Source organism: Petromyzon marinus, chromosome 7 (genome assembly GCF_048934315.1).
Source record: "Petromyzon marinus isolate PM22_M1 ecotype Great Lakes invasive population chromosome 7, UKy_Petmar_22M1.pri1.0, whole genome shotgun sequence".
Lineage (NCBI taxonomy): Eukaryota > Metazoa > Chordata > Hyperoartia > Petromyzontiformes > Petromyzontidae > Petromyzon > Petromyzon marinus.
In genome coordinates this window covers 15,079,314-15,223,492 of record NC_133673.1, presented here as the reverse complement: position 1 = coordinate 15,223,492, position 144,179 = coordinate 15,079,314, and the positions used below count along the sequence as shown (strand labels likewise).

At 50.0% G+C, this 144,179-nt stretch overlaps 3 protein-coding genes across 3 annotated transcripts in view; all 3 read right to left on the bottom strand.

The window, feature by feature from the left end:
• Positions 1-54,250: 54,250 nt before the first annotated feature.
• Positions 54,251-62,719, bottom strand: DNAJC24 (DnaJ heat shock protein family (Hsp40) member C24). The gene is made up of 6 exons (XM_032949286.2): positions 62,660-62,719; positions 61,333-61,404; positions 60,683-60,868; positions 56,469-56,607; positions 55,940-56,008; positions 54,251-55,461 (listed from the first exon to the last, which is right to left on the bottom strand). Exons 3-6 carry the CDS (start codon positions 60,791-60,793, stop codon positions 55,271-55,273), a joined length of 510 nt encoding a protein of 169 aa, XP_032805177.2. The 5' UTR covers positions 60,794-60,868; positions 61,333-61,404; positions 62,660-62,719; the 3' UTR covers positions 54,251-55,270.
• Positions 62,720-68,422: 5,703 nt separating this feature from the next.
• On the bottom strand, positions 68,423-135,617 carry LOC116940040 (low-density lipoprotein receptor-related protein 6-like). The gene is made up of 25 exons (XM_032949284.2): positions 135,251-135,617; positions 120,652-121,180; positions 108,938-109,135; positions 107,141-107,337; positions 103,881-104,012; positions 101,097-101,371; positions 100,604-100,791; positions 99,955-100,126; positions 85,801-86,017; positions 84,877-85,166; positions 83,829-84,055; positions 82,020-82,204; positions 81,318-81,463; positions 80,085-80,271; positions 79,549-79,751; positions 78,995-79,194; positions 78,492-78,682; positions 77,737-77,943; positions 77,365-77,490; positions 75,998-76,237; positions 74,784-74,894; positions 73,794-74,207; positions 73,225-73,364; positions 72,572-72,669; positions 68,423-72,105 (listed from the first exon to the last, which is right to left on the bottom strand). The coding sequence occupies exons 1-25, from the start codon at positions 135,315-135,317 to the stop codon at positions 71,826-71,828; spliced, it is 5,220 nt and encodes a 1,739-aa protein (XP_032805175.2). The 5' UTR covers positions 135,318-135,617; the 3' UTR covers positions 68,423-71,825.
• An 8,532-nt stretch (positions 135,618-144,149) lies between these two features.
• Positions 144,150-144,179, bottom strand: part of ATP5PB (ATP synthase peripheral stalk-membrane subunit b) — a 6,279-nt gene continuing 6,249 nt past the window's right edge. Inside the window, exon 7 of the mRNA XM_032949283.2 lies at positions 144,150-144,179. This exon is cut by the window's right edge and continues 168 nt beyond it. The gene's annotated coding sequence lies outside the window, so the exon portion shown is untranslated.

Here is a 144,179-nt window from a genome sequence, read left to right as displayed (position 1 = left end):
TTGAGTAACAAAGACAACTCTGAGTAACAAAGACAACTCTGAGTAACAAAGACAACTCTGAGTAACAAAGACAACTCTGAGTAACAAAGACAACTCTGAGTGATAAAGACAACTCTGAGTAACAAAGACAACTCTGAGTCACAAAGACAACTCTGAGTAACAAAGACAACTCTGAGTAACAAAGACAACTCTGAGTAATAAAGACAACTGAGTAACAAAGACAACTCTGAGTAACAAAGACAACTCTGAGTAACAAAGACAACTCTGAGTCACAAAGACAACTCTGAGTAACAAAGACAACTCTGAGTAACAAAGACAACTCTGAGTGATAAAGACAACTCTGAGTAACAAAGACAAGTGAGTAACAAAGACAACTCTGAGTAACAAAGACAACTCTGAGTAACAAAGACAACTCTGAGTAACAAAGACAACTGAGTAACAAAGACAACTCTGAGTAACAAAGACAACTCTGAGTAACAAAGACAACTCTGAGTAACAAAGACAACTCTGAGTAACAAAGACAACTCTGAGTAACAAAGACAACTCTGAGTAACAAAGACAAGTGAGTAACAAAGACAACTCTGAGTAATAAAGACAACTCTGAGTAACAAAGACAACTCTGAGTGATAAAGACAACTCTGAGTAACAAAGACAAGTGAGTAACAAAGACAACTCTGAGTAACAAAGACAACTCTGAGTAACAAAGACAACTCTGAGTAACAAAGACAACTGAGTAACAAAGACAACTCTGAGTAACAAAGACAACTCTGAGTAACAAAGACAACTCTGAGTAACAAAGACAACTCTGAGTAACAAAGACAACTCTGAGTAACAAAGACAACTCTGAGTGATAAAGACAACTCTGAGTAACAAAGACAACTCTGAGTGATAAAGACAACTCTGAGTATTAAAGACAACTCTGAGTAACAAAGACAACTCTGAGTAACAAAGACAACTCTGAGTAACAAAGACAACTCTGAGTGATAAAGACAACTCTGAGTAACAAAGACAACTGAGTGATAAAGACAACTCTGAGTAACAAAGACAACTCTGAGTAACAAAGACAACTCTGAGTGATAAAGACAACTCTGAGTAATAAAGACAACTCTGAGTGATAAAGACAACTATGAGTAACAAAGACAACTCTGAGTAACAAAGACAACTCTGAGTAACAAAGACAACTCTGAGTAACAAAGACAACTCTGAGTAACAAAGACAACTCTGACTAATAAAGACAACTCTGAGTAACAAAGACAACTGAGTAACAAAGACAACTCTGAGTTGAGTAACAAAGACAACTCTGAGTAACAAAGACAACTCTGAGTAACAAAGACAACTCTGAGTAACAAAGACAACTCTGAGTAACAAAGACAACTCTGAGTGATAAAGACAACTCTGAGTAACAAAGACAACTCTGAGTCACAAAGACAACTCTGAGTAACAAAGACAACTCTGAGTAACAAAGACAACTCTGAGTAATAAAGACAACTGAGTAACAAAGACAACTCTGAGTAACAAAGACAACTCTGAGTAACAAAGACAACTCTGAGTCACAAAGACAACTCTGAGTAACAAAGACAACTCTGAGTAACAAAGACAACTCTGAGTAACAAAGACAACTCTGAGTAACAAAGACAACTCTGAGTGATAAAGACAACTCTGAGTAACAAAGACAACTGAGTGATAAAGACAACTCTGAGTAACAAAGACAACTCTGAGTAACAAAGACAACTCTGAGTAACAAAGACAACTCTGAGTGATAAAGACAACTCTGAGTAACAAAGACAACTCTGAGTAATAAAGACAACTCTGAGTGATAAAGACAACTCTGAGTAACAAAGACAACTCTGAGTAACAAAGACAACTCTGAGTAACAAAGACAACTCTGAGTAACAAAGACAACTCTGAGTAACAAAGACAACTCTGAGTAACAAAGACAACTCTGAGTAACAAAGACAACTCTGAGTAACAAAGACAACTCTGAGTAACAAAGACAACTCTGAGTAACAAAGACAACTCTGAGTAACAAAGACAACTCTGAGTAACAAAGACAACTCTGAGTAATAAAGACAACTCTGAGTAACAAAGACAACTCTGAGTAACAAAGACAACTCTGAGTAACAAAGACAACTCTGAGTAACAAAGACAACTCTGAGTAACAAAGACAACTCTGAGTGATAAAGACAACTCTGAGTAACAAAGACAACTCTGAGTAACAAAGACAACTCTGAGTAACAAAGACAACTCTGAGTAACAAAGACAACTCTGAGTAACAAAGACAACTCTGAGTCACAAAGACAACTCTGAGTAACAAAGACAACTCTGAGTAACAAAGACAACTCTGAGTAACAAAGACAACTCTGAGTAACAAAGACAACTCTGAGTGATAAAGACAACTCTGAGTAACAAAGACAACTGAGTGATAAAGACAACTCTGAGTAACAAAGACAACTCTGAGTAACAAAGACAACTCTGAGTAACAAAAGACAACTCTGAGTGATAAAGACAACTCTGAGTAACAAAGACAACTCTGAGTAATAAAGACAACTCTGAGTAATAAAGACAACTCTGAGTAACAAAGACAACTCTGAGTAACAAAGACAACTCTGAGTAACAAAGACAACTCTGAGTAACAAAGACAACTCTGAGTAACAAAGACAACTCTGAGTGATAAAGACAACTCTGAGTAACAAAGACAACTCTGAGTAACAAAGACAACTCTGAGTAACAAAGACAACTCTGAGTAACAAAGACAACTCTGAGTCACAAAGACAACTCTGAGTAACAAAGACAACTCTGAGTAACAAAGACAACTCTGAGTAACAAAGACAACTCTGAGTAACAAAGACAACTCTGAGTGATAAAGACAACTCTGAGTAACAAAGACAACTGAGTGATAAAGACAACTCTGAGTAACAAAGACAACTCTGAGTAACAAAGACAACTCTGAGTAACAAAAGACAACTCTGAGTGATAAAGACAACTCTGAGTAACAAAGACAACTCTGAGTAATAAAGACAACTCTGAGTGATAAAGACAACTCTGAGTAACAAAGACAACTCTGAGTAACAAAGACAACTCTGAGTAACAAAGACAACTCTGAGTAACAAAGACAACTCTGAGTAACAAAGACAACTCTGAGTAACAAAGACAACTCTGAGTAACAAAGACAACTCTGAGTGATAAAGACAACTCTGAGTAACAAAGACAACTCTGAGTAACAAAGACAACTCTGAGTAACAAAGACAACTCTGAGTAACAAAGACAACTCTGAGTAACAAAGACAACTCTGAGTAACAAAGACAACTCTGAGTAACAAAGACAACTCTGAGTGATAAAGACAACTCTGAGTAACAAAGACAACTCTGAGTAACAAAGACAACTCTGAGTAACAAAGACAACTCTGAGTAACAAAGACAACTCTGAGTAACAAAGACAACTCTGAGTAACAAAGACAACTCTGAGTGATAAAGACAACTCTGAGTAACAAAGACAACTGAGTGATAAAGACAACTCTGAGTAACAAAGACAACTCTGAGTAACAAAGACAACTCTGAGTAACAAAGACAACTCTGAGTGATAAAGACAACTCTGAGTAACAAAGACAACTCTGAGTAATAAAGACAACTCTGAGTGATAAAGACAACTCTGAGTAACAAAGACAACTCTGAGTAACAAAGACAACTCTGAGTAACAAAGACAACTCTGAGTAACAAAGACAACTCTGAGTAACAAAGACAACTCTGAGTAACAAAGACAACTCTGAGTGATAAAGACAACTCTGAGTAACAAAGACAACTCTGAGTAACAAAGACAACTCTGAGTAACAAAGACAACTCTGAGTAACAAAGACAACTCTGAGTAATAAAGACAACTCTGAGTAACAAAGACAACTCTGAGTAACAAAGACAACTCTGAGTAACAAAGACAACTCTGAGTAACAAAGACAACTCTGAGTGATAAAGACAACTCTGAGTAACAAAGACAACTCTGAGTAACAAAGACAACTCTGACTAATAAAGACAACTCTGAGTAACAAAGACAACTCTGAGTAACAAAGAAAACTCTGAGTAACAAAGACAACTCTGAGTATTAAAGACAACTCTGAGTAACAAAGACAACTCTGAGTAACAAAGACAACTCTGAGTAACAAAGACAACTCTGAGTAACAAAGACAACTGAGTAACAAAGACAACTCTGAGTAACAAAGACAACTCTGTGTAACAAAGACAACTCTGAGTAACAAAGACAACTCTGAGTAACAAAGACAACTCTGAGTAACAAAGACAACTCTGAGTAACAAAGACAACTCTGAGTGATAAAGACAACTCTGAGTAACAAAGACAACTGAGTGATAAAGACAACTCTGAGTAACAAAGACAACTCTGAGTAACAAAGACAACTCTGAGTAACAAAGACAACTCTGAGTGATAAAGACAACTCTGAGTAACAAAGACAACTCTGAGTAATAAAGACAACTCTGAGTGATAAAGACAACTCTGAGTAACAAAGACAACTCTGAGTAACAAAGACAACTCTGAGTAACAAAGACAACTATGAGTAACAAAGACAACTCTGAGTAACAAAGACAACTCTGAGTGATAAAGACAACTCTGAGTAACAAAGACAACTCTGAGTAACAAAGACAACTCTGAGTAACAAAGACAACTCTGAGTAACAAAGACAACTCTGAGTAATAAAGACAACTCTGAGTAACAAAGACAACTCTGAGTAACAAAGACAACTCTGAGTAACAAAGACAACTCTGAGTAACAAAGACAACTCTGAGTGATAAAGACAACTCTGAGTAACAAAGACAACTCTGAGTAACAAAGACAACTCTGACTAATAAAGACAACTCTGAGTAACAAAGACAACTCTGAGTAACAAAGAAAACTCTGAGTAACAAAGACAACTCTGAGTATTAAAGACAACTCTGAGTAACAAAGACAACTCTGAGTAACAAAGACAACTCTGAGTAACAAAGACAACTGAGTAACAAAGACAACTCTGAGTAACAAAGACAACTCTGTGTAACAAAGACAACTCTGAGTAACAAAGACAACTCTGAGTGATAAAGACAACTCTGAGTAACAAAGACAAGTGAGTAACAAAGACAACTCTGAGTAACAAAGACAACTCTGAGTAACAAAGACAACTCTGAGTAACAAAGACAACTGAGTAACAAAGACAACTCTGAGTAACAAAGACAACTCTGAGTAACAAAGACAACTCTGAGTAACAAAGACAACTCTGAGTAACAAAGACAACTCTGAGTAACAAAGACAACTCTGAGTAACAAAGACAAGTGAGTAACAAAGACAACTCTGAGTAATAAAGACAACTCTGAGTAACAAAGACAACTCTGAGTGATAAAGACAACTCTGAGTAACAAAGACAAGTGAGTAACAAAGACAACTCTGAGTAACAAAGACAACTCTGAGTAACAAAGACAACTCTGAGTAACAAAGACAACTGAGTAACAAAGACAACTCTGAGTAACAAAGACAACTCTGAGTAACAAAGACAACTCTGAGTAACAAAGACAACTCTGAGTAACAAAGACAACTCTGAGTAACAAAGACAACTCTGAGTGATAAAGACAACTCTGAGTAACAAAGACAACTCTGAGTGCTAAAGACAACTCTGAGTATTAAAGACAACTCTGAGTAACAAAGACAACTCTGAGTAACAAAGACAACTCTGAGTAACAAAGACAACTCTGAGTGATAAAGACAACTCTGAGTAACAAAGACAACTGAGTGATAAAGACAACTCTGAGTAACAAAGACAACTCTGAGTAACAAAGACAACTCTGAGTGATAAAGACAACTCTGAGTAATAAAGACAACTCTGAGTGATAAAGACAACTATGAGTAACAAAGACAACTCTGAGTAACAAAGACAACTCTGAGTAACAAAGACAACTCTGAGTAACAAAGACAACTCTGAGTAACAAAGACAACTCTGACTAATAAAGACAACTCTGAGTAACAAAGACAACTGAGTAACAAAGACAACTCTGAGTTGAGTAACAAAGACAACTCTGAGTAACAAAGACAACTCTGAGTAACAAAGACAACTCTGAGTAACAAAGACAACTCTGAGTAACAAAGACAACTCTGAGTGATAAAGACAACTCTGAGTAACAAAGACAACTCTGAGTCACAAAGACAACTCTGAGTAACAAAGACAACTCTGAGTAACAAAGACAACTCTGAGTAATAAAGACAACTGAGTAACAAAGACAACTCTGAGTAACAAAGACAACTCTGAGTAACAAAGACAACTCTGAGTCACAAAGACAACTCTGAGTAACAAAGACAACTCTGAGTAACAAAGACAACTCTGAGTAACAAAGACAACTCTGAGTAACAAAGACAACTCTGAGTGATAAAGACAACTCTGAGTAACAAAGACAACTGAGTGATAAAGACAACTCTGAGTAACAAAGACAACTCTGAGTAACAAAGACAACTCTGAGTAACAAAGACAACTCTGAGTGATAAAGACAACTCTGAGTAACAAAGACAACTCTGAGTAATAAAGACAACTCTGAGTGATAAAGACAACTCTGAGTAACAAAGACAACTCTGAGTAACAAAGACAACTCTGAGTAACAAAGACAACTCTGAGTAACAAAGACAACTCTGAGTAACAAAGACAACTCTGAGTAACAAAGACAACTCTGAGTGATAAAGACAACTCTGAGTAACAAAGACAACTCTGAGTAACAAAGACAACTCTGAGTAACAAAGACAACTCTGAGTAACAAAGACAACTCTGAGTAACAAAGACAACTCTGAGTAATAAAGACAACTCTGAGTAACAAAGACAACTCTGAGTAACAAAGACAACTCTGAGTAACAAAGACAACTCTGAGTAACAAAGACAACTCTGAGTAACAAAGACAACTCTGAGTGATAAAGACAACTCTGAGTAACAAAGACAACTCTGAGTAACAAAGACAACTCTGAGTAACAAAGACAACTCTGAGTAACAAAGACAACTCTGAGTAACAAAGACAACTCTGAGTCACAAAGACAACTCTGAGTAACAAAGACAACTCTGAGTAACAAAGACAACTCTGAGTAACAAAGACAACTCTGAGTAACAAAGACAACTCTGAGTGATAAAGACAACTCTGAGTAACAAAGACAACTGAGTGATAAAGACAACTCTGAGTAACAAAGACAACTCTGAGTAACAAAGACAACTCTGAGTAACAAAAGACAACTCTGAGTGATAAAGACAACTCTGAGTAACAAAGACAACTCTGAGTAATAAAGACAACTCTGAGTAATAAAGACAACTCTGAGTAACAAAGACAACTCTGAGTAACAAAGACAACTCTGAGTAACAAAGACAACTCTGAGTAACAAAGACAACTCTGAGTAACAAAGACAACTCTGAGTGATAAAGACAACTCTGAGTAACAAAGACAACTCTGAGTAACAAAGACAACTCTGAGTAACAAAGACAACTCTGAGTAACAAAGACAACTCTGAGTAACAAAGACAACTCTGAGTCACAAAGACAACTCTGAGTAACAAAGACAACTCTGAGTAACAAAGACAACTCTGAGTAACAAAGACAACTCTGAGTAACAAAGACAACTCTGAGTGATAAAGACAACTCTGAGTAACAAAGACAACTGAGTGATAAAGACAACTCTGAGTAACAAAGACAACTCTGAGTAACAAAGACAACTCTGAGTAACAAAAGACAACTCTGAGTGATAAAGACAACTCTGAGTAACAAAGACAACTCTGAGTAATAAAGACAACTCTGAGTGATAAAGACAACTCTGAGTAACAAAGACAACTCTGAGTAACAAAGACAACTCTGAGTAACAAAGACAACTCTGAGTAACAAAGACAACTCTGAGTAACAAAGACAACTCTGAGTAACAAAGACAACTCTGAGTGATAAAGACAACTCTGAGTAACAAAGACAACTCTGAGTAACAAAGACAACTCTGAGTAACAAAGACAACTCTGAGTAACAAAGACAACTCTGAGTAACAAAGACAACTCTGAGTAACAAAGACAACTCTGAGTAACAAAGACAACTCTGAGTAACAAATACAACTCTGAGTGATAAAGACAACTCTGAGTAACAAAGACAACTCTGAGTAACAAAGACAACTCTGAGTAACAAAGACAACTCTGAGTAACAAAGACAACTCTGAGTAACAAAGACAACTCTGAGTAACAAAGACAACTCTGAGTAACAAAGACAACTCTGAGTGATAAAGACAACTCTGAGTAACAAAGACAACTGAGTGATAAAGACAACTCTGAGTAACAAAGACAACTCTGAGTAACAAAGACAACTCTGAGTAACAAAGACAACTCTGAGTGATAAAGACAACTCTGAGTAACAAAGACAACTCTGAGTAATAAAGACAACTCTGAGTGATAAAGACAACTCTGAGTAACAAAGACAACTCTGAGTAACAAAGACAACTCTGAGTAACAAAGACAACTCTGAGTAACAAAGACAACTCTGAGTAACAAAGACAACTCTGAGTAACAAAGACAACTCTGAGTGATAAAGACAACTCTGAGAAACAAAGACAACTCTGAGTAACAAAGACAACTCTGAGTAACAAAGACAACTCTGAGTAACAAAGACAACTCTGAGTAATAAAGACAACTCTGAGTAACAAAGACAACTCTGAGTAACAAAGACAACTCTGAGTAACAAAGACAACTCTGAGTAACAAAGACAACTCTGAGTGATAAAGACAACTCTGAGTAACAAAGACAACTCTGAGTAACAAAGACAACTCTGACTAATAAAGACAACTCTGAGTAACAAAGACAACTCTGAGTAACAAAGAAAACTCTGAGTAACAAAGACAACTCTGAGTATTAAAGACAACTCTGAGTAACAAAGACAACTCTGAGTAACAAAGACAACTCTGAGTAACAAAGACAACTCTGAGTAACAAAGACAACTGAGTAACAAAGACAACTCTGAGTAACAAAGACAACTCTGTGTAACAAAGACAACTCTGAGTAACAAAGACAACTCTGAGTGATAAAGACAACTCTGAGTAACAAAGACAAGTGAGTAACAAAGACAACTCTGAGTAACAAAGACAACTCTGAGTAACAAAGACAACTCTGAGTAACAAAGACAACTGAGTAACAAAGACAACTCTGAGTAACAAAGACAACTCTGAGTAACAAAGACAACTCTGAGTAACAAAGACAACTCTGAGTAACAAAGACAACTCTGAGTAACAAAAACAACTCTGAGTAACAAAGACAAGTGAGTAACAAAGACAACTCTGAGTAATAAAGACAACTCTGAGTAACAAAGACAACTCTGAGTGATAAAGACAACTCTGAGTAACAAAGACAAGTGAGTAACAAAGACAACTCTGAGTAACAAAGACAACTCTGAGTAACAAAGACAACTCTGAGTAACAAAGACAACTGAGTAACAAATACAACTCTGAGTAACAAAGACAACTCTGAGTAACAAAGACAACTCTGAGTAACAAAGACAACTCTGAGTAACAAAGACAACTCTGAGTAACAAAGACAACTCTGAGTGATAAAGACAACTCTGAGTAACAAAGACAACTCTGAGTGATAAAGACAACTCTGAGTATTAAAGACAACTCTGAGTAACAAAGACAACTCTGAGTAACAAAGACAACTCTGAGTAACAAAGACAACTCTGAGTAACAAAGACAACTCTGAGTAACAAAGACAACTCTGAGTCACAAAGACAACTCTGAGTAACAAAGACAACTCTGAGTAACAAAGACAACTCTGAGTAACAAAGACAACTCTGAGTAACAAAGACAACTCTGAGTGATAAAGACAACTCTGAGTAACAAAGACAACTGAGTGATAAAGACAACTCTGAGTAACAAAGACAACTCTGAGTAACAAAGACAACTCTGAGTAACAAAAGACAACTCTGAGTGATAAAGACAACTCTGAGTAACAAAGACAACTCTGAGTAATAAAGACAACTCTGAGTAATAAAGACAACTCTGAGTAACAAAGACAACTCTGAGTAACAAAGACAACTCTGAGTAACAAAGACAACTCTGAGTAACAAAGACAACTCTGAGTAACAAAGACAACTCTGAGTGATAAAGACAACTCTGAGTAACAAAGACAACTCTGAGTAACAAAGACAACTCTGAGTAACAAAGACAACTCTGAGTAACAAAGACAACTCTGAGTAACAAAGACAACTCTGAGTCACAAAGACAACTCTGAGTAACAAAGACAACTCTGAGTAACAAAGACAACTCTGAGTAACAAAGACAACTCTGAGTAACAAAGACAACTCTGAGTGATAAAGACAACTCTGAGTAACAAAGACAACTGAGTGATAAAGACAACTCTGAGTAACAAAGACAACTCTGAGTAACAAAGACAACTCTGAGTAACAAAAGACAACTCTGAGTGATAAAGACAACTCTGAGTAACAAAGACAACTCTGAGTAATAAAGACAACTCTGAGTGATAAAGACAACTCTGAGTAACAAAGACAACTCTGAGTAACAAAGACAACTCTGAGTAACAAAGACAACTCTGAGTAACAAAGACAACTCTGAGTAACAAAGACAACTCTGAGTAACAAAGACAACTCTGAGTGATAAAGACAACTCTGAGTAACAAAGACAACTCTGAGTAACAAAGACAACTCTGAGTAACAAAGACAACTCTGAGTAACAAAGACAACTCTGAGTAACAAAGACAACTCTGAGTAACAAAGACAACTCTGAGTAACAAAGACAACTCTGAGTAACAAATACAACTCTGAGTGATAAAGACAACTCTGAGTAACAAAGACAACTCTGAGTAACAAAGACAACTCTGAGTAACAAAGACAACTCTGAGTAACAAAGACAACTCTGAGTAACAAAGACAACTCTGAGTAACAAAGACAACTCTGAGTAACAAAGACAACTCTGAGTGATAAAGACAACTCTGAGTAACAAAGACAACTGAGTGATAAAGACAACTCTGAGTAACAAAGACAACTCTGAGTAACAAAGACAACTCTGAGTAACAAAGACAACTCTGAGTGATAAAGACAACTCTGAGTAACAAAGACAACTCTGAGTAATAAAGACAACTCTGAGTGATAAAGACAACTCTGAGTAACAAAGACAACTCTGAGTAACAAAGACAACTCTGAGTAACAAAGACAACTCTGAGTAACAAAGACAACTCTGAGTAACAAAGACAACTCTGAGTAACAAAGACAACTCTGAGTGATAAAGACAACTCTGAGAAACAAAGACAACTCTGAGTAACAAAGACAACTCTGAGTAACAAAGACAACTCTGAGTAACAAAGACAACTCTGAGTAATAAAGACAACTCTGAGTAACAAAGACAACTCTGAGTAACAAAGACAACTCTGAGTAACAAAGACAACTCTGAGTAACAAAGACAACTCTGAGTGATAAAGACAACTCTGAGTAACAAAGACAACTCTGAGTAACAAAGACAACTCTGACTAATAAAGACAACTCTGAGTAACAAAGACAACTCTGAGTAACAAAGAAAACTCTGAGTAACAAAGACAACTCTGAGTATTAAAGACAACTCTGAGTAACAAAGACAACTCTGAGTAACAAAGACAACTCTGAGTAACAAAGACAACTCTGAGTAACAAAGACAACTGAGTAACAAAGACAACTCTGAGTAACAAAGACAACTCTGTGTAACAAAGACAACTCTGAGTAACAAAGACAACTCTGAGTGATAAAGACAACTCTGAGTAACAAAGACAAGTGAGTAACAAAGACAACTCTGAGTAACAAAGACAACTCTGAGTAACAAAGACAACTCTGAGTAACAAAGACAACTGAGTAACAAAGACAACTCTGAGTAACAAAGACAACTCTGAGTAACAAAGACAACTCTGAGTAACAAAGACAACTCTGAGTAACAAAGACAACTCTGAGTAACAAAAACAACTCTGAGTAACAAAGACAAGTGAGTAACAAAGACAACTCTGAGTAATAAAGACAACTCTGAGTAACAAAGACAACTCTGAGTGATAAAGACAACTCTGAGTAACAAAGACAAGTGAGTAACAAAGACAACTCTGAGTAACAAAGACAACTCTGAGTAACAAAGACAACTCTGAGTAACAAAGACAACTGAGTAACAAAGACAACTCTGAGTAACAAAGACAACTCTGAGTAACAAAGACAACTCTGAGTAACAAAGACAACTCTGAGTAACAAAGACAACTCTGAGTAACAAAGACAACTCTGAGTGATAAAGACAACTCTGAGTAACAAAGACAACTCTGAGTGATAAAGACAACTCTGAGTATTAAAGACAACTCTGAGTAACAAAGACAACTCTGAGTAACAAAGACAACTCTGAGTAACAAAGACAACTCTGAGTAACAAAGACAACTCTGAGTAACAAAGACAACTCTGAGTCACAAAGACAACTCTGAGTAACAAAGACAACTCTGAGTAACAAAGACAACTCTGAGTAACAAAGACAACTCTGAGTAACAAAGACAACTCTGAGTGATAAAGACAACTCTGAGTAACAAAGACAACTGAGTGATAAAGACAACTCTGAGTAACAAAGACAACTCTGAGTAACAAAGACAACTCTGAGTAACAAAAGACAACTCTGAGTGATAAAGACAACTCTGAGTAACAAAGACAACTCTGAGTAATAAAGACAACTCTGAGTAATAAAGACAACTCTGAGTAACAAAGACAACTCTGAGTAACAAAGACAACTCTGAGTAACAAAGACAACTCTGAGTAACAAAGACAACTCTGAGTAACAAAGACAACTCTGAGTGATAAAGACAACTCTGAGTAACAAAGACAACTCTGAGTAACAAAGACAACTCTGAGTAACAAAGACAACTCTGAGTAACAAAGACAACTCTGAGTAACAAAGACAACTCTGAGTCACAAAGACAACTCTGAGTAACAAAGACAACTCTGAGTAACAAAGACAACTCTGAGTAACAAAGACAACTCTGAGTAACAAAGACAACTCTGAGTGATAAAGACAACTCTGAGTAACAAAGACAACTGAGTGATAAAGACAACTCTGAGTAACAAAGACAACTCTGAGTAACAAAGACAACTCTGAGTAACAAAAGACAACTCTGAGTGATAAAGACAACTCTGAGTAACAAAGACAACTCTGAGTAATAAAGACAACTCTGAGTGATAAAGACAACTCTGAGTAACAAAGACAACTCTGAGTAACAAAGACAACTCTGAGTAACAAAGACAACTCTGAGTAACAAAGACAACTCTTAGTAACAAAGACAACTCTGAGTAACAAAGACAACTCTGAGTGATAAAGACAACTCTGAGTAACAAAGACAACTCTGAGTAACAAAGACAACTCTGAGTAACAAAGACAACTCTGAGTAACAAAGACAACTCTGAGTAACAAAGACAACTCTGAGTAACAAAGACAACTCTGAGTAACAAAGACAACTCTGAGTAACAAAGACAACTCTGAGTGATAAAGACAACTCTGAGTAACAAAGACAACTCTGAGTAACAAAGACAACTCTGAGTAACAAAGACAACTCTGAGTAACAAAGACAACTCTGAGTAACAAAGACAACTCTGAGTAACAAAGACAACTCTGAGTGATAAAGACAACTCTGAGTAACAAAGACAACTGAGTGATAAAGACAACTCTGAGTAACAAAGACAACTCTGAGTAACAAAGACAACTCTGAGTAACAAAGACAACTCTGAGTGATAAAGACAACTCTGAGTAACAAAGACAACTCTGAGTAATAAAGACAACTCTGAGTGATAAAGACAACTCTGAGTAACAAAGACAACTCTGAGTAACAAAGACAACTCTGAGTAACAAAGACAACTCTGAGTAACAAAGACAACTCTGAGTAACAAAGACAACTCTGAGTAACAAAGACAACTCTGAGTGATAAAGACAACTCTGAGTAACAAAGACAACTCTGAGTAACAAAGACAACTCTGAGTAACAAAGACAACTCTGAGTAACAAAGACAACTCTGAGTAATAAAGACAACTCTGAGTAACAAAGACAACTCTGAGTAACAAAGACAACTCTGAGTAACAAAGACAACTCTGAGTAACAAAGACAACTCTGAGTGATAAAGACAACTCTGAGTAACAAAGACAACTCTGAGTAACAAATACAACTCTGACTAATAAAGACAACTCTGAGTAACAAAGACAACTCTGAGTAACAAAGAAAACTCTGAGTAACAAAGACAACTCTGAGTATTAAAGACAACTCTGAGTAACAAAGACAACTCTGAGTAACAAAGACAACTCTGAGTAACAAAGACAACTCTGAGTAACAAAGACAACTGAGTAACAAAGACAACTCTGAGTAACAAAGACAACTCTGTGTAACAAAGACAACTCTGAGTAACAAAGACAACTCTGAGTGATAAAGACAACTCTGAGTAACAAAGACAAGTGAGTAACAAAGACAACTCTGAGTAACAAAGACAACTCTGAGTAACAAAGACAACTCTGAGTAACAAAGACAACTGAGTAACAAAGACAACTCTGAGTAACAAAGACAACTCTGAGTAACAAAGACAACTCTGAGTAACAAAGACAACTCTGAGTAACAAAGACAACTCTGAGTAACAAAAACAACTCTGAGTAACAAAGACAAGTGAGTAACAAAGACAACTCTGAGTAATAAAGACAACTCTGAGTAACAAAGACAACTCTGAGTGATAAAGACAACTCTGAGTAACAAAGACAAGTGAGTAACAAAGACAACTCTGAGTAACAAAGACAACTCTGAGTAACAAAGACAACTCTGAGTAACAAAGACAACTGAGTAACAAAGACAACTCTGAGTAACAAAGACAACTCTGAGTAACAAAGACAACTCTGAGTAACAAAGACAACTCTGAGTAACAAAGACAACTCTGAGTAACAAAGACAACTCTGAGTGATAAAGACAACTCTGAGTAACAAAGACAACTCTGAGTGATAAAGACAACTCTGAGTATTAAAGACAACTCTGAGTAACAAAGACAACTCTGAGTAACAAAGACAACTCTGAGTAACAAAGACAACTCTGAGTAACAAAGACAACTCTGAGTGATAAAGACAACTCTGAGTAACAAAGACAACTGAGTGATAAAGACAACTCTGAGTAACAAAGACAACTCTGAGTAACAAAGACAACTCTGAGTGATAAAGACAACTCTGAGTAATAAAGACAACTCTGAGTGATAAAGACAACTATGAGTAACAAAGACAACTCTGAGTAACAAAGACAACTCTGAGTAACAAAGACAACTCTGAGTAACAAAGACAACTCTGAGTAACAAAGACAACTCTGAGTAACAAAGACAACTCTGACTAATAAAGACAACTCTGAGTAACAAAGACAACTGAGTAACAAAGACAACTCTGAGTTGAGTAACAAAGACAACTCTGAGTAACAAAGACAACTCTGAGTAACAAAGACAATTCTGAGTAATAAAGACAACTCTGAGTAACAAAGACAACTCTGACTAATAAAGACAACTCTGAGTAACAAAGACAACTCTGAGTAACAAAGACAACTCTGAGTAACAAAGACAACTCTGAGTAACAAAGACAACTCTGAGTAACAAAGACAACTCTGAGTAACAAAGACAACTCTGAGTAATAAAGACAACTCTGAGTAACAAAGACAACTCTGAGTAACAAAGACAACTCTGACTAATAAAGACAACTCTGAGTGATAAAGACAAAGACAACTCTGAGTAACAAAGACAACTCTGACTAATAAAGACAACTCTGAGTGATAAAGACAACTCTGAGTGATAAAGACAAAGACAACTCTGACTAATAAAGACAACTCTGAGTGATAAAGACAACTCTGAGTGATAAAGACAACTCTGAGTGATAAAGACAAAGACAACTCTGAGTAACAAAGACAACTCTGAGTAACAAAGACAACTCTGAGTAACAAAGACAACTCTGAGTAACAAAGACAACTCTGAGTAACAAAGACAACTCTGAGTAACAAAGACAACTGAGTAACAAAGACAACTCTGAGTAACAAAGACAACTCTGAGTAACAAAGACAACTCTGAGTAACAAAGACAACTCTGAGTAACAAAGACAACTGAGTAACAAAGACAACTCTGAGTAACAAAGACAACTCTGAGTAACAAAGACAACTCTGAGTAACAAAGACAACTCTGAGTAACAAAGACAACTCTGAGTAACAAAGACAACTCTGAGTGATAAAGACAACTCTGAGTAACAAAGACAACTCTGAGTGATAAAGACAACTCTGAGTATTAAAGACAACTCTGAGTAACAAAGACAACTCTGAGTAACAAAGACAACTCTGAGTAACAAAGACAACTCTGAGTAACAAAGACAACTCTGAGTGATAAAGACAACTCTGAGTAACAAAGACAACTGAGTGATAAAGACAACTCTGAGTAACAAAGACAACTCTGAGTAACAAAGACAACTCTGAGTGATAAAGACAACTCTGAGTAATAAAGACAACTCTGAGTGATAAAGACAACTATGAGTAACAAAGACAACTCTGAGTAACAAAGACAACTCTGAGTAACAAAGACAACTCTGAGTAACAAAGACAACTCTGAGTAACAAAGACAACTCTGAGTAACAAAGACAACTCTGACTAATAAAGACAACTCTGAGTAACAAAGACAACTGAGTAACAAAGACAACTCTGAGTTGAGTAACAAAGACAACTCTGAGTAACAAAGACAACTCTGAGTAACAAAGACAACTCTGAGTAATAAAGACAACTCTGAGTAACAAAGACAACTCTGACTAATAAAGACAACTCTGAGTAACAAAGACAACTCTGAGTAACAAAGACAACTCTGAGTAACAAAGACAACTCTGAGTAACAAAGACAACTCTGAGTAACAAAGACAACTCTGAGTAACAAAGACAACTCTGAGTAATAAAGACAACTCTGAGTAACAAAGACAACTCTGAGTAACAAAGACAACTCTGACTAATAAAGACAACTCTGAGTGATAAAGACAACTCTGAGTGATAAAGACAAAGACAACTCTGACTAATAAAGACAACTCTGAGTGATAAAGACAACTCTGAGTGATAAAGACAAAGACAACTCTGACTAATAAAGACAACTCTGAGTGATAAAGACAACTCTGAGTGATAAAGACAACTCTGAGTGATAAAGACAAAGACAACTCTGAGTAACAAAGACAACTCTGAGTAACAAAGACAACTCTGAGTAACAAAGACAACTCTGAGTAACAAAGACAACTCTGAGTAACAAAGACAACTCTGAGTAACAAAGACAACTGAGTAACAAAGACAACTCTGAGTAACAAAGACAACTCTGAGTAACAAAGACAACTCTGAGTAACAAAGACAACTCTGACTAATAAAGACAACTCTGAGTGATAAAGACAACTCTGAGTAACAAAGACAACTCTGAGTAACAAAGACAACTCTGAGTAATAAAGACAACTCTGAGTAACAAAGACAACTCTGAGTAACAAAGACAACTCTGAGTAACAAAGACAACTCTGAGTAACAAAGACAACTCTGAGTAACAAAGACAACTCTGAGTAACAAAGACAACTCTGACTAATAAAGACAACTCTGAGTGATAAAGACAACTCTGAGTGATAAAGACAACTCTGAGTAACAAAGACAACTCTGACTAATAAAGACAACTCTGAGTAATAAAGACAACTCTGAGTAACAAAGACAACTCTGAGTAACAAAGACAACTCTGAGTAATAAAGACAACTCTGAGTAACAAAGACAACTCTGACTAATAAAGACAACTCTGAGTGATAAAGACAACTCTGAGTAACAAAGACAACTCTGAGTAACAAAGACAACTGAGTAACAAAGACAACTCTGAGTAACAAAGACAACTCTGAGTAACAAAGACAACACTGAGTAACAAAGACAACTCTGAGTAACAAAGACAACTCTGAGTAACAAAGACAACTCTGACTAATAAAGACAACTCTGAGTAACAAAGACAACTCTGAGTAACAAAGACAACTCTGAGTAACAAAGACAACTCTGACTAATAAAGACAACTCTGAGTAACAAAGACAACTCTGAGTAACAAAGACAACTCTGAGTAACAAAGACAACTCTGAGTAATAAAGACAACTCTGAGTAACAAAGACAACTCTGAGTAACAAAGACAACTCTGAGTAACAAAGACAACTCTGAGTAACAAAGACAACTCTGAGTAACAAAGACAACTCTGAGTAACAAAGACAACTCTGAGTAACAAAGACAACTGAGTAACAAAGACAACTCTGAGTAACAAAGACAACTCTGAGTAATAAAGACAACTCTGAGTAACAAAGACAACTCTGAGTAACAAAGACAACTCTGAGTGATAAAGACAACTCTGAGTAACAAAGACAACTCTGAGTAACAAAGACAACTGAGTAACAAAGACAACTGAGTAACAAAGACAACTCTGAGTAACAAAGACAACTCTGAGTAACAAAGACAACTCTGAGTAACAAAGACAACTCTGAGTAACAAAGACAACTCTGAGTAACAAAGACAACTCTGAGTAACAAAGACAACTGAGTAACAAAGACAACTCTGAGTAATAAAGACAACTCTGAGTAATAAAGACAACTCTGAGTAACAAAGACAACTCTGAGTATTAAAGACAACTCTGATCTGTAACAAGACAAACGTTTCTCGGTAGCGAGGCAGGTGGGAAAGTGCTGCCCCCTAGTGTATGTGTGTGTCTGTGTGTGTGTGTCTGTGTGTGTGTCTGTGTGTGTGTGTCTGTGTGTGTGTCTGTGTGTGTGTGTCTGTGTGTGTGTGTCTGTGTGTGTGTCTGTGTGTGTGTCTGTGTGTGTCTGTGTGTGTATGTGTCTCTTTTTTTATCTTTGTCTCTGTGTGTGTATATTTGTGTGTATTTGTGTGTCTATGTGTGTGTCTATGTGTGTGACTGTGTGTGTATTTGTGTGTCTATGTGTGTGTCTATGTGTGTGTCTATGTGTGTGACTGTGTGTGTGTATTTGTGTCTGTGTGGAGTGGTAGTGGAGTGGTAGTGGAGCGGTTAGCGCTACGCTACGCTACGATCCCGGCAAACCGAGTTCGATTCCCGTTCACGGCCAACATCAGTGACGATTATCTGAACCGGTCCTGGGCCTCCCCTAGGTCGACTCAGTCTCAAATAAATACCTGGTGCGATGTGTAAACATCGTGACGAGGGAGACAAAGGCGGCCGGGCGTGGTGCTGACCACCCACGGCATCGTGTGCCGTGCCGGCATTAATAGGTGCTCGCTAACAGCACTTGCACCAACAGTCTGTTAAGGCTACACGGGGTATCTTTGGTTTTTTTGTCCTTACTAGGAGGTCACTCGAAGGGCTCTCACACGTCGTTCCGTGTTATCCCCTTCCGCGGGGCCGTCCTCCTACACGGAGGGTCACGGTTGCTGTGCCAGGATTCCAAAAAGGTCAGCGTGGCCTCACAGCTGTTCGGCCAAGACGACACCTGGCTGGGCGACACAGCCAGCAACACAGCTCGCCGGCTCGAGGGGACAGCAGGCGCAGCAGATGATGGAGCGGAGAGCGAGGGGAGAGCGAGAGTGGAGAGAGAGAGAGATACAGCCGGGTTATCGCGTCCTCTTTCCCACGCAGAGTTACGAGACAGATGGCGATGATCGGGACGCTGTTGATGTTCATGATGATGTATGTTAACGATGCTGCCGCTGCGCTACCCCTGATGATGATGTCGCTGCTGTTGATGATGATGATGGTCGTGGTGGTGGTGATGATGAGGGAGGCGTTGAGGTCGCGCGTTTGGCCACATCGCATGAGGTCAGGCCACACCACGCGGTGTGGAGATCGAACGGGGACACAACGGGGACACGGGGATATGGGACACAGGAGATGTGGGGACAAAGGGATGCAGGGCAAGGCTAGACGGAGACACGGGCTGCGTGTACACACAGGTAAAACATAAACGTGCAGGTACAAGCGCATGCACATCATATAGGTTTACGCGGGTACAAAGACAAATGTGGCCGATATAGCCGATAACAGGCTGTTGGGGAAAGTGCTGTCAGCGAGCACCTATGAAACCTGACACGGCACACTCGGGGGTGAGTGGCCAACACCACGTCCGGCCGCCTTTGTCTCCCCAAATATGATGTTTAAGCATGGCAGTCCCAGGTACGCATTTAAGGCTCAGTCAATCTAGGGGAGGCCCGGCACCGGTTCAAATTCGTGAGCGGGATTTGTCACCACGACGCTTGTGCCAGGCTAGGTGCACGTTGAGGCCACGTGATGTGTCGAACGCCCGCTGGAAGGTCACGGGGCAGACCCAGATGCCACAGGTCGAATGACTGAGATGACTGGCTGATGCACCACCTGTGCCCCCTACGGTGCCAACCTGCTGTGCTTTAGCTACCCGGCGCTCCGCTCGCTGTTGTGAGCGTCGCTCCTCCGCCCTCCGTTGTTGTTGGAGGGCGACTGCCTCCGACTGCCCAGTAGCGTCCTTCACGAGCCTCCTCCACAGAGGCCGATCTTGACACCGCTGGTACCAGTCATCGGCAAGTTCACTCAGCTCCACGTCCTCCTGTACCACATCACTCCATTTCTTCTCTAGCCCGTGCCGCGCCCGTTTAGCCCCCTCGATCCGGCCGAACAAAAGCTGTTTCGGCTTGCGGTGGCTGGGCATGCGGGCTACATGACCCAGCCAACGCAGTCTTGCCTGCCAGAGGAGCTCACCGATGGGACTTTGTCCAGATCTTTCAAGGATTTGTGAGCTCCTCACACAATACAGCCTGGTTAAACCCAGGATGGATCGAAGGCAGGCCAGCCTAAATGTTTCTAACCGGCGAAGATGTTCCATTAAGGGGGTCCACGTTTAGCAAGCGTAGAGAAGGGAGGGAATGACTATGGCCGAGAAGACCTAAAGCTTAGTGCGGAGCGACAGACCAGGTAGCTTCCACACAGCGTTACGCAACCGATGAAAAGATATTGCCGCTCGACTGATTCGGAGTGAGACCTCTGCTATTAAACTCGAGCCGGAAATAAGCACGCTGCCCAGGTATGGGAAACTCTCCACTCTCTCCAGTTGTGGGGGTGGAGTGCCCGATGGTACAAAATACCCAGGCAGGTGCACAAATACGTGTACACTCACACACGTACACTCACACAGGTACACACACACAGGTACACAGGTACGCACACACACAGGTACACACACACACAGGTACACACACAGGCACACACACAGGTACACAGGTACGCACACACACAGGTACACACACACAGGTACAAACACAGGTACACACACAGGTACACACACACAGGTACAAACACAGGTACACACACAGGTACACACACAGGTACACACACAGGTACACAGGTACACACACACACGTACACACACAGGTACACAGGTACACACACAGGTACACAGGTACACAGGTACACACACAGGTACACACACAGGTACACAGGTACATAGGTACGCACACAGGTACGCACACAGGTACACACACAGGTACACAGGTACACACACAGGTACACACACACAGGTACACACACAGGTACACACAGGTGCACAGGTACACACACAGGTACACACACACACACACAGGTACACACACAGATACACAGGTACGCACACAGGTACACACACAGGTACACAGGTACACAGGTACACACACACACAGGTACACACACACACGTACACACACAGGTACACACAAAGGTACACAGGTACACACACACAGGTACACACACAGGTACACAGATACACAGGTACGCACACAGGTACACACAGGTACACAGGTACACACACACAGGTACACACACAGGTACACACACACACAGGTACGCACACAGGTACACACACAGGTACACAGGTACACACACAGGTACACACACACAGGTAGATACACAGGTACACACACAGGTACACACACAGGTACACAGGTACACACACAGGTACACAGGTACACACACACAGGTACACAGGTACACACACACAGGTACACAGGTACACACACAGGTACACAGGTACACACATAGGTACACACACAGGTACACACACAGGTACACAGGTACACACACAGGTACACACACACAGGTACACACACACAGGTACACACACAGGTACACAGGTACACAGGTACACACACAGGTACACAGGTACATACACAGGTACACACACAGGTACACAGGTACACACACACAGGTACACACACAGGTACACACACAGGTACACAGGTACACACAGGTACACACACAGGTACACACACAGGTACACAGATACACAGGTACGCACACAGGTACACACAGGTACACAGGTACACACACACAGGTACACACACAGGTACACACACACACAGGTACGCACACAGGTACACACACAGGTACACAGGTACACACACAGGTACACACACACAGGTAGATACACAGGTACACACACAGGTACACACACAGGTACACAGGTACACACACAGGTACACAGGTACACACACACAGGTACACAGGTACACACACACAGGTACACAGGTACACACACAGGTACACAGGTACACACATAGGTACACACACAGGTACACACACAGGTACACAGGTACACACACAGGTACACACACACAGGTACACACACACAGGTACACACACAGGTACACAGGTACACAGGTACACACACAGGTACACAGGTACATACACAGGTACACACACAGGTACACAGGTACACACACACAGGTACACACACAGGTACACAGGTACACACAGGTACACACACAGGTACACACACAGGTACACAGATACACAGGTACGCACACAGGTACACACAGGTACACAGGTACACACACACAGGTACACACACAGGTACACACACACACAGGTACGCACACAGGTACACACACAGGTACACAGGTACACACACAGGTACACACACACAGGTAGATACACAGGTACACACACAGGTACACACACAGGTACACAGGTACACACACAGGTACACAGGTACACACACACAGGTACACAGGTACACACACACAGGTACACACACAGGTACACACACAGGTACACAGATACACAGGTACGCACACAGGTACACACAGGTACACAGGTACACACACACAGGTACACACACAGGTACACACACACACAGGTACGCACACAGGTACACACACAGGTACACAGGTACACACACAGGTACACACACACAGGTAGATACACAGGTACACACACAGGTACACACACAGGTACACAGGTACACACACAGGTACACAGGTACACACACACAGGTACACAGGTACACACACACAGGTACACACACAGGTACACACACAGGTACACACACAGGTACACACAGGTACGCACAGGTGTGTGGCCCTCACTGTTTTGGAACGCAACCCGGGCAATGGGCAGACCCCGGGGCCGCCACCCCACCCACCCACCCACCCCTCCCCTCACCTCCCCCCCACCCACCCACCCCTTCCCTAACCTCCCCCCCACCCACCCACCCACCCCTCCCTCCCCTCACCTCCCCCGCCTCCTCCTCAGCGCATCATCATTACCCTGGGGCAGCGTCTTCATCAACCCCTCCCCTTCCCCGAACTCCCCCGCCCCCACCCCCCACAATACCCCCCCCACGTCCCGGCACGACTCCGACTCGCTACGTGCCCGATGCTTTGCTTAAGTCGCTCCATTGTACGCGCTCCGCAATCATTCCCATAACCTGTGCGTCCCTAACCCCCCCAGATTATACGAGGGAGGGATGGAGGGCAGGGTTTGGATAAGTGTGGCGTGGGGAAAGGGCCAGGGGGCGTGTGTGGTTGGGATAGTTGAGTGGCATCGGGTACTCATTTGAGGCCGAGTCGACCTAGGGGATACCCAGGACCGGTTGAATCGAACTCGTATCGCCGGGTTCGTAGCGCAGCTAACCTTTGCCACCCACCCTCTGGTTTAAGGTGCCGGCCTTCGTAGGTGCTACTCGCTAACAGCACTTGCCCCAAAAGTCTGTTAAGGCTATACCGAGAATTTTGTCTTTGTAGTTGAGTGGCTGGGTGGTGAGTGGCTGGGTGGTGAGTGGCTGGGTAGTGAGTGGCTAGGTGGCGAGTTTCTGGGTGGTGAGTGGCTGGGTAGTGAGTGGCTGGGTGGTGAGTTGCTGGGTGGTGAGTGACTGGGTGGTGAGTGGCTCAGTGGTGAGTGGCTGGGTGGTGAGTGGCTGGGTGGTGAGTGGCTGGGTGGTGAGTGGCTGGGTGGTGAGTGGCTGGGTAGTGAGTGGCTGGGTGGTGAGTGGCTGGGTGGTGAGTGGCTGGGTGGCGAGTGGCTGGGTGGTGAGTGGCTCAGTGGTGAGTGGCTGGATGAACGCGTCACCCAAGTGACGAGGTTGGCTCAGTGATTGGCTGGGTAGGCGGCTGGATGTCTGATAGTGGTAAAAGCTGGCCAACCTGCCGACCTATGTCCGGCCACGTGCCTGTCTGCCTGTCTGACGCCGCGGTGGCTAGGAGATGTTAACTACCTCGCCCGGTATGCAGGCGCGCGTGGGTTCGTGCCCGACCCGGACGCCTGCTGCTGTATATTTGGAGTTTGCAGTGTCTCTCTCCCCGTGGTCGCGTGGATTTTTCTCGGGGTCTTCCAGTTTTTTTCCCCTCCACATTTAGAATCAACGTCATCGCGTTTAAAGCGCTTGGCTGCTATACATGCCCACGTGATGATGAGCCACTTCGTTGAGATATCATTTGTGGCCAGGTCGCTTCTGAAAAAGAGCTACCTAACTCAGTGGGCCTTACCTGATAAAAACAAAAAGAATCAGTCAAATTGTCATATATATTAATTTCTGCACATCGGCCACATTCTCTGCTATCGCGCACAGCCCACTACCCCTCATCACTACTCACCACCAACACCACCAAAGCGCCCCACGCATTTTCTTTGATCCGAATTTATTCGGTTTCTGAGTGGGTCGGGAAGATCCCAGTCGAGGAATCCTGCCTCGATCCCCTTCCCTTCGGGGGAGGATTTCCCGAGTGAGGGGTGGGGGGTGAGGTGAGGGGTTTGCGGGGTGGGGGGGGGCGAGAGATGAGAGGGGAGACTCAGCTGAGCCCCGCGTAGCTAAAGGGCTCCGGTAATTACGTGCTCACGATTCAAATGTTGCCCCTTCAAAACTCGCCTCGCTGTCCAGCTGCTGCTGCTGCGACGGCGGCTGCGTCTGCTAATCCTGCCAGGGCTTGGAGGAGTTCACAGATCTCATAATAATTATTATTATGATAATTTACATTTGTAAAGGGGGCATATCATCCGGAGATCACAGTGCGCCAACGTGCGTGGAAAATCAGGAAATAAAACAGAACCGAGGGGACACGGGCAGGACGAGAAGGGTGGTAAGAGACACATTGAAACAGGTGAGCTATTTAAATAACAATGTCTCGAGTCGCTCTATATGGCTAAACACCACCAATACGAATCTAGTATTCATCCTGGAGAAATCCGATGAGCTATGAAGCTCTTTTTTTACATTACACAGAGTGTCCAATAGGGTTGGGTCAGCAAGTTACAACAACAACACACAACAGGCGAAAGTGTTCAAAATCCTGGGGATCTGCGCGGGCAAATGCCCGATCGCACTTGCAACACACGGACCCCACGGAACACACGGGACACACGGGACACACAGAGACACACGGGACACACAGAACACATGGGACACACAGAACACACAGAACACACGAGACACACGGGACACACAGAACACACAGAACACACGAGACACACAGAACACACGAGACACACAGAACACACGAGACACACGGGACACACGAGACACACAGAGACACACAGAGACACACGAGACACACAGAACACACGGGACACACGAGACACACAGAGACACACGAGACACACAGAGACACACGTGACACACGGGACACACGAGACACACGGGACACACGAGACACACAGAGACACACGAGACACACAGAGACACACGAGACACACGGGACACACGAGACACACAGAGACACACAGAGACACACGAGACACACAGAACACACGAGACACACGAGACACACGGGACACACAGAACACACAGAACACACGAGACACACGGGACACACAGAACACACAGAACACACGAGACACACAGAACACACGAGACACACAGAACACACGAGACACACGAGACACACAGAGACACACGAGACACACAGAACACACGAGACACACAGAGACACACAGAGACACACGTGACACACGAGACACACAGAACACACGAGACACACGAGACACACAGAACACACGAGACACACGAGACACACAGAGACACACGAGACACACAGAGACACACAGAGACACACAGAGACACACGATACACACAGAGACACACGAGACACACAGAGACACACGGGACACACGGGACACACGTGACACACGAGACACACAGAGACACACAGAGACACACGAGACACACAGAACACACGAGACACACGAGACACACAGAACACACGAGACACACGAGACACACAGAACACACGAGACACACGAGACACACAGAACACACGAGACACACGAGACACACAGAGACACACGAGACACACGGGACACACAGAGACACACAGAGACACACGATACACACAGAGACACACGAGACACACAGAGACACACGGGACACACGGGACACACGTGACACACAGAGACACACAGAGACACACAGAGACACACGTGACACACGAGACACACGTGACACACAGAGACACACAGAGACACACAGAGACACACGTGACACACGAGACACACGTGACACACAGAGACACACAGAGACACACAGAGACACACGTGACACACGAGACACACAGAACACACGAGACACACGAGACACACAGAGACACACGAGACACACGAGACACACAGAACACACGTGACACACGAGACACACGAGACACACAGAGACACACAGAACACACGAGACACACAGAGACACACAGAGACACACGTGACACACGAGACACACAGAGACACACGGGACACACAGAACACACGGGACACACAGAACACACGGGACACACGGACCGCGACCCCGGAGTGACTGGCTCACCTTCCCTACACTTTGCACGCCTGTCGTGTTGTTGTTGTTTGTCGTGTGTGTTTGTGTGTTCTCTGTTGCTGTTGTTGTTGTTTGTCGTGTGTGTTTGTGTGTTCTCTGTTGCTGTTGTTGTTGTTTGTCGTGTGTGTTTGTGTGTTCTCTGTTGCTGTTGTTGTTGTTTGTCGTGTGTGTTTGTGTGTTCTCTGTTGCTGTTGTTGTTGTTGTTTGTCGTGTGTGTTTGTGTGTTCTCTGTTGCTGTTGTTGTTGTTGTTTGTCGTGTGTGTTTGTGTGTTCTCTGTTGCTGTTGTTGTTGTTGTTTGTCGTGTGTGTTTGTGTGTTCTCTGTTGCTGTTGTTGTTTGTCGTGTGTGTTTGTGTGTTCTCTGTTGCTGTTGTTGTTTGTCGTGTGTGTTTGTGTGTTCTCTGTTGCTGTTGTTGTTTGTCGTGTGTGTTCTCTGTTGCTGTTGTTGTTTGTCGTGTGTGTTTGTGTGTTCTCTGTTGCTGTTGTTGTTGTTTGTCGTGTGTGTTTGTGTGTTCTCTGTTGCTGTTGTTGTTGTTTGTCGTGTGTGTTTGTGTGTTCTCTGTTGCTGTTGTTGTTGTTTGTCGTGTGTGTTTGTGTGTTCTCTGTTGCTGTTGTTGTTGTTTGTCGTGTGTGTTTGTGTGTTCTCTGTTGCTGTTGTTGTTGTTTGTCGTGTGTGTTTGTGTGTTCTCTGTTGCTGTTGTTGTTGTTGTTTGTCGTGTGTGTTTGTGTGTTCGCTGTTGTTGTTGTTGTTTGTCGTGTGTGTTTGTGTGTTCTCTGTTGCTGTTGTTGTTTGTCGTGTGTGTTTGTGTGTTCTCTGTTGCTGTTGTTGTTTGTCGTGTGTGTTCTCTGTTGCTGTTGTTGTTTGTCGTGTGTGTTTGTGTGTTCTCTGTTGCTGTTGTTGTTGTTTGTCGTGTGTGTTTGTGTGTTCTCTGTTGCTGTTGTTGTTTGTCGTGTGTGTTTGTGTGTTCTCTGTTGCTGTTGTTGTTGTTTGTCGTGTGTGTTTGTGTGTTCTCTGTTGCTGTTGTTGTTGTTTGTCGTGTGTGTTTGTGTGTTCTCTGTTGCTGTTGTTGTTGTTTGTCGTGTGTGTTTGTGTGTTCTCTGTTGCTGTTGTTGTTGTTTGTCGTGTGTGTTTGTGTGTTCTCTGTTGCTGTTGTTGTTGTTGTTTGTCGTGTGTGTTTGTGTGTTCTCTGTTGCTGTTGTTGTTGTTGTTTGTCGTGTGTGTTTGTGTGTTCTCTGTTGCTGTTGTTGTTTGTCGTGTGTGTTTGTGTGTTCTCTGTTGCTGTTGTTGTTTGTCGTGTGTGTTCTCTGTTGCTGTTGTTGTTTGTCGTGTGTGTTTGTGTGTTCTCTGTTGCTGTTGTTGTTGTTTGTCGTGTGTGTTTGTGTGTTCTCTGTTGCTGTTGTTGTTTGTCGTGTGTGTTTGTGTGTTCTCTGTTGCTGTTGTTGTTGTTTGTCGTGTGTGTTTGTGTGTTCTCTGTTGCTGTTGTTGTTGTTTGTCGTGTGTGTTTGTGTGTTCTCTGTTGCTGTTGTTGTTGTTGTTGTTGTTTGTCGTGTGTGTTTGTGTGTTCTCTGTTGCTGTTGTTGTTGTTTGTCGTGTGTGTTTGTGTGTTCTCTGTTGTTGTTGTTGTTTGTCGTGTGTGTTTGTGTGTTCTCTGTTGCTGTTGTTGTTGTTGTTGTTTGTCGCGTGTGTTTGTGTGTTCTCTGTTGCTGTTGTTGTTTGTCGTGTGTGTTTGTGTGTTCTCTGTTGCTGTTGTTGTTTGTCGTGTGTGTTTGTGTGTTCTCTGTTGCTGCTGTTGTTGTTGTTTGTCGTGTGTGTTTGTGTGTTCTCTGTTGCTGTTGTTGTTGATGTTTGTCGTGTGTGTTTGTGTGTTCTCTGTTGCTGTTGTTGTTTGTCGTGTGTGTTTGTGTGTTCTCTGTTGCTGTTGTTGTTGTTTGTCGTGTGTGTTTGTGTGTTCTCTGTTGCTGTTGTTGTTGATGTTTGTCGTGTGTGTTTGTGTGTTCTCTGTTGCTGTTGTTGTTGTTGTTTGTCGTGTGTGTTTGTGTGTTCTCTGTTGCTGTTGTTGTTGTTGTTTGTCGTGTGTGTTTGTGTGTTCTCTGTTGCTGTTGTTGTTGATGTTTGTCGTGTGTGTTTGTGTGTTCTCTGTTGCTGTTGTTGTTGTTGTTTGTCGTGTGTGTTTGTGTGTTCTCTGTTGCTGTTGTTGTTGTTTGTCGTGTGTGTTTGTGTGTTCTCTGTTGCTGTTGTTGTTGTTGTTTGTCGTGTGTGTTTGTGTGTTCTCTGTTGCTGTTGTTGTTGTTTGTCGTGTGTGTTTGTGTGTTCTCTGTTGCTGTTGTTGTTGTTTGTCGTGTGTGTTTGTGTGTTCTCTGTTGCTGTTGTTGTTGTTGTTTGTCGTGTGTGTTTGTGTGTTCTCTGTTGCTGTTGTTGTTTGTCGTGTGTGTTTGTGTGTTCTCTGTTGCTGTTGTTGTTTGTCGTGTGTGTTTGTGTGTTCTCTGTTGCTGCTGTTGTTGTTGTTTGTCGTGTGTGTTTGTGTGTTCTCTGTTGCTGTTGTTGTTGATGTTTGTCGTGTGTGTTTGTGTGTTCTCTGTTGCTGTTGTTGTTTGTCGTGTGTGTTTGTGTGTTCTCTGTTGCTGTTGTTGTTGTTTGTCGTGTGTGTTTGTGTGTTCTCTGTTGCTGTTGTTGTTGATGTTTGTCGTGTGTGTTTGTGTGTTCTCTGTTGCTGTTGTTGTTGTTGTTTGTCGTGTGTGTTTGTGTGTTCTCTGTTGCTGTTGTTGTTGTTGTTTGTCGTGTGTGTTTGTGTGTTCTCTGTTGCTGTTGTTGTTGATGTTTGTCGTGTGTGTTTGTGTGTTCTCTGTTGCTGTTGTTGTTGTTGTTTGTCGTGTGTGTTTGTGTGTTCTCTGTTGCTGTTGTTGTTGTTGTTTGTCGTGTGTGTTTGTGTGTTCTCTGTTGCTGTTGTTGTTGTTTGTCGTGTGTGTTTGTGTGTTCTCTGTTGTTGTTGTTGTTTGTCGTGTGTGTTTGTGTGTTCTCTGTTGCTGCTGTTGTTGTTGTTTGTCGTGTGTGTTTGTGTGTTCTCTGTTGCTGTTGTTGTTGATGTTTGTCGTGTGTGTTTGTGTGTTCTCTGTTGCTGTTGTTGTTTGTCGTGTGTGTTTGTGTGTTCTCTGTTGCTGTTGTTGTTGTTTGTCGTGTGTGTTTGTGTGTTCTCTGTTGCTGTTGTTGTTGATGTTTGTCGTGTGTGTTTGTGTGTTCTCTGTTGCTGTTGTTGTTGTTGTTGTTTGTCGTGTGTGTTTGTGTGTTCTCTGTTGCTGTTGTTGTTGTTGTTTGTCGTGTGTGTTTGTGTGTTCTCTGTTGCTGTTGTTGTTGATGTTTGTCGTGTGTGTTTGTGTGTTCTCTGTTGCTGTTGTTGTTGTTGTTTGTCGTGTGTGTTTGTGTGTTCTCTGTTGCTGTTGTTGTTGTTTGTCGTGTGTGTTTGTGTGTTCTCTGTTGCTGTTGTTGTTGTTGTTTGTCGTGTGTGTTTGTGTGTTCTCTGTTGTTGTTGTTGTTGTTTGTCGTGTGTGTTTGTGTGTTCTCTGTTGCTGTTGTTGTTGATGTTTGTCGTGTGTGTTTGTGTGTTCTCTGTTGCTGTTGTTGTTGTTGTTTGTCGTGTGTGTTTGTGTGTTCTCTGTTGCTGTTGTTGTTGTTGTTGTTTGTCGTGTGTGTTTGTGTGTTCTCTGTTGCTGTTGTTGTTGATGTTTGTCGTGTGTGTTTGTGTGTTCTCTGTTGCTGTTGTTGTTTGTCGTGTGTGTTTGTGTGTTCTCTGTTGCTGTTGTTGTTGTTGTTTGTCGTGTGTGTTTGTGTGTTCTCTGTTGTTGTTGTTGTTGTTTGTCGTGTGTGTTTGTGTGTTCTCTGTTGCTGTTGTTGTTGTTTGTCGTGTGTGTTTGCGTGTTCTCTGTTGCTGTTGTTGTTGATGTTTGTCGTGTGTGTTTGTGTGTTCTCTGTTGCTGTTGTTGTTTGTCGTGTGTGTTTGTGTGTTCTCTGTTGTTGTTGTTGTTTGTCGTGTGTGTTTGTGTGTTCTCTGTTGCTGTTGTTGTTGTTGTTTGTCGTGTGTGTTTGTGTGTTCTCTGTTGCTGTTGTTGTTGATGTTTGTCGTGTGTGTTTGTGTGTTCTCTGTTGCTGTTGTTGTTGTTTGTCGTGTGTGTTTGTGTGTTCTCTGTTGTTGTTGTTGTTGTTTGTCGTGTGTGTTTGTGTGTTCTCTGTTGCTGCTGTTGTTGTTGTTTGTCGTGTGTGTTTGTGTGTTCTCTGTTGCTGTTGTTGTTGATGTTTGTCGTGTGTGTTTGTGTGTTCTCTGTTGCTGTTGTTGTTTGTCGTGTGTGTTTGTGTGTTCTCTGTTGCTGTTGTTGTTGTTTGTCGTGTGTGTTTGTGTGTTCTCTGTTGCTGTTGTTGTTGATGTTTGTCGTGTGTGTTTGTGTGTTCTCTGTTGCTGTTGTTGTTGTTGTTTGTCGTGTGTGTTTGTGTGTTCTCTGTTGCTGTTGTTGTTGTTGTTGTTTGTCGTGTGTGTTTGTGTGTTCTCTGTTGCTGTTGTTGTTGATGTTTGTCGTGTGTGTTTGTGTGTTCTCTGTTGCTGTTGTTGTTGTTGTTTGTCGTGTGTGTTTGTGTGTTCTCTGTTGCTGTTGTTGTTGTTTGTCGTGTGTGTTTGTGTGTTCTCTGTTGCTGTTGTTGTTGTTTGTCGTGTGTGTTTGTGTGTTCTCTGTTGTTGTTGTTGTTTGTCGTGTGTGTTTGTGTGTTCTCTGTTGCTGTTGTTGTTGATGTTTGTCGTGTGTGTTTGTGTGTTCTCTGTTGCTGTTGTTGTTGTTGTTTGTCGTGTGTGTTTGTGTGTTCTCTGTTGCTGTTGTTGTTGTTGTTGTTTGTCGTGTGTGTTTGTGTGTTCTCTGTTGCTGTTGTTGTTGATGTTTGTCGTGTGTGTTTGTGTGTTCTCTGTTGCTGTTGTTGTTTGTCGTGTGTGTTTGTGTGTTCTCTGTTGCTGTTGTTGTTGTTGTTTGTCGTGTGTGTTTGTGTGTTCTCTGTTGTTGTTGTTGTTTGTCGTGTGTGTTTGTGTGTTCTCTGTTGCTGTTGTTGTTGTTGTTTGTCGTGTGTGTTTGCGTGTTCTCTGTTGCTGTTGTTGTTGATGTTTGTCGTGTGTGTTTGTGTGTTCTCTGTTGCTGTTGTTGTTTGTCGTGTGTGTTTGTGTGTTCTCTGTTGCTGTTGTTGTTGTTGTTGTTTGTCGTGTGTGTTTGTGTGTTCTCTGTTGCTGTTGTTGTTTGTCGTGTGTGTTTGTGTGTTCTCTGTTGCTGTTGTTGTTGATGTTTGTCGTGTGTGTTTGTGTGTTCTCTGTTGTTGTTGTTGTTTGTCGTGTGTGTTTGTGTGTTCTCTGTTGCTGTTGTTGTTGTTGTTTGTCGTGTGTGTTTGTGTGTTCTCTGTTGCTGTTGTTGTTGTTTGTCGTGTGTGTTTGTGTGTTCTCTGTTGCTGTTGTTGATGTTTGTCGTGTGTGTTTGTGTGTTCTCTGTTGCTGTTGTTGTTGTTGTTTGTCGTGTGTGTTTGTGTGTTCTCTGTTGCTGTTGTTGTTGTTGTTTGTCGTGTGTGTTTGTGTGTTCTCTGTTGCTGTTGTTGTTGATGTTTGTCGTGTGTGTTTGTGTGTTCTCTGTTGCTGTTGTTGTTGTTTGTCGTGTGTGTTTGTGTGTTCTCTGTTGTTGTTGTTGTTTGTCGTGTGTGTTTGCGTGTTCTCTGTTGCTGTTGTTGTTGTTTGTCGTGTGTGTTTGCGTGTTCTCTGTTGCTGTTGTTGATGTTTGTCGTGTGTGTTTGTGTGTTCTCTGTTGCTGTTGTTGTTGTTTGTCGTGTGTGTTTGTGTGTTCTCTGTTGCTGTTGTTGTTGTTTGTCGTGTGTGTTTGTGTGTTCTCTGTTGTTGTTGTTGTTGTTTGTCGTGTGTGTTTGTGTGTTCTCTGTTGTTGTTGTTGTTTGTCGTGTGTGTTTGTGTGTTCTCTGTTGTTGTTGTTGATGTTTGTCGTGTGTGTTTGTGTGTTCTCTGTTGCTGTTGGCTTCTCACCCCGTGCCCCGAATGGACATCTGTGGATAAAAGAAAAAGTTTCATAGTTCATTGGGATTTCTCCAGGATGAGTAAATATTCTGATTGTGATGTTGGTTCTGATCGTTTCGCTGCCTCGGCTCATAAAGGGAACACAAACCATCGTCAGCTCTCGGGTTGCTACCGCGCAAGGCCCCGACGTTTCGCTCCACGTCCTGCATGGGGGGCTTCTTGAGTGGAGAGGAGGGGGGGGGGGCGAAGACGGGGGCCGAGGGGGGGGGAACGATGGTTGATGATGTTGGGGCTTTGATGGGTGATGAGGGTGGTAGTGGTGGTAGTGGTGGTGATAGAGGCGATGGTGATGGGACATCCTCAACGCATTGCTGATTCTCGCCATCACTGTCGAGGCGAGCGTCAATCACTGCCGGACGGTCGCATTCCGGAATGCCACGCGCAGGGATACACAAAGACAAAGATCCCCTCCACCCCTCCTCCCCCCGTGTAGCCTTCACGGACTGTTGGGGCAAGTGCTGTTAGCGAGCAGCCACCTACGAAGACCGGCACGGGCACACGAGGGGGTGGGTGGCCAGCACCATGCAGGGACACACACTGCCACAAAGACAAAGATTCCCCGTAAAGCCTTAACAGACTGTTGGGGCAAGTGCTGTTAGCGAGCACCTATGAAGGCCGGCACGGGCACACGAGGGGGTGGGTGGCCAGCACCATGCAGGGACACACACAGGCAGACACACAGGCAGACACACAGACACACACACACACGCGAAACATATAAATATATAAAAACACCCGCGCGTGAGAATGAGTTCAGCCCTTCCACTCAGAGCATCCGAAACCTTCCAAGAATGCTCCCGCCCCCCCCCCTTCCGTCCTGCTGCCCACGTCCAGGGATGCGACATTCCACTCGCACCACGGCGCTTTGCTGCCGTCCGCCTTCTGCCTCCGAGGTGGGCGTGAAGATTTGAACCCTGCACCGGGTCCATCCTCTGTAGCCTTTCAGGGTCTCCTCCCCCCACCACCCCACGCCTTTCATACCCCCCCCCCCCCTCCTCCTCCACTCCACGACCTCTGTGTGGGGGTTCCGATCGCTGTTAACATTCCGTAACGAAATAACGGCGAGAAGAAGACCCCCCCCCCCATGAAGATTTGGCAGCGTTGAGCACTGGTGGCTGAACCGCACTGATGAGTCCCAATGGGAGCGAACAACCGGTCCGCAGTTGTCGCCTCTTTGTCCCGCAAGCCTTATCGGTGCGTCGAATTTGTTCACTTTGCCGTGGGCGTCATGAAGATGTTTTTGGTTGTTTGTATGATAAAGATCGCGTTAAATGTAACTGTGTCGTTTTTTCAGTGTTTTATTTTTCAATTTCATTTATTAGGAGGCATAACCCTGTGAGCCATGCAGCTCTTGACTCAGGTGCAACCGCAACAAAACGAAAACATGAACAAGAAGAACATATTCTTAGTTTTTTCGGTAAAGTCACGTTGAAGAGAAACAACAAAATAATAAAATATATATAAAACAATAAAAAATTCTCACGACGTTTCGACCATAACTCAAACGGTCGTCTTCAGGTGTGTTGGTTCGCATAAATTTATTTTTAAACGGCGCATGGTTACTATGGTTACTCCGACTATACAATCCGCAAAGCTATCACTCAAACCATGAAGAAGAACCCTCTTGAGGAGCCTTTCAAAACCATCACTTTACCCTACATTGCTGGGATCACAAAAAATATCTCCAAAATCTTGAATAAACACAAGATCCAGGTCCGTTTCAACACATTACATAAAATCCGTGATCTGGTTCCGTCTGTAAAAGATGTGATTCCGGACATACAATACCCTGGTGTCTACAAACTAAGTTGCCTCTGTGGTAGTAGTTACATTGGAGAAACCAAACGCCATGTCTCGGACCGCATTCGTGAACACAAAGCAAACCTTAAACACGGTAGGACCAACACCTCGGCCGTGGCAGATCATTGTTCTAATTCAGTAGGCTCACATGCCATTGACTTTTCCAAGACAGAGGTTCTTTGTAAGCCATCTGGCTTCCATGAGAGATTCGTTCATGAGGCTATCCACATATACAAGCACAGAGACAATTTCAACCGAGAAGATGGATTCTATCTTAGCAATCATTGGAAAGATTTGATAAACCATTTCAGGTCTTAATTGATTGTTCACGCTTACAGTGGCTTTCAGACAGCATACATTATAAAACATTTCGTCTCCCCCCTCCTCTTTTCAGAATATAGATGGACTAATCCTGGGTAAACTGCCAAATCGTTGCGCGTGGCGCTAACGTTTTTTTATAAATAAAAAAATAAATGCGCCGTTTCAAAATACATTTATGCGAACCAACACACCTGAAGACGACCGTTTGAGTTATGGTCGAAACGTCGTGAGAATTTTTTATTGTTTTATATATATTTTATTATTTTGTTGTTTCTCTTCAACGTGACTTTACCGAAAAAACTAAGAATAAGAATTACTGCAGTCACGAAAGCTTTAAATCAAAAGAAGAAACATCTTGAAGTGACTACGCGCAACAGAAAAATCCTGGAAAAAACCGCAAAGTCGTAACACCCTCCTCTACCCGACGCAGCCAATTAGCGATGTTTGTCGCGTGGAATAATTAGTGACTACTTCAGCGCCACCGATGTGTGTCTGTGTGTATGTCGGGAGCGGTGGTGCAGCGGTTAGCGCTACGCTGCGCTATGAACCCGGCGACCCGGGTTCGATTCCCGCTCACGGCCAACACCGGTGACGATTTTCTGAACCGGTTCTGGGCCTCCCCTAGGTCGACTCAGCCTCAAAAGAGTACCTGGTGCGGTGTGTAAACATCGCCACTGGGGAGACAAAGGCGGTCGGGCGTGGTGCTGGCCACCCACCCCCTTGTGTACCGTTCCGGCTTTCATAGGTGCTCGCTAACAGCACTTGCCCCTACAGTCTGTTAGGGCTATACGGGGGATCTTTGTCCTTGTTTTATAGCAAACTCAGCGCGTTCACAATGTTGAGTTCACGACGTTTCGCTGACGACTACAACAGCAGCAGCATTAGACGCTTTGCCAAAAGTGTATATATGTCCATAATAGAGGTGTTGGGGTTGTTGTTGTTTTTACTTTTTGCACATTTCCACCCTGCAGTGTCCTGTAACCACCGACACTGCCGACAAATCTCGGGCTGTGATCGGTGGTGAGATGTTAACTACCTCGCCTGGTATACAGGAGGTCGTGGGTTCGATCACGACCCTGACGCCTGCTGCTGTATATTTGGAGTTTGCGTGTCTCTCTCTCTCTCTCTCCCCGTGGTCGCGTAGAATGAAGCCCACTTCGTTGAACTCTCATTTGTGATAGGCAGGTCCGCTTCTGAAACAAAGAGCTAAAGAGCAGCTCAGTCGGCCACTTACTGGTAACATATAACAAACATAACAAACATATAACATAAAGCTCGTGTAGAGAGGTCAGGTGGCCAAGTTGGTCACTCCGGAGAGGAGGGAGGAGGAGGGGGAAGGAGGGGGACAAGGAGGGGAGAGGAGGAGAGGGGAGAAGGAGGGGAGAGGAGGAGAGGGGAGAAGGAGGGGGAGGAAGAGGAGGGGGGACATGGAGGAGCCAGGGGGAAGAGGAAGGGGGCAGGGGGAAGAGGAGGGGGCAGGGGGAAGAGGAGGGGGCAGGAGGAAGGGCACTTTTGCATTCTCCGCTAATGCCGCTCCAAGTCTCCCGCGCGCGTCCCTCGCTCTTTTCTCCTCTCGCCAACAAACAGAAATAAATCTCGAGCCCGGCAGGATCGTCAACGTCAACACTGCGGGGATACAAAGGCGGCTGTGCGTGCGGGGTGCTGACCACCGCGCCGGCCCCGCCTCGTTGTGACCTCACGGCCTGAACAAAAGACGCTGTAGAATACGCAACGTTTCGGGCAACAGGGCCCACGAGGCGACGTTTCGGAACACGAGTCGAGTTTGTTCATCATCGACTGTGCCAGTAGCATCACATCGCCAAACACCGGGCACGAATCATGGAGCTCGTCCCGCACGAGCCACGGCGAACATCGAGCGGACGAGCGATCCGTGAACGAGTCTTGAACCTCGCCTAGGTCGGATCAGCCGTAAATGAGTAGCCGGTGCGGTGTGTAAACATCAACACTGGGGAGACAAAGGCGGTCAGGGAATCGCTTTGGCCAAGGGCTCCCTCGTTTGCTGTTCCGGCCTTCATAGGTGCTGCTCGCTAACAGCACTTGCCCCAAAAGTCTGCTAAGGCTACACGGGGGATCTTTGTCTTTGTGCTAGGCACGTGCGCACGCATTAGCGCGTCACGCCGGTGTCTCCGCTAATCCCCAGCCACTCGAGAGGCCGCGACTCAAACTCATCCGAAAAATACCCGGGCATGCACTTAGAGGCAATCCCTCCGCCTCCTCCTCATCCCTCCTCGCTCCGAGCTCACCCTTCCCCTCGTCACCCCCCCCCCCCCTTGTCTCCACGCGCCTCTCGACAACGACTCCCCCCTGGCTCTGAGCGTCTCCCCACACCGCCCCAAATCTCCACGCGTCTCGCAGCACTCTCCGGTCTCCCTGTGTCTCGCGACAGCTGCCTCGAATGTGCATTTCAAACACGATGCCAGTGTCTCAACATCACCCCCCACTCTCCCCTGTCTCCAAGTGTCTCAACATCACCCTGAACTCTCCCCTGTCTCCAAGTGTCTCCACCCACTACTCTCCCCTCTCTCCAAGTGTCTCCACCCACCACTCTCCCCTGTCTCCAAGTGTCTCCACCCCCACTCTCCCCTGTCTCCAAGTGTCTCCACCCACACTCTCCCCTCTCTCCAAGTGTCTCCACCCCACTCTCCCCTGTCTCCAAGTGTCTCCACGCCCACTCTCCCCTGTCTCCAAGTGTCTCCACCCTGCACTCTCCCCTGTCTCCAAGTGTCTCCACCCTGCACTCTCCCCTGTCTCCAAGTGTCTCCACCCCCACTCTCCCCTGTCTCCAAGTGTCTCCACCCCCACTCTCCCCTGTCTCCAAGTGTCTCCACCCCCACTCTCGCCTGTCTCCAAGTGTCTCCACCCCCACTCTCCCCTGTCTCCAAGTGTCTCCACCCCCACTCTCCCCTGTCTCCAAGTGTCTCCACCCCCACTCTCCCCTGTCTCCAAGTGTCTCCACCCCCACTCTCCCCTCTCTCCAAGTGTCTCCACCCACCACTCTCTCGTGTCTACAAGTGTCTCCACCCCCAGTCTCCCCTCACTCCAAGTGTCTCCACCCTGCACTCTGCCCTGTCTCCAAATGTCTCTACCCACCACTCTCCCCTGTCTCCAAGTGTCTCCACCCACCACTCTCCCCTCTCTCTAAGTGTCTCCACCCTGTACTCTCCCCTCTCCAAGTGTCTCCACCCACCACTCTCCCCTGTCTCCAGGTGTCTCAACATCACCCAGTACTCTCCCCTGTCTCCAAGTGTCTCCACCCCCACTCTCCCCTGTCTCCAAGTGTCTCCACCCTGCACTCTCCCCTCTCTCCAAGTGTCTCCACCCACCACTCTCTCCTGTCTACAAGTGTCTCCACCCCCAGTCTCCCCTCACTCCAAGTGTCTCCACCCTGCACTCTCCCCTGTCTCCAAGTGTCTCTACCCACCACTCTCCCCTGTCTCCAAGTGTCTCCACCCACCACTCTCCCCTCTCTCCAAGTGTCTCCACCCTGCACTCTCCCCTCTCCAAGTGTCTCCACCCACCACTCTCCCCTGTCTCCAGGTGTCTCAACATCATCCAGTACTCTCCCCTGTCTCCAAGTGTCTCCACCCCCACTCTCCCCTGTCTCCATGTGTCTCCATCCCCACTCTCCCCTGTCTCCAAGTGTCTCCACCCCCACTCTCCCCTTTCTCCAAGTGTCTCCACCCCCACTCTCCCCTGTCTCCAAGTGTCTCCACCCTGCACTCTCCCCTGTCTCCAAGTGTCTCCACCCCCACTCTCTCCTGTCTCCAAGTGTCTCCACCCACCACTCTTCCCTCTCTCCAAGTGTCTCCACCCCCACTCTCCCCTGTCTCCAAGTGTCTCCACCCACCACTCTCCCCTGTCTCCAAGTGTCTCCACCCTGCACTCTCCCCTGTCTCCAAGTGTCTCCACCCCCACTCTCTCCTGTCTCCAAGTGTCTCCACCCACCACTCTCCCCTCTCTCCAAGTGTCTCCACCCACCACTCTCCCCTGTCTCCACGTGTCTCCACCCTGCACTCTCCCCTGTCTCCACGTGTCTCCACCCTGCACTCTCCCCTGTCTCCAAGTGTCTCCACCCTGCACTCTCCCCGTGTCTCCCAGATACTGATTTAAACATGAGCTCAGGACAACAATCATCCCCTCCCTTCGCTCCTGTTTATACATCGGTCTCATCTCAATGCGTCGTTTTATTGCGACTCTGCAGCAGCAGTGGTGTGTGGCTGCGTTCATCCAGAACAGAGAGCGTGGTGCAACGTATAGCGAGGCAATGCCCCGATCCACAAACACGACGAATGAGACATCAGAGCGACGACACAGCACTCCGCTACTCGTGACGCCGTTGTCTGGGCTTGAGCACGTGACTGTGAAATCGCAGTCGCTGCTCTGCGTCTACATCAGCAGCCCGCACGACATCAAGAAGACGGAGGAGGAGATTGTCAGAGGCCGGTTCTGGGGCAACAAGCGCCTCGAAACGAAGCCACAGCGCCGCCTGGTGGACTCCTGCGAGAATAACAACAACGACGTCCGATCCTCGTGATGAGTGTGTGTGTGTGATGAGTGTGTGTGTGATGAGTGTGTGTGTGTGATGAGTGTGTGTGTGATGAGTGGGTGTGATGAGTGTGTGATGTGTGTGTGTGTATGATGAGTGTGTGTGTGTGATGAGTGTGTGTGTGTGATGAGTGGGTGTGATGAGTGTGTGATGAGTGTGTGTGTGTGTAATGAGTGTGTGTGTGTGATGAGTGTGTGTGTGATGAGTGTGTGTGTGATGAGAGTGATGAGTGTGTGTGATGAGTGTGTGTGTGATGAGTGTGTGTGTGTGATGAGTGTGTGTGTGTGATGAGTGTGTGATGAGTGTGTGTGTGATGAGAGTGTGTGATGAGTGTGTGTGATGAGTGTGTGTGTGTGAAGAGAGTGATGAGTGTGTTTGATGAGTGTGTGTGTGATGAGTGTGTGTGTGTGATGAGTGTGTGTGTGATGTGTGTGATGAGTGTGTGTATGATGAGTGTGTGTGTGATGAGTGTGTGTGTGATGAGTGTGTGTGATGAGTGTGTGTGTGTGATGTGTGTGATGAGTGTGTGTATGATGAGTGTGTGTGTGTGATGTGTGTGATGAGTGTGTGTATGAGTGTGTGTGTGATAAGTGTGTGTGATGTGTGTGATGAGTGTGTGTATGATGAGTGAGTGTTTGTGTGATAAGTGTGTGTGTGTGATGAGTGTGTGTATGATGAGTGAGTGTGTGTGTGATAAGTGTGTGTGTGATGGGTGTGTGTATGATGAGTGTGTGTTTGATGAGTGTGTGTATGATGAGTGTGTGTGATGTGTTTGGTGAGTGTGTGTATGATGAGTGAGTGTGTGTGTGATAAGTGTGTGTGATGAGTGTGTGTATGATGAGTGTGTGTGTGATGAGTGTGTGTATGATGAGTGTGTGTGATGTGTGTGATGAGTGTGTGTATGATGAGTGAGTGTGTGTGTGATGTGTGTGTGATGTGTGTGATGAGTGTGTCTATGATGAGTGAGTGTGTGTGTGATAAGTGTGTGTGTGATGAGTGTGTGTATGATGAGTGAGTGTGTGTGTGATAAGTGTGTGTGATGAGTGTGTGTATGATGAGTGTGTGTGTGATGAGTGTGTGTATGATGAGTGTGTGTGATGTGTGTGATGAGTGTGTGTATGATAAGTGAGTGTGTGTGTGATGAGTGTGTGTAATGAGTGTGAGTGTGTGTGATGTGTGTGATGAGTGTGTGTATGATGAGTGTGTGTGTGATAAGTGTGTGATGAGTGTGTGTATGATGAGTGAGTGTGTGTGTGATGTGTGTGTGATGTGTGTGATGAGTGTGTCTATGATGAGTGAGTGTGTGTGTGATAAGTGTGTGTGTGATGAGTGTGTGTATGATGAGTGAGTGTGTGTGTGATAAGTGTGTGTGATGAGTGTGTGTATGATGAGTGTGTGTGTGATGAGTGTGTGTATGATGAGTGTGTGTGATGTGTGTGATGAGTGTGTGTATGATAAGTGAGTGTGTGTGTGTGATGAGTGTGTGTGATGAGTGTGAGTGTGTGTGATGTGTGTGATGAGTGTGTGTATGATGAGTGTGTGTGTGTGATAAGTGTGTGATGAGTGTGAGTATGATGAGTGAGTGTGTTTGTGTTAAGTGTGTGATGTGTGTGATGTGTGTGATGAGTGTGTGTATGATGGGTGTGTGTGTGATGTGTGTGATGAGTGTGTGTGTGATGAGTGTGTGTATGATGAGTGTGTGTGTGTGATGTGTGTGATGAGTGTGTGTATGAGTGAGTGTGTGTGATGTGTGTGATGAGTGTGTGTATGATGAGTGAGTGTGTGTGATAAGTGTGTGTGTGTGATGAGTAAACCTCCTCCATCCGTGGCCTCCCAGCAGCGTAAGCCCTGGCCCTCCTCCCACACCAGGGCCGACTCGGGGATGCTGAGAGGCCGGGAATGAGAAGTCCACGTGCACGTCTCAGAGACCACGTCTCAGAGAAGTCCACGTGCACGTCTCAGAGACCACGTCTCAGAGCAGTCCACGTGCACGTCTCAGAGACCACGTCTCAGAGCAGTCCACGTGCACATTCTCAGAGACCACGTCTCAGGGAAGTCCACGTGCACATTCTCAGAGACCACGTCTCAGGGAAGTCCACGTGCACGTCTCAGAGACCACGTCTCAGAGCAGTCCACGTGCACATTCTCAGAGACCACGTCTCAAAGAAGTCCACGTGCACGTCTCAGAGACCACGTCTCAGAGCAATCCACGTGCACGTCTCAAAGACCACGTCTCAGAGCAATCCACGTGCACGTCTCAGAGACCACGTCTCAGAGCAGTCCACGTGCACGTCTCAGAGACCACGTCTCAGAGAAGTCCACATGCACGTCTCAGAGCAGTCCACGTGCACATCTCAGAGACCACGTCTCAGACACGTCCACGTGCACGTCTCAGAGACCACGTCTCAGAGAAGTCCACGTGCACGTCTCAGAGACCACGTCTCAGAGCAGTCCACGTGCACATTCTGAGAAACCACGTCTCAGAGCAGTCCACGTGCACGTCTCAGAGACCACGTCTCAGAGAAGTCCACGTGCACGTCTCAGAGACCACGTCTCAGAGAAGTCCACGTGCACATTCTCAGAGACCACGTCTCAGAGCAGTCCACGTGCACGTCTCAGACACGTCCACGTGCACGTTTCAGAGACCACGTCTCAGAGCAGTCCACGTGCACGTCTCAGAGACCACGTCTCAGAGAAGTCCACGTGTACGTCTCAGAGCAGTCCACGTGCACGTCTCAGAGACCACGTCTCAGAGAAGTCCACGTGCACATCTCAGAGACCACGTCTCAGAGAAGTCCACGTGCACGTCTCAGAGACCACGTCTCAGAGCAGTCCACGTGCACATCTCAGAGACCACGTCTCAGAGAAGTCCACGTGCACGTCTCAGAGACCACGTCTCAGAGAAGTCCACGTGCACGTCTCAGAGACCACGTCTCAGAGAAGTCCACGTGCACGTCTCAGAGACCACGTCTCAGAGCAGTCCACGTGCACGTCTCAGAGACCACGTCTCAGAGAAGTCCACGTGCACGTCTCAGAGACCACGTCTCAGAGAAGTCCACGTGCACGTCTCAGAGACCACGTCTCAGAGCAGTCCACGTGCACGTCTCAGAGACCACGTCTCAGAGCAGTCCACGTGCACGTCTCAGAGACCACGTCTCTGAGACGTCCACGTGCACATCTCAGAGACCACGTCTCTGAGACGTCCACGTGCACATCTCTGAGAAGTGGACGTCTTAAAGACGTGCACGTGGACTTCTCTGAGACGTCCGGAGACGATTGCCCTCCTTAGCTCTGCCCCACGAAATCGACTCAACATCTCAGGTCGACAAAACTCTCTCGTCGATTCTCGCACCGTTCACGGACCCGCACATGAGTCTCGAGGCTCGGTGAGGCCGACTCGCGCAAATAAATAAACACGATCGCAGTATCGCTACTTACAGTATACCTGACAGTATATAGTACAGTATATATACACGCAGGATACGATGACCCTATTACGAATGTGAAGTGTTGTATCGATTGGGTGAGGTCAAGGAGCGCATTGCACGGGAGGAGACGTGGTGGTGGGTGCGAGGTGGTGGGTGTGTGATGAGTGTGTAATCGCGTGGTGTGATGAGTGTGTGTGTGATGAGTGTGTGTGTGTGATGAGTGTGTGTGTGATGAGTGTGTGTGTGATGAGTGTGTGTGTGATGAGTGTGTGACGAGTGTGTGATGAGTGTGTGTGTGTGCGGTGTGTAAACATCGCCACTGGGGAGACAAAGGCGGCCGGGCGTGGTGCTAGCCACCCACACCCTCGTGTGCCGTGCCGGCCGTCATAGGCGCTCGCTAACATCACTTGCCCCAATGTTATGTTAAACTAAACTCGGGATCTCTGTATTTGTCTTTGTGTGATAAGTGTGTGTGATGAGTGTGTGATGAGTGTGTGTGATGAGTGTGTGTGTGATGAGTGTGTGTGTGTGATGAGTGTGGGTGATGAGTGTGTGTGTGTGTTGAGTGTGTGATGATGAGTGTGTGTGTGATGAGCGTGTGTGATGAGTGTGTGTGTGTGATGAGTGTGTGATGAGTGTGTGTGTGTGATGAGTGTGTGTGTGATGAGAGTGTGTGATGAGTGTGTGTGATGTGTGTGTGTGATGAGTGTGTGTGTGTGATGAGTGTGTGTGTGTGATGAGTGTGTGTGATGAGTGTGTGTGTGTGATGTGTGTATGTGATGAGTGTGTGTGTGTGATGAGTGTGTGTGATGAGTGTATGTGTGTGATGAGTGTGAGTGTGATGACTGTGTGTGATGAGTGTGTGTGTGATGAGTGTGTGTGTGATGAGTGTGTGTGATGAGTGTGTGTGTGATGAGTGTGTGTGTGATGAGTGTGTGTGATGAGTGTGTGTGTGTGATGAGTGTGTGTGTGTGATGAGTGTGTGTGATGGGTGTGTATGTGATGCGTGTGTGTGTGATGAGTGTGTGTGTGATGAGTGTGTGTATGATGAGTGTGTGTGTGATGAGTGTGTGTGTGATGAGTGTGTGTATGATGAGTGTGTGTGTGATGAGTGTGTGATGGGGGAGGGTGCAGTGATTAGCGCGCTGCGCGACGAACCCGGTGAACCGAGGTCGAGTCGCATTCACAACCAACAACAGTGACGAATATTGGAACCGGTCCTGAGCCTCCCCTAGGTCGAATCAGCCTTAAATCGGTACTGTGCTAGGTACGGTATCTAAACATCAGCAGTTAAAACTAAACTTTTTTTATTTCACCAGGTAAGACCCACTGAGCTATATATTTGTTTTCAGAAGCGACCTGGCCACAAATGATTGCTCAACGAAGTGGCCCATCGTGATGTGCAAATGTCTAGCAGCCAAATACTCTAAACGCGTGACGTTGATTCCTAAACGTGGAGGGAAAAACCGGAGGACCCGGAGAAAATTTACGCGACTACGGTGAGAGAGAGAGACACACACAAACTCCAAATAAACAGCAGCACGCGTCAGGATCGAGATCGAACCCACGCCCTCCTGTATACCAGGCGAGGTAGTTAACATCTCACCGTGGCGGCCGTCATAGGCGCTCGCTAACAGCACTTGCCCCAACAGTCTGTTCGATCCGATACGTGGGGACACGCGCGAGAGACAAAGGCCCTTCATGTCCAACGCCTCTGTGATCCGTGTGTGCGTGTCACAGATGGCGACGGTGAAACGTGGCGTTATCAAGACCCCCCACCCCACCCCCGGGCCCAGGGGAGACGGAGCCATCAAACCCCCGAGTTTCGGGGATGCGCAAGCACTTGGCACGGTCCCTTGTGGAGCTCCCGCGTCTAAACAATCAAACATAATCACACGAGCCACACAGACGCACACACACTCACAAAGATCCCCAGTACACACAAAGATCCCCAGTACACACACACAAAGATCCCCAGTACACACACACACAAAGATTCCCAGTACACACACACACACAAAGATCCCCCGTACACACACACACAAAGATTCCCAGTACACACACTCACACACAAAGATCCCCAGTACACACACACACAAAGATCTCCAGTATACACACACACACAAAGATTCCCAGTACACACACACACAAAGACCCCCAGTACACACACACACAAAGATTCCCAGTACACACACACAAAGATCCCCAGTACACACACACACAAAGATCCCCAGTACACACACACACACAAAGATCCCCCGTACACACACACAAAGATCCCCAGTACACACAAAGATCCCCCGTACACACACACAAAGATCCCCCGTACACACACACACAAAGATTCCCAGTATACACACACACACAAAGATCCCCCGTACACACACACACACAAAGATCCCCAGTACACACAAAGATCCCCAGTACACACACACACAAAGACACCCCCCCCCCCCCCCCCGTATAGGCGTCACAGACTTTTGGGGCAAGTGCTGTTAGCGAGTAGCAACTATGAAGGCCGGAATGGCACACACGAGGGGGTGGGAGTGGCCAACACCACGCCCGGCCGCCTTTGTCTCCCCAAGTGGTGATAGTTTCAAACCGCACCAGGTACTCATTTGATGCCGACTCGATCTAGGGGAGGAGCTGGACCGGTTCATCGGGAATCGAACTGGAATCGGCGCCGATTGGTTTGTCCGGGGCAGTGCGCTTACCACTGCGACACCGCTCCCCCACGCAAAAAAGACAAAGATCCCCCATATAGCCTGTAACAGGCTGTAACAGGCTGTTGGGGCATGTGTTGTTAGCGAGCACCTATGAAGGCCGGCACGCCACACGAGGGGGTGGGTGGCCAGCACCACGCCGGCCCGCCTTTGTCTCCCTCGTGGCGATGTTTACACACCGCATCAGGTAATCATTTAAGGCTGAGTCGACCCAGGGGAGGCCCAGACCCGGTCCAGATAATCGTCAGTGTTGGCCGTGAGCGGGAATCGAACACACACACACACAGACTAATAACACACACAGGCGGACAGACGCGCGCTCATATATATGAGAGAGAGAAAAAAATCACAAAAGCATAAAGCAAACACGTGCACTCGCACGAAATAAACTTTGAAGTCACGCATGGCTGGCGCACAGCAACGAACACTGAACAGGACACGGTGGGGGGGGGGGGGGGTAGCGAGAGACGGAGAGAGAGAGAGATGGATCTAGGCAGACAATGAAAATGGAAATAATAAAATAATAATATAATAATAATCGAGACGAAGATTAGTCCCTGGCTGTACCAGGGCCCCTGGAGGGCCCCCGGGGGATCGTGCTGCAAGGAACACGCGCTGCGTGCACGGCCACGGCTCCCTCGATAAGGAGCAGCGAGCATGAAACTAAACTATGAAACTTTGTAATCCCTTTAGGCGATGCCGTGATCCGGGCACAGCGCATCCCGTCCTTCCCTTCACCGCGGGGGGCAATGGTTGAAGAGGATGGGGGGATGATGAGGAGGAGGATGGTGATGTTGGAAGAAGAGGTGGTGATGAACACGATGATTGTCATGGCGATATTCTCATTCATGCGAAATTCAATTTCACATTCGGGTGGTCAAAGCCCAGATAACCGCGTCAGGAGCAAGCTGAGTATGTCGCTGTGACGTTCCCTTCGTATTTGTGGAGCGGGCAAGCGACCCGGCTATCACAAGTGATAGCTCAACGAAGTCGCTTATGATCATGTGGAGATTTGTAGCAGCCAAATAATCCAAAGGCATGTTTCTAAATGTGGAGGGGAAAACCCGGAGGATTCGGAGAAAAATCCACGCGACCATGGGGAGAGAGAGAGAGATGCAAACTCCAAATATACAGCGGGCATCAGAGTCAAGATGTGCCACCATCTCCTGTATACTAGGCGAGGTAGTTAACATCTCCTAGCCACCGTGGCGCCCGATGGTGATGGTGGTGGTGATGATTTTCTGCCACCCCCCCCCCCCCCAACTCATCCAAGAGGTCGCTCTGCCCGGGTGGAATGACACGTGGTTGTAGTGGGTGGTTGTAGTGGGTGGTTGTAGTGGGTGGTTGGGGTGGGTCGGGTGAGGTTGGGGTGGGTGGTTGGGGTGGGTGGTTGGGGTGGGTGGTTGGGTGGGTGGTTGGGGTGGGTGGTTGGGGTGGGTGGTTGTAGTGGGTGGTTGGGGTGGGTGGGTCGGGTGAGGTTGGGGTGGGTGGTTGTGGTGGGTGTTTGGGGTGGGTGGTTGTAGTGGGTGGTTGGGGTGGGTGGGTCGGGTGAGGTTGGGGTGGCTGGGTGGGGTGGGTGGTTGTGGTGGGTGGTTGGGGTGGGTGGTTGTGGTGGGTGGTTGGGGTGGGTGGTTGGGGTGGGTGGTTGGGTGGGTGGTTGGGGTGGGTGGTTGGGGTGGGTGGCTCTCCTGATTATTCCACCACCCACGTGTCCAGGTACAGCGACCCGCGCCCCGTTCCAAAGCTCGCAAATTCATTTCACTCCGCTGCAGTGGTTCTCGACCTGGTTTTGGCCACGTGTGTACCCACCTCCCTTGTTGCATTTTGTTTCAACCGAGTACCCCCCCCCCCTCCTGCATGACCCAACATGGTTCTGAAAAAGAAATGCATGAATAATGAACATCAATATTTTAACCGATTGTTCCATTTTGTGAGCGACCCTTAACTAGTTGCTAGCGAATACAACGAATTCAACGGGATGCTGTGCACGCGTGACGTGTTTGGGATATCTCAGATTACTCTTGGAAACCAACATTGTTTACGATCAATGAGTTTAGAAAGAGGCATTTAACATCGTACGAGGTCACCTTATGGATTGACATTTTTTCGTAATTATTTTTTTATTGACAGATGAAGTCACCAACGACTCTGACGCACGATACAAATTCACACGCGTTCATAAATCGCAATCACGTTACCCCCTGGGACATTGCCACGTACCCCCAGGGGTCCGCGTACCGCGGGTGGAGAACCGCTGGTGTAGTGTATAGTGTAGTGTATAGTGTAGTGTATAGTGTAGTGTATAGTGTAGTGTATCGTGTGGTGTAGTGTATACTGTAATGTAGTGTGTAGTGTATAGTGTAGTGTATAGTGTAGTGTATAGTATAGTGTAGTGTAAAGTGTAGTGTATAGTGTATATTGTAGTGTAGTGTGTAGTGTATAGTGTAGTGTATAGTGTAGTGTATAGTGTATATTGTAGTGTGTAGTGTAGTATAAAGTGTAGTGTATAGTGTATATTGTAGTGTAGTGTATAGTGTAGTGTATAGTGTATATTGTAGTGTAGTGTGTAGTGTAGTGTATAGTGTAGTGTATAGTGTATATTGCAGTGTAGTGTGTAGTGTAGTGTATAGTGTAGTGTATAGTGTAGTGTATAGTGTATATTGTAGTGTAGTGTGTAGTGTAGTGTATAGTGTAGTGTAGTGTATAGTGTAGTGTATAGTGTTTATTGTAGTGTAGTGTGTAGTGTATAATGTACATTGTAGTGTAGTGGGTAGTGTAGTGTATAATGTATATTGTAGTGTAGTGTATAGTGTAGTGTATAGTGTATATTGTAGTGTAGTGTGTAGTGTATAGTGTAGTGTAGAGTGTAGTGTATAGTGTATAGTGTATATTGTAGTGTAGTGTGTAGTGTATAGTGTAGTGTATACTGTAATGTAGTGTGTAGTGTATATTGTAGTGTAGTGTATAGTGTAGTGTATAGTATAGTGTAGTGTATAGTGTAGTGTATAGTGTATATTGTAGTGTAGTGTGTAGTGTAGTGTATAGTGTAGTGTATAGTGTAGTGTATAGTGTATATTGTAGTGTAGTGTGTAGTGTATAGTGTAGTGTATAGTGTATATTGTAGTGTGTAGTGTAGTATAGTATAAAGTGTAGTGTATAGTGTATATTGTAGTGTAGTGTATAGTGTAGTGTATAGTGTATATTGTAGTGTAGTGTGTAGTGTAGTGTATAGTGTAGTGTATAGTGTATATTGCAGTGTAGTGTGTAGTGTAGTGTATAGTGTAGTGTATAGTGTATATTGTAGTGTAGTGTGTAGTGTAGTGTGTAGTGTATAATGTAGTGTATAGTGTAGTGTATAGTGTTTATTGTAGTGTAGTGTGTAGTGTAGTGTATAATGTATATTGTTGTGTAGTGTATAGTGTATATTGTAGTGTAGTGTATAGTGTAGTGTATAGTGTATATTGTAGTGTAGTGTATATTGTAGTGTGTAGTGTATAGTGTAGTGTATAGTGTATATTGTAGTGTATAGTGTAGTGTATAGTGTATATTGTAGTGTAGTGTGTAGTGTAGTGTGTAGTGTATATTGTAGTGTATAGTGTAGTGTGTAGTGTATAGTTTAGTGTATAGTGTATATTGTAGTGTAGTGTGTAATGTAGTGTATAGTGTAGTGTATAGTGTATATTGTAGTGTGGTGTAGTGTATAGTGTAGTGTATAGTGTATATTGTAGTGTTTTGTGTAGTGTATAGTGTATATTGTAGTGTAGTGTGTAATGTAGTGTAGTGTGTAGTGTAGTGTATAGTGTAGTGTATAGTGTATATTGTAGTGTAGTGTGTAGTGTAGTTTGTATGAACCGCTGGGGTACACCCTCCTGCGGCGAGGGCTGCCCCGAGTCTTCACCGCACTCCGGCCCTCAGCGTCTCCTCTCTCCAGCGGTGGGACGACGGCCACAGGCCGCACGTGGCTCTCCATGACATCGGTGGAGAAAACAAATCGTGACAATTCGATTTTATGATGCGGATGTTGTTTAGTTCAGCAGCAAGGACCAATGAGCTATTGGGCGATATTTCATTGGCGTACAGCTGTTAGAATGTACAGGTGTTAGAATGTACAGCTGTTAGAATGAACAGCTGTTAGAATGTACAGCTGTTAGAATGTACAGATGTTAGAATGTACAGGTGTTAGAATATACAGCTGTTAGAATGTACAGCTGTTAGAATGAACAGCTGTTAGAATGTACAGCTGTTAGAATGTACAGCTGTTAGAAAGTACAGATGTTAGAATGAACAGCTGTTAGAATGCACAGATGTTAGAATGAACAGCTGTTAGAATGTACAGGTGCTGTATTGTACAGGTGTTACAGGGTACAGGTGTTACAGGGTACAGGTGTCACAGGGTACAGGCGTTGTATGGTGCAGGTGTTGTATGGTACCGGTGTTGTATGGTACATGTGTTGTATGGTACATGTGTTACAGGGTACAGGTGTTGTATGGTACAGGTGTTGTATGGTACAGGTGTTACAGGGTACAGGTGTTGTAAGATACAGGTGTTGTATGGTACAGGTGTTACAGGGTACAGGTGTCACAGGGTACAGGTGTTACAGTGTGTTGGGCGGTGTGTGTGTGTGTGGGGAGCGGTGTGCGTGGGGCGGTGTGTGTGTGGGGGGGGCGGTGTGTGTGTTGGGGGGGCGGGGCGTGTGGGGGGGGTGTGGGGGGGGCGGTGTGTGTGGGGGGGGGGCGGTGTGTGGGGGGGGGCGGCGGTGTGTGTGTGTGTAACAGTGGGGAGTGGTAGTGTAGCGGTTAGCGCGCTGCACTATGAACCTGGTGACCCGGGTTCGATTCCCGCTCACGGCCAACACCAAGTGACGATTATCTGAACCGGTCCCGGGCCTCCCCTAGGTCGACTCAGCCTCAAATGAGTACCTGGTGCGGTGTGTAAACATTGCCACTAGGGAGACAAAGGCGGTCGGGCGTGGTGCTGGCCACCCCCCCCCCCCCCCCCTCGTGTACCGTTCCGGCCTTCATAGGTGCTCGCTAACAGCACTTGTCCCTACAGTCTGTTAAGGCTATACGGGGGATCTTTGATCTTTGTGTTTAACAGCAGAGGTCTCACTCCGAATCAGTCGAGCGGCAATATCTTTTCATCGGTTGCGTAACGCTGTGTGGAAGCTACCTGGTCTGTCGCTCCGCACTATGCTTCAGGTCTTCTCGGCCACGGTAATTCTCTCCCTTCTCTACGCTTGCGAAACGTGGTCCCCCCTAATGGAACATCTTCGCCAGTTAGAAACATTTAGGCTGGCCTGCCTACAATCCATCCTGGTTTTAACCAGGCTGGATTGTTTGAGCTCACAAATCCTTGAAAGATCTGGGTAAGGTCCCATCGATGAGCTCCTCCGGCAGGCAAGGCTGCGTTGGCTGGGTCATGTAGCCCGCATGCCCAGCCACCGCATGCCGAAACAGCTTTTGTTCGGCCGGATCGAGGGGGAAAAACGGGCGAAGCACGGGCTAGAGAAGAGATGGAGTGATGTGGTACAGGAGGACGTGGAGCTGAGTGGACTTGCCGATGACTGGTACCAGCGGTGTCAAGATCGGCCTCTGTGGAGGAGGCTCGTGAAGGACGCTTCTGGGCAGTTGGAGGAAGTCGCCCTCCAACAACAACGGAGGGAGGAGGAGCGACGCTCACAACAACGAGCGGAGCGCCGGGTGGCTAAAGCACAGCAGATTGGCACAGTAGGGGGCACAGGTGGTGCATCAGCCAGTCATCTTAGTCATCTCAGTCGACCCGTGGCACCTGGGTCTGCCCCGTGACCTCCTGCCAGCGGGCGTTCGACACTTCACGTGGCCTCAAGGTGCACATGGCCTGGCACAAGCGTCGTGGTGACGTCACCGCCACTTAGTGGCGAATGGCGGTTGTTGTTGTGTGTCGGTGTGTGTGTGTGGGGCGGAGCGGCGTACAGAGTCGCGGCTGAATGTTTTGGATGCGGTCCCAGATGTGTGTGCGGGCATGAGGCTAATTGTTCGCGTGATGGAAGCGCCTCCGATGGAACGCGACGTTGCGCTTAAAACGGCGTGGAAACAATGAGCGCGATTTAAAGCGCGGCGCTTGAATGTTCAGCAGCAGCAGCGGCCACATTAATTATTTATTTATCCCCCCACCCACCTCCTCCCCTCCCCCCTCCCAGAGGCCTAAAATGGCCATCCTGAAATGAAGTAATTCATTAATGATTTAACGAAGTCAAAAGCTGGGAGAACCCCAGTCGACTTTTATTCCTATTCGGTGGAACGTTTCGGGGGCGAACCCACGTGGGACGTGCGTTTCTGAAAATCGGGGGGTTGTTCGTTTGTTAGTTTAAAAAAAACCTGAAAACCACGCCGGGCGGCCGGCAACAACCAGCACTGCCGAAGCTCGATGCTACTCTAGAATTGGTGTGCAAAAAAAATGTATAATTGGTGATTGGCGATTTTTATTTTTTTAAACGGGAAGACGAAGGAAAAAGGTTCCCCGTATAACCTACACAAGGTGTCAGGGCAAGTGCTGTTGGCGAGCAGCGCCTATGAAGGCCAGGGGTTGGTTTAGATTCGTGCTTTTTGTTAGAAATCGCGGTGGCTGGGCACAGGGCCCAAAGGTGCGACACGGCCAGCACCGGGCAGCACCGGTTAGGGTGTAAGTACAGAATGTTTGTTGGATTGAGCGAGGTGGTGAGAACTGGGGGAGGGAGGGTGGGAGGATGAGATGGGAGGGTGGGGGGTGGGAGCTCAATGGTGGAGCGGCGGGGAGAGGCACTCATGGAGCTCCCGTCCCTCTCCACCACCACCACTCAACCCCCTCTTCTTCCTCTTCTGGGATCCCTCGTAGCCTTCATTTCCCTCCAGGTGCCACTTCTCCGTGTTGTGAGCTTGGCCTGGCTGCCCATGGGTCCGGAGATGGCTGACATCGGCCAATCCGTGACCTGCAGATCTTGGCACAGTGGGGGGCAGGGATGGTCCATCCTGGAGCTCCCCCACTCGTCTCTGGTGGGTGGTGCTCTGCGGAGTGCTCTTTCCCTGGCTACGACAACCACCATCACAACCACCACCACTTAACCACTACGTCACCATCACCGTTCAATTTTCATCACCACCACCGCTCAACCGCCATCACCGCCACTCGGTCACTACTACCACAATCACCACCACGCAACCACTAACCCACTACCACCACCGCTCAACCACTACTACCACAATCACCACCACTCGTGGGGAGGGAGGGGCTGTGAATTTTTTTTGGGGAGGAGGGGGGGGCGGTGTGGGATGGGATCACAGGCGCGGCAGCAGCGCTCGCCTCTAATGATGTCGCTGTCAGCTCCTCTCGGCCTCTCTGACGTGATCGTCACTAATTGATGTCACGGCTAATAAATCCACGCGGGCCGCGCCCGGGTCCATGAGAGAAACCGCGCCGCCACCCTGCACCCCCAACCCCGTGTGCCCCCCCCAACGCCCCCCACCCCCCACCCACCCCCCTCGCTTTGGCCGAAACTCGAAGCGAGATTTTTCACGTCGCACGCAGCCAACCGTAGCCGCTGGCCCTCACCGCGAACTCTGACCCCAACCGTAAATCCTGACTCTTACCCCCCCCCCCCCATCTCACTCACGACAACCATCATCACCTCTAACGTAGAGCCCTCACCCGGACTCTAACCCCAGCCCCGATGCTAACCTTAAACCTCACTCTTACCCCAATCCTAACTTGATTGAACCCCAACTCGAACTCTAACCCTGCACTTAACTCTCAACTCGAACTCTAACCCTGCACTTAACTCTCAACTCGAAGTTATCGTTAAGGCCACCGCTCAGGCATTCACACCAACCTGTGACCCTAAAACTAACCCAACTACTACCCTAAACCTAACCCAAACGATAGCCATAACACTAAAGTTAACCCAACTACAACCCTAAACCTAACCCAAACGATAGCCATAACACTAAACTTAAACCAACCACAACCCTAAACCTAATGCAACCTATAACCCCTGACCCATCACCCCAAACCCAACCCAAACTAAAGCCTGAACCCTTAACCCCGACTCTAAACCCCCGAGTGCCACCGCCCCCTCGTGCGCCGTGGACGGCAGCGGCCGCCCCAGGGCTCCACAGGAGGCCAAGCGGTGGGTCCCGAGTGCTCCGTGGGAAATTCCACAGCGCCATGGCGGGTACCGGTCAAAAGCCCCCCAAAGACCACCGCAGACTTCCAGAAAAAAAGCGACTCTCACTCCCGTTTAATCAACCCGAGGAGACGCAGGAGTCGCGAGAGGGCGGTGGTGACCACGTCGCTGCTGCACGCGGCCGCCTGTAGTCGCGGCGCTGTGTGGAGGCAGCAGCGGGGCGTTGGTGGACCACACACGGATGTCGTTTGCGAAACTCCCTTCCTTCCCGTGGGCGTCGAGGAGGAGCCGTCGTACCCCCTGGCTCTGCCAGGAGATGGCGGTTACAGCAAATGTGGTCTCCCACCTCTGTACGGGATAGAGTGTTTCTCCCTCGCATGCGTGGGTTTTCTCTCCGGGAGCTGCGGTTTTCTTCCACGTTAATTGGCCGATAACACCTTGATATAGAGCGGACCTTAGAGCTTGGGCAAAGAGAGTGTCTCTTCACGAGGATGAGCTTGAGAGAGAGAGAGGAACTCTCCAGAGTCCCACTGGAGAGTCCCTCCAGAGTCCCTCCAGAGAGAGGAACTCTCCAGAGAGTACCTCTCTAGTCTCTAAAAAAATCCCTCGAGAGAGAGAGAGAGAGGAACTCTCTACAGAGAGCTCCAGCACGCACAGCGCCAGCACAGCAGCACACACAGCAGCACGCACAGCAGCACGCACAGCACCACACACAGCACCACACACAGCACCACACACAGCACCACACACAGCACCACACACAGCACCACACACAGCACCACACACAGCACCACACACAGCACCACGCACAGCACCACACACAGCACCACACACAGCACCACACACAGCACCACACACAGCACCACACACAGCAGCACGCACAGCACCACACACAGCACCACACACAGCACCACACACAGCACCACACACAGCACCACACACAGCACCACACACAGCGCCAGCACAGCACCAGCAGCACGGGGCTCGACGACGTGCAGGGTCGGTGCGTGGGGTATCGGCGCACCGCGCAGCGCCGTCCACGCACGACCCACAGGGCCCCGCGGAGTCGCCCCCACCCCCCATCCCCCGCGCAAGCCATCGTCCACGCGTCCGTCAGCCGCTGGCGCCGCTCAGCTCGGCGCGCAGGGAGCAAGTGTCACAGCCCAGCAGCAGCAGCGGCGGCGGTGGCGGGGGAGAGCCCCCCCCCTCGCCCCCCCCCTCGCCCCCCCGTGGCCCCCGCACCTCGGCGGCGCTCACGGTGAAGAGGCCGCCGCACCGGCACGGCCGGGACGCCTCCAACTGGTCTGCTCGCACGGGGATACGTGGGGACACGCGGGGAGACGAAGGGGAGAAGTGGGGAGGCCTGGTCAGATATGCAGACACGCTGAGACACGCTGAGACACGCTGGGACACGCTGAGACACGCTGGGACACGCTGAGACACGCTGGGACATGGTAAGACACTGAGACAAGCTGGGACATGCTGGGACGCGGTGGGACGCGGTGGGACATGGTGGGACACGGTGAGACACTGAGACATGCTAAGACATGCTGAGACACACTGAGACACGCTGAGATACGCTGGGACACGCTGGGACATGGTAAGACACTGAGACACACTAAGACATGCTGAGACACGCTGAGACATGCTGAGATACGCTGAGACACGCTGGGACTTGGTAAGACACTGAGACACACTAAGACATGCTGAGACACGCTAAGACACACTAAGACATGCTGAGACACGCTAAGACACGGGGACATGGAAATGGGCTGTCCGTACCGTCGTCCCAGTCCATGTCGTCAATGGAGAAGCTGTCCTGGATGGGACCCTCCTGCTGCAGGGCCCTGTCTGACGGGAGAGGGGACCGGTTAGCACGTGTCTACGCGTGTACGGGCACACGCGTGTACGGGCACACGCGTGTACGGGCACACGCGTGTACGGGCACACGTGTGTCCACGTGTACGGGCACACGCGTGTCCACGTGTAAGGGCGCGTGCGTGAGTGTGGGGAGCGGTGGTTCAGTGGTTGGCGCGTTGCGCTACGAACCCGGCGGCCACGGTTCTATTCCCCTTCATGGCCAACATCGGCAAAAGAATATCTGAACTGGCCCTGGGCCTGCCGTAGGTCGACCTTGTGCGGTGTGTAAATATCACCACTGGGGAGACAAAGGCGGACGGGCGTGGTATTGGTCACTCACCCCCTTGTGTGCCATAGCGCTAGGCTTCATAGGTGGCTCCTCGCTAACAGCACTTGCCCCAACAGTCTGTTAAGGCTACAACGAGGGGGGAATCTTCGTGGTGTCTCACACCTCGTGCACGCAGGTCGTGCTCTCTGCGCGTCTCCGCGTCTCCCAGCGTCCTCCACGCACGCTCCACCTCCAGGAAGCGACGGAGTTGCTCCTCACGCTCACCCTCGCCCAGGCCCTGGGCCGCTCGGTCCGGGTGCAGCTACGCGGTGGGTGGGGGGGGTCAGAGGTCGCGGGCGGACACACGCTGCAGTCAGAGGTTGCAGGTGGACACACACGCGGGGGTCAGAGGTCACGAGCGAACACACATGCGCAGGGGTCAGAGGTCGCGGGTGGACACACATGCGTGGGGGTCAGAGGTTGCGGGCAGATACACACGCACGGGCCGTCGAGAGCCTCACTCATCCGTTAGTTCGTTCAATATCCCTACTCGATCGTCGACTCAGTCCGCTCTTTGACAATCATTCCCCGGCATACGAGGGAAAGGCTCGCACGTTCGCCTGTGCACTCACCCGTTCGCTCACTCAATCATTCATTGATTCAAAAATTATTTCATGTAATCACTCAATCGTTTATTGATTCAATAATACACATCATTACTTATTCAATGGCTCACTCACTCATTCATTTTAATCACCTACTCCCCAACAAATGATCTCAAAGCCATCAACGGCGGTCGCGGGAGCTGGCAGCGGCGATCGCGAGCTCGGGAGGCCGAGCGGAGCGTCGCTCCGGGGCCCCCCCCCACACCCCCCCCCCACAATGGCCCCTCCCCCCACACCTCCCCACACACCGCCGCCCCCCCCCGACTCGTTAACCGGCAAACGCCGAGGTGCGACGGCACAAGAGCGGTGCCGGCGATCGATGGATCGATAGCTGGCGCGCCAGACTCGACGGTGGTTTTCGCACGTCCGATAATTAAACACCCCCCCCTCCCCTCCTCCCTCCTTCCACCTCCACCACCTCCTCCTCCACCTCCTCCACCTCTTCCCACCCCCACGGTCCCCCACCAGCTCAGATCCACCACCTGCTTGCTCCAACCTTTGGGCTCGGTTCAGTTTTGGGCTTTTGGTTCGTTTTATCCTCAACGCATCCCAACCAGATCGGCGGTTCCCAGCGTCGTCGTCACCTTGATTTGTTTGATTATTTGTTTACTTATCAGTTTGTTTATGTGTAAGTTTGTTTGTTGGGTTGTTTATTTGTTGGCTTGTTTATTTCTCAGTTTATTTGTTGGTTCGTTTGTTTAAACTCCATGTGCACGTAACTGCCAGTGTTGTTGCGAGCAGGCTGAGATTCTTCAACCGATGACACAGAAGCACCCAGTCTAATAACAACTCGGTCTGGACAAGTCAACGCGTCTCCTGGAGAGAGAGACTGAGCAGACCGTTAACTCTCGCAACTTCAGAAAATGGTCCCATCACAACTCAGTCTGTGCGAGTCAGTGGGTCTCTATGCGAGGAGTCTATGGGTCTCTATGCGAGGAGTCTATGGGTCTCTATGCGAGGAGTCTATGAGTCTCTATGCAATAAGTCTATGGGTCTCGATGCAAGTCTAAGGGGTCTCTATGCAAGGAGTCTATGGGTCTCTATGCGAGGAGTCTATGAGTCTCTATGCAAGGAGTCTATGGGTCTCTATGCGAGGAGTCTATGGGTCTCTATGCGAGGAGTCTATGGGTCTCTATGCGAGGAGTCTATGGGTCTCTATGCGAGGAGTCTATGGGTCTCTATGCGAGGAGTCTATGGGTCTCTATGCGAGGAGTCTATGAGTCTCTATGCAAGGAGTCTATGGGTCTCGATGCAAGTCTAAGGGGTCTCTATGCAAGGAGTCTATGGGTCTCTATGCGAGGAGTCTATGAGTCTCTATGCAAGGAGTCTATGGGTCTCTATGCGAGGAGTCTATGGGTCTCTATGCGAGGAGTCTATGGGTCTCTATGCGAGGAGTCTATGGGTCTCTATGCGAGGAGTCTATGAGTCTCTATGCGAGGAGTCTATGGGTCTCTATGCGAGGAGTCTATGGGTCTCTATGCGAGGAGTCTATGGGTCTCTATACGAGGAGTCTATGGGTCTCTATGCGAGGAGTCTATGGGTCTCTATGCGAGGAGTCTATGGGTCTATATGCGAGGAGTCTATGGGTCTCTATGCGAGGAGTCTATGGGTCTCTATGCGAGGAGTCTATGGGTCTATATGCGAGTAGTCTATGGGTCTCGATGCAAGTCTAAGGGGTCTCTATGCGAGGAGTCTATGGGTCTCTATGCGAGGAGTCTATGGGTCTCTATGCAAGGAGTCTATGGGTCTCTATGCTAGGAGTCTATGGGTCTCTATGCGAGGAGTCTATGGGTCTCTATGCGAGGAGTCTTTGGGTCTCTATGCGAGGAGTCTATGGGTCTCTATGCGAGGAGTCTATGGGTCTCTATGCGAGGAGTCTATGGGTCTCTATGCGAGGAGTCTATGGGTCTCTATGCGAGGAGTCTATGGGTCTCTATGCGAGGAGTCTATGGGTCTCGGTGCGAGGAGTCTATGGGTCTCTATGCGAGGAGTCTATGGGTCTCTATGCGAGGAGTCTATGAGTCTCTATGCGAGGAGTCTATGGGTCTCTATGCGAGGAGTATATGGGTCTCTATGCGAGGAGTCTATGGGTCTCTATGCTAGGAGTCTATGGGTCTCTATGCGAGGAGTCTATGGGTCTCTATGCGAGGAGTCTTTGGGTCTCTATGCGAGGAGTCTATGGGTCTCTATGCGAGGAGTCTATGGGTCTCTATGCGAGGAGTCTATGGGTCTCTATGCGAGGAGTCTATGGGTCTCTATGCGAGGAGTCTATGGGTCTCTATGCGAGGAGTCTATGGGTCTCGGTGCGAGGAGTCTATGGGTCTCTATGCGAGGAGTCTATGGGTCTCTATGCGAGGAGTCTATGAGTCTCTATGCGAGGAGTCTATGGGTCTCTATGCGAGGAGTATATGGGTCTCTATGCGAGGAGTCTATGGGTCTCTATGCGAGGAGTCTATGGGTCTCTATACGAGGAGTCTATGGGTCTCTATGCGAGGAGTCTATGGGTCTCTATGCTAGGAGTCTATGGGTCTCTATGCGAGGAGCCTATGGGTCTCTATGCGAGGAGTCTTTGGGTCTCTATGCGAGGAGTCTATGGGTCTCTATGCGAGGAGTCTATGGGTCTCTATGCGAGGAGTCTATGGGTCTCTATGCGAGGAGTCTATGGGTCTCTATGCGAGGAGTCTATGGGTCTCTATGCGAGGAGTCTATGGGTCTCTATGCGTGGAGGCTATGGGTCTCTATGCGAGGAGTCTATGGGTCTCTATGCGTGGAGTCTATGGGTCTCTATGCGAGGAGTCTATGGGTCTCTATGCGAGGAGTCTATGGGTCTCTATGCGAGGAGTCTATGGGTCTCTATGCGAGGAGTCTATGGGTCTCGGTGCGAGGAGTCTATGGGTCTCTATGCGAGGAGTCTATGGGTCTCTATGCGAGGAGTCTATGGGTCTCTATGCGAGGAGTCTATGGGTCTCTATGCGAGGAGTCTATGGGTCTCTATGCGAGGAGTCTATGGGTCTCTATGCGAGGAGTCTATGGGTCTCTATGCGAGGAGTCTATGGGTCTCTATGCGAGGAGTCTATGGGTCTCGGTGCGAGGAGTCTATGGGTCTCGGTGCGGCCACTGCCCCTGGCTCAATCAAATGCTGCCCTCACGTGGACCCCGAGTGGAACTGTAGCGACACTTCAAGTCGGTTGCCCCGGCTACAGGGACAGACGACTTCTTCCGCGGGCACGGACTGGGTGTTAAGTTGCGAGCGACGTGGCGACGCGTCGTTTATAACTGGGGCAGTAGAAATCACGGGGGGGGGGGGGGGGCGGGGGTGAAGGAGGGGGCGGGGAGTGATCTAGGTACAGTCATGGAGACAGAGACAAATAAGCAGGCCGAGAGAATGAGACACGGGGAGACGCAGGGACCACGGCGAGCCATGGGGAGATGCAGAGAGCCACAGGGAGACACAGAGAGCCACGTGGAGATGCAGGGAGCTACGGGGAGACACAGGGAGTCTCGGGGAGACAGGGAGCCACGGGGAGACACAGGGAGCCACAGGGAGACACAGAGAGCCACGTGGAGATGCAGGGAGCTACGGGGAGACACAGGGAGTCTTGGGGAGACAGAGATAACCACAGGTAGACGCAGGGAGCCACGGTGAGACACAGGGAGCCACGTGGAGACGCAGGGAGCCACGGGGAGACACAGAGAGCCACGGGAAGACACAGGGAGCCACGGTGACCCCACCTGCCGCACGAGCTCCTGGTATCGGCGTCGCAGGGCTCTGGGCGAGTCGCTGCGAGAAGCTCCGAGCACGGAGTACGGCTCCAGCCCCTCCACTCGGCCCGGGTCGCCCATCCTCGCTCCTCTTCCGCTGCTGCCCACGGAGAGCGGCGTGAAGAGCGCGTGCCGCGGCGGCAGCCCCACGGGCAACTGGACGGGCAACGTGGAACAAAAATCCACCGTTGTCATTCAGCGGAGGCAAGCCGCTCTCTCTCGAGATAAGTCGGTGGGCCCAGGACGTTTAGGAGGATTCGGCTACTGCTGTACATTTGCACGCGATGATGATGACGATGAGCCACTACGTTGAGCTATTTGTGATGGCCAGGTCGCTTCTGAAACGGAGCTACGTAGCAGCTCAATGGGCCTTGCCGGGTAAAATGACACACACACACAAAAACACAACACGTATACTGTATACCTCTTCTGGCGATAAAACAATTGTGTTCAGATGTCCAAACACTAAATAGAAACCCTTTGTAAGGTCTCGACTCTGCATTAACCACACACAGTACTTGTAAGTGAACATGCAATCAAACGCCATGCTCTGACAATAATAATGATGACAGATGATGCGTCGACTTTGAAACCGATTGGTTCACACCAGAGACAGCGACCTTCTCTAGGGCCCGGTCTGGAACGGTGGCGAGCAGCTGCAGCCGAGTGGGAGTGGTGCCGGGTGAGCGAGTCTGTTTGGGAGAGATAAGCGGAGGAGGCCTCTCATCCAGCAGTGGATCGAGCGTGACCGACCGGCGACGACGATGATGATTACAATCAGATTCTGAATCACGAGACGGCGATTAAGACAATGGCACCGTTGCGATGATGACGATCCTGCGATGTTGATGATGATGCTATGATGATGCTGTTGATGATGATGATGCTGTTGATGCTGTTGATGATGATGATGCTGTTGATGAAGCTGTTGTATGCTGTTGATGATGATGCTGTTGTGGATGAGGATGATGCTGTTGTTGTTGATGATGTTGATGATGTTGATGATGATGCTGTTGTGAATGGCGATGATGCTGTTGTTATTGATGCTGTTAATGATGCTGTTGTGGATGATGATGCTGTTGTTGTTGATGATGCAGTTGTTCATGCTGTTACGTTGTTGTTGTTGTTGATGTTACACATCCGCCCGAGTCAATGACGACAGTGAGCTGGGTGTACATCACCACGGTGATGGAGACGCCGCTCACGAAGCCGACGCCGGTGCTGCTGCTGCTGCGTTAGCGCCCCAAGCACAGCCAACAACCCCAACGCCTTCGTCAAAGGCACCAACCACTCTGTGTGCGTGCGCAACCTATAGTGAACTTCTTTCACACCGTACGTAGCCAACCGCGCTCATAGGAGCCGCGACGCTGTGCGGAATACAACAGGTGACGTTTCGGGCGGTGGGCCTTGTTCATGGCACACGATTGGGTCGATGGGGTTAAGACCGCGCGTCTCCTTACCCCGCTCCCTTCGTTTCGTCTTCCTTGGTCCCACAAGCTCAGTACCCCGATAGAGGGGGTCCCAGATCCCCGATAGAGGGGGTCCCAGATCCCCGATAGAGGGGTCCCAGATCCCCGATAGAGGGGGTCCCAGATCCCCGATAGAGGGGGTCCCAGATCCCCGATAGAGGGGGTCCCAGATCCCCGAGAGATGGTCTCAGACCCCCCTACAGAGATAGTTCCAAATCCCCTAGAGATGGTCTCAGATCCCCTAAGGGGGAGTCCCAGATCCCTGAGAGATGGTCTCAGACCCCCCTACAGAGATAGTTCCAAATCCCCTAGAGATGGTCTCAGATCCCCTAAGGGGGAGTCCCAGATCCCTGAGAGATGGTCTCAGACCCCCCCCCCCCCCCCCCCCCAGAGAAAAAGGGATCCTGGGAATCCCCTGTTTTGGGGTTGGAACCTCCGCGGCTTTCCCATCCGCGGCGCGCCTCCTCGCGTCACTCACAACACGTGCGCCGCTTCCGGGTTCCGTCACAGATCCGGAAGAGGCGCTGACTCCTTCTCCTCCTCCACCACCCCCTCCTCCCCTCCCATCACCAACCCCACCCCCTCCTCCCCTCCCACCCCCACCCCCTCCTCCCCTCCCACCCCCACCCCCTCCTCCCCTCCCACCCCCACCCCCTCCTCCCCTCCCACCCCCTCCTCCCCTCCCACCCCCTCCTCCCCTCCCACCCCCACCCCCTCCTCCCCTCCCACCACCACCCCCAATGGCGACACCGGTCGATGTGAGTTGCTCTCCCGAGCCGGGACGAGGAACAAGTAAAACACTCGGGCCGCTCACGTGCGTGGGCCACGGTCAGGGGCCCGCGGTAATGTGACAGCGTGGCACGGTGGTGGTGTCTGTTAGAAGCGTTTAGAGACGTGGGTTTAGACCATTTAGAGACGTGGGTTTAGACCATTTAGTGACATGGGTTTAGACTACGTTTAGAGACGTGGGTTTAGACCATTTAGAGACGTGGGTTTAGACCAATTAGAGACGTGGGTTTAGACCATTTAGATTGTATTTAGACCATTTAGATTGCATTTAGAGACATGGGTTTAGGCCATTTAGAGACGTGGGTTTAGACTATTTAGATTGCATTTAGAGACATGGGTTTAGGCCATTTAGATTGCATTTAGAGACGTGGGTTTAGACCATTTAGAGACATGGGTTTAGACCATTTAGAGACGTGGGTTTAGACCATTTAGAGACGTGGGTATAGACCATTTAGAGACGGGTTTAGACCATTTAGAGACATGGGTTTAGACCATTTAGATTGCATTTAGAGACATGGGTTTAGGCCATTTAGATTGCATATAGAGACGTGGGTCTAGACCATTTAGAGACGTGGGTTTAGACTATTTAGATTGCATTTAGAGACATGGGTTTAGGCCATTTAGATTGCATTTAGAGACGTGGGTTTAGACCATTTAGAGACGTGGGTTTAGACCATTTAGTGACATGGGTTTAGACCATTTAGAGACGTGGGTTTAGACCATTTAGATTGCATTTAGAGACATGGCTTTAGGCCATTTAGATTGCATTTAGAGACGTGGGTTTAGACCATTTAGAGACATGGGTTTAGGCCATTTAGAGACATGGGTTTAGACCATTTAGTGACATGGGTTTAGACCATTTAGATTGCATTTAAAGACATGAGTTTAGGCCATTTAGATTGCATTTAGAGACGTGTTTAGACCATTTAGATTGCATTTAGTGACGTGGGTTTAGACTATTTAGATTGCATTTAGACCATTTAGATTGCATTTAGACCATTTAGATTGCATTTAGAGACGTGGGTTTAGACCATTTAGATTGTATTTAGAGACATGGGTTTAGACCATTTAGATTGCATTTAGAGACATGGGTTTAGACCATTTAGATTGTATTTAGAGACACGGGTTTAGACCATTTAGATTGTATTAGAGACATGGGTTTAGGCCATTTATATTGCATTTAGAGACGTGGGTTTAGACCATTTAGAGACATGGGTTTAGACCATTTAGACACATGGGTTTAGGCCATTTCGAGACATGGGTTTAGACCATTTAGTGACATGGGTCTAGACCATTTAGATTGCATTTAGAGACATGGGTTTAGACTATTTAGATTGCATTTAGAGACATGGGTTTAGGCCATTTATATTGCATTTAGAGACGTGGGTTTAGACCATTTAGAGACGTGGGTTTAGACCATTTAGATTGCATTTAGAGACATGGCTTTAGGCCATTTAGATTGCATTTAGAGACATGGGTTTAGACCATTTAGAGACATGGGTTTAGGCCATTTAGAGACATGGGTTTAGACCATTTAGTGACATGGGTTTAGACCATTTAGATTGCATTTAGAGACATCAGTTTAGACCATTTAGATTGCATTTCGAGACGTGTTTAGACCATTTAGATTGCATTTAGTGACGTGGGTTTAGACTATTTAGATTGCATTTAGACCATTTAGATTGCATTTAGACCATTTAGATTGCATTTAGAGACGTGGGTTTAGACCATTTAGATTGTATTTAGAGACATGGATTTAGACCATTTCGATTGCATTTAGAGACATGGGTTTAGACCTTTTAGATTGTATTTAGAGACATGGGTTTAGACCATTTAGATTGTATTTAGAGACATGGGTTTAGGCCATTTATATTGCATTTAGAGACGTGGGTTTAGACCATTTAGAGACATGGGTTTAGACCATTTAGACATGGGTTTAGGCCATTTCGAGACATGGGTTTAGACCATTTAGTGACATGGGTTTAGACCATTTAGATTGCATTTAGAGACATTGGTTTAGACCATTTAGATTACATTTAGAGACATGGGTTTAGACTATTTAGATTGCATTTAGAGACGTGTTTACACCATTTAGATTACATTTAGTGACGTGGGTTTAGACTATTTAGATTGCATTTAGAGACATGCGTTTAGGCCATTTAGATTGCATTTAGAGACGTGGGTTTAGACCATTTAGAGACGTGGGTTTAGACCATTTAGTGACATGGGTTTAGACCATTTAGAGTCGTGGGTTTAGACCATTTAGATTGCATTTAGAGACATGGCTTTAGGCCATTTAGATTGCATTTAGAGACGTGGGTTTAGACAATTTAGAGACATGGGTTTAGGCCATTTAGAGACATGGGTTTAGACCATTTAGTGACATGGGTTTAGACCATTTAGATTGCATTTAGAGACATGAGTTTAGACCATTTAGATTGCATTTAGAGACGTGTTTAGACCATTTAGATAGCATTTAGTGACGTGGGTTTAGACTATTTAGATGGCATTTAGACCATTTAGATTGCATTTAGACCATTTAGATTGCATTTAGAGACGTGGGTTTAGACCATTTAGATTGTATTTAGAGACATGGGTTTTGACCATTTAGATTGCATTTAGAGACATGGGTTTAGACTATTTAGATTGCATTTAGAGACGTGGGTTTAGACTTTTTAGATTGCATTTAGAGACATGGGTTTAGGCCATTTAGATTGCATTTAGAGACGTGGGTTTAGACCATTTAGAGACGTGGGTTTAGACCATTTAGTGACATGGGTTTAGACCATTTAGAGACGTGGGTTTAGACCATTTAGATTGCATTTAGAGGCATGGCTTTAGGCCATTTAGATTGCATTTATAGACGTGGGTTTAGACCATTTAGAGACATGGGTTTAGGCCATTTAGAGACATGGGTTTAGACCATTTAGTGACATGGGTTTAGACCATTTAGATTGCATTTAGAGACATGAGTTTAGACCATTTAGATTGCATTTAGAGACGTGTTTAGACCATTTAGATTGCATTTAGTGACGTGGGTTTAGACTATTTAGATTGCATTTAGACCATTTAGATTGCATTTAGAGACGTGGGTTTATACCATTTAGATTGTATTTAGAGACATGGGTTTAGACCATTTAGATTGCATTTAGAGACATGGGTTTAGACCATTTAGATTGTATTTAGAGACATGGGTTTAGACCATTTAGATTGTATTTAGAGACATGGGTTTAGACCATTTAGAGACATGGGTTTAGACCATTTAGACACATGGGTTTAGGCCATTTCGAGACATGGGTTTAGACCATTTAGTGACATGGGTTTAGACCATTTAGATTGCATTTAGAGACATGGGTTTAGACCATTTAGATTGCATTTAGAGACATGGGTTTAGACTATTTAGATTGCATTTAGAGACATGGGTTTAGACTATTTAGATTGCATTTAGAGACGTGTTTACACCATTTAGATTACATTTAGTGACGTGGGTTTAGACTATTTAGATGGCATTTAGACCATTTAGATTGCATTTAGACCATTTAGATTGCATTTAGAGACATGGCTTTTGACTATTTAGATTGCATTTAGAGACATGGGTTTAGACCATTTCGATTATTTTGTTGATATAAATGTCTAAATGATTTGCTCACTTTGTTGAGCTCTCATTTGCCGCTTTTGAAAAACAAGTTAATACCTCCAGTGGGGCTTTGGTAGGATGGGGATGGCCGAGTTGTATTTGTGTTGGGTCATTTTTTTACCTTTCCTGTACTTTGCACTCCGATCGTTTTTGTTGTTGTAACGTCCTTACCCGCCCCCGACTGGCCTTCTGTAGAAAACAAAGAGCTTCAGATCTCATCGAATTCCTCCAGTGTGAATACATATTCCAATTCTGACCCTCGGTATATGTGAAGCGGCATCGTTGAGCGCTGTACGCGATTGCCACGACTTGTAGTCTGTAATAACGGCCTCGAGTCAACAAAAAGCAGAAGGGAGTCTAAGGGTGATGAGTCAGGCCGTTGGGCTAAGGTAACCCTAAGGAAGCTCGGGACCACAGGTACAAACCCCCAGACCCCCAGGAAGGCGGCTGGGGGATAACATCACTCCCCAGGCACATTCCAGACAGTTCCAGAAGGGAGGAGTGGCCAGGGGCGGAGTGAGGCAGAATCCAGTATAAAAGACGGTCCCCTAAACGGGTCCGGCGGTCGTCGTTCACCTGAAGACTCAAGAGCCACCCTGGAGCTGCCACCTTGAAAACCCGAAGCGAAGAGCCCAAAGGGCTGAACCCGAACCCCTGGCTAAAGTCGGGCAAAAGCTTAACCAGTGAAGAGGCTAGAGAATAGGCAGTGTTAGGCAGGCTAGCCGGAGGGAACACCTCCATAAGTATCGGGTGGAAGGGGCCGTACCCCTGCATGTTATTGTTACGTTGTAATAAACGTGCTGCCTCCAGAAGAGAGAAGTCTCCGCAAGTTGTATACACACGACACACGTGCTGGCGCTGTTCTCCACTCCTCTCCACTAGCCACCGTGTCGGCGAACTTTTGACTCCAAGGGGGTCATTACTGGACCAGACTCCGGCTCGTCATAAAGCTCCGCCCATACTGGACACCTGTGAACAAAGAGCCTCACTGCTAATCGTATTCCTGCTCCCGCAGTCCAAATAAAGGTTCCCATTCCCGAGACACCAGGAGGTGGCGCACCGGGAGCCGCGTGAACAACACGAGACACCAGCAGGAGGAGACATCGCCTCGCTACTTGGGTTGACGGCTCGAGTCCCTATCTTCATGAGCTTTGTCAGTTATCTGACCGTACTTCACCACGCTGGTCAGAGTGCCGGTTGTTGGCGGTTTCAGGGCGCGGTCCGCTAGAACAACCGAGTCTCAATGGTGGAAGCTATTGTCAGAATATCAGAATATTACCCACTGTCATTTATATGTATTCATTAACCCCTCCACCCCACCGACTCTGGCCTTCAAACAAGTGCTCACAAGTGACGTCATCACATCTATCCCTCTAAGGAACGAAACTGGATTTCTCCACAAATCTGGCTGTCACCTGATGATGCCAGTTGTAATTACTGGCGAAACTTCGTGCGAAGATTGTAAATGCTGTGGCTTTACTCACCAACACACCGGTGTGCTGTACTAGTAACGAATTGGCACGTTCGACTTACGTGACAAACCTTACTAATTGGCTGTCGGGTGGTGGCGTGTTTATATTTATGCGATCTAACCCAAAAAAAACCTATATTATGGATCAGAATATATTCTTTATACAGGAGGAATGCAATGAGCTATGAAGCTCGTTTTCCCCACTCAGCGTTGCCAATCGCATTTGGCAAGACCTTGCCAAAATTATAATACCCAATTTTTATTTTCCGTCATTCACCAGGGCCCGTGCCAACCGCACAGCGAGGCCGTTGCCCAAGCGACCGATGCAAAGTCAAAGCCAGAGGTTTCATTAAAACTTTCTTTATAAAAATCATTCATTTCTTTACAAGGTTGAGTTACACAATACTGTACAGAGACTAATTTACATAGTTACAATTAGAGAATGAAGACACGATGGAGGGGGGGGGGCGGAAAGAGGTCTTGGGGCCAGGTTCGTTCATCACCCCCGACAATTTAAAAAAACAACGCAGAGCGCGTTTTTACAAACTCCCCCCCCCCCCCCCATGCGAAATTCGGAAATTTCAACGCAACAGCAGCACCCGAAAGTCATTCTGCCTCGCGTGAAAGCCGCCACGTGGCTTTCCAACCTGAACATCGATCTCATCCGTTCCTATTCAAGAAGGCCGAGGCAACAAGAATTACATTTACACGTTGATGAAACGGCTGGAGGAAAAAATAATGCCACATTAACTGCTTTTCGCTTACGAGTAGACGCCACCTTTAGTGTTGAGAAGAGACGAGTGGTGCATGTGTAGTAGTGTCCTTCGTTTTGTTCTATGGCGCAAGGGTGCTACACTTTAACAAATAATTACTATACAAGCGTGTTGTTTTTTTCTGGGGGGGGGGGGGGATATCAGAAATGTCACGGAATGCGATAAGCGACGTCGACCATTTGAAAGCGGTGGTGACGACGATCGAGAGAAAGGATGTCGCGATGGTGGGTTGCAACGCGTGCACGGTGGGGGCAAGGAAGGGCAGCCTGCGGAGCGGTCCGTGGGCACAGGCGTAGACCACGAGCGGCCACGCTGGCGGCGCAGATGATGAGACTTGCGAGCGGTGGTTCTTGGTCGAACGCCGTCGACTGTGCGCGTGTGTGACAAGGGGAAGCCCGAGAGCCACGTGGTGGTGACGGGGATGCAAGTTTCATGAAGCCCGCCCATTAACTTCATCGCGACCGCGTGCACGCGCGTTGGTTGAACTTCTTTCGCACCGGACGTAGCCAACCGTGCTAAGTCGGAGGTGCGGTGGAAGGACAACAAACCCAAACACAACAAGCATGGCGTGGCGTGAAGGGGGGAACGGTGGCCCCCAGGTGATGCGGAATCGATGGCAACAGCCACGGTGGTGACCCTCTTGACCACGTCGAAAGTTGGAGACGCTTATCGGGCAAAACAAAAATATGTCCGACCAAAAAGGGAAGACCGCTTGCGAGCAACACCCGAACCCGGCCCCAAGTATCACAGGTCATCGTCACACTGGGAAGTTACATGGAGCTGGTGAGGGGGGTCACAGGGAGGTCAAGGGAGGTCAGTTCAAGGCACGGGTCAGTTTGTTGGGCAGTCACGGTCATCAGACGACATGGTAATTCAGTTTGTTTTTTTTAAAACAGGTGACCCTTAAACCCTGGTGGATGGTAACCAATAACTTACTTCTTTAGTAAAATAATAATAGCGCGACGAAAACTATGCAACAGTGAGTCACAGACTGTTCATTTCATGTTTTTTTTACGAAAATAAACCGCTGACACGACGAGATTCCAATTCAACTCCTTAACCCCCCCCCCCCACCCCTACGGCCCGGCATTCAATGCGTCTTAACTTCATTCGCAACTTGAGCACGTTCCCTCTATTACAATTAAGTAGTGTACCGTAGAATTATATATATAAAAATACTATGTATGAAGATTGAAAACATAAACACACCCCGACCCCATTATATAAATTAACGTACGATCTCCCCCCCCCCATTTCCCCCCCCCCCAAAAGATGTATAAAAATACTGTACAGCATATCTCTTCGCCCTTACAAGTCAGGTAAACCATGCGGGGGGGGGAGACTCACACAACACGCGGTGCGGTGGGGAGAGAGTCGGGAGCCTGGGACGCGCCCGCACGCGACGTCCATTCGCCGAGCGGGGCGCAACAGCGATTCTCGTGAACCAACCCCCTCCCCCCACCCCCGGTGTGGAATCGTAACACGTGGGGGTGAAAACAATCGACGGGAATGGACGACTTCCAACAGCCCGTGACCGCTAATTCTCCCCCGGGAGAGAAAGTCTTAAGACGAATGACGCCACCCCCCCACCTCCCCCACCCCAGCCTAAGTTGTGTCCCGCTTGTCATTAAAGTTACACGCCGGATTGTAAGACGCACCTGCCAACCCAACTTTTGATTTAAAATATCGGCTAAAACATAGTGCGTCACAACTCCGGAGAACGCGGTACGGGGCACACGATGGGGTCTCTACTCTCTCTCTCTCTCTCGCCTCAGCTCGTTGTGTCCTCCCCTCGTGGGAGCTTCCAGGGGGGTGGGGGGGGGGGCCCTCGAACTTTAGATCAGACCTGACGATAAAACTGGCGCTGGCAGAGATGCCGGGCAGTGCCCCAGCGCACGCTGCGGGAGCGGTTGCCACGCCGCCACAGGCGACCGCGTTCCAACAGAACCGCGGAACCGAGAAAAGTATAAAAACCGTCGGTTCTGGCCCAGTGGTACCCCCGCAGAGCTGCGAGCCACTGCAGAGTTACGGGTCGCCGCAGGGCGGGCGGGCGGACTGGGCGGGCGGGCGTTGTGGACACCAAAAATGAAAAGCAAACAACAAAGTTACGAAAAAGGGGCCCTTTTGGTGATGAGCCGGGACGGTGACCGCTCTGTCCGCTCGGTCAACAGCACCGACGTGGTGTGGGGGGCGGGGGATGTTCAGAGCGGACCTCTGCGACTGCCACGCTTGTATTCCGTCAACGCAGGGATCCGCCGTTGTCTCGCAGCGGGGTCCCAAGGCCTTGGTTCTCACCGCGGGGGAGAGTGACCGTCTGCGTGGCGCCGGTGGCGGGGAGAGTTTGTTGCTCCGGGGCGGTGGGGGGGGGGGGAAAACACACAACGGGCCCGCTTTGGTTCTTCGTGACAGCGTGCGCGACGATAAATACGAGGAGCACCAAACCGCCGTCGAGACGGTGCGGGGGTGGGCGCTACGAGTCCACGACGTTGGGGTGGCGTTATCCCTGTCTCACATCTTAATTTTTTTCTCTTTACATTTTTTTCTATTATTTTTGCATTTTATATAAAATTAAAGCACGTGGTACAGCGCGTCAACAGTCTTCGATGGACGGACGGACGGACGGACGGAGCGAACGTCTAGGCACAGCACGAGGGTCGGCCGGCTTTCAAAAAGGGCCGGCCGACGCGGAGAGAGGACAAACCAACGCCCGTTTCTCCGGTTGTCACTCGCAGTCCTGCACAGCCGGGCCGGCCGCTCTCCCAACCTCGCCTCCCCCGCCTCCCCGTCCCCAAACTCCAACCCAGACCCTCCCGCTCAGCAGGAGTCCCCGTGTCTGGCAACGGCTCGAGTAGCGGCGACCCGCGGCGACCGACGACAGTTGCCGTTTCTCCTCGAGGCAACTCCGCAGTCCCCGGAGCAGCAGCCGTTCTCCATCCGCCCTCCCCGTCCCGAACTCCAACCCAGACCTTCCCGCTCAGCAGGAGTCCGTGTTGGGCGACGGGGGCGGCGGGTAGAGCTCGAAGTAGCTGCGTTCCGTCGCTGGCGACGGCGGGCAACCCTCGTAGCCGTTGTTGTCCTCCTCGGGCGACAGGTACTGGCTGTGCGGCGTGGGCGGCGGAGCAAAGTGCTGCGGGGGAGGCCGGCGCGGCCGCTTGGGCCGCGTGAGCGGCCGGCGCTCGGGCGCCGAGTCGCTCTCGCCCACGTCCGTGCTGTACGGCGTTGGCGGAGGGGCGACGTTGCGGCCCCGGTAGTGCCTGGATGCGAGCGCGCGGAGGGACGGGGCGGGGAGGGAGAAAGCGGAGAGCGTCGTTGGCGGTGGTGGCGGCGGATGGAAGCTGCTGCTGCTGCTGCCCCCCCGTGACGCCGCTCTGTGATGCGCGATAAAAACGGACTGCGAGCGAATGTACGCCGGTCGCGCGGATATTGGCCAAGCGAAACCAAAACAGGTGGAGTTTCACGCAATGCTAACCAAATGGGATTGAAACCTCACTTCTCTAGAACTCATTTTTGTGTTTAGTTTGTTGTCCTTCCGCCGCACCTCCGATTAGCAAGTGAGTGTGTTAGCGAGTGAGCGGGTATGTGAGAATGAGCGTTTAAGCGAGCGAGTCGGTGAGTAAACGAGCGAGTGATAGAATTGAGCAAAGAAGCGAGCCACTGATGAAGCGGCTAGGCGAGTGAGCGAATAAGTGGCGAGCGAACGGGCGAGCAAGCGGGCCTCACCTGTACGAGCGCGTGGTGGAGGGGCTGTTGGAGTAGAGGTACTCGGCCGTCGTGTACTGGGACCGCACCGTCGCGGGAGACGGCGGCGGATTCAGGATCTGGAGAAAGGTGCCGGACACACGGTGAGGGAAGCGATCAAGCACCGGACACACCACGGCGAGCGAGAGCGGTAACCTTTCTAGAAGTTTTTTTTAAACACTTTTTATTGTTTGCACGTTGATCGTTTTTCTCGCCAAATGGCTCTGCTGTCCAGTGAGCACACAGCAAAGTGTGTTTACTTTACAAAGAACTCCGTTTGCACAAACCAGGAATAGCCGATTGGTCATTGTCCGCTGGCCGTTGGAGAAAAAAAGCTTCCGAGCTCAACGGAATCACTTACTTGGGAAAGGAACTTCTTAACTTCTTCTATGCAAAAAAACTGTTCATCTTTATTTCCAGTGCGACGAGCAAGGACCACCGAAGAATAATTTCAAAGCGACAACAAGGGGCCCTTAGGGTAGGCCTTTGTGAGGGAGGGGCCGAAGATAACTATCATGACAACCGCTGGGCTGCCGGGGGCCACGCGATGATGGCGTTGCGTTCCGAGTGTACGCGCCATCGAGCTCGCCAGTGTGTCACGTGTGTATCACGCGTGTGCCACGTGTGACACGCACCATCGGGTAGAAGGACGTCTTGCTGCTGGTGCTGCTGGAGGAGGCGCCGGTGACGTGGTTGCGGTCGTACATGCCGGGCCCGCTGCTCCCTCCGGTGAGGCTCACGGCACTCAGCAAGCTCTTGCCGCCACGTACCACTCCTTGTTGGGGGCCAGGATGGGGGGGGATGGCGAGGGGTAAGAGAAAGAGAGAGAAGTGTGAGTGAGCGGCAGCGGCGGAGATAACGCGCCATGCACTTCGGTGAAACGTGGGTGGACCGGCACCGAACGGTATCCCACGGCTGGACGATGCTGGTGAGCGTGCGTAGGTGAAGGAGGGTGGCATAGACACAGGGGGCATAGAAGAAGTACGGTACAACAATGGATTATGCTGCACTGCCGACTGCTCCCCACCACGTCGAGCGAAACTTAAAAGGGCGAAGTGAGTAAGTGAGCGGAGTGGGCGAACAAGCGAGCGAGTGAGCGGGCAAGCGGGCGATCGCGTGGGTCAGCAAGCGAGCGACTGAACAAGTGGGCGACCCAGTGAGCGAGCGAGCGAGCGGGCGACCGAATGAGCGATCCGACGGGCACCTGCGAGCGCCGGCTGCATGGCCGGCGGCGGCGGCGGGTATCCCAGGGTTCCGTGGCCCGTGGGAACTCCTCCTCCGTTGGTCATCCCCGTCCCATTCTGCCCCACTCCACCGTTACCGATACCGGTACCGCCGGCGCCAGGGCCCCCGCCTCCGCCGATGCCCACGCAGGTGTTGGCCGACGGCGCGCCCAGGGACTGGCCCACGACCGCGGCGGCGGTGGAGCTGAGCACGAACTCGGGCTGCGGGATCCCGCCCGAGACGGCCTTGACGCGCGGGCACACGACGCGCTGGCACGTGAAGTAGAGCGCCGCCAGCACGATGAGCGCCAGAGTGACGCCGATGACGGCGCCCGCGATGCTCGTCACCGGGTACTCGGCGACGCCGGACTTCTCACCGTCAGGGCCGATGGGAGCTAGGGGGTGAAGTACGGGCGGCGGCGGGGTGGGGGGCGTCGGGAGAGAGGAGGCAACGCGTCAGGGCGAGCGGACGACTGGAGGCGACCTGGAGTTGATAGTGGGGGGGATTGGCGGTTCCCGATGGTTCAGTTTGCTGCCAGTGCCTCTTCACTGCAAGGACCGCGGGCCACTGGACGGCCCCTGGTGGCCTTTTGCGCGGCCCCCGACAATACACAAATAGCGAAAACACCCCCCATCATCGTCATCATGCTGCTGTCAAACCCCCAATGCGTTGAAATGTGTGGCGGTCCTCACACGGATGATGTCTTATCAGGTGAAAGTGCCCACCCCCCCCACCCCCTCTGGACATTTGCGAAGAACACCAAATTATAGAACGGGCACTTCTCCATTATAAACTTGGTTCGTTTGTTACTTTATATTGCCTAGAAGAAAATACCGGTGCTCTCCGGTTCATGACGGTCCGCTCTACGGCTGAGCCACCTTGGGCAGGCATTGTGGGCAAAGTTGGGAGCCATCCGCTCTATTGCTGAGCCACCTAGGCCGGGCATTGTGGGCAGAGGCAATGTTCTTACTGCAGCCGACTTCATCCGAGCTGTCCTTGCAGTCGTAGTTTTCGTCGCAGCGGTGGAGTTTCTTGACGCACTGCCCGCTGGTGCAGCGGAACTCGTCCGCCAGACACGGGTCTGTGCGCACGCGCAAGCGCACAGACGCGTGCACACGCACGCACGCAAAACAAGCAAGAAAAATCACGCAAACGCATGGAAATCCGCAATGCTCTCTGACACGCGCGCCTTTGCTCTCCGATGGCGTTAAGTTGCGAGCCGCAGAGTGAACAATACATTCAAACAACACAAGTGGGATGATGGCGGTGGGAGGGGCCCATTTTCCAGCAACGGACCGCAAAAAGGGTTGGAGGTGTGCAACGACTCCGTCACGTCGGTCGAGTTGAAAAGGTGCGAGAAGCTTTGTTATCTTCTGCAGCGTGCGTTCACTTCAACTTTCACCATCTAATGCACCCCGAGTCCCCTCTCCTCCCCGCTCTTTCCCAGCATCTTCTCTCCGCCCAATCACTTCTCTGCTGCCGACCCTCGGCACGCCTCTTCACGTCTCCCCATTTGCTGCGCATGCCTTCCGACCTCTCACCTCCCGCGTCGGGAGACACGTCTGACGTCAATCGTCTCCCTCCGCCGACGGCGGGCGAACTCATTCGTGGGTGCGCTCCTTCAGCCAATAGGGAGCCGTGTTTGCTCGTCAGCTCCGCGGTCCACGTAATGCTCACGCGTGTGTCCGACCGCCCTTCCGTTCGTAAGGGCAAGTCCTCTATATACATGCACAACACGTTGTGTCATCACGTCCGTCCACACCTAGCTAATAGTCGTCTACTATCCCGTCTCAAGTGCTGCTTCTTGCCGGCCGCACGGCATTGTTGGCCTTCGGGGCCTCCGAGCTCAGCAAAGATGATTTACAAAATAAACAGATGGAAAGGAACGCACGAATTGGAGAACGCAGGGTAAGTCAAAGACATCGTGGTGACTGCAAGTAAGTGGGGGCAAGGACAGGCCGTACCTGGTAAAATAAAAAATAGTTTAAAAAATAACCTGGGATGGGCCCCACCTTAAATCAGATATTATTATAAATTGACTCATTTATCCAGAAGAGGGCACACACCGAGTCTCGCGAGACTCTTATCAGGAGGCTCCTCGCACCAAATGTAATATTTATTTTTTCCTTTTTTAGACGTTCAGATCGGGGTGCCTTTCACGGTGCCGCCCACCACCGGACTCACCGGTGCAGTCCTCCTCGTCGGACGTGTCCTGGCAATCCTTCTCCTTGTTGCAGCGCAGCGCGGCGTCCACGCACTGCCCGCTGCGGCACTGGAACTCGGCGTCCGGGTGGCACACGGGGCAGTCGCTCTCGTCGCTCTTGTCCGAGCACTCGGCGTAGCCATCGCAGCGCCACGCCAGCGGAATGCAGTCGATCTCGCCGCTCAGGCACGCAAACTGGTCCGGCGAGCACGTGGGGGGCTCTGCCAGCGGTCGACGTGGTGGTCGCGATGGTTGTTTGGGATGGTCATGGTTGTAGTGGCGATTGTGATTTTAGTGGTGGTGGTTGTCGTGGTGATGATTGTATTAGTGGTGGTAGTTGTTAGGGATGGTCATGTTGTAGTGGTGACGAATGTGGTGATTGTAGTGGTGATTGTGATTTTAGTGGTGATGGTGGTTGTTGTAGTGTTGATAGTTTTAGTGGTGGTAGTTGTAGTGGTAATAGTTGTTAGGGATGGTCATGGTTGTAGCGGCGGAGGATTTGGTGGTGGTGATTGTAGTGGTGGTTGTAAGGATGGTAATGGGAGGGGAAAAGTGGTAAGTGGTGGGAGGAGAACACAATAACGTTTAGAATTTCAATCAACAATGTAACATTTTTAAGGTTCCTGCCTGGTTCTTCAATGTGTTCAGAGTTCCTCTGTCTTGCACCTATGCTCCGAGTTCCAGCGTTTTGGTTCCCATGCCATAGTTCTAATGCTTAGAGGCCCGAGGAGCCCTGCAACAATTGCCAACAATTCAGGCTATCAATAAGAGCAATCATTTTTGTTTCTTGTTTTATATATATACACGTTGAACTTCTATCGCACCTATTCTTGGTTCTTTCGGTAAAGTCACACCTGATGATTGCTTGTGTTGCAGTCGAAACATTGTGAGAATTTTGTTGTTTTATTTTTTTATTATTTTGTTTCCCTTCTACGTGACTTTACCGAAAGAACCAAGAATATGAATCCCTGCAGTCACGAAAGCTTTAAATCAAAATTCTATCGCACCTTAGATAGCCATACACACAACTACGCTCCAAACCGGGTGAACCTCCTTCGATTCCCGCTCGTGGTCAACATCGGAAACAAATATCTGAAGCTGCCCCTCCCCTAGGTCGACTCAGCCTTAAATGACTACCCGGCGCGGTGTGTAAACGTCGGCACAGAGGAGACAAACGCGGAAGGGCGCGAGCTTTGGCCACACCGTCGCCTTCTCGTGTGCCTTGCCGGCCTAAATAAGTGCTCGTCGACAACGCTTGCCCCAATCTTCGTCTGTGCGTGCACACGCGTGCACACAGGTGCTTGAGTGCGCGCACGTGCATGTGCTTGCGTGCGTGCGAGCGTCTCACCTCCGCAGGTCAACTCGTCCTGCTGCAGCACCAGGTGCACGGGGCAGGAGCAGCGCGTCGTGCCGTCGCCCTTCACGATGCACAAGTGCGAGCAGCCTCCGTTGTCCTGCACACACGGGTGGCTCCCTGCACGCACGCACGCGCACGGCGATCGGTGGAGGCCGTGTCACTAATGGCCGGTTGTAGAGCGCGCTACTCGCTCAACGTACTGTGTTCGGGGAAGCGTGTGTCGTGTTCCGTGCGGTGCGTTCCATGTGGCGTGCGTACGCCGTGTACCGCACTACGCATGCCGCTCGTTTGTAGCCGTACAGCGCCCGCCGTACGTTCTGTACCGCGTGCGGTGCACGTGTGCCGCGTGGCGCTTGCGCGTACGGTATGCGACGGGGTCCAGCTCCTGCGCGGCGTGCAGAGCCGTCAGGTGAGACACCCGCGCCAGGATCTTGGTCCTCCCGGCGCTGCTCAGTTTCTCGGCGCGCTCGATGAGCTGAGGCTGCCTGTCGATCCAGTACAGGTACTGGCCCAGCACCGTGAGTCCCAGCGGCTGCAGCAGGCTGTCCTGCAGCAGTTGCCGGTTGGCCCCTGTGGAACGCGACGGTCGGTCGGTGGCGACCGCATTAGCCGAACGCACGGCGGGGCGCGATTGGTTCAACAGGCGATACGGTTCTATGGCTAGGGAGGTGATCGGGGGGGGGGGGGGCTCGTTTGTCGCCGATTATTTGCCGCCGTTGCTTGGTAGACTGGTGTAAGGCGGTAAGCAGAGCCGTCCCTAGGGTACGCGGCAAATCGGGGCGGCCGCCCCGGGCCCTGGACTTTGGGGGGCCCCCCCGTGCTTTGGCGTTGAAGGCGTCGGGGGGAGCCCACATGGTGGGATTTGAGATTTGCCCCGGGCCCCGCAACACGCTATCCACAGCCCTGTGGGCTAATGTACACCCATCTAGTGTACCTCTCGCTATGGCCACACAGCCGTAGCGAGAGGTTCACTAGATGTGGTGTGACGGGGGTGTGTACGTATTTATCAGGTCGCCGGCCCGGACAGATCTGGCTGCAATTGATTTCAAAAGATGATGAATATTCTAAAAAATAAAATTATATGACCTGGGAATCTACCAATCAGGGGGGAGACTCACCAGACAGGTCGCTGCTCTCGATGCGCTTGAGCTCCGAGTCGGCCCAGAAGAGGCGCCCCAGTTTGTTGTCGATGGCGAGGGCGACGGGGCGGCCAAGGCCCGTGGAGAAGAGCACCTCGCGCTCCGTGCCGTCCAGCGACGCACGCTCGATGCGCGGCAGGCGGTCCTGCATGTTTGTGAAGTACATGTAGCTGGCGTGCCGGAGGGGGGAGCGAGCGAGCGAGAGAAGGAACGGGGGGCGGAGGGAGAAGATCAGAGCTCGAACGACTGAGTCGATTGATGGGACGACAAATGAGAAGACAATTTTTTTTTGTGCAGCCAATTGTTCGGTAGCGCGCCCCCTAAATGGCACGCTCAGTGTGACGCAGTTGACAATGCCGGTAATGACGATGATGCCAGTAATTATGTCAGTGATGATGATGCCAGTGACAACGATGATGCCAGTGATGATGCCAGTGAAGATGGTAGTGAGGATGACAATGATGCCAGTGATGACGTCTCACCCCCTCTCGGGGTTCACGACGATGGCGCGGGGCCGATCAGCGGGGCCCCTGAGCACGACGCCCAGCGGGCGGCCGTCGAGGCGCGTCACGTTGATGACGTTGGTGGCCTCGCACGTCCAGTAGAGCAGGCGGCCGAACATGTCCAGGCTCAGGTCGTACGGCTGCAGCTCCGCGCTGGGGCTCGACAGCAGAGACAGCACCTGTGGTGGCAAATCAGGGAAGCGTTACAATTGTTACGGAATCAACCGTCGCCACGTGACAATTCAAAGCGCATTCGAACCGTTGAAAAATCGTCAGGTGAGTATGTACTCAAGCGATTTGGACTTGGATAAAAAAATAATTTCACACCTTGCTTACCGTTTCTCGATTTTGCACTGCTATCGTCGTTTTGTCAAATTGTTTGTTGTTGTAACTTGCTGACCCGCCCCTACTGGACATCTGTGAAAGAGCTTCATAGCTCATCGGATTACTCCTCCTCCAGTCTAAGATAAAGACTCCGGTTCTCAAGCGCCCGGGTCATTCCACCCTCGCCGTTCCGCCCGCTTCGTCCCTACCTGCGTTCCGTCCTCGCGCGCCCGCCGGATGGCGTTCTGCCGCGAGTCGACCCAGTAAAGGAGGCGGTCGAGGGGGTCGTAGGCGAGGGCGCGGACGCTGCGCATCGGGTGGATGGGCAGCACCATGTCGGGGCTCTGCTGCTCGTCCAGCACCATGCGGCTCACGCTGCTGCGCTGGCTGAACAGCAGGAACGAGCTCGGGGCTGGGCGGGCGAGAAAGACGGGCGAGCGGGGTGGGCGGGCGAGCGGGCGGGGCGGGGGAGCGGTGAGAAAGTCAGAGGGGAAGAGGGAGACACCGATGAAGAGTGGTGGACGTTGGCGAGAGCGCAGCGATGGATATACGTGCCACTCCTTTCTGGGGGACGTTTGTCTCTGTGCGTGTGGCGAACCTGCCTGGGTCTGTCCCGTGACCTCCTGCCAACGGGGCCTTCGACACTTCACACGGCCTCAAAGCGCACACACCTAGTGTGGCACAGGCTCCGTGCTACTTAGTGGTGAACGGCGGTTGTTGCCGTGCGTGTTCGTGCGGGACTCACGAACGCAAGTGCGGTTGTCGGACAGCTTCAGGGTGTAGTGGGCGGAACACGCGCACGTGTACCCGCCCGGGCGCGCCAGGCAGAGGTGCGAGCAGCCCGCGCCGCCGCTGTCCTCCGCGCACGAGTTCGAGCCGCCCTGCCTAGACGAGTGGAACACCAGGATGTCCATCACGAAGTCCAGCTGCTCCTGTGGGGTGGGGGGGGAAGAGAGGAGAGAAGAGGAAGAGGTCGCAGCGTCAGCGGGTGAATGAACGATCGACGAATGGGTGGTCACGGCAGTCAGTTTGATTGAAGAAATAGCGCCGACTAATTCGCACGTTGCCGAAATGTTAACCCCCTAGCCTGGTATACAGGTCGTGGGTTCGATCCCGAGCCCGACGCCTGTTGTATATTTGGAGTTTGCATGTTCTCCCCGTGGTCACGTGGATTTTTCTCTGGGGCCTCCTGTACTGCAGAGTGCGGTTACGTGAACTCCCCGACATGAGAGTGAACTCGCCTGCACGTATAGGCATGCAGTCGGGCGCCTACGAATGCTCGCTCAGAGCAATTGCCCCCACACAGTTTGCCAAGGCTATACGGAGGACCTTTGCCTTTGAGGGCACCGGAGTACCCGGAGGAAATCCACGCAAGGTGGGAGGGTGAGGAAGGGGTGCAGATGGAATATAACCAACTTGCTGTATTGCCATACTCTAGCAAGCCAGGAGATGGCGATCTCACCGCTCGCGGGTACGCAGGGAGTTTCACAAACTTGCGCGATCGATCCGCCAACCCCTCCCTCCCTCCTCCCAAGGTTCTGGATTGGAGCAGGCCACGTGCAGCATAGCTACCGTCACGTGGCCGGCGGCGGTGGTCCGGTGACCTCGTGTGTCAGCGTCCAGTGACATTCACCCCCCGCGGGAGTGACCTGCACGAGGGCGTGCGGTGACACGAACTCGCCTACGTCACTCAAATCAATTAGCATTACGCACAGTAGAAATCATCGCCCCCTCCACCCCGCTCCCCCCAGACTGGGAGACTAATGCCCACGTGGGCATCAGTCTCATCGTGCCCACATAGCGGCAGCTGCCACTCGGAGTGCCCCTCTTAAGACTGTTTCACACGAGACGCGACACAAGGGAAAGAAAGCGCTGTAGGACGCCTGGAGGGCGGCTGTATCAAACCCGTTGTTACGATTCGCTTGACGACGACAGTCATTAACGTTACGATTACCACTAGTACACGAGGCGAGCTCACCTGTATGAGGGTGCGGTTGCCGCCGCTGGCCTTGTCGGCGCGCTCGATGCTGCGCCGGCTCCAGTCCGTCCAGTAGATGTGGTCGCGGTACTGGGTGAGCCCAAAGGGGTGCGGCAGGTCCTGGGCGATCACCTCGCGGCCCGTGCCTGCGAGCGACGGCGCGCGGCGTTAAACCCGAAACTCGGAGGGGCGGGGGGTCGGCGGCGCGTTGTGGCGAGATGTTAACTACCTCGCCTGGTAGACAGGAGGTTGTGGGTTCGATCCCGACACTGACACCTGCTGCGTATTTACGTGTCTCTCTCCCCTTGGTCGCCTGGATTTGATCTCCGGGTCCTCCGGTTTTAAACCTCCCCATTTAGAATCAACATCACGTGTTTAGAGTATTTGGCTGCTGCTATAAATGTCCACGTGATGATGATGATGATAAAGCCACTTAGTTGAGATATCATTTGTGGCCGGGTCGTTTTGAAAAAACGGAGCTATGCAGCTCAGTGGGCCTTACGCAGTAAAATACAATTGTTTCGTTTTTGCAATGTTTACGATTGACACGCACCGCAGTAATGACCGGCGGCGGCCGCTGGATTCTAACCGCAAACCTCCTCAACGTCGAGCGGCGACGAAGCGCTACCGTTGGAGGTCACGCAACCGCCACGCAAGGTACGGGCAGGGCACGACGCGGAGCGGTGGGGGAGCAGCACCCACCGAGCATGTTGGACGACTCGATGAGGTTGGTGTCGAGGTCAGCCCAGTAGAGGCGCCGCTCGGCGTAGTCGATGGTGAGGCCGTTGGCGCGCCCCATGTTGCCCAGCAGCGTGACGCGCACCGAGCCGTCCATGCCCGCCCGCTCGATGCGCGGGCTGCCGCCCCACTCCGTCCAGTACATGAATCTTCACGAAGACAAAGGAGATCCCAAACGCACCTTATAGGCTTAGCAGACTGCTGTTAAGCGAGCATCGCCTAGACAGGCCGGCACGGCACACGACGGGGGTGGTTGGCCAGGACCACGCCGGACCGCCTTTGTTTCCCCAGTGGCGACGTTTACTACTCATTTGAAGCCGAGTCGACCAAGCTAGGGGATGCCCAGAAGCGGTTCACAGAATCGTCAATGATGTTGGTAGTGGCCGTGTGCGAGAATCGAACTCGGCTCATCGAGTTCATAGTGCAGTGCGCGACCCGCTGCGCCACCGTGAATGTTTATGCACGCACACACACGCGCGCACACACACATTTGCGAAGGGAGGATTTAACGTTATGATTTACAGCGGGGGGGGGAGGCGCTTATGTGTTTTTTATGCCGGCATTAAACCTTCGCACGAGCCCACAGTCGTAACGTTCGCTGTAACTCACACTCTCAATGGCGGCCGATCAGATTGAACAAAGCCATGGCGGAGTGACTAACTTTCGCAGTGCCCCTCGCCTCCAGACTATAAACTGATCTTTACCACAGCCAAAACAATAACCTTAACTCTAAAGCTACGTCTTAAAGTTAAGGTTTTTATAACAGCTACATTTTGACACAAAATCCAACACTAACATTTGTCATCGCATTATCCTTAACAGTCATCCTACGTACATAGTAACTCAACTTATAGCCATCTGTGAACCCACTGCTGGTCGTGGAGGTTTGTTTGATGATGATTCCGTGCAGTGAACTATGTAGGGAGCAGTATTGTGAGCTGTGTGGCGAGCAGTGTTAGCAAGCTCTGCGGTGAGCCGTGTGGGTGAGCCATGTGGGTGAGCCGTGTGGGTGACCCGTGTGGGTGAGCCGTGTGGGTGAACCGTGTGGGTGAGCCGTGTGGGTGAGCCGTGTGGGTGAGCCGTGTGGGTGAACCGTGTGGGTGAGCCGTGTGGGTGAGCCGTGTGGGTGAGCCGTGTGGGTAAGGCGTGTGGGTGAGCCTTGCAGTGAGCAGTGTGGTGAGCCTTGTGGGTGAACCTTGCTGTGAACTGTGTGGGTGAGCCGTGTGGGTGAGCCGTGTGGGTGAACCTTGCGGTGAGCCATGTGAGCCGTGTGGGTAAACCTTGCGGTGAGCCTCGAGGTGAGCCGTGTGGGTGAGCCATGTGGGTGAGCCGTGTGGGTTAACCTTGCAGTGAGCAGTGTGGTGAGCCGTGTGGGTGAGCCGTGGGTGAACCTTGCAGTGAGCCGTGTGGGTGAGCCATGTGGGTGAACCTTGCGGTGAGCCTTGAGGTGAGCCTTGAGGTGAGCCTTGAGGTGAGCCGTATGGGTGAGCCGTGTGGGTGAGCCGTGTGGGTGAGCCGTGTGGGTGAGCCGTGGGTGAGCCTTGCAGTGAGCAGTGTGGTGAGCCTTGTGGGTGAACCTTGCTGTGAACTGTGTGGGTGAGCCGTGTGGGCGAGCCGTGTGGGCGAGCCGCGTGGGCGAGCCATGTGGGTGAACCTTGCGGGTGAGCCGTGTGGCAAGCCATGTGGGCGAGCAGTGTGGGCGAGCAATGTGGGCGAGCCGTGTGGGCGAGCCATGTGGGTGAGCCGTGTGGGCGAGCCGCGTGCAAACCTCACCCTTCCTCAGGGTCCACAACGAGGGCGCGCGGGTTGTCCAGGTCCTTCCACACGAGCACCTGGCGGTGCGAGCCGTCGAGGCGCGCCACCTCGATGCGGTTGGTGCCCGTGTCGGCCCAGTAGAGGTTGCGGCCCAGCCAGTCGACGGCGAGGCCCTCGGGCGAGTCCAGCCCAAACTCCACCACGTGCTCCAGCGAGCTGCCGTTCATGTACGCGCGGCTGATCATCTGGCGCGGCGACGGGGAGAGAGAGAGCGAGAGAGGGGGGGTTACGATGGAGGCACGGGCAGCACGGCAAGGGGCGGATGGCGGAGGGACGCGTGGCGTGGATGGACAGGGTGGGATGCAGAAGAAGAAGGGGACAAGACCGCAGGTTAAAAAACGGAAGTTTCCAACCAAAAACATCGTTTTTAACATCAGCTGCGTGAATTGTTGAGTTAGGGCGAAGGGGTAAAAGGCGCAGCCCTGAAATTGCTTGCTCGTGGCTTTGCTCGCGCGAGGGCTTCGACTGTGGGGAGCTCCGGTAGAGGGTATTTGGCCTACTATTCCACACTTACGTTCAAACCATTTGCGACACCGTGCGGCCGTGGCTTGGTCGTGTCCAATAACATTTTGATCGATGGAACGATGTGAACTTTCAGACCCCATCGACAACGGAGCCACCACACCCACACCCCCTCCTGTCCCCTACTCTAAAAACTAAACTAAACAATGTTTCCATTTTGCCAGGTAAGGCCCACTGAGCTAAATAGCTCCTCTTCAGCGGTGACCTGGCCACAAATGATAGCTCAACGAAGTGGCCTATCATGTGGAAATTTAAAGCAGCCAAATACTCTAAATGCACGTTTACAAATGTGGAGGGAAAACCAGAGGACCTGGAGAAAAATCCACACGACCACAGGGAGAGACAGACACGCAAACTCCAAATGATTCAAGCGTCAGGGTCGGGATCAAAGCCACGACCTCCTGCACACCAGGCGAGGGGAGTTAACATCTCGATTATCTGGGCACCCCCCCCTCTCTTCCTCCCCCCCCTCTTTCTCGCACACCTTGAGGCTGATGTCGGTCCAGTAGATGCGCCCGTCGCTCACGTCGAAGTCCAGGGCGGACGCCTCCTTGACGCCGGCGAGTGGGATGGCCACGTCGTTGTGGCTCGTCTCGAGCGAGATGCGGCGGATGTCCGCGCGGCGTGAGAACAGCAGGAAGGCCTCGGGCAAGATGCAGGTGTGCATGTCGCCCAGCAGCTCCAGGCCCATGGGGCACGCGCACCGCGGCCCCACCGGCCGGTACAGGCACAGGTGGCTGCAGCCGCCGTTGTCGAGGGTGCACGGGTTCGTACCTGCAAGCGGCGGCGGTCGTTTGGTGGAGGCGAGGGCCGGGGGTCGTGGTTGTGGCGGGAGCGGAGGAGAGAGGAGAGAGGAAAGGCGGCATCGAGGTCAGGAGATGCGTCGTTAACGGTGACGCGTGGGAAGGGGGAGGATTAGTCCACAACGCGGCCCTTCCGGTAGGTAACGTACGACAGAAACCGTGAACGCGTAAAGGGGACAAATAAACTAGAGGAGAGAAATGGGACTGCGTGAAGTCCTGGAGTGCTGGGTCACGGTTAGAGTTGTAACTAGTGCTGTCGGGGCTGCTTGGCTGGTTTGTTAAGTTGTTGGGCTAGGCGCTGCTTGAATAGCTTTGTTAACGTTATGGGGGCGGTTTGTCAGAATCAAGACTTAGGACTATGGTCTGGGTGGCTCACTATGCGGGGGCAGCAGTCTGTATTGGTGGTTCATTTGGTTATGGTTTAGAGGTAAGGCTAAAGTTATACAAGATAAGATCACGCCCTACAATCTTCTAACCTTTCCGAACAATCTGCAGTAATTTTTCCCCCCAAGACCCAAAGTATGTATGGCTCTTTTTTTCTTTTCACTTCTAAACGTAAAGGAAAAAAACAGCGAACAGATCTTCGTTTCAAGCGCGTTCCGCACCTCCCAGCGGCCGCGTGCCGGTGGCCTTGAGGCCCATGAGGTCGGGCAGCTGCTCGACGATGACCTCGCGCACCAGCGTGCGCTTGTGCACGCGCTCGATGGAGCGCCGCTGCCAGTCGGTCCAATAGAGCCAGTCGCCCAGCAGGCTGAAGCCGAAGATGTGCGGCAGCTTGTCCTCCACGAGCACCTTCCGCCCCGTGCCGTCCACGCGCATCACCTGCGCGGGCGACGGGAACAACGGCAACAAGGAAACACAAAGATCGAGACTGAAGGCCAACGCGTTCCACGGTCAGCCAGATCGACGGCCTGCCCGAACGGTAGCCCAAGCCATCTGCCTGGTGTTAGATGAAAATCAGAATCTTGATATATCGACTGGCGGAATCCGATGAGTTGTGAAGATCTTTGTCAGAGAGGTGCCCCAGTAGGTTTTGCACGTGTCCAGTAGGTGTTCGCGTTGGGCCATGTGGATGCCACTCCCAATGCCCGTGTCTCGGTGGACAGCCCTCCTCTCTCCTGCACCCACGTCCTACGTGGCACAATCTTTTTGCTGCCTTAAAAAAAAAAGGTACCCGCCACATTCTCCCTTCGGACATCCGCACTGCTCCCATCTCATCTTGCCACAAAACCTCCAAGCATCCATTGCAGACGCTTGCGCTCAAATGCAAGCAGTTTACTTTCACAAAGTGCTTGGTCTTTAGCTCTCGGAAACCAAACGGTGACACATCAGATGTAGCACTCCCACCTCAAATAGCCCTCTTCCTTTACACTCAAGACTTTATACTTTTCGCCTTACAAAAAGCGGTCACGTATAATCGCTTGCGTCGTTGCATTTACACGATCCGGGTGCCGCCCCCATTTGGTAAATCCACTGCTGGACGAAGGCACCCTCCTCCCATGCTGTGCAGGTCGTGGAGGTCGTTTGACCGTACAGTCCGTTCTATAACGCCACGTGGTGTTTTTATCACGCGATTTGGATGTATGACGCAATGACTGTATCGGGGAACACATTTTTGAAAACACGGACGGGAACTGGATATATCGCACCTCGAGTGAACAGAACTACGTCACGCGAGTAGGAACAAGCGGTCGTACGGCTGCCTCGGCGTGGCATCATCATCATCACACAGGGCTGCGGGATGCTGCTGGATGCCTCTAGATGCTACCCACGCGCCTCAGTCTTTGTCCGGCCTGCGCACGCATCTCGCGTGTTCTCGCGGACCGTGCCTTACCCCCTATATTATTTATTATAACGCGATCGTTCCATAATGCGGTGTTCTTCAGGAACGCAACTACCGCCGTACTACAGGAGAACAGGACTACACTTCGCCACGCTGGTCAGTAAAAGTTTCACTTCCTTATTAAAACGCGTGTCAAAAAAAAAAAGGCCCATAAACGGCCGAGGTTAAATGAGGTTCCTTCAAAGGGCTTGCGATTTGATGACATTGCAGCAAACTTTTGCTGGATAATCTGTGTACCAGGCGTTTCCCATGAGTTTATTTGAGCCTAAAAACAAACAGAAAGGGTCCGCACGATCCTGACTAGCTTGCCGGCCATAAAGGAAAGCAGCCATTTGAAAAGCAAACATAAGATTAAATTATCCACCAAAACAATTAAAAAAAATTCTAAATGGGCACAACAATGATAATAATATTAACAATTATAATAATAATGTCGTTTCATCTGATAAAAGCCTCGCCAAGTCTGCAGAAGCTTTTTCAGTGCTGTATGAAAAAAAAATTTTGGCCGAATGAAATGCAGTTGTGGGGGCGTACGAAATCAAATGACGGGCCACACAAAATGTGGTTGTGGGACGTATCTTGGCCTCCTCGGTACCCCCCCCCCCCCCCAGACAACTGCAGCGAACTGTAGTCCCTCTGCAAAACCAGCACCCGAGCACTCGCGCAAAACGCACAAGGGGGCACGGGCGCGGGCACGGGCGCGCGTGTCCAACCACCCCCACTGTAAAACCTGGAGCCGATTTCGCGACAATCTGTTACTGGTTAACGTCCGTCCGCCGTGGTGGACCGGGAGAGAAAGTGGTAAAAATGGGACCCCAATGCCTGGGATGTTTGTGTGCTTTGGCGTGCTGTTTGGAATGCTAGCATGTGGGAGGATGGGGAAAGAGGGGTGGGGGTGGTGCGGACGGGGTGGGGGTGGCGAGGGGAGTCTGCTGCTGTGGCGGTTTGAGAGTGCGGCGGGACGGGGGGGGGAGTATTTAACTTTTAGGTGACCCTTATTCGTTCGTCTTAAAAACTCATAAAACTCCGCTGTGGATTTCGAGAGCGGACCGATGCAGGAGCTTTTCTTTGAGAGGGGCTACGGCCGAACGGGGCATCCCCGGCACATTTGGCGGAGCGCACGCCGTGACGCATTGCGGCCCACCTCTACAATCATCGCCACAGAGGGGCAGGTGACCGAAGCGACCGAGCGCGCCAGTGTTGGGAACAACAGCGCTGTTGCCATGCTGAAGGTGTTCCCCTCTCACACCCGATTTGCACAGCTAAGAGACTTGCAGGCCGTGGGCCATATGTCTTCCCCAATCCTGGGTTAAGCAAAGACATGATCAAAAGAAACGGCTCTTATCTTGCAGCCCAGGATGCGCAAGCTGTGCATCCTGGGCTGTCCTACAGGAGTGTGAAAACTTCACGTGGGCGTGGTGAAATTTGAAGTGGCTTTCAGGCACACAGGGCTACGGCACGCTCGAGTCACACCACCGCGTCATTACACAGTCATCACGGCACCGTTCTGATGTCATCGCAAGAGCACTACGATGACAATCGTGAAACTCGCGTGTCCATGTCATTGATCGCTCCGCTATTTGTCTTTCGCTTTTTTTGTGTGCTGGTTGTTATCGCGTTGACGTACGGACATTGCCGTTTGGCCGGTGTCGGCCGCGAGCGGGGATTGAACTCGGGATGGCTGGATTCGGAGCGCAGTGCGCGAACCGACTGCATGGACACTCTCCCACTTTGTTAAAATCGGACAACCACACAAAGATAAACCAACGCGCACGAGTGCTCGCAACTGAGGTCGCACCTCTCGGCAAACGCCCGATGGTGCTGGATGCAATCGCCAGTGACATGACGAGTAGAAAATGTCAAAATGTTTGATTGCAACTACTTAAAAGTATTACTATTGAACAATTTATGTTATTTTAACAGGTAAGGCCCACTGACGCGACCTGGCCAAATAAAGGTTCACTCAACGACGTGGCTTATCATATGGAAATTTATAGTAGGCAAATACTCTAAACGAATGTTTATAAACGTGGAGGGTTAAAACCGGAGGACCATAGGGAGAACGTGCAGGCGTCAGGGTCGGGACTGAACCCACGACCCCCTGTCTACCGAGCGAGGTAGTTAACATCTTGCCACCATGGCAACCATAAACACTCCGATTACGCTGATAAACCAAATCAATTAGCGTATTTGCCCAACGACGTGACAACGTGGGCTCCACCGGATATGGAGGGTGGTGGGAGGGTTTCAGTTAATAATTGGCATTATAACTCACACAACGATTTAATCCCAAAAGAAACTAATTATGAATCGCACATACCGTACTTGAGCGAGGTGGATGCGGGCCAACTGTGGAAAAGTTTGGGAGATGAACATTTTTAGTTGTGTAAATCGCGTTAAAAATGCTCCGAATGATAGCCAAAACGATAAGGCGGACGCCAAAAAGTCATTGCTCGATAAAAAAAAATAACAGCGGATTACTCAAAAATGCATGCTGTGGTTTTATAAAGAAAAATCAACAGAACCAAAGCAAGGGCCACACGCACACACATACACGCGCACACAGACGCACACACAGGAACACACAGACACAAACACACAAGTATGTAATACAGACACGCACACACACAAAGGAATGCATACAAACACAGGTGCGTACACACATCGACAATGACAGACAGTTGCACAGACACACAAACACAACATTTCCCAGCATAGCTACATAGACGGTCTGGGCAAGTGCTGTTACTGAGCGCCTATTAAGGCCAGCACGAGGGAGTAGTGTTGACAGCACCACGCCCGGCCACCTTTATCTCCCCAATGTATATAAAACGCACCACATACTCTTCATTTTAAGGGGGTGAGTCGACCTAGGGGAGGCCCAGGAACCGGTTCGGCTATCGCTCGCCACTGCCATTAGCCACAGCCGGGAATCTAACCAGGTTTCCAAGTTCGTTAGTGCCGAGTGCACTCACCAGTGCACCACCCCGGTCCCCACACGAGCACACACAAGCACACCGTTGCATGGCTTGTGCTCTCGAACGAAGAGAGCTACGCAGCCAGTAGCTTTGGATGTGTTCAAGTCTCCTCCCTTGTCCACGTGCCCCCTCCCCGCCCCCCTAGGAGGTGGGGGTTGAGCAGTCTCTGGCGCCAGAAGGAAAGGCCCCCCCCCCCACCACAACACCACCATCCCCCACCCTTCTCGAAGTTTCCCCGGCCATCTGGACGGCATCACGTGACTAATTGGCGACGCGCGGTGGCAAGCGGTCAGCCCAAGACGAGGAGCCGAGCGGGTCTCGTCGTTAGCCACGACCTCTGACCCTCCCGACCCGGAGCAATGAAGAAATGAGGCAACGAAGCAGACAGGACCCCCGAGTCAAAGTCGGCACCGCCGGATTTGTGGCGTTTTTATGGCAATCGCGATCGAGAACTCAGTTCGAGGGAGGCGGCCCTGTCACCACTTTGTGGACAAGTCGCCCGTCTCGATGCTAAAACCCCAGCAGCAAATTGCGCGCTTCCGAGTTTGGCGGTCGATGTTCGCAAGCGGACTACGACTCTGAAAGGAATGGCGCTGCCCCGGTGGTCTCCCCCCTCCTCCCCCCCCTCCCCCACCGTGATTCATGGATCCACACGAACACGGGGAGAGAGACAAGGAAACTTCAAATATACAGCAGGCGTCGGTGTCAGGATCGAACCCACGAGCTCCTGAATGCAAGGCGAGGTAGCTAACATCTTGCCATCGCGGCGCCTGGTTGGATTTCCCTTTTAAAAGTGCGGCCGCAGATTCCACGTGCAGATGGGGGGGGGGGGGGGAGCTCGGCTCCGGGCCCCCCCCCCCCCGCATGAGAAACCAAATTCAATCAATGTCACCAGACGGCACGGACCCATTAAGGGCACAGGAAAACTACCTTCTGTTGCCTTTTCCTGCAATTAAGTCGACTCCCTCCCGTTTTTTTTCTTCTCTCCTCGGAAGTCGATGAACAGGTGTTGCCTCTAAGGTGGATGAAGAGGCCCACTGAAGCCACTTCGGGCAAAGACAAAAAAAACTCATCCCTCTTGGGGACCATTCTCTTCAGCGTGCAGGGTGGTGCACCGCTCGCCACAGCGGGGACGGGGGGGGGTACAACGGAAATAATAATAAAAAATAATAATTTACATGTATTTGTGTGGCGCACTTCCACTCACGTCTCAAGAGAGACGAAGCTAATCGGAGTAAACGGACTTAAGAAGATGTGATCGTGTTGCGGTGCGACGACGATAGCCGATAGCACTCTACCCAGAGAGCGCCCGGACATATTAAAAGGGGGGGGGGGGTGGGGGGGGTGTGGAAGGGAAGAAAATAAATCATCGATATTTTACTTTGGGTTTTCAGAGCTTGGATGACTGCATCCATTTGGGCCGAGTCGAATGCCTCTTCAAAGATCCACTGCAAAGGCCCGGGAAGGCACAACGAGAACGGGGTTCTTTCCAGAGCCTTTTTCCAGAATTGGATTCAGGCAAAAACGAGCACCTAAGTGGGTGGAATGTAGAAAACCCTTACCCAAAAATGTGCTGTGAAGAGCCATTGCCAAAGAAACATCATCTGCTATATATTTTTGTTTACTTTTAAGGCCATGCAGTGTTACTATGAACGAACGCGTTGAGTTTTCTTTGTTGTTGTTGTTGTTATTATTTGTACACCACTGCCATCGCAGCAGCAGCAGCCACGTAAATAATTTGCTCAAACCTTGCTTTGCTTTGTTGGCCACAATGCGCCTGTTGGCAGGGTACGGAAATTCCAAACGGAAGGCCGGGAGCTCGAATCCTGGTCGGAGGTTGACTTGGTCCATCATCACTCCCAAGGTGAATAAACTGAGAACCAATTTGTTGCAAGTCGCCTTTCACAATTTTTAAAATTTTACCAGGTAAGGCCCACCGAGCTGCTACATAGCTTTTTTTCAGAAGCGACCCGGCAACAAATGATAGCTCGTATAAGTGGCTTATCGCCGTCTGGAAATTTATATCAGCAGCCAAACACTCGAAACGCGTGATGCTGATTCTAAAGTGTGGAGGGGAAAACCGGGGGACCCACACCACCACGGGGAGAGAGAGAGACACACGCAGACTCCAAGTCACCTCTCATGGCATCACAATCGCAGTGGTAGCCATGAGAGGAATGCGACATTTCTACCACTAGGTGGGCCGTGATTCGATCTGAGAGTTGATTATTTTTCATCTCGTCCGAACCGTCTGGTGTGTATGGGCGCTTGCTTTTTTTTGTTCCGTCTCATTTGCTCCATCAGCCTGCAACGGATTCTTCGGGGCAGCATTCGACGCGTGCATCGCAAGTTTAACGATACATTTTAAATCAATCAACTGATGAATAATCGCACGCCGAGTTTCTGGGAGTGTAACAAGATGCTTTGGTTCATCAATGAATATCGGTCATTTTAAGCTCGCGACGGATGAATCGAACGTAACCCAATGTCCGCCCGACCTCGTGACATCTCTGAAGCTAAGCTGGAGAGAGCCTGGACAGCACGTGGACGAGTGACCATCACAGGGCTCGCACAGCATGGTTACGTTGCCCCATTGTTCCACTGCACGACGTCCACGCTCCAACGTCAACGGCTCCCCGCCTTCACCAAAACCGCGTACTGAGCAGCGGCAGCGAAGTGCGCGGTCAAAACAACCTCCACGACTCGCACGGCGTGGGGACTCTCTCTCATCCAGCTGCGGATCGACCATGGGGGCTGCTACGTGCGACACGCACGTTCCGACCGCGTCGTGCCGCTTGGCGAAACAGCCCGGAGCGTCGTTTCGCCGATTCGCACACACCGGTGCCGACGATCTTAACGGGCAGCGGCAAAACCTGGCGTTTCCTGCAATTTGCCCAGCGTCGTGTGATGGGGAGGGGAGGGGTGGGGAGTGGGGAGTGGGGAGGGGGCGTGCCAGTGGCCCCTCCCTTCACCCTTCTTCCCCAGCCCGCCGGCAACTGCATGCGGAGTTGCAATGAGCGATTAGCCTCAAATTACCAGCGTGGAACGCGACCACTACAGCTACCTAACAACCGCTGCCACCAGGTGAAAGGAGGCGAGGCAGACCGGTGCGCACACGGCTAAACCACATTACGCATCGTCGTCATCATCAATGCTTTCACGGAAGGGCAGTCCAACGAATTAGGTAAAGCTCCATCAACATTTCAAAACCACCCCCAAGATTCATCGTCATCATTATCATCAGCCACGTTCTCTGTACTGTTTAGGTGAAGGCCTCCCCACAGCCATCGCCATCATTCATGGCAATACACGATGGAAATGCTAGAATATGGTGCAGTTAGCGAGCTTCTTAGTAGTTGGGCTTGGGTATGGATGGTTTCGTTTGCAAGCCGATGGGCGAGGGTACTGTTGGCTCGTTTGTTACTAGTAGGGCTAGGGTATGGATGGTTCGTTCGTTCGCACTGGAGCTATGCACTTTTAAATCCAGATGGAAAACTAATTTCTTCAGAACTGCTTTTTGTGTTTAGTTTGTTGTCCTTCCCCCGCAACTCCAATTAGCACGGTTGGCTATGTACGGTGCGCAAAATAAGTTCAGCATACATATGGTTGGATTAGGGTTCAGTTAGCTAGCTTGTTAGTATATAGGCTAGGGTCTGGCTGGCTAGTTTTTTAAGGTTATGGGCAGGGGGATGAGATCTTGTTGGTTGGTATGCCCTCTGCTTCAAAACAATCTGCTGCTCTCCCCCATTACCAACGTTTGGCCCTTTTACGCTTTTCACTTCTGGTATTCTCAGCACCCTGCCAACGATCACAAAAACAAGCGCAGATTCACACACCAGGGACGACGCCACGCACAGACAAACCACCACGATGGGCTTCCACACATCTCTGACTCCGTTTGCCATCATCGTAGCCACCATCAACTGTGATCCATCTGCCGCTGGATTATTCTGAACCCAAGCCGTCGCCATTACCCAAAAAGTTCATAATATTCATTCTAAAGGTTTTTGGGTTCGATCGCGTAAATACGTGCCATTAACCCACCACCACCAATAATAATAATATTGGGTCGCGGAAGCCGACGTGTCAAAAAATAACTCCACAGTCTCGCGATGCAACAATCCAACGAGCAACGGGCCCCGCGAGCCAATCTCGATCGCTCCATCTCCCACGGCTCACGTCCTCTCGGGCACGTTCCCCTTCTTTGTTGGCCGCCGCTCTTTGGCTGTCCTTTGTCTCGCCCACCGGTGGGTGTCCCTGTGCTCACTACTCTAAACGGCTCTCAACAGTCAACCGGATGTCTCCAACTTGCGCACGTCCCCTGATATTAACTACCTGGCCCGGTGCACAGGAGGTCGTGGGTTCGATCCTGACGCATGCTGTATAATTTGGAGTTTGCACGTCTCTCTCTCCGTGGTCGCGTGGATTTTTCTCCGGGTCCTCCGGTTTTTCCCTCCACATTTCCAATCAACGTGCGTTTAGAGTATACGGCTGCCATAAAATGTCCACCTGATAAGCCACTTCGTTGGGCTATCATTTGTGACGAGGTTGCTTCTGAAAGAGAGCTATATAGCTCAGTGGGCCTCACCTGGTAAAATAAAAAAGTTTCGTTTATAGTTTTTATAGATCCGTGTGCTCCCTCTGTTTCTCGGTGTAATTGTATACATTGTTGTACGGTATTAAGAACGATAAAGATAATATCTAATAATAGATCCGAGCATAAGGTCACGTGCCCGAACAGAAAACAACTTAACAGCGTATGCTACGTTGTATTCTGTGTGTTGCACAATGCAGAGTAACAACGCCCATGTTTTGCTGGCACGGATCATTGGCCGCACAGCAAAACATTTCCCGGCTACAAAATGCAGTGCGTCCGGGGGGGGGTGGTGAAGAAAAAAATTCATGTAAAAAATAAAAGGAACAGTAACAACACCAAACACAAAGATCCCCCATATAGCCTTAAGATATTTTTGGGGCAAGTGCTGTTGGCGAGCACATGTGAAGGCCAGCACGGTAGACGAGGGGCTGGGTGGCCAGCACCACGCCCGGCGCCTTTGTCTCCCAGTGGCGATGTTTCATACACACCGCACCAGGTACTCATTTGAGGTTGAGTCGACCTAGGGGAGGCCCAGGACCAGTTCAGATAATCATCACCGGTGTTGTTCATACGACGAAAGTAAAACCCCCGCGATAGACATGGCCTACGAGAGCCCTTCATCCGTCGGTGGCCGTGAGTGGGAATCGAACTCAGGTCGCCGGGTTCGTAGCGCAGCACGCTCACTGCTACACTACCACTCCCCACAAGAATCGTAACAATAACACACCAACAACAAGCGATAATAATAATAGTGTTCCAGAGTTAAGTGGTGCGTGACAAGAAGCAGCACGGGAAGTGTTTACAAACATGCATTGGGGTTATTCGGCTGCTATAAAGTTCCACATGATGATAGGGGCCACTTTTTGTTGAGCTATCTTTTGTGGCCAGGTCACTTCTGTAAAATAAGTGAATAAAGCTCAGTGGGCTTTACCTGGTAAGACATTTTTTTAGTTTCATTTGTTATATATATTTTAAGTGATTTGTTTACCTTTCCTATACTTTGCACTCCTATCGTGTTTGTGTATTGTTTTTGTTGTTGCAACGTTCTGACCCGCCCCACATCTGTGAAAAGAAATTCATAGCCGATTGGATTCCTCCAGTATGCATAAATATTCCGACAATGTTTAGAGCTGGGCACGGCGGTTGAACACGGTACAGATGAGACGAGGCGGCCGACGGGAGCGAGCCGTCAACACCGTGTCACGTGACAAAAGCATCCCTTTGGATCTCTCGCAGAGAGGGCAACGAGCATTCGCGTCAAACAAGGGCCCATGGAAGCGGACACCGCAGAGCTACGTCCGATCTCTCGCCCGCAAGTCCTCGCAGCGGTTATTGGCTAACCATCGAACAAAGACGGTCACCGCATCGCGCGCTTTCAGACGCGCTTCTGCGGACCGCCTTGAACGCTCTTCCTTCCGATATTAGGAAGCCAATGGAGCTGTGCATTCTTACATCGAGATTCAAAACACATTTGTTTAGAACCTCCTTTTGTATTTAGTTTGTTGTCCTTTCCCGACACCTCTGATTAACACAGTTGGCTAGGTACGGTGCAGAAGAAGTTCAACATACATACAACGTACTCACATAAAACATTTTCCGCGGTGTTTACCGCTGTCTGGTGGGGACCGCGCGACGATCGGCCGATGGTGCGATCGAGTCACGAGCAGCGGATCCCGCACGTGTGTGACTCTACGCTCTTCTTCGACTGACTCGTGTTGCAGGTCCATGCAATTGGTACACACGAACGTGACGGGAAAGTAGATTCTTACATCACACTGCAACCTTGAATCACGATAAAAACCGTTGAATCGCAGGGGGAGGACGTGAGGGTTGGATCAAACGCCCCCGCTAGGCCTCTCGCCGGCTCAGATCGGCACTCGGTATCAAATCGGGCAGGAGGTAGCGAATACGGCGAGCGAGCGATGTCCACTCACGTGGGGGGGGGTTCTGGATGGGGGGGACCACAACCGCCGGTAACGTTTCGTTTGTGGGGGCGCCTTAATTGAGCGGCACCCGTGGTGTGGCCGTTGTTCCGTCCCGGTGGGAAACGTTGGCACGCCTGTCCCGCTCGGCTCGCGCTCGCACACCCGCACGCCCACATTCCTGCCGGCCGACTCGACGAGCCCTCGCTTTAAACGAAACCCAATGCACGCAGCGAGAGAGAGGCCGAGAGGGGGGGAGAGAGAGAGAGAGAGAAACCCAACGCACGCAGGACAGCAGAGGGGAGAGGGGTGGAAAAAAAACTCCACTATTTTTGCAGGCAGAGCGTGTTTTTTTCCTCTCTCTCAAAGCTTTATATTTCTTAATGTGCTTTAAGAACCACGTTCAAGGCCTTCTCCTCCCCGCTGTTAGGCGGCATTCCTTCTGCCCGTTCCCCCCCCCACTCCCGGTCCCCACCGCCACCCGACAGGCCCTCCCCTCCCCACCCTCACGCCACCGACAATACGGCGCGCTAAGATTAAAGAAAGATTAAAAGGGACGTCGCTGGAGGACTGCCAAGCAGACAACACCGAGGGGTTGAGGGTGGAGCCGGAGCAAGCAGCGGCGGCGTGGAGGGGGGGGATAAGGAGGAGGAGGAGAGCGAGAAAAAAAAATCTTTGCCAAATTTGCGGCGAAAGAGAAAAAATCCCCCCCCACCCCCCAACAAGCAACGACAAAACTAACTCCGCGCAAGAGCTAAAGGACATGACGGGCAAAGACATCTTCCGACCAAATGGCCTTTTTAGCAACGCGGGCGAGATGGCGGCGAGCGGACTTCAAAGTTTGCCGGCGGGCGGACTGGAAAGACTTTGGCAAAGAATATCAAAAGGGAGCGAAAAACTCGGGCGAGTTTGGCTATTTTAGCTCCAGCCACTCGCAGCATTCCCCAGAGCTCAATGGCCTTGCCCCCAAGGCCCCCCACCCCCCACTGCCCCCCCCGCCCCGGCCCCCCACCGCACACAACCCCCCTTCTTCTTTAGCCTGGAATGCGGGTGAAGGGAGGGACAACGGCGATATGGGAAGCGTCGGTCTGAGGAAAAAGCGCCGCTCGGAACAAAAGTTCTCTCTGTTTGATTGGTCGTTTACTCCGGGAGAAAGGTCACTGGGGTCACCGCTCTCCCAGCTCCCACTTTACTCCCAGTGAATGGAGGAGAGGGAGAGACCTTCCATCGCCTGCCTACTCGGCCAAGCCTCGCCGCCACCGCTCGCTCGCTCTGCCTCCCAGGCCCAGTGCACTCAACGCCGTCGCTCTCCCAACCCCCCCCTCCCCCCACCACCACCCAACACGACCGCCCATGTCTGTCCGCCACAACCGCACCGGGGTAACTGGGCCAAACAAGGCAAGGATGCCGACAGACTGTGACAATAAGGTGCATTTGCAATTCCTATGACAGGCACCCATGGTGTGGGGGTGGGGGGGTTTGGTGCGTGTGGGAGATGTAAAAAAAAAAGAGCGGAGCAGCTTTCTACCGCGGCCTCTGCAAACCTCTGAGCCCTGCAGCCCCACGAGCTGACGCCGGAGTAGCCTGCCATCGCCTGCGTGCCATTTCCTATTTAGTTTGCCTTTTTACGAAAACGTCCACTGGCTCGCTTGTCCGCGAAAACGCTAAGGCGACGGGACGCCGACCGCGAAGCGTTTCCCCAAAGTGGCTTTGAAATGTATTAACATAACCAGACTTTTTTTTAACGGCTGGAGGCATCGACCAGAAAATGCTAAAACTGCAACATTTCCCGTGCGCGTAATTTTTTTGTATCTTCGTCGCAAATCATTAGCGAGCGCTGTCCTTGATTCCACGTGTGCGAATGTTTATTTCCGTCAAATTTATTGGTGAAAATATGGCGACGTTTAACCCATCACCGCCGGCGTGGCAAATCGCCAAGACGTTGGGCGAAGCACTGCGGTTGTTTTGCCAAGTTGGGAATGTGGCCCGATGTCTTTTCGTCTGTTAAATTATCTTTACAAAGTAAAAAAAAATGAAAATAAAATGCCACAGTGAAAACAACCTTCAGAGAAGGAAGAAGAATAATGACAATAATCATCAGATCCTTTATTTATCCAGGGTAACCATCATTGAGTCTCAAGCCTTCTTTGTGATGTTTGGCCAATTTCATTATTAGTTAGGCTTCATGTGTGGCATGAACAACCCAGAGAAAACCCAGCACACCCATAAAAGAGGGTGACACTCCAGACTGCCATCTCGAGGCCAATTCGCAGGCCGTCTACAACACCTGGCAAGTCAAGGCTGTCACCCATCGCAGTACTACCCAGACCACGCTTGGCTTCCATGACGTGACAACATAGGGCAACGCGCATCCTATATCTGAGGACGATTTTAAAACTCGCAACCCAAAACGAGGGTGTAAACGCTCAACGCTCCTAACAGATCAACTCAAGAAAGCATTGCTAAACTACACCAACCTCGCAGCCCAATCGGAAAACGCCAGGCAGCCTCCCATCCATGCATGCACCAGGCTCGACGCCTGCTTAACTTCTGAGATCCAGCCACTGTGTGGCTACCACCCGAACACGCACACACGCACGCGGCATTACGGCTAAGAGCAAGAATGCGAGCGGCTTTTGTGTAATAACAGGGACCGCGGCGGCGCTACGTTCCTCCCCCCCCCCCCCCCCGTCGTGTTTGGGAGCGCGGGGGCCCCCAGTGGGCGTGACGGTCGTCGCCTCCTTCTCCTGCCGGCAGCCAGCCCGGGCGTGGCGACGGCTCGGCCGGGGCCAGCCTCGGTGCAGGTGTTGCGCGAGCGCCGGGGTAATTGTGGTGGCGGCGTCGTCGCCGCACCTCTCTCCCTCCCACGCCAATCAAAACAAGGATGTTTGCTCAACTGAGAAAGCCGAAACGGACCGCCGCTCGCTCGTCTCCCCGCGTTACAAACGGCACGGTAGCCGCGCGCCGTGACGGCGTTGTTTGACGTGACTCCGCCGCTAAAAGCGTCCGGGTACAAGTACATTTTTTTCTTTCTTTCTTTCTCTCCTCTCTCTACACCTTTTTACTTGAAAAAAGGCAGCGGTCGAGTAGCTATCGTGAATCCGGCCACCCGAGTTCAATAACCCAACCCACGGCTAACGTCAGTGGCGGGTGCTTATCGGAGCCGGTCTCCGCTCTCCTCCTACCCCCTAACCCCGCACCGACCAACCTGTTCACCAAAGCGCACGAATGCGTGTGACAAAGTGCGACGAAAGTAAAACTCCGCGATCGACATGGCGTACGGAAGCCTTTGATCCATCGGTGGCCGTGAGCGGGACTCGAACTCAGGTCGCCGGGTTCGAAGCGCACCGAGCTAACCGCTACACTACCGCTCCCTCTCCCTGCCACAATTGCGTGCACAGAGAAAGAGAAAGCCGCACCTCAATCTTGTCGGTCTTGGCATCGCCCCAGTAGATCTTGCCCTCGGAGTAGTCGAGGGCGAGGCCGTTGGGCCAGCCGAGGGAGGTGTTGACCAGCACCGATCGCTCCGTCCCATCCAGGTAAGCCCGCTCGATCTTGGGCAGCTCTCCCCAGTCGCTCCAGTACATGTAGCTGCATGGCGGCGCAACGGTGGACACACGACACAAGTGCAAATAAGGAGCAGAACCTAAATGCACAATTGCTCGAGTGACAGATTCGGAAACGGTGTGGCCCTGCAATTGCTTGATTACACCAATGCTGGCGGAAAGGGGCTTTAAAGAGAGCCCCTTGGAGAGGGTGTTTGGCCTACTCTTTCATGCTGGCCAGACACCTTTGAAGTGGTGGAAGTTTCCCATACTTGGTAATACTGACTGTGGTGAACAAATTTATACTGCTGGGTGGACAGAGGCATTGGGAAGGTTGGGGTGGGGGAATTTAAGAAACTTGCACCGGGTGATTAGCGCGGGTTGGTTACGTACGGTGCAAAAGAAGTTCAACATACATACATCGTTGCCAGCGGCGGCGTCGACGACCGTCCCACCTTCACTCGCACCGCCCTCCGCCCGCACCCCGCGCCCCCAGCCCGTGATTCGCGTGAGCCTCACTCACCCGGCCATGGGGTCAAGGACGATGGCCCTGGGTTCGTCGAGCCCGTCGCTCACGAGCACGCGGCGGCTGGAGCCGTCGAGGCGCGCCACCTCGATGCGATCTGTGCCCGTGTCGGTCCAGTAGAGGTTGCGCGCCACCCAGTCCACGGCGATGCCGTCGGGGTGCTCGATCTCCAGCGAGACGAGCACCTGCGGCCCCGCAAAGAGGTTTGGGGCAAGCGTCAATCGCACCGCACGCGTACGGCCAAACGCGCGACGGTTCAATTCCAGTTGCAGACTGACCAAGGCTGCCAGGTAAGTGGGTGGGGGGCCAGGCGGGCGGGCGGGCGGGCGGGCGGGCGGGCGAAGCGTGCGGGCAAGAGAGCGAGCGGGTGAGGAAGTGACAAACGGGCCGATCAAGCCAGCGACGTGCGGGCGCGTGAGAGAACGAAAGAGCAGGTGGCTGGAAGTGCGGGCGGGCGAGAGCCGACGGACGAGCGCGGGCGCCGCCGCACCTCGCTGGCGGAGCCGTCGAGCCTGGCGCGCCGTATCGTCTGGGCGTTGTCGTCCGTCCAGTACACGTGACCGCCGCCTTCGCCGTCAGGGCCGGCGGCAGCGGCGTCGTCGCGCGGGTGTCGGTCGACGACGTGGTGCTCGCCCGGGTGGAAGTCGAGGGCGATGGCGTGGCGCACTCCCTCCAGCGGCAGCATCACCGCCGTGAAGTCCGGCGTGTCCAGCGAGATGGTGCGAAGGTCGGTGCGTCGCGCCAGCAGCAGCAGCTCCGCGGGGCCTACGTGACGCACGCAGAGACAAAGATCCCACGGTGTAGCCTTAACAGAGTGTTGGGGCAAGTGCTGTTCGCGAGCAGCACCTATGAAGGCCCTCGTGGTGTTGTTTACACATCGTAGCAGGTATTCATCTTAGGCCGAGTCGCCCTAGGGGAGGCCCAGAACCTGTTCATACTCGTCACTGGTGTTGGCCATCAGCGGGAATCGAACTCGGGTCGTCAGGTTCGTAGTGCAAAGCGCTAACCGTTACACTACCGCCCACCACACGTGGTAGTGTGTGTGGGGGGGGGGGGGGGGTAGCGGGAGGTGGGGGCTCTCTTCCCTGACCGTGACCCTAACGGCAGCAGAGCACCACCACGATTATTGAGAACATCTACAAGAACGCGACTCCTCAAGGGGTGCGGGGTAGAGATTGATATTATTTTTCTTCTTACTCCTGCTGCAAGTGTGCGTGTGCGTATCCGGTGGCTGCGAGAGCCCTGCCAGGACTGCAGGGTGAAGACAATGGAGTCGTTTTTTATTGCTTCCTGGAAAAAAAGTGCGCAATGTGTGTGTTTTATTACCGTTGGCAATATTGCAGTTACTTTCACAGCGAGTTTCACAAAGTGAAATTGAATCGTGGATATACCCACACGTTTCCGGATGGGGTCATGGTTAAACGGTGGCGCCTATTTAAGCGTCTTCCAGCAATTCTTACATCTGCAGTGGCTTCTCTACCTCCTACCCGCCTATCTCACCCCCCCACCCCCTCTGCCCGCTTGACACCTCCCTGTCAAATAATTTCTTTATTTTTATCCGAGTTACGTTACAAACACGGTCACTGCTATCGCCGCGTGCTTTCAGATGCACGTCTGCGGCCGTCTAGAACGCTCTTCCTTCCGATATAAGGAAGTCACTGGAGCTATGCACTTTTAAATAATCGAGACTGCAAATTTATTTCTTTACTATGAAAAATAAGAACAGGTTTTACCCTTTCTGGCAATAAAACAGGAGGTGTTAAGATGTTCAAACACCAAATAGAAACCTTTTGCAAGGAATCAAGTTACTGCATTAACCGCACACACACTACTTGTGGTGAACATGTAAAAAAACACATGTTCTGATAAAAAATATGCATCGTCTTTGAAACTGATTGGCCAACACCATAGACGGCCTTCTTTACTTCACTTTCGGTGAAGTCACGTAGAAGGGAAACAATAAAATAATAAAACAATACATATATTTTCATATATTTTCACTATTATTTTATTATTATTTCCCTTCTACGTGACTTTACCAAAAGAACCAAGAATATGAATCCCTGCAGTCACGAAAGCTTTAAATAAAAATTTAGTACGAAGGCAATGCACGTATCAGAGCATTCATAGCTCGGGGTGAGCATTTATATCAGGGACCTCATTAGGAAATAGTTTAGTTTGTTGTCCTTCCCCTGCATCTCCGATTAGCAAGGTTGGCTTCGTACGGTGCAAAATAATTTTAACATCAGGTTACGGGACGTGGTTTTTATTGGAAAAAACTCTAAAAATAGTTGCATAGCATCACCCCATGTTAAAGGACAGCCTCTGATAGGGGACATCAAAATGGAACTTTTGAAAACCTTTCAATTGCCTCTTATCCAGAACAAGTGCACCGCCTCACATGCCCTACTACAAGAGGTGTTTGTTATATGGCAGACAAACACTTGAGTTCACTTCTCCAAGCAGGAATATGCCGAATGAAGACGAAAATGTACGTGTGATATGGGGACTGCGCTGAGACCATCCCACCGCTACACTGTAAAATTAAATACGGTTGAAAGTATGGTCACATTGCAAACTTAATTTTTTGTTTCGTCCTCAAATTTTGATTTCGCTACACTCAGGAACCCGGTTTCACCACGTGCCGTGGCTAAAACCCAGACTGGAACACAGGATGTATGTATGTTGTATGTAAGTAGAACTTCTTTTGCACCGTACGTAGCCAACCGTGCTAATCGGAGGTGCGGAGCCGGCATCACTGAGCACATCAGCGGCGCCGTCGCAATATTATCCTGTCACGCCACGCGGTCCCATATTAGATTGCTACGGTGGCTAGGAGATGCTAACTGAATTGCCTCGTATACAGGAGGTCGTGGGTTCGATCCCGACCCCGACGCCTGTTGTATATTTGGAGTTTGCGTGTCTCTCTCATCCTCGTGGTCACGTGGAATTTTCTCCGGGTCCTCCGTTTTCCCCTCAACATTTAGAAACATGCGTTTTGAATATTTGGCTGCTATAAATTTCCACGTGATCAGCCACTTCATTGACCTATAATTTGTGGCCAGGTTACTTTTGAAAAAAAGCAAATTAGCTCAATGGGACTTATCTGGTAAAATAAAAATATATAAAATAGCTCAGAATTCCTCGAATATAAATAAATATTCTGATTTACAATTTCCCCAAAAATCGTAACACCCCCCCCGCCTTGCCCTCTTCCCCCCGGAAAGGGTAGCAGGGTCGCAGGTCACAGGGTCAGAGGTTCACAGGGTCGCACCGTTGCGGCAGGTCTTGTTGTTGTCCAGGAGCCGCACGCCGGTGGGACAGGCGCACGAGTAGAAGGGCTTGTTCGGCGACAGCAGGCACAGGTGCGAGCAACCGCCATTGTCGCGATCGCAGGGGCTCGATCCTGGGGATGGAATAAACGCACGCACGGACGGACGCACGGAGCAGGATGAAGAAACGCAAAACACGCACAGTTGAGCACGCAAGCAAGGAAACACACAGGACATGGAGGGGTGGGGGAAAATAAATAATAGCCTTCGAGTTTTATATTCGGAAGGTATCGCTGTGAGTGCGCGTGTGTATGGGGAGCGGCAGCGTAGCGGACAGCGCGCTGCGCTACGAACTTGGCAACCCGGTTCGATTCCCGCTCACGGCCAACACCGGTGACGATAATCTGAACCGGTCCTGGGCCTACCCTAGGTAGACTCAGCCTCAAATGAGTACTTGGTGCGATGTGTAAACATCGCCACTGGGGAGACAAAGGCGGTCAGGCGTGGTGTTGGACACCCATCCCCTTGTGTACCGTTCCGACCTTTATAGGTGCTCGCTAACAGCACTTGCCCCTACAGCATTTTAAGGCTATACGGGGGATCTTTGTCTTTGTATATCTAAAAAATGTTCTTTTCACCAGAGCTACAGAGGCAAAAGAGCAAGCAAGAGAGACCCTTCCCCCATGGCCTAATCAGAGCCTGGCGGAGGCTCGGAGGGATGGAGGCGAGCGCGGTGGTGGAGGCGGCAGCCACGCTTTACGCTCCCGCCAAGCGAGCCGGGAGGCCCCACGGGCCGACAAACACAAGGGGGACGGGGACGTGGGGGGGAAGCTGGACTCGCTCCAAGCTACGCTACCGCCACTGCCGAGCGCAGACGTGACACGCAACGAAACGCCAGCCTCGTGACCCTTCTCCACCCCCCCTCCTTCCCCCCGCCGACCCCCCTCCTCGAGGGGGAGGAGGGGTGTAGACACAGAGAGAGAGCGTGCGCAGAGCGTGCGAGCGATCTTGGCCGGAAAACTAAAACGCACGCTCCGCCAGACTGCGCACGTGCGCGAGCGGACACGCGCGCGCCGCGCCGTGCCGCTTGGCTCCGAGACGAGCGGACGAGTCTTGCCAAAGCTACGCATTTCCGAAGCGGCGGAATGCGAGAGACGCGCGTGGATTTTCCGCGCGAGGGCATCCGTAGATTTTTTTTGTTGTTAAGCGCGACGCACGCAACGGAATTTCGAGGCCCCCCCCCCTTTTCGGTCGCAGCAGGTCCTCCGCAACAGGGGAGCCCGCCGTTTTCCTTCGCTGCGATTCCCACTTCGCCGGCCTAATGATGCGTGCGAGCTACACGGAGAGGACAGGGCGCCGGCCGGGCGTCGGGGCATGCATGCGCGCGTGCTCGTTCGGGGGATAATGGTGAGAAAGCCAAAGTTCGGTGGTGCGCGACAATGCAAGCCTGGAGGAAAGTGGCAGAAAATTACATCACAACATTTACAGAGCTAATCAGATCCGCAAACAACAAAAACAAAGTTAGGATAACAATCCCACGTCAGCAACAGTCATGCTGAGGATTGTGGGTGTTTTCTTTTATCGCTGTGTAAAAGAAATTGAGGTGGGGAGGGGTGCGGGAAAAGTGGTGGAAAAAAAAACCACAGACAGGCAAGTTAATATTTCACAATTTGCTTTCCTTGCTACGAGATAGCGATCGCCAATGGAACCGATGATGCTGACGTTAAGGTTTGGGTCTGTGTGAGGGTAAAAGAAAAAACACATGGGCGGTGGAAGGTTAAAGGTCAAAGTACACCATGGTGCAACTGTGCAGTGTGTGGCTCAGGGCTGGCTCGTTACACGATTAACTCTGCAAACCCCCCCCCCCCACCCAGTGTTTGATTCCCGCAAACAGATAACATCAGTTGGCCAACAATATGCGAACCGGTCAAGAACGCAGCTTGATGACCCCCCCACACTGACCAGCGTGGTGGTAATGTATGGTTAACAAAAAAGAAAACCACCTCCACGACCGGACAATAAGGACACAGACATTCCATCCGTCAGACTGACAACGGGATCGAAAGTTATTCATTATTACGTAGACAGGATCCGGGCCAATGATAGCAACATGAGGAAATAGAGCGTTTATTTTAAATCTCAATTTAGTTGTTCAGAAAGCGGTTGTTAACTTTACGACAAAGCTTAGGAGAATGATCACTGTTGAGGTTATGACAAAGATTAGTTTTAGGGTGGCGGTCAGGGGCACAGTGAAAATTCACTCGCGTCACTTCGTGCGTGTGCGTGCTAAATTGTATCGGCCCGCCTTGAGAGTAAGGGTTACCAGCAAACGTTATCGCTGATGTTAGCCATGGGCAGGGAATTTAACAGATGCCAGGTTCATGGTGCAGTGCAATGCTCACCTCTATGCCAACGCTTAATCCCACAATAATGGCTCAAAAGGCTGCAGTGCAAGTCGTCTGTGGCGTAAGAGTCATTGTGAATCTAAAATTTACGGGAGAGTAACGGGCAACGGTGACGGTAGATTCCCAAAAGAAATACCCCGCCGCAAGCTAAACGGGGAAGAAGAAAAGTCATGCATACGCGTGGATTTCTGTACCACTTTCGAACAAGCGTTTATATCCTCGGAAGTATATAATGAGCGTTGTGTCCGTAAGCTGCAGTGAGACAATGGAGCTCGGATAGCGGCTCTGCCGGGGAAGGCACAAGCGCATCAACCAGCAAGGAGGGGATGGGACGTATGGAGCTTGAGCAATGGACCTACTCCTCCCTTGGCCAGAGTAGCCAAGGGGCAGCTCTTCCCACATGCCCCCCTTGCACTGCCCCCCGTTCCTGATCTCTACCCGCCATCACTCTCCTCCCCGTGTTTTCCACCAACCCTGATGAAGCCTGTATATTTGGAGTTTGCATGTTCTCCCTGTGGTCGTGTGGATTTTTATCCAGGTCCTCCGATTTTTCTCTCTAAATTTTTGAACTATACGTTTAGAGTATTTTGGCTGCTAGAAATGTCCAAACGATAAGCAGAATCGGAATATTTAGTTATACTGGAGGAATCCGATGAGCTATGAGGCTCTTTTTCACAGATGTCCAGTAGTTTCATAGATGTCCAAGCCACTTCGTTGAGCTATCATTCGTGATGGCCAGGTCAGTTCAGAAAAAGCGCCATATATATATAGCTCAGTGGACCTTACTTGGTAAGATAACAAAATTAGTTTATAATCGTTTTTAGCAAAAAAAAAAAATATTTGCAAGCACCACCGACCTGCGGGCTGGCGCTGCGCGCTGTAGATGTGAATGTCCATGGGCGAGTAGATGTTGGAGAGGATCTCCTGGCGGCGCTCGCCCGTCTCCTTGTGGCACGCCTGGATGGAGCGCGTCTGCCAGTCGGTCCAGTAGAGCGTGTCGCCAAACACCGTGAGCGCAAACGGGTGCGGTAGGTTCCCCGCGATCACGTCTTGCCTGCGCGCCGCAGACGTGCCGGGCGGAGGAGAACGGGGGGTGGGGCAGAGGATGAAGCCTCAAAGTGTGTCCGGCAACTTCTCACAGCTTACCCCCCCCCCCACCTCCCGTCTTAGGTTATGTCAGCGGCTCTGAGAAAAAGGTTTGAAATTCCACGTTAGCGGGGCAGGGGGTGGAGGGGCGCAGTGGGTCCTGTAGCGCGAGCCTATGAATTGTTAAAAAAATAGGTGGGAAGCCAAGTAGAGGGTTGTAGGATGCAAATTTAACTTAAATAATGCTCTGTATGTATATAGGATTGGTGTGTGGCTACTTGTGATGGTGGGGGGGAACTGAAGGAATCCGGAGAAAACCCACCACACACACAAGAGGGGGTGAGACACTCAATTGATAATTGCTGTGCTGCCATCTCCTGCCCACCTCACTGCACATTTCATCCAAGTTGACACGAATTTCACGGTGGGTGGCCAACGTCTAACAGAGGGCTCGCGAAACAAGCCGATTTTCTTCTTCACGGACGACAAGCATTATTTATTTGCCGACCCCCACCTCGTTTTCCAGTGGTTAATCGAACAATTCACCGTTTGGCCACATTAAGAAATTGGAACCACTCAAGCTGCTCCAGGTGCTTTCGAACGAGTGAGAGAGCTGGTCCGGGGCTCACCGACGACACTAAAAAGATGCCGGCAACGTGAGAAACAGCAGCAAATGTCCTTATCAGGGCTCGGATCGATGTTGACCGGGAGCTCAAGAAAACTGGGTGGCCTGCTGACGTGTAATGCGGCGAGCGGTTTCTGCAAGTGGTGGAACGGGGTGGCGGGGCAAATAAAATAACAATACGAGTCTTCAGGTCCACACGAGAAAAGCGCAGCGGTCGCTTTGTACAGATCCAAACAAACACACGTAAAGGAAACCACTCGGCCAATTTCATCGGCGCGCCACTACGCACACAGTCTGACCGCTGCCGCTGCTTGGCGTCGGCGGCAGTTACAGAAAAACACGAGCGCACGCGCACGCACGACAATAGCAAACGGATCGGGACCAGGCTTCGCTTGTACAATTGCCCACAATATAATGTGGATTTGTAAAGCCTCTCCCACCCCGCTTGTGAAAATAATGCACACTGGAAGAAAGAAAAGGAAAGCAAATCAATCGCGCGTTACGAGATCGTTGCCAACAGCCGGGTAAGACGTTAGACAGAAAGGGGTGCGGGGCCGCAGAAGACTTGAGTCCTGTAAATGTGCGAATAATGACTTGAGAGTAAACAGGCATGGCCATTCACAGACGGAGAAGGGGTGGAAATATTTGTGGCTGCACTCGGAGACTCTCACAACTTGGCGCAAAAGTTGCGTGTTTTTTTTTCTCAATGTGCAAGAGGGTTTTGTTTTTCGTCTATCAACCGGCCTGTAACCGTTCACCACCAACCCCCCCACACACACCCTTAGTCATTCGGCGAATTGCCACAATTCGGGATCACGCTTTTCGAAGCGGTTCTACGTGCTGCGGTCACGTCCGCAGATGTGAACGCGGCAGTTCTTGCAATCAGCGCGTGCGGTAGTGCGTGCGGTCGGGTACCGCGGGGTGGGTGCGTGGTAGCACTGACCGGAAGGAGCCGTCCAGGTTGCACCGGTGGATGTAGTTGAGCTTGGCGTCGGCCCAGTACAGCTTGCCACTGTCGTAGTCGAGCGTGAGGCCGTTGGGCCAGTAGATGTTGTCGACGATGAGCACGGAGCGCGACGTGCCGTCCATGCCCGCCCTCTCGATCTTCGGCACCTCGCCCCAGTCCGTCCAGTACATGAATCTGTGTGGGCCAACGGCGGGGAGATACCGCCCGTTCAGATTTAACTCCGCAGGGATTGGCAGGGACAATGCCGTTTGATTCATAATTGATCCGTGCGTTAACCATCGAGTCGCATGCATGTCCACCGCCCGACATGGCCAAATAAATGGAACTGTAACGCGTACAAACGTTTAACAATGCACCGATTGTTATCGCTAAAGCACACCAGTATGCGCAAGTGTGAGCCTCAGCATCTTCAGGACAGAACCCAGGACACGTTCTGTGTTCTCTCCTGAAGACGCTTGGCGCAGCTGCAAGCGAAACGTCGTGTTTAATTGCTAAATTAGCCGTGTGTGAGAATTGTGTGACACGGCGAGGCTTTGCAGGATTAGTTCTGGAAATTGTTATCATTTTCTACATTTGAAGCTTTCGTGACTGCAAGGATCCATACTCTTTGGTTCTATTCGGTAAAGTCACGTAGGTAAAAATAAAATATTTTAATTATCTAGACTGAAAACTAATTTATTTATAACTGCTTTTTCGTTTAGTTTGTTGTCCTTCCCCCGCACCTCCGATGAGCACGATTGGCTACGTACGGTGCGAAATAAGTTCCAACATACACACATCATGCTGTTCCTTACCTAGCGCTGCTCTCCGAGACAAATTACAATAGTCACGTGCTTTTTTTTTTTCTCGGCAATTCATCGGAGTAACTTGATAAACGGGCGTTACACGTGACGGGCGATGGAAATCAGGCGAGAGTTCATAGCGCGGGTACACTAACCGCCCCCTCTACTCTCTGACACTCACAGAGTGCAAATTCTTTTTTTTGGAGAAAGGACTCGAGGTGCGTTTGTATTTGCTAATTTTAGCGAGCACAGAGGCTCTCCAGATGCTCCACAGCTCCCGTGTTGGACATTTTCAGATTTTTAAAGCCAACCGCTAAACTCTTGTATACGGTGTTCCGCCTGTTTCCGTTGTTTCACGAGACTGATAATGAGACAGGAAATCTGCAGGAGGGAGACTGTTTGGGGAGGACTTCATCCAGCAGTGCATAGATCATGGCGAAAGATGATGACGGGCAGGAAGGCTTGGTCGTTTTCCCTAACAGAGTGTTCTACATGTGTGACAATTATATAATCCGATCCCTCCACAAGGTCAACTCAGCCTCAAATGACTAACTAGTGTGGAGTATAAAACAACAGCACTGGAGAGACAAAGGTGGCCGGGCGTGGCGCCGGCCACCCACCCCCTCGTGTGCAATGCCGATCTCCATAGGTGCTCGCTAATGGCACTTGCCCCAAAAGTATATTAAAGCTATATGGGGGATCTTTGTGTATCTGGGGTGGGGGTGTAAACTGGAGTAACGGGCGAAAACCCACACACACGCTTGTTAGAACTCGTACAGATATTCTGGCAGCCTACTTGCTGTACCATCTTCTACCAGGGAGTTTTGCAAACAGGACGAAATCTGTGATCCACGCAGGCAGCTTCGAAGGCGCTGGATTACAGGAGTGCACCACCACACCCACACATGCCTGTGTGTGTGTGCGCGTCTTTGTGTGTGTGCCTCTTTGTGTGTGTGTGGGTAAACGGGAATCTTTGTCCTTTGTATGTGTGCGTGTGTACGTGGGGAGGGGGGGCCGACGCACTGGTTCATACAAAGTTCTGCAATCCTCAACAACCTGCGGTCGATTCCCAGCCTTGGATAACATCGGTGGCGAGTGATATCTAAACTGGGCCTGGCCCTCTCCTAGGCTCAGCCTTACAATGAGTACAGGGTACATTGCATAAACCAAATTACCCCGAGTAAAACCATGGATACAATGAAACACAGTCAAGGTCCACAACAGACCGGACCACCACACCACTTGCTGTACTACCATCTCCTGGCCCACTTAACCATGCCCGACTGCCTTCGTCTCTCCAGTGCTGATGTTTACACAGAAGGTATTGGGAGTCCTGAAAATATGTCATCCACCAACTCGGGACCTACAAGGTGTGGTTTTCCCAAAATAAACACACAAAGAGGTCACAGCTGCCCTCCTCCGATGCACCGTGTGTTGGGCGGCATATCCGGCGTTTCAATACCACGTGCTTGGGGAGGCTTCTTCAGGAACTGAATGTACTCCATCTCATTTGTTCATCTGCATCGGGCTTCCCTCGCGGAAACGATTGAGCTCCCGAAATAAATCTCCCAGTGGGGGCGTGGGGACAAAACGACCACGCTTAATCTATTTTTTTTTTTACAATTTTCCTGTTAACAGGTAAGGCCCACTGAGCTATATAGCTCTTTTTTCAGAAGCGACCTGACCACAAATGATAGCTCAACAAAGTGTGCTTATCGTGTGGAAATGTATAGTCTCCAAATACTCTTAAAAAGCGCGTCGATTATAAACGTGGCGGGGAAAAACTGAGGGCCCGGATAAAAATCTAAAAGACAGGAAGAGAGACACACAAACTCAAAATATACAGGTGTCAGGGTCGGGATCGAACCCACGACCTCCTGTATACCAGGCGAGGGATGCAACATCTCGCAACCGCGTCGCCCCCCTTCGTACCAAGAGACGCGCGGCAACAAATCCGACATCGTCGGAGAGCCAAGCAGCACGACCCATCGTCGGTATTATTTCCCACACGAGCGGGAGGCACGCAGGGCAAACCCTCGGCCCGGACGACCGTCGTCGATATTCCGTCGCGTCCCGCGTCGCGCCAAGCAGGCCAAGCGAGCGCCGACGACGCATTTGATGTAGGCGTGCGCAAACCCCAAAACGCGCGCACGCGAAGCGCGTGTGTCATTTACAGTCGCAGAACATTTCTGAGCAAATATGCGGTCGAGCTTAAAGTGGTGGAACATTTTCTGCCCTGCTTTGCGAGTTAAGTCGCAAGGACTTGGCCCCCTCCCCCCCCCCCCCCCGAGCAGGAAAACTATATTTCATCCACCCAGGATATCTGCATTTAAACCGCAATAAATCACGGACGTGGGGTTTATTTTTAAACGGGGGTTCAGTGTAGTCAGGGGGGGAGCGGTGGTGAATGAAGAAAAATGTTAACCCCGACCAAAAAAAATATATAAACGCAGACTTTCAAAAAACACAAGGCAACCGCCACCACCTAATGACAAGTTAGGGCAATTATCTAATGGGGAAAGTAAGATGCTAACGTTCCATACGCTTAGGGTCACACATCACATCTGCTTTGACAGTATAATTTGTTCTGGCCAAAACCAGACCCATTTCAATTTCCACTGGCTCGAGCTGCCACCCCCCTCCGCCTTCACCCCCACTCCGGCCTCACCCCCCATCCTTTACCCCCTCCATACCCACGCCAGCGGCCAGCCCCGACAGTAACCCCCATCCCAACCGCATGCACCAGCGAGCACCCATTCAAACTCACTCGGGCAATACGCAAGGCTCAATGGCTAAAAGGAGGCGGTGGTGGTGGCGGCGGCAAGGGGGGTGGGGGAGAGAGCCGAGCGAAGGAGGAGGGATAACAAAAAAAAGTTGCTTTCTTTGTGCTGCGCGACTGCGGCAGCGTGGGGGTTGGGAAGGAGAGCGAGGAGGAGAGGGGAGGAGGAGAGAGCGTCACTAGACCACAGCTACAGAAGGCATACTTCACTTTCCCACTCCTCCTTCGCCTGTCCATCATGTAAAAGCCAACGCTACCCCCCACCCGCCACCATCACCACCACAACCATCACCACAACCACCACAACCACCGTCATCAAAGACAAAGATCCCCCGTATAGCCTGCAACAGACTGTTGGGGCAAGTGCTGTTAGCAAGCACCTATGAAAGCCGACACGGCACAAGAGGGGGTGGGTGGCCAGCACCACGCCCGACCACCTTTGTCTCCCCAGTGGCGATGTTTACACACCGCACCAGGTACCCATGTGAGGCTGAGTCGACTTAGGGGACGCCCAAGACCGGTTCAGATAATCGTCACTGGTGTTGGCCGCGAGTGGGAATCGAACCCGGGTCGCCAGGTTCGTAGTGCAAGCGCGCTAACCGCTACACTATCACCACCGCAGCCGCCATCCCCACTACCGGTGCACTCACAGCAACCACCACACAGCAAAACACCAACTAAGATTTATTCATTAGTGACTGTCCTGCATGCTGCCGGCACCCCCCACCACCATCACCAAAGCTTTTGTTGTCACAAGGGCTTAAGTAAAAAAAACACATGGTCACACACACACACGCATGTGCCGCATGGAATACGTGAAACTATATACTTGTGCTTTTATGTCGACCTTAAGAGTTGCGCGCTCGTGCGTGTTTGCTGGGGCCGTTTCTGTACCCTATTGTGACGCATAGACGGTGCTTTGTCTCTCTTCGGGCCAAGCCTCCGTTGCGAAAGGAGTTGGGGGGGGAGGTAGCCAGTAACTGTGCCTTCGAGTGTTATCGCAAGAGAGTTTAAAGTTCCCACCGAGGATCGTTTAAAACTTTTATCAACGTTTATCACGAGCGCGGCGCTGCGAGCGGAACGATACCACGTCGGGTAAGGTCAGGTGAGGCTCTGCTCACACTCTCTTTACAGGCATGACATTCTCTTTTCTTGGGAGCTCGGAGTGCAAGACTGACCGGCGACGTTTTAAAAGCGTGGGGGAAATGGCCAAAACGTGACGGACTTGCTTTCGAGGTGGCCAGGGGGATGGTCGTACACAGCAAGTAAAGGTTACTGATGAGCCCGTCTGTAGAGTGGAGCTTCCATAGGAGTGAGTGCTATAACCCCTCGAATGCGTTGGTGGTTTCTCTCCGGGTGTGCTGGTTTCCCTCACCCCCACGTGTAGCCAAACATTGATGAATGGAAATGACCAAAGATGCCAAAACAAGACCGTGAAAAGAGTTGAGGCCAGGCGAGGATGTCTGCACTAAACATATGATACACCTATTATCGTTGTTGTCGTTGGTGTTGCGGGCAAATTATTTATTTATTTAGTGTGCGCCATCTGGATGCAGTGGCATCCTCAGACCGTCACAAAGCTTGGCGAGTGGACAGTGTTCAACAATGTGCATCATCATCGTCGCCGTCGTCACCGTCGTCACCGTGGTCACCGTCATCGCCGCCATCATCGTCGTCATCATTGCCGAAGTCGGTCCTGGACCACAGCTACAGTTCGGCCTGTTGCCCGTGCCCCGCGCGTTATCAGCGTACGCCGAGAATGAAAATCATCGGAATCGTTATTTAGACCGGAGACCTGGCCAGCGTGGTGAAGCATAGTCCAATAAACCCCCATTGACCGACAAGGCGTGGGGAGGCTTTTCGTCAAGACGCCGATGTAAAAAAAAATAGGCTAACGCGTTACGTGCGACGGCTCTCGGGCGACCTCGCCAGCCGCTAGAGGCCACTACGTTCATCACTCGGCGGGGGGGGGGGGGTGAAGAGATTTAAGGCACGATAATCGAACGACAACTTCCGGAGCCGCCGCGCTCCGTGACGGATGGGGAACTGTTCCGAAACTGAAATTTCAGAGGCCACCGCCGTCTGGATTCACAGCTCCATGCCGGTACGGGGAACAGCTCCATGCCGGATTTTCGGCCACATTCCTCGGGCATCTGCTTCTGTGCGAGCAGCAGATGCTTCTATAGGGGAGGGAAAGCGTGGCGTGGTGCAGTGACGTCAACCCCCCATTATCTCACTCACCAATGCGGGAGGGGGGGTGGGAAGAAAAACCACAACAACAACCACAACCACGGGAATATGAAAGTACATTTGTGCTAACGAGCGCGTCAAGTTGCCCCGCGCGCGCTAGTTGCAAGCGAAGCCACGCGCGGACCTTTCATGCATCGTCGTCATTCATCAGCCGCGATCAATCCACCGCACTGCCTGGGCTGTGGCGGCCATTTGACCATACTTCACCACGCTGGTCAGCGGCGGGTTGACAAAAGACGCGGGGGGGAGGGGGAGGGATGAAGAACCACGGACGCGGCAGAATAAAAGTGGACCACAACAAATGTAATTTTTGCGGCACAGCCCTCTGCTGCCCACCGTGTGTCTCCCAGCAGCGGCCTATCGCAACCTGTTGTGCATAGTGGTCACCCGCCCATACAAGCGCTTTGCAGGGTCAAAATCTGCTTAGAATTCGAGACCCGAAGAGATCTGGGGGCACTGTGAGCGATTTTGGTCACACAGCCATCTAAACGTGCATAAGCCGGGGAACATTCACACTCGTACTTACAAGATTTTAAGCATTTCCTTGAGTGTAATAATGCGTTAGAATAGACTGATATTACCCACCCTTTAATAATGAAATGCCAGCCACCTGTTGGGGCGAGTTGCGAAAAAAAGTCGACTTTGTTTTGAAAATGATTCAATAAGAGGGGAAGACTACAAAGAGGGGGGGGGGGCTCTTTAGAAAACCGCACCGTCGTCATCTTGTCTCCGACTCTCGTACCTGCAACAAAAGGCTCTCTTCTTAAAGCGCCACGGTGTTTTTCAAAACAGTGGCCATGTCAAAGTGAATGCAAACACAACGCCGCCAAAACCCCCCCCACCACCAACCGCTCCACCTCCCCCGCCCGCCCGCTCCCCCTTTCCACCCCAAATTCAGCACAAACATTATTTTTCAAACATCCCCTTTTAGAGACAGAGGTGAGAAATCCTTTCGGCCCCGATGTTAATTCACGTCCACGGCGGAGGAGCGCGTCGCACCCCGCGCAGCACACACGAGAAAAAACGGTTTGCAGAAGACAAACAGGGCGCAGGTGTGTGTGCGTGTGTACGTGTGTGTGTGTGTGTGCGTGTGCGTGTGTGCGTGTGTGCGCGTGTGTGCGTGTGTGCGTGTGTGCGTGTGTGTGTGCGTGTGTGTGCGTGTGTGTGCGTGTGTGTGCGCGTGTGTGCGTGTGTGCGCGTGTGTGCGTGTGTGCGCGTGTGTGCGTGTGTGCGCGTGTGTGTGTGTGTGCGCGTGTGTGCGCGTGTGTGTGCATGTGTGTGCGCGTGTGTGTGCGTGCGTTAACGCATCGCGGCTTGCCAGGAATACGGGTTGGGGTGGAGCGGCAGGGGGTGGCAAACAATAAGAGGGGGCCGAAGGAAGAGCACGTAAAGTGTAAGTAGCTGGCATTGGGGAGCCGGTGGAGGTATTGGTTTGGGGGGTGGGCGGGAGGGGGGGGCACGCTGGCGAGGTTTGCTGGATGGTTAATCTTTCACCGTGTTTACCGACCCAGAGCCCTACGCCCCCCCCCCATCCAAAGTCGAAAGCCACAAGCGAACGTCACCACCACCACCGGTCGGATAATAATACTTTGCGTAATAAATAAAATCGATACGATAAGCGGGGCCCATAAAATAACACCCAACTCTGTTCTAGTGACATTAACGACAATCCGAGGCAAAGGAACTACGGGTGCTCAACGTGATGACAAACAAACAAACTAAAACCCGTAAAAAACAACGCACCACCACCTCCTCCTCCAACCCCCCCCCCCGCGCCACCCCCACCCTTCAGTTTCCAAACTTCATTACGGCTGCTTCATTAGCGGGGCAACGTGAGCGCAGGGGGGTGGGGGGGGTCCCACACGGAGACGTCTCACCGACTCCCGCGTGTTCACACAAACGCGTCACCAGAAGTCCGCGCGTTCCCGCGAAAACGTTCCACCCGCATCTCGATCAGCCTCTCTCTCAACCGGTGGCCTCATCCCCGCCAGCGTCTCAATCCCCCGCCACCTCCTGAGGAGGAGTGATGCATCAGCTGCCCCCTCCAATGTGCCAACTCGCTGCATTTTAGCTGCCCGGCGCTCCGCTCATTGTTGCGAGTGTCACTGCTCTGCCCTCCGTTGTGGTTGGAGGGCGACGGCCTCCAAAACTGCTCAGTAGCGTCCACCACGAGAGCCTCTTCCAACGCCACGCGGACGCGGTCCAGGAAGAAAAAAAGGCATCGGACACCAATGCGGCACAACTGAGAAAACGTACACGGTTGTACCAGTTACGAGCCAGCCGCGCGTGTGCGCACGCTTGCGGTTCTCCTCTAAGAAAACTCCAGTCGTAGTGGTAAGACAGTCCCTGAATCCGCCTTGTGGTACGCACCAATCCTTTATATTCATATGGAAATTAGGCTACTGCACACTGCATGCACCTGATTCGGGGGTGGAGAGGGGGGGCTCGCGAGGGCCGGTGTTGAGAAACACTAGCGTGACACGAATGCTGCGCTACCGTTTTTCATCATCACAAGTCGCTCGCGTGAGAGCAGGGACTGTTATGGTTGACTCTTAATGTACATTGACAGCCTTTAAGTAACCACGTGATGGCCCTACAGCAATTAATTGGAGCAATAGTTAACTCTTACGAAGGAATGTCAAATGTTGCCGTGACCAAAAACACGTGTATACGATTACACAGCACGTTTATGACCACCATCCTTAACGCATCTGACCGTGATCGTGCCAAACCTCATAAGGCGGATGGATAGGTTACCAGGTGGTAAGGTGGTCCCGGAGGTGGTAGCAGAAGAGCAGTGAATATGATCCATCTGTACGGAGGTTTGAGTGTCACACCCTCGCGTGCACAATGTGTTTTCTCCGGGTACCCGGGTCCCCTCTCACACGAAGCCCAACACTCACGAAATGTAATTTGCAAACTGACCAGCGTGGCGAAGTACGCTCAAATGACAACCCGTGACGTGTGCGGGCACGGGAAAGGGGCTGCACGCGTACGCACGGCGTTCGCTATCATTATTACTATTTATAATTTAAATATTATCACCATCCGACAACGAAAGATTATTACGCCGCCGCAGGATTATGGGTGAAAACGCCGGCCCGGATGAGGCCTTCATCCAGCAGTGGAATGACCCAGGGCTGCTGCTGCTGATGATGTGACCACGGTGACAGGCATCTCTCGCCTCGTCCGACTCGTGATGTAAAACAAGTTAGGTACTTTTTCCCCCGTGCGACCTCTCAACGTGGCCGTTCCATTCCAGTGGAAGCGTGCACGTGGCTTCGTGTGGCAGCTATCGCGCAACAATTCGAGACGCTCAATAATTTACGCAAAACATTAGCCGATGAGGACGACGGCGACGACGACTATTATTGCCACCGCTTCGTAACGTAACACAACACAGGGGAAAGCGTCCATTCATTTTTAGCGATGGATGGGACTGCTGGGGAGGGGGGGAGGGCCTCCGCGTGCCTCCAATCAGCGGGATGTTGTCAAACGCTCTCGAACGCACCGGAGGAGGGGAGGCAGTGGTCGGGGCGGGGGAGAAGTCACGGCTGGATTAAGCACCTTCACACGCCGCCTCTTACATTAAAACAGCGTGAGCCTCCGCCGCGAAGAGAAACGTGGAAATTGAAAAAACTCCCGCACACACACTTCTTGTATCTGGTGTACTTGTCTACAGTCCCCGTTTCATTTGCACCGAGCGAGCACCACCGCCACCACCGTCACGGCGGCTTAACAGCTCCCCCCCCCCCGCCCCCCGCAGGCAACAACACAACGGTGCTTCCAGCCCGGGGGCACCTCGAGCCGTGAAAAACAGCGGGGAAGGGTAAAAGAGGGGAGGAGATAAGTGACTTGAACTTGCAGGAAAACACTAATCCATACAAATGAATGCCTCCTCGGCTAAGAAGTGGGGGGGGGGGGTTGTGGTGGGGGGGGAGTGGGGGGAGAGGGCTTTCCTTTCCGGTGTCGGGCAGCTCAGGAATTTCACGTCTCCGCGTCTCGAAGGCGCCGCCGCTGCCGCCGCCACCACCACCACCACTACCGACGGGCGACGCGTGCACACAGACACAGCTGGCTCCGTCGCGTTTTACGACGCGTGGGCCCCCGGGGGCAGACGATCACCTTTGCGACCATTGTGTCTGCAGCAGCAGGGTGGTGGGGAGAAACCCGAGCGGGCGGCAACACCGGCGTATTAGCAGGGCTGCCTCTTGCCACCCGAGTATCCAAAGCGAGGGCTTGGCTCTCCGAGATCTGACGGGAGGGAGCGGGCGCGTCCTAGCCGATTTGGTCGTGGGCACTTGCGCCAGATGAGGGGGTCGGGCAGCCTGTGGCTCCGAAGCCGCGCGAGGCTCTTTACGGAACTGCAGTGCGGGCTCTAGAAATTCGAAAAAAAAATGTCTTTTCTTGGTATTTTGGTTGCCGACTCCTGACCATGGAAGTCCGAGTTTACCACGCAAGTTCCAGTTTACCATGGGCAGAGGTCAGCAACCTGCGGCTCCGGATCCACATGCGGCTCTTTAAGGACGGCTTCGTGATAGTTATTTATCAAGGACCACCACCCTCTCGAATTCACGTTGCATTCAGGCTCTTGAAATAGAGGCTTTTTTTTCCGAATTCTAAAAAAATGGCTCTTCGTTGTTTTGTTCACCGACCACTTGCGCTCGATGAAGTAAAAAAAGCCGACGTCGCACGTCTCCGTGCTAAAACTGGCCTGAGGCTGCACTTGCTTTTCTGCATCGTTGGGACACGGAGCTGCGATTCAATCGGCCGTAGCTAACATCTGCCATGGTCAACCAACTGCTGGTTAGAGGCATCCACAAGTCACCAACTGTGAATTAATAAGCTGCTCCATTTCGTCGGCGTGCATGCGCTTGCTAATATTCTAATGACAATTTAAATAAAGTTAATTGCCAATCTTCTATCTACACTTCTAAGGGTCGAATAAGTCATTTCTTATGCGTTTTAAATAACTGTGGTACATTACCAAAGTCCACATGTGTTAAGTGTCCCATTTTCTACAATGGACATCCTGTTCCTGAAAATATCTGGTCCATATGTCCCATGTGTGTGTGTGTGTGTGTATATAGATGTGTTCTCGTACCATACGTACTCATTGTACCGTAGGAGAAGGCAGTATATGCAATTTTGAGAATAGTACCAAATGGAGGAAGCTTAACTGGTTCAAAATTCACGGGAGGAGAAAAACGAGAATAAATATGTGACCCCACGATGCTTCTGGGCAAGAGTGCGGCGCTTATTGACTTTATTTTTGCTTTGACTTGCTTAGCTTTTCAATGCTCAGTGTGTATCGTTTGTCGTTGTAACTTTCCGACTCAAATGGACGTCTGTGGAAAAAGAGCTCTATAGGCTCATCAGATTCTCCCAGTCTAAACAAAGATTCTGATTCTGGTGCGGGCCTCACTGTGAAACAGCCCGCGTGATAATTATTATTATTTTGAAGCTGCCAAGCAATCGGGCCATTACCCGACGTGACGGCACAATGGCCCCGACACCACCACGGGATTCTGAGCTTGCTCCGCAAAAGTGCGGTGAGGAACCTAACCCATCGGGTTTCGTAACCAAATGTTATGATTCATAAAGGATTTGTGGGCGAGGCCACGGTAGCAAGATGTTAACTACCTCGCCTGGCATGCAGAAAGTCTTGGGTTTGATTCCGACCCTGACGCCTGCTGTATATTTGAAGTCTGCGTGTCCGCGCTCTCTCTCCCCGTGGTCGTGTGCATTTTTCTCCGGGTCCTCCAGTTTTCCCCTGCACATCTCGCCACCCATGGCCCCCAGCAGTCACGTCACCACGGCGCTTGCACCAGGCCAGGCGGCGCGGACGCACGGACGCACAGACGCTCACTCAAACTCACCCCTGTGCCGGGTGCAGCGCGATGGCGCGCGGCTGGTCCAGGTCCTGCCACACGAGCACCTTGCGGTGCGAGCCATCCAGCTCGGCCAGCTCCACGCGGTTCGTCTCCGAGTCGGTCCAGTAGAGCTTGCGTCCCAGCCAGTCGCACGCCAGCCCATCCGGCGACACCAGCCCCGTCGCCACGATCGTCACTTGCGGCCACGCGCCAGCCCCCGCCGACGGCGGCGCGCCCGCCGCTCCCCCCCATGCCGTCCCATTGACGATGGACGCTCGCTTGATGGCCTCCTCGCCCAGGTCCGTCCAATAGACAGCGGACTCTCCAAACAGGAAGTCCACGGCAACGGCGTCTTCCAGGCCACCCACCACCACCACCGTGGAGTTGGCAACGCTGGCGCCGACACCGCTGCTGCTGCCGCCACCACCACCAATCGCGGGGGGACCCGCAGCGCCGTCTGGGCGTGTGGTCGCCACAAGTCGAACGTCACGACGGTTGGCGAAGAGGAGCAGCGGTGGTGGTGGTGCTGTGGAGCCTGGCGAAAGGGGGGAGGGGGGTGGAAAACAGAGCTGGGTTTTAAAAAAATGGGGTTACGGTCTCACGATGAAATGACTAACGGCCGTAGAAAGAGTGAACGTAAAGTCACAAGTGGCGAGTTATGTACTCGTGATCACAAACTGACGAGAGTAAATGGAGCAAAGGCTGAAAATAGCGTGCACAGAAATAATGACCGCTGCAGCACTTGCGTGATCTGCCACCTATGGGGGCAGTTTTTACATTTATATTATTTTATACAACAGTTTTTACATATATATTATTTTATACAACAGTTTTTACATATATATTCTTTTATACAACAGTTTTTACATGTGTATTATTTTATACAACAGTTTTTACATATATATTATTTCATACAACAGTTTTTACATATATATTATTTTATACAACGCTCTGTTATTTCATTCATTCTGTCCGGCCTGATAGGGCAAGGTCCACAAATTAGCCAATCTCAGCCAAACTTTCTAAATCACCCTACTCATACATATAGGGTGTCATTTTAAAAGCGATTATCTATAGTTTACGTGCCATGCCCAAATTAAGAAAAATAAAAAGCCACTCAATCTTTTTTCTCCTCTGCTCGCACGGCATTTGAAAAGGAATGGACAAGTTTTACGCCAACCAAAACACACAAATTATATTATAAAAAGAGCCCGAAGTGTACATAAAAAAATCCTCCCCCAACAGGCCCAAAGTAAACAGCAAGAGACTCACACGTAATCCAAACGTCGCAATCTCACCATTTCACAACTGGACAAAATGCACAACCAAAGCGAATAATTCCGCGCCAATAAATAGCATCGGGTAACTTGTTTGACAAGCCTGGCTCTGCTGCTGATGAGACCCAAAAGGATGAAACTGGTCATGAATTTACTCGCTTAAACAAGTGCTGCTGTAGGGAACATCGGTCTATATTTATATTCTAAGACACAAAGAGGAGTTCTGCTTATATACACTTTTGAATAACCAAGTGACTTAGGAACACATTTTTTTTAATATATTTTTTCCCTTCAATTGAGTTCATTTAGTCATATGCTTTGATTTTCCAAGTATTTGTCCATTTCTCCCCATTAGCACGATTGGCTACGTATGGTGCGAAAGAAGTTCAACATACACACAACTATTCGTATTCCAATTTAAAAACTGGTCGTTAGGAAACGAATTCATCAGGCCCCATTGTGAATCTCCAACTCTCATTACCCGCTCATTACCACTCTCTGACATCTCCATCCATGTGCTGTGAAGAAGGCCCACTGCGAGCATCGTCACCGATCATCGACTTTTCCTTTGAAGGCCACGCCACACAGCGTTACTTACGAACGAAAGTGTCGTTGAGGTTATTTTTTGCGACCAATATTATCCATTATAAAGGGGCTCTTTTGGGTGAGATCACGTAAATATAAATGTGTTGTTAAACCCGCCACCACCAGACACGGCCAATTAGTAAGGTTTGTCAGGTAAACAAAACGTGCCAATTAGTTACTAGATCAGCACACCGGTGCTTTGGAGAGTAAACCCACAACACGTTCCGCTGGCGATTACAACAACAACCAGCTTCATCAGGCGATAGCCAGATTTGTGAAGTTGTCTTTCCGTTTTGCTCAAGGTTTATTACGACTTTTTTTTTAGAAGAAAGATCAGTTTTGTAAGCAGCATGCAGGGGTGGGGTGTGGTATGAGGTGGGGGCAGGGTGGTGAGTTTGGAGGAGCGGGGTGGGGGGCCTGCAAATAAACGCCATTGTTTACGTTGGGGCAAGCGATGTCAATCAGCTGCTGCTTTCCGCAAGTGCCTCCTCTCTCTCTCTCTCTCCTCCGGCCACCACCGCCACCACTGCCACCGCCGCCACCGTGGAGCTCACAAAGCAGCACTCTGTTTGCCGGCCCCCGTTTGCTTGGCGAAGTTAAGCGTGAAATTTCCTCGCCCTGCCAAACTTCCAATGCTAAAACTAAACATCTGGAGGTACAAAGGCCCGCATGAGAAGACGCCGCCGAGGAAAATAAAGAAAATATAAGACCCTTTTCTTTCTGCGGGGGATTTAGGTCCCAAGTACACGCTCGCTCAATTCCACTTGTTTTTTAACTGCAGACTTTTCCGAAAACCTCCGCCGACGGGGCTTCAAAAAGACGCGGCCTTATAAGGCAAGGCGAGAGAGCTGCTGCTAAATTACTTTGTGGCTAATTTGTTTTTACAGCCGACTAAGCATCTATAAACACCCGACGAATATATTTTTTTGTTGAAGCCGCCCGAGCCATCGCACGTCATTACTTAATAAACGGCACTTCGCATTACGTAACCCTATCTCGCCGCCTGTGCTCGGCCGTGTGTGTGCGCGAAGACCAAAAACACGGCCGGACCTTTTACCAGGAAACTCCTCGCGTATTTGGGAAAAAAAGTCAAGCTGAAGGCCCTTCGTCATTCTGCTCCTAGTTCACGGGCCGGAGCAGCAATCGGTAAGCACGGCAGATCGCAGCGATTACTAACAGGATACCAGTTTGAGTTTGTGCTGAATATACAAAAGTGTATTCTGCAGATTTATACTTATTAAATAAAGTGACTACAATAATTCACCGAGTGGTAATTTGAAGTTGATGGTACAAACTGGACTGGTGCCATCTCAGGTGGTACAAACAAGTCAGAATATTTATTACACTGGAGGCAGAATCCAATGACCTATTAAGCTCTTTTTCACAGATGTCCAGTAGAGGTGGGTCAGAACGTTACAACAATCAATACAAAAACACCATAGCAATCCAAAATATAGGAAAGATAAGAACATTTAAAATGTTAACAGGTAAGGCCCACTGAGCTATATAGCTTCTTTTTTAGGAGCGACCCGGTCACAAATGATAGCTCTACATAGTGGCTTATCATCGCGTGGACATTTATAGCAGCCAAATACTCTAAATGTACTGGTCCCACCGACTTATCTAGAAATACGGACGAGCGCATTATTCTGCCGAGGTGTAATAAAACGGCAAGGCAGAGATGTGGTATCGCAATCAGCACGAATACACACCAGCAAACAAAGACAGAGATCCCCCGTATAGCCTTACCAGACTGTTGGGGCAAGTGTTGTTAGCGAGCACCTATGAAGGCCGGCACAGCACACAAAGGGGTGGGTAGCCAGCACCACGCCCGGCTGCCTTCGTAAACCCAGTGACATCGTTTACGCATCGCAACAGGTACTCATTTGAGGCTGAGTGGACCTAGGGGGAGGCCCAGGACCGGTTTAGATAATCGTCACTGGTGTTGACCGTGAGCAGGAATTGAACTCTGAGAGTTGCCGGGTTCATAGCGCAGCGCGCGAATAGCTACGCCAACGCTTCCCATGTACGCCAGCGCACACACAACTACTCCGCTTTACTATCTTCCCCTTCCCTACGCGCGCGCACACAGTCTGCACATTCTCGCCTTTCCCATCAAATTCCTCCTAACAGCCGGGGAAGAGATCTCAGGATAACGGAGTAATAAATCAGGTGCTGGGGGTGCAGCCCGAGCCATCTCATCTCACTGAGCCATCTGCCTGCCAGTCCCACGCAATTTGGCCGGCCCCCACCGGCCAGTTAGGGCACTGGTTTTACGGTGGTGGTGGTAGCGGCGGAGGAGGAGGAGACACGTCTGCCTGGACGTGTGTGTGTGCGCGCGCCTCTCCTTCAGCCACCATAAAGTTTTACAGGCCTTTGAAGGGAAAGTGACAAATCATTTGTTGTGATCACCTGATGGTATCTGCATTGTCTCCAGAGAAACAAAGCGGTGTTTTTACTGGGGGTTTTCGATTTTTTTTTACCCTTGCCAAGCACATGTACTCTAAGCGAGATGTAAATATGTTTGAGATCATTTATCTTGTTCATTATCAGCTCTGATCAATCCACCGAGGGAAGGATGGCCTCCCGGAGCCATCTCTCACGGTCTGCGACGTAACTATAAGGGGCTCTGGGACGTCAACGAGCTCATCTTGTCGCTCCATCTCATCCGCGGGAGACGTCCTCCCAGGCGTTTGCTCTCCCCTGGCTGCCACTCTGTCGTAAGCCATGACCACCAGGGCCGTCATCCCTTCGAGTGACGAGTCCTATAAGCCACTTTACTTAACGGTGAATATTCCGTCTTCAGCGTGCGTACGATCCACGATCCTCGCGCTGCCTTTTTCCGTCCGTCAACGTAACGACGCACGGATCAGAAACGTGCGGACAATGACGAAGAGGAGGACTGAACACAAAAGCTTAAAAGCGTGCAAAGGAGCGTGGAGAGATGCAGGCCCGGGATTACAATAGCAAGTTGGAAAAGTTACACTGTACTTTGTCTCAAGATTTGTTTAGGTGGGGCCAGCATTCGGATGTTTCGCCAACTCCTTTATTTATTTTTTTAAATACAAGAGCACTCCGTACAATAAAGGCGTGAAAAGCCCGGCTGCGACAACCAACACCGACGGGGAGTCAAATATTTTCTTTCCAAAAGAGGAGAACACGAAATATTAGGGCGAGAATTAAGGCTCTCGCGTTACAGGCACAGCTGTGCCGCGTGTTACACAACCCACGCCCTTGTGGGTACCCCCCCCACACACACACAGCTCGCGTGCTTAATGGGTACTTGATTTTTCCGATGGCACACCTGTGTCATCCCGCAGATAAACACTCGTCTCTCGTGTAGCCTGTGTATGCGTACAGACAAAGCGAGACATAACCCCCCCTCCCGCCCCGCATCTGGCCTTGTGTGTTTTAACAGCAAATTCTGTTAGCGAGCGCCTATTAAGGTCGGCATGGCACTCAAGAGGGTTACGTGGCCATTCCACAGATGGCTCAATGTGTCTCCCAACAGAGGATGAATAAAGCGCACCCTACCAAGTGCTCATCTAACCCTCTCCCGTTCCGATGATGTACGTGTACTTCATCAGTTTTGTCTTCCGTTTCCATTCCGATTATGTACATTTTACGTCATCTGAACAGAATCGCTTCCAAACGGAAGTAAAAGGCCGTGCGGGAGGGCGCATGGCATGGTTTGGCGCCAGCTATCATCGAGTGCGGTCCTGTCGCTACGGTTCTCTGCGGCGAGTACAGCACAATGTCTTGAAAAACAGGAACTCTACGCCTCTCTAAATAAAATTAACGCCGAACCGTTTGCGCGTTCCCGAGATTCAGCGGTGAACGGGAGACCCACCCTGCAAATTTCCAGACGCCTCGAAATGGGAAAGGGTGAAGCGTCGGTCTAAGACAGGGCCAGGATTGCCACCGATGTTAGCCGTGGCCAGAAATCGAATGCAGGTCACTGGAATCGCTTGGATCACAGAGCAATGCGCAAAAACCAGTGTAGAGACACGCATCTCAACCTAATGAGATCGTACCGTCCAGGGGTGTTGATTTTGCTGTATTGGTTCAAGGTGCATTGACGATGTATGGGTTGAGAGCAAGCAGGACATTGCCTATGTGTTGAGAATGTGTTGGCGTTGTGGTACGGGCTAAGAGTGCGTTTGGTGTTGGGGTATGGGATCAGAATGTGCTGTGCTATGTTCTCAATGTGTATTGGCGTTGCGATATAAGCTGCGAATCGACAAAGTTAAGACGTAGGGTTTTTCAAATGCTAGCGATGATGACGGTGATTCACGACCGATTTTTGTGTTCGGCCACGTAATCTTCTGACCAAATACGCGCCGGGGGAACCCTCCACCAACGCGACAATGAAGAGCAAATTACATCGTCACGCGCGCAAAGCGTCTCAACGCGGCGATTATTATCGTTTCAGCTCGCCGGCAAGTTGAAGAGAGATTCCAAACCCAAATTCTGGCAACAGATGGGACGCGTTGGGCATTCGATGCGAGCGCTTAAGTGTTGGGGGTATAGGATCGGAGTGCGTGCGCACTTGTTGGTATGGGTGGTGAGCGATTGCAGCATACGGCATGTGCACGCGTTCATGTTGTGGTACGGGGATCAAGGTAAATGGGTGTTTTGGGTATGGGGAATCAGAGTACGTTGGACTGCGAGTTGTGAATGTGTGTGCGAGTGTTGGGAACGGGATGAGACACGACGTGTTGGGGTATAGGATTAGATATAGGATTACGGTTTGCAGCTGTTGGTGTGCGTCGCGAGCGTAGATTGAGTGTACATTTCGTGGTATGAGTTCGAAACCAGTTTAAATAAGCATACAACAATCACATTGCGACCATTAAAAACTGAAGGCTCAAACACCACTATGTTTATGCACCGATGTTTTTTTTAGCACCCCCCCACCAACACCAAGAGAGAGCTTCAAAGTGCAGGTAGTGTGCTGCGGTGAGTGTGGCAGACAAAAGGCCAACGTGTGCGTACGTGTGTGTGCGTGGCGCGGACCACATGGTGAGAGAGAAAGCAGCTGTGGTTGGTCGGCACCTTACAAAACCACCGCCGCCACCCACCGTTCACGGCACCACACAAAGACAAAGGTCCCCCGTATAGTCTTAACAGACTGTGGGGGCAAGTGCTGTTGGCGAGCAACTGTGAAGGCCAGCACGGCGCACGAGGGGACGGGTGGCCAGCATCACGCCTGGCCACCTTTGTCTCCCTTGTGGCGATGTTTACACACCACACCAGGTACTAATTTTAGGGCGAATTAACCTAGGGGAGGCCCAGAACCAGTTTAGATAATCGTCGCTGGTGTTGGCCGCAAGCGGGAATCGAACTCTGGTCGCTGGGTTTGTAACGCAGCGCGCTAACCATTGCGCGACCGGTCACCGCACACACACAAGACAAAAATTCCCCGTACAGCCTTAACAGACTGTGGGGGCAAATGCTGTAAAAGAGCACCTATGAAGGCCGGCACGGCACACGAGGGGGTGGGTGGCCAACACCACCCGGGTCGCCAGGTTGGTAGCGCAGCGCGCTAACCGCTACACTACCACTCCCCGCACACACACAAACCCTCACCACCACCGCGTTACGTAAGCCGGCGCACGGGGCCCGAGATAACCGGGGGGAGCGAGAGACAAGGGCGTGCAGAAAAGATCGCCGATTGCTCCCGCGCGCGAGCAAGCGTGGAACAGCCACAACAAACGAGCGAAGCTCTCCGATGCGTTTTCGGGTTGTGCAACGCATGTTGTTCGGTACCATGTCCGACGTTTCGCCCCACGTGCTGGCAGCTTCTTCGGAGACGAATGTGGATGACCATATGATGACGTGCGAGATGGTGAGAGGGTTTGTTTGGCCGCCTCGCATTTGCTGACGGATAGCGGTCTGTCAATTTAATAGTGCCCGCCGCATCCGCTCTGTTTAGATTCAGTGTTTTCAATGCGATGAGCTGCAGATTGTGGTTTACAACTATAATTGAGTTAATCTTTCTGCCCTCTGCACTATCAATCACCATCAGAAAACCAACATCGCCACCACAATCGCCACCATCAGGACCATAATCACCATCATTACCATCGCCATAAACCACCAACACAACCATCACCAAGACCCGTATCAACACCACTAGAATCACCACTACTGTTTAAGGCACTGCATTGTAAAGACGGGGGGGGAAGGGGGGGCAGATAGGGGTGTTGCAGTGGGTAGCACATTGCACTATGAAACCGGTGGGCTGAGTTTAATTCCCAGTCAGGGCTAACGTTTGACCAGTGATATCCGAACCGGTCCTACCCCCCCCCCACAACACCTCTCACCACCTTCACCAACCCCGCAATGACACGCGTGGTGAAGTATAGTCAAACAACCCCCACGGCCGACGTGGCATGGGGTGGGCGCCATGATGGCAAGATGTTAACTACCTTGCCTAGTATACAGGAGGTTGTGGGTTTTATCCCGAGCCTGACGCCTGCTGTATATTTGGACTTTGCATGTCTCTCTCTTCCCGGTTCTTCACTCCACATTTTGGATCAACGTGCGTTTAGAGTATTTGGCTGCTATACATTTCCACGTGATGCTAAGCCACTTCGTTTAGTGATCATTTTTGGCCAGTTCGCTTCTAAAAAAAGAGCTATAGCTCAGTGGGCCTTACCTGGTAAAATATAAAATAGTTCAGTTTAAACAGATGTTTACAAAGCAATGGCTTGATAACCGGCTGTAAATCATATAAAAGCATTATTATTCTTGGGTGTTTCGGTAAAGTCACGTGGATAGGTTCTCCTGAAGACGACCGCTTGTGTTGCGATCGAAACGTCGTAGCTTTTTGTTATTTTCTTCGAACCTATCAACGTGACTTTACCGAAAGACCCAAGAATATGAATTCCTGCAGTCACGAAAGCTTTAAGTCAACATATAAAATTAGTATTTCAAAGGAGAAATCTGCAACCATACGTTAGTGGACATCTCCTGCTCACAAGCACCACCACCGCTGGCTAACAGCTAAAATGTATTTTTTGGGGGGTTATTTATAGAGCATTGTTAATGAGGAAGGTGGCAAGCTTTTATTGGTTTGGCTCCGGGCTTAGGTGTAATGGCCACGGGAGTTAAGTTGTTTCGGCGGTTCATTGTGACGTGGGCGTCGAGGATTGCCTCTAAATACCGCGATAAAACGAAGGTGGGGGTGGGGGGGTTAACAACCATGACAAACGCCAGGCGGCAGTTTTTTTTGTCAAGGAACATTTTGAATGATGGTGGTGAAAATGCCAAGGGGAACGATTCAATGTTAAAGAGACACCGAGAAGCACCGATCCATTCAGCTGCTTACACATTTTTTTAAATGTTTTTTTGGTCTTTCTTTTGTACGCCCGATGTAGATGCACAGAGCTACAACTGACAATTTCACAATTTGGGTAGTCAGTCTCAGACAACCGCGTCAGGAGCAGCGGAGTAGTATATCGTCGCCGTGATGTCTCCACCTTCGTATTTGTGGATCGGGGCATTGCGTCGTTATACGTTGTAAAGCGAGATGACGATGAGGAATTCTTAATTGTAAGACTAGCCATGTATGCGACTTGGGAATGTAGTGAATTTTAAGGCTAGACATTTTCGGTTCATGCAAACTGATCTGATGTATGTTAAACTTCTTTCGGGGGGAGGGGGGGGGGACAATAGGGTAAGAATGAATTTGCATTTGTCCCAATTTCTCAGAAAGTTACACCAACCACGCTGCTCCGACTGGATTGCAACTTTGTTCGGGACGTTATATGATGCCCGACCCTAACCCTTGACTCTGTCCCCCACTGTAAACTCATTCCTACGCGAGTAAACATGCTGGCGAGTATACAAGACTCCACTTGCAGCGTGGCATAAGCGAACCACGCTGGTCCAATTCAAGTTGAAGGGGATGGCCAAGGACCAGTTTAGATAACGCCCCTCCCCCGACCTCCGGTGATGGACACTGCGATCATCGGAAAGTGTTAACCGTATAATAATCTCAAAAAACATGAGCAATGCCAAGAGCACAAGTTTAACAAGCAACTTCTGGAGCGATGATGTTAGTTAGCAATTCGCTAGAGGCGCCAGTGGCGAGATGTTAAACTATTTGCATTGTATGAAGGTCATGGTTTTGTTCCTGACTGACATCTGCTGTATATTTGGAGTTTGCATGTCTCTATCCCAGTGGTCGCGTGGATTTTTCTCTGGGTCCTCCGCTTTTTTCCCCTCCACGTTTATAAACATGCGTTTAAGAGTATTTGGCTGCAATAAATTTCAATGTGATAAGCCACTTCATGGAGCTATCATTTAGGGCCAGGTCGTTTCTGAAAAAAATAACTCTGTAACTTAGTGGGCCTTACCGGGTGAAATAAAAAACAGCTCAAAGTTGAGTCCGCAAGCAACTCGCACGAATCCCGAACAGTCCTCACGAACAACACGCGTGAGTGTACAAATCGATTCCGGTGAGCGAATCGCCACTTGGGACAGTGGTTGAGCATCGGCCTCTGCTGCACGCTGGCACTGACGGGAGCGCGTCGGGACTCCCCGCCACGGCGCCACTCGACAACGGCGTGCGCAGCAAGAATGATCGCTATTCACAGCGCCGTGACGTCGGGGGGGGGGAAGGCGAACATCTGCTGCGGCTGACCGCCACTCGCCCAGATAAGGCAACTGCGGCGAAAATGGAAGGAAGCGGTGGGCCGATTTCTCTCCAACTCCTTTCCCTTCCCTTCCCGCCCGACTACCCACCCTACCCCCCCTCTGTCTATGTGCGTCTCATTTATTATATTCTCTATGAATATAAACACAGCGCAAGTGGGGCTGAAATTACGGAAACAATCAGGGGGCCTGCGGTGTGGGGGGTCTTAGGCAGGGATAACCGAGGAGGGAGGGACGGGGTGGTTGGTGGTGGTGGAGGCGTTATGAGACCAGTGAGCAATGGTTTCCCAAAACAAACACAAAGCGCACATTCACCCGCGTGCGTGCGCGCTCTCGCACGCACGCGGGCGCAAATGCAGGCGCGAGCTGACGGGCCGACGATACAACGGTGATTTACGCGGTGCCCGAAACACAAGAACGCAACGCCATGGCAGCCCAGGTCGGCCGTCCCAACCCAAGTCAGCATGGCCAAAGGAGGGGACCACGAGCCAGGCCCGAGCAGCCCCTGGGTGGGTGCTGCTGCTGCTGCTGTTGTTGTTTTTGGGTGGCCGAGGGGGTAATGAGAGAGGGTACAGATGGGAGGGTAAGGGGCCCTTAAGCTGCTACAACAACACGGCCGCGTTGGCGACCCCGACCCTGACGCCTGTATATCTGGAGTGTGTATATCCCTCTCCCTGTGGATTTTTCTCCGGGTCCTCCGGTTTTTCCCTCCACATTTAGAAACACGCGTTCAGAGTATTTGGCTGCTAGAAATTTCCACGCGATAAGCCACTTCGTTGAGCTCTCATTTGTGGTCAGGTCGCTTCTGAAAAATACGTTAATAGCTCAGTGGGCTTTACCTGGTAAAATAAAATAAAAATTGGTTTACGTTTTAATATCCGATAGCCAAACGCTCTCTTGCGTTTCACTACAGCTCCTCGTTGGCGCAAGACGCCAAAACCGGCCACTGTCTTCGATTATTCGCACACAAGGCAGACGAAAGGGACTGGGTGCGGGGGAGGAGAGGCCAGGGTTAGGGGTTCAGCTGGGTCTCTTAATTATTCACTGGGCAGATGGACGATGGGGGTGGGGTGGAATTGGCTTCCAGAGACACAAGTGGAAACTTTTAGTCCGGGGAATGCCCATCACACACGGCAGACAAAAATAGTATTTCTTCAGAAATGAATTGCCGAAGGGGCTGTTAAAACTACACAATTGTTACCAACATCAAATGATATATTCCAGCAACAACAATAACGTACACATGACAAGAGAAACGGCAAGATGGAGTGTAAAACACAACATGAAATGCCATCACAGTAATGCCAACAAACCACAAAATAATATGCAATCACCACAATGCGAGGTATTGCAGTGCAATCGTTAACAATAAAAAAAACGCAGATGACAAACAACAAGAAAAGTAAGCGGACTAATATCACACCGACTGCACTACCTCTTAACAACAGAAACTGATCACAATGCCGTGACACTTAGACGCTATATATATACACCCACATTGTCATTTGTTACACACCTCGATACAGTTCTGCAACAACAATAGTGATACAGGTGCAAACACGATTAGACAAAAGGTGTGTGGCTTGAGACAACACCCACCCAAGAATCATCGGACACGTTCTCCATGCCATGCAATATATCAGGGGGTTCGTTGACCATACTTCACCACGCCGATCAATGCGTGTTGGTGACGATGGGAAGCACGTACGTGGCAGCATTGATCATTATAAGAGAACAACAGAGCACAACAAATACTTTTTTGGCACCACTCTAAAACGTTAGTATATATGTTGAACTTCTTTCGCGCCATACGTTGCCAACCGTTATAGACAATACAAACAATCATTCAGTCACTAATATTACAGATACCAGTAACAAGAAATATACAGATTATGAGACGAACAACTTCCATAAACAATATCAATCGCGTAAATAGGGCACTTGCAACACACAGCCACACGCACACAGACAATACACAGATAGACAACACTCACACACACGCAGACTGCAGACACGCAATAGGTACACACACTCACAAATAAGGGCACTTGCAACAACCCATACTTCACAGACACATACACAATAAACACACACGCACGGACACACGCACAGACAATACACAGATAGACAACACTCACACATACATACATACACAGCCACACAAATAGGGCACTTGCAACACATAACCCATAACAACTAAACCAAACAGCAAATGTCAAACGAGCATTCTTGAAATTACAGGACACTCGCTGCCATACAGAAGGAGAAACACGTGGACCGGAGAACATGGCCAGGTTAATGACATCACGTTGAGTGGGCTGGAGGCAGGACACGTCGCTTGAAGTTGATGGTGGTGGCCGAGTTTAACAGAGACAGCGATTTCAGTCAGCTCGTGTGGCTGGTAGCTACATCAATTATCAAACTAAATATTTACCAGGTAAGGCCCACAAATCTATGCAGCTCTTATTCAGAAGCGACTTGATGGCTCTATTTAGTGGTTTATCGCGTGGAAAAAGTCTAGCGGCCGAATACTCTGAACGCGTGTTGTTGATTATAAATGTGGAGGGGAAAACCGGGAGGACCCGGAGTAAAATCTACGCGACCACGGGGAGAGAGACACGCAAACTCCGAATATACAGCAGGCATCGTCAGGGTCGGGGATCGAATCCACGACCTCCTGTGTACCAGGCGAGGTAGTTAACATCTCATAGCCACCGTGGCGCCCTGATGGACTGTTTTGCAACGTGAGAGATGGCTACAGCTTGAGGAGGGAGGTGTTATGAGGCCACTGGAGCACGTTTAAATCTATAATGCAAACTCATTTATTGACAAATGCTTGGTCGGGTTGCTGTGTTGTCTTTTCCCCGCACCTCCGATTAGCACGGTTGTCAACGTACGGCACACGAAAGAAGTTCAACAAGCAAACATCCAGCAGTGGATAGGTCATTACTTATATGATGATGAATTAACTAACATCCACTACCAAATATCAAGAGTCACAAACTACCAAAACAAATCTAAGACCTCAACACACACAAAAAAAAGACTTAACGGTAACAATAAGAAAAAACCCACTCAAGAGTTATCACCAAAACAAAATTAACCAGTTACAATAAAGAGCCACGCACGGTGCTGTATGTACGAGCTACAAGACACGCACCACGCTTGTCGGGATTACGAACCTTGGTCCCCCGGGCGGGGTTCGATTCCCGGCCACGGCTAACAACAATTAACAATCTGCAAGTGGTCCTGGGACTCTTCTCTCCCCCCAGCCCCCCACTTCACCAACACTTGCCAGCCCGCGTGTCGAAGTGACTACGTGTGGGCAAGCTGGCTCCACCAGTGCATTGACAAAGAGGCTGTCTGTGTGTACATTACGCTAGGATGGATCGTTTATGAACACGTAAATTGATCCATTAATAACACTCGCAACAAAACCACCGTTGGATACTGTCGGAGAAGAGTCGAAGACTCAAAGGACTGCCTACGACCTAACCGATAGGAAATCAATCACGGCAAATATGATACTAATTCACGCACGAATAAAATACGAACACTTTTAAAAGACAAAACATTTACGGTCGAGTATTCGCAACAAGAGACACAAGCAGAAGGTACGTCACCTCCACACAACCAGCACACAACCACCAACCATTGGCACAACAATAGACACACACGGGATATTTACACACACAACCAACACTCCCACAACAATGTCAAACACGACACGTCGAGGTAACATCAGACGGTGAAAATAACAACACTAAACAACGACAATTGAACGAGAAACAGCGAAGAGAGACGTAATTAAAGACATTACTAACACTGCGTACAGAGCCAACACCAACATCCAATGCCAATCGATAACACTACCAAAACCGACACAACTAAAACCAACCACTCACCACAACAACAATATAAGAAGATAATCCCGAAGAAGCCCCGGCTGAAGCACAATTTAACAAGCGCGCGGCGACCTCGCGGGGCCTACGATCCGAAGCCTCGGTCTCGCCTGGTAGCCTTACCGCCTGGTGCGGCCCTAAGGTGGGGTGGTGGGTGGCGTTGGGGGGGGGGGGCCTTACCTCCCGCCAGCTCGGCAAGCGGAGTCGCCACCACCAGCAGCAGCAGGAGTCGCAGAAGCGGCCACATCGTGGGCTCCGATCAGCACGCAGCCCGCGCCGCCGCGATCAGCATTCCCCTTTGGATCGAGGAAGGGAAAATTGGGTAGCGACACACCAAAAAAACCCCACAAATTTCTTCTTCGTCGTCGTCGTCGAAGGAGGAGGGGGGGAGATACAAAAAAATGTATCGGACGCGGAGCGAAGTTGAACCCAGCGCGACCCGCGCTACTTTCACACCCCCCGCGGTACTTCTTTTGCCGTTGCCGTATGTGCCGCGGCACAGCCCTTCCTCGGCCGCGTTACTTTAGAGGTGGAGGGATTCGCGTGGAGATGGGTGAGGGGAGGGGGGCGCGGCGGGGCGGAGCGCGGGAGGTGGGGGGGGGTGAAGGTAGTTCCGGCTCTGGGGGTTTGGGGGCGGGACCCCAGGTGGGGAAGGGGGGAGGGGCATCATTGGAGGTGGCCACGCGCCCGGTCACGTGGATACCGTTTTTATTTAAATATATAAACACACCGGCTGGGTGCAGGCACGTCAACGTCAAACGGGCAGCAACAAACGGCACCATCAAGAGTGTGGAATCGTTTCTTGTGTTGAGCTTTGGGGGGGGGGGGTAAATAGACGATGTCAGAGAGAGTACCTTGGGGGAGCAGTGTAGCGGTTGAGTGTGGGGTGGATGGGTGTCACCTGGGGAGCGGTGGCGCAGCGGTTAGCGCGCTGCGCTACGAACCCCGCATCCCGAGTTCGATTCCCGCCCACGGGCCTCCCCGAGGTCGACTCGGAGTACCTGGTGCGGTGTGTAAACATCGCCACCAGGGAGAGACAAAGGCGGCCGGGTGTGGTGCTGGCCACTCACCCCCTCGTGTGCCGTGCCGGCCTTCGTAGGTGCTGCTCCCTAACAGCACTTGCCCCAACAGTTTATTAAGGCTATACGGGGGAGCTTTGTCTTTGGAGTGAATCAGTGTTTATTAATCATCGTCAAACCACGATCTATCCATTGGGTCATCATCTCTCACATTCCGGCGATGTTAACAATACCCTAAGCTCCACCGGTCAACGCGCTCACCCCAACAATTATTGTCTTGTCAAATCAGACGCTTTTGGTCTTTTCTCGCCTGTAGTTGTTGGGGGGTGTGGGTGTGTTCAGAACACTTTACAAACAATTAACTATTTTTTTTTATTTACCAGGTAAGGCCCACTGAGCTATGTAACTCCTTTTCCGAAGCGACTTGGCCGCAAATGATAGCTAAATGTGGTGGCTTATCATCATGTGGAAATGTATAGCAGCCAAATATTCTAAACGCACGTTTCTAAATGTGGAGGGAAAAATTGGAGGACCCGGAGGAAAAATCCACTCGACCACGGGGAGAGAGAGACACGCAAACTCCAAATATACAGCAAGCGTAAGAGCCCGGATCGAACCCACGACCTCATGTATACCAGGCGAGGTTGTTAACATCTCCTAACCACCGTGATGATGATGAGAGAGATAGACACCACAAACTCCAAATATACAGCAGGCGTAAGAGTCGGGATCGAACCCACGACCTCATGTATACCAGGCGAGGTTGTTAACATCTCCTAACCACCGTGATGATGATGAGAGAGATAGACACCATAAACTCCAAATATACAGCAGGCGTAAGAGTCGGGATCGAACCCACGACCTCATGTATACCAGGCGAGGTTGTTAACATCTCCTAACCACCGTGATGATGATGAGAGAGATAGACACCATAAACTCCAAATATACAGCAGGCGTAAGAGTCGGGATCGAACCCACGACCTCATGTATACCAGGCGAGGTTGTTAACATCTCCTAACCACCGTGATGATGATGAGAGAGATAGACACCATAAACTCCAAATATACAGCAGGCGTAAGAGTCGGGATCGAACCCACGACCTCATGTATACCAGGCGAGGTTGTTAACATCTCCTAACCACCGTGATGATGATGAGAGAGATAGACACCATAAACTCCAAATATACAGCAGGCGTAAGAGTCGGGATCGAACCCACGACCTCATGTATACCAGGCGAGGTTGTTAACATCTCCTAACCACCGTGATGATGATGAGAGAGATAGACACCATAAACTCCAAATATACAGCAGGCGTAAGAGTCGGGATCGAACCCACGACCTCATGTATACCAGGCGAGGTTGTTAACATCTCCTAACCACCGTGATGATGATGAGAGAGATAGACACCACAAACTCCAAATATACAGCAGGCGTAAGAGTCGGGATCGAACCCACGACCTCATGTATACCAGGCGAGGTTGTTAACATCTCCTAACCACCGTGATGATGATGAGAGAGATAGACACCACAAACTCCAAATATACAGCAGGCGTAAGAGTCGGGATCGAACCCACGACCTCATGTATACCAGGCGAGGTTGTTAACATCTCCTAACCACCGTGATGATGATGAGAGAGATAGACACCACAAACTCCAAATATACAGCAGGCGTAAGAGTCGGGATCGAACCCACGACCTCATGTATACCAGGCGAGGTTGTTAACATCTCCTAACCACCGTGATGATGATGAGAGAGATAGACACCACAAACTCCAAATATACAGCAGGCGTAAGAGTCGGGATCGAACCCACGACCTCCTGTATGCATCCTGCCACCGTGGCGCACTCAACTCTTGTACGTTTAGAGCTTTGCGAATTTAAGAGATGGGAGAAAGAGACATTCCTTTTTTTTTCTCAAAGGGGTTTATCATCTTCCCCTGGCTGGGTCACGTAGCGCGGTCGTGCGCTTCGCTAAACGCCACGTGGCCCTTGAGATGAGACCCGGACCCACGCGCATCATCGCGATTAGCGAGCCCTGTCACAAACACCCACTGCGTGTGGCCGCACAGCACGCTGTGAAGGACGCTGCTGCTACTGGGCAGTCGGAGGCAGTCGCCCTCCAGCAACAACGTCGGAACGGAGCGACGCTCACCACAACGAGCGGAGCACCGGACGGATAAAACGCAGCGAGTTGGCATAGTAGGGGTGCATCGGCCATTCATCTCAGTCAGTCAACCCATGGCACCTGGGTCTGTCCCGTTACTTGTACACCCCTAGCTGCCACTGCTATTCATTGGCGTAAAATAAAATAAAATGTTTCGCTCCGGATGACGCTGCAAAGTAGTATCTGTATTTTGATTTAGCGTGCTGATCTTAAAGGTGCATTGAAAAATTTGATACTCCGACCGATGCTTCTGTTGTTGTGGAGTAACTCATGCAGCCAGCTATGGCTCTAGGATTTGGTGTTACATGTTATTTATGTAGTTTATTGTAAAAATTCGGTCACAGTCCTTGTGATCACTGTTACGTTGCAATTATGGCTTTATTTTTTGGTGATTTGGAAAACATTTTTTTGGTTTGGACATGTTTGTTTTGTTGTAGTACGGAGTTAGACTGATGGCCTTAATCTAAGTTTGTGTGGTTGTTGTTGTTTGACTTGCATCCCACTGGGATTTGTTGCACACAGCGTTGGTGTACGGTGCTTTTTTCAGGAATATTTTTGCTGGTTTTTTTTCCATGGATTTTCTGTCTGCACAGTCACACATAGTCACTTTAAGATGTTTTTCTTGTTCGTGTCTTTTTTTGTTTGTTGTGGTTGCACCCGATTCAAGAGCCGAATGGCTCACAGGACTATACCAAAATAAACTGAACTGAAACTGAACTGAACTTGCTGCGAGCGGGCGTTCAACACTTCACGTGGCCTTAAAGTGCACAGAGCCTGGCACAAACGCGGTGGTGACATCACCGTCACTTGGCGAACAACACCAGTGACGATCATCTGAATGGGCCCTGGGCCTTCGGTAGGTCGACCCAGTCTCAAAATAGTACCTGTTGCGGTGTATAAGCGTCGCCACTATGGAGCCAAAGGCGGCTGCGCATGGTGCTGGCCAATCACCTCTCGTGTGCCGTGGTAGCATTCATAGGTGCTCGCTAACAGGGCTTGCCCCAATAGTCTATTCAAGCTATACAGGGGATCTTTGTCTTTGTGATAATGCACGCAGCAGTTGGCCGTGTGAAGTGAAGTAGTGGGCAGTGTGAAATGAAGTAATGGGCAGTGTGAAATAATGTCATGGGCCGTGTCAAATGATGTCGTGGGCCGCATCATACCCATGGGGGCGTCCGCTCAGCACGTTTTCAGTACGGACCTGGGAGACTTTCGCCGCGTTATTGCATTTTTTTTCATTTTCAGAGGAGGAAATAAAGTGCAGATATCAGTCGGGCATCGGCATTTTTTCATTCATCTTGGCTACCGGACCCACGCGAACACAAAATAACCCCGCACACCCCTTTGAGGTTTTGATCTTTAATGACACCTTGAATGTGCATGCCGGGTGAGGCTTTTTTTTTTCTTCTTACAAACTCAAACAGCAGCACCGCCCAAAGGACGGGTGAAAACAAAAATGTGGTACAGGTTAAGGTTTTCTTGGGTCTTATTGCATGGCTCACCTCGAGCTATGGATTGGTATTTCTCGAAGGCGAAATCTCTACCTGCGTTTATTGAAAATAAATCGCCCGATAAGATGCCCTCATTTTTTTACGCATGAATCACGCACCCACGCGCAATAGACGGCAATAACGAGTTACCCACAACCTCGATCGTCCTAGATGCGCCAGATCAAACCTAGCAAGCTAAGCAGGCTTTAACCCTGGTATTATTGCTTTGGCTCGGCGATTGTTTGCGATGGCTGCTGGTGCTGTCGGCTTAGGCTGAGAGGTGGCCCCATGGCAACAGTAAGTTCAGCGAGCATTCTTGAATGTTATCTGTGTGGAGCCCTTTAGCGTTATCATCTCGTACGCGTGTAGGATTTCCTCCTGCTTCTCATGTTCCCCCCCACCCTCCCCCACGTGAAGTCCCCCCCCCCTCCCCAACACTCATGAATGGAATTGGACAAACATGCAAAATGCAGGACCCTCCTGAAAATGTCTCCAGACTCTTCTGGGTAAAGGGTGTTTATCCCTCGAATCTTGAGATGTGCTGATGCTTTGCAGGAAACATCATCATCGTCATGTCCTGCCCAAGTCCACTTTTTTATATCAGCCATGGTTAATCTACTGCTAGATAAAGGCCTTCCAAAGCCATTGCTATCTAACAGGTCTGCGATGCAACCTTCCATGTAGCACTTGCACACGAGCTGAATTGATCGCTCCATCTGCCCCAGTTGACGTCGTACACTTGAATGTGTCCCGTTCTCTGGTTGCTGCTCCGTCACCACTATCCTTCATCATTGGCCACCATCCCTTCATGACACGCGTCCTGTACAAGCCCACTTAGTTTCCTTTACAGTCAATATGATGTCCATTGAGGTGTGCACGCTCTGTAATACATGTGCTCCCCTCCTTGTGTTTAAGTGGAGGAATTGTGCCGTAGGAATGCGTTTTTCCCCCATTACCGATTAAAATGTGCATATGCTCACGTGTTCAAATGCGCACGATGCCCGATCCACAAATGCGGGGACATCGCAGTGATACACTACTCCACTGTTCCTGACGCGGCTATCAGGCTTGACCACCTGAATGTGAAATTGGAGTTGTTGCTCTGCGTCTACATCAGCAGCCGTACGAAAGTCGGAGAAGTTCGTAACGAATTGGCATGTTCTGTTTACGTGACAAACCTTGCTAATTGGTTGTGTCGGGTGGTGGCGGGTTTAACGACACATTTATATTTATGCGATCTAACCCAAACAACCTCATTTATGGATGATATTGGTCGCGAAAGCCTGCTACATGTTAAACTGACTTTAACAATTGCTTGAGATCGCCGTGCATTCACAAGTCACGGGGGCGAGCTATCAGGAGCAGATTTAAAATTCTGCCGTCCCATCTGGTCGTAATTATCATTAGGCAGGCATATATTTAATGTCTACAGCTAATTAGGAAGGAGACATTTCTTCCAAAACAATGCACCACTTCTTTCCCGAGCCCACACACCCGCGATTGGCATTTTTTTTGGGGGGGTGGTGGGGGGGGGGCAAAGGTTTCCTAGTGCAGCGTGAACAAGAGGAACAGCCACACGCGGTTGGGTTCAGAGGTCAGCGCGAACGTTTGGGACACCGCAAGGAGACGCGACGAACTCTTGGACCGAGTTGCAGTCGCTCATTATGGCGATGGTAGCAGCGCGCGGTCTACCCGAAATAAACGTTTCACGGAATTTAGAAATTCGCGTTACGGAAGGTGGCCGCATGGCTCTGGGGTGAGGGCGCTAAGTCGGTAAGCGTTGAGAGCCTGGGTTCGAATTCACGTTTCCATAAAGCTATAGTTTATTTGACCAGGTGAGGCCCACTGAGCGATGTTGCTTATTTTCAGAAGCGAGCTGGCTATCACAAATTACAGCTCAACGAAGTGGCTTATCATCGTCACGTGGAAATGTATAGTGGCCAACTACTCTAAACGCAGGTTTTTTATATATGAAGGGAAAGACCGCAGGACCCAGAGCTATCATGAGCTACATAGCTCAGTGGGCTTTACCTGATAAAATAAAAGATAAGTGTATAGTTTAGAGGCCGTCCATAAATGACGTCACGCGATTTGGACGATTTTTGACCGCCCCCCTCGTCACACGGCGTCACACAAAGTCAGACCCCCCCCTCAAATATGACGTGACAAAGCTCTGCCCCACCCCCCCAAAAAAAAAACATGCTTCAAATCGCTTTAAACTATTGTCATTGTAGTGCGTATTTAATGTGCCACTGCACTCTGATGTTGTCGGAGAGAACATTTATCAAAAATTATATTTAATTAAGTAGAACGTGTTGTCTGTATTTATTTAAAGTTGCGCATTTTTATGTGATGTCACATTTCTCAACACCCCCCCCCCCCCAGGTGCGTGACGTCATTTATGGACGGCCCCTTAATATTCATATTCCGCCAAAAACACGAGATGCACAGGGAACCTGAATCGTTGTGCTCATGCCGCCCTCTGGCGTTCACAGCGCGCTACTGCAGCCACACCTCGACTCGCCGCTTACTTCGAAGGGACCGCCTCCTTTTTATGACCCGCTCACTTGCTATTTAGGCTCCGCCTCTTTAATTGTAGCCCCGCCCCTTCGGGTTTATGCCCCACCCCATTCCCTCCCCCGCCCGCGTGGTTGGGCAAGTTTGGGGAATTGCTATTTTTGCCTGAAGACGAACGCTTGCGTTGCGTTCGAAACGTCGTGATTTATTTTATTTTATTTCTATCTACGTGACTTTACCGAAAGAACCAAAGAGCATAATCGGTGGCGGTTGTGGAATGAATCAGAATCTTTCGACTGGAGGAATCCGATGAGCTATGAAGCTCTTTTTCACAGACTTCCGATAGTTTTCACAGATGTCCAGTCGGAATGGTGGCGGGGAGCCGGGTGGAGTGTGTTTGTTTATTGTTGTTGCGTTGCCTGGCTGCATGGCCCATTGCCGGCAGAAGCACCGTCCACCGGAGGGAGCGCCTTAGAGACCTGGGGCCCTCTTCTCTCTTGCAAGGCCCGCGGGGCCACTGGCGGTCCCCTGGTGGCCTTGAGTGCGGCCGCCTATCATCGTGCTGCTGCTGTCAAACCCAATGGTTTCAAATGCGTGGCGGTCGTCACACTGATTGTCATATCGCCTAAAGTGCCCCCCCCCCCCCGCTTTCTGAAAATGAGTGAAGATCACTGGGTTCGAGGGTGCATGGAGACCCCCAGGGTCCCTGCCAAGCACAAGGAACCGCGCCCATCCCTGCAGTTCGTTCTCCACCACTCGAGTCGCGACCACCAATCGGCAGCTCCGACGAGCACGGTTCCGCACTTCCGACGAGCGCGATTGGCTGCGTGCGGTGCGAAAGAAATTCAACATGCGTACGTACGCACATCTGTACGCGCGATACTTTTTGACGTTAATAACGTGACCCGCCAACACACGCTCGTGAAGCCTGCTGGGAAACCTGCTGAACTCTGATTAATAATTATCCGTAGGCAGATTCTCCAGATTGCTAATTAAAGGTGCTCGCCAAAACAAAACATCCTTATTCTCGCACTGGTTTATTTGCTGCTCATTTGTGAAAAAGGGATCGACTCATTGTACCGCAAAAAACGACGGCAAAGCGATCAGCGATAAAAAATATATCGATGGAACATTTCACATTTTTTCCAACGACTTCTCCCTCCTTAATCTCCCACCTCTTCTCTATTGCCCATTCTCTTTCCCTCCCCTCGCCCCTCCACTCCTTCCTGTCCATACTCTTTTGCGATCCCTAATAATAACCCTCTTATTGCCGTCGCTCATTCCCCAATCTGTGCAGCACACCCCGACCATCTAAATCATTGTCACCGTTTAATAATCTATGTCAAGCACCTTGAGTGAAAGCGCTTGATAAATTAGATTGTCGCTTACCATATATATTTTCATTATTCGTGCTTTTTATTTTATTCAGGTTACCCCAGATAACGTTGCTTTGACTAATTGAAGAGCCCTGTCGTAGTAGTTCACCAGATCTTCAAAAATGTCTTTGGGTTCGACATCAGCATACCAATACCCGCCACGAAGTGATGGTGACGTCACCAAGGATTCAGTGCCAGGCCAGTTAAGTGTCAAAGGTTCGCCGACAGGTCACGGTAAAGACCCAGGTGCCATGGATTGACTGACTGAGATGACTGGCAGATGCACCAGCTGTGCCCCCTACTGCACCAACTTGCTAACTTTTAGCTGCCTGGCACTTGTCTTATTGTTGTGAGCATCGCTCCTCTGCCCTCCTTTGTTGTTGGAGGGTGATTGCCTCCAACTGCCGAGTAGCGTCCTCTTTGAGCCTCCTCCATAGAGGCCGATTTTGACACTGCTGGTACCAGAGTTAGGATACAAACGCACACACCCCAGCAAAAGACCATGTCACAGGGCTGGAGGAGTTTAATAGTTTTTATTGAGCAG

Bases quoted from the DNA above. Each gene is read 5' to 3' on its own strand.
- DNAJC24 (XM_032949286.2), bottom strand. From the start codon at position 60,793: ATGGGCGACCCGGGCCGAGTGGAGGGGCTGGAGCCGTACTCCGTGCTC. The intron at 56,009-56,468 runs GTGTGAGACACC...CTCTCCCGTCAG, and splicing joins GCACGACCTGCGTGCACGAG to ACAGGGCCCTGCAGCAGGAG. The intron at 55,462-55,939 runs GTACGGACAGCC...CCGTGCGAGCAG, and splicing joins CGACATGGACTGGGACGACG to ACCAGTTGGAGGCGTCCCGG.
- LOC116940040 (XM_032949284.2), bottom strand. From the start codon at position 135,317: ATGTGGCCGCTTCTGCGACTCCTGCTGCTGCTGGTGGTGGCGACTCCG. The intron at 100,792-101,096 runs GTGCGGCGGCGC...GCGGGGCCGCAG, and splicing joins TCGACGGCTCCGCCAGCGAG to GTGCTCGTCTCGCTGGAGAT. The intron at 78,683-78,994 runs GTGAGACGTCAT...CCGGCACGCCAG, and splicing joins GTCGTGAACCCCGAGAGGGG to CTACATGTACTTCACAAACA.